Source organism: Melospiza melodia, chromosome 25 (genome assembly GCF_035770615.1).
Source record: "Melospiza melodia melodia isolate bMelMel2 chromosome 25, bMelMel2.pri, whole genome shotgun sequence".
Lineage (NCBI taxonomy): Eukaryota > Metazoa > Chordata > Aves > Passeriformes > Passerellidae > Melospiza > Melospiza melodia.
Genome location: NC_086218.1, coordinates 4,432,821 through 4,576,144, shown reverse-complemented (window position 1 = coordinate 4,576,144; position 143,324 = coordinate 4,432,821). Strand labels below are relative to the sequence as shown.

General features: G+C 49.8%; 1 pseudogene; it reads right to left on the bottom strand.

Annotated features, from left to right (window-relative positions):
- Positions 1-121,413: 121,413 nt before the first annotated feature.
- LOC134429059 (cytochrome b-like) lies at positions 121,414-123,001 on the bottom strand (annotated as a pseudogene).
- Between the last annotated feature and the right edge of the window lie 20,323 nt (positions 123,002-143,324).

Genomic DNA, 143,324 nt, shown 5'->3' with positions numbered 1-143,324 from the left:
AAGAAGTAGACACAGAAAGAGAGAAAGACAAAAAAAGATCCAGAGAGGCATACACAGAGCTACTAACTCCTGAATTCCAGCACTGTTCAGATGGAAATTAGAGGAGGAGGTGGGGTCAAGATGTCTGCTTGCCTTGTGGTCAGCCTTCAATACCCCTTGGTCTTCCTGGGCCCTTCCCCCAGGTGGGACTTGGGCTCATTTGGTCCCTCAGGAGCTGGGCTGGGGCTGCAGAGGTGGCTGTGGAGCATTGCCTGTGCTGTGCCAGGGACTGGCAGACACTGCTGGGCTGGGACAGAGGCTCTGGGGGGATTGGGGTTCCAGGGCAGGGCAAGGCTGGACCTGCTCCTTCCTCCCCCACACATGAAATGTTTCCAGCCAACAATCTCCTCCAATCTCTCACAACAGGGAATGTTGGAGGCGGAACCCAATTCTGGCCATGGGCATCTGGACTAAAACGACAGTCCTTTTCCAGAGGAAGGAAATCACAGAGCCCCAGTGTTTGGAAGGCAGATGAGAGCTTCACTAGGCCAAGACCAGTCTGTCTTGTCAGGAATGGCAGATTTTGTCTGGGAGCAGTCTTAGAGAATTTTGGAGGTGCAAGCCTAATCTCAGCCATGGCCACCTGGAGAAGCAGGACAGTTCTCTTCCATAGGAAGGAAAGCACAGAGCCTTCCCCAGTGTTTTGGGGAAAGATGAGAGCTGACCCTTGTGAAACCATTACCCGCCAGACTTGTCCTGGCAATACTCCTATTGGAACAATCCCTGGATATAAGGAAATTTGGAGGTGTAATTCCAGTTTTGGCCATGGATGCTTGGAGGAGAAGGAGAGTTCTTTTTCTATAAGAAGGAAAGCATGGAGCCCCAGTGTTTCATTAGCAGAAGAGACAACTGAGTTCCTGATGGTCCTGGCATCAAGGGTCATCCCATTCCATGGGGTCCAGCAGGGTCACAGTGGTCCCAATGATTCCATGAGGCCTTGTAGTGGCACAATCCTCTCCACAGCTCCCCAGGCCCCACAATGTCACGTGACTTCTCTGTTCCATGAGCCCTGCAATGTCACAATGGACCTTTGAACACTAGGGGTTGGCAGTGTCACAATGGTCTCCTTTGGCTCCACAGTGTCTCAATGGACCATTAATGACAGGAGGAGCTACAACGTCACAATGGACCTTTGGCTCCATGGGGTCTTGGAGTGTCGCAATGGTCCCTTGGTTCCATGACACCCCAAATTGTCACAATGGTCTCCACAGCTGAGCACACCTGAATGTGTTTGAGGAATGCAAAGGGCCAAGGCCTGAGCCCCAGCCCCTGGCCAGGCAGATCCTGTCCCTCCCTCCTTGCTCAGGGCTCTTCCCGGGATGGGCACTGCCATGTGGGGATGTGCAATGCCAAGGGCAGGAGCATGGGGCGGCCCCTGCCAGGCTGCTGAGCAGGGACAAGGAGGCACTGAGGCCCTAGGCCTGAGAGGGTCACTTGTTCCCTAGTGGCCTCAGGCCCAGGGCCAGCAGCCATGGCCAAAGTGCTGCCCAGGTTTGCTCTGGCAGGACTGTCTTGCAGCTGCTGCCCATCCCTGTGCCCTGTGCAGCCCAGGCTGTCCCACGGTGTCCCTGCCCTGTGCCTCTGTCCCTGCAGGCTGTCGGCATCCCCCAGCTGCCCCACCTGGCTGGGCCCTTCCTTTGCTGACAGCTCTGCCTCCTGCCTGCCTCTGCCCGCCCACACAGAGCCTGGGGCTGCTCAAGGCTCCTGCTGAGGGACGTGCTGCACCACAGCCCTGCCCTGGCAGGGAAATTCCTTTCTCCCGGTGTCCACTCTGGGTCTCCCCAGCTGCCATTGGTGCTATTATGTCTTCTTCAGGCTCATTCCTACTATGAAGAAAACCTCCAGCCTTTCTGAAACCACCCTTCAATCCCCCCCAGGCTACTCTTGTTCTGTCCTCAGTCTCTACACCACTGAGCCAATAGCCTGCAGATTCTGCTTGCTGCTTTTGTGATGAGGCCTCCAAACCCAATCTTGGGAGATTTTTGGTAAAAAAATAGGAACTGTAAAAATGGAAAAAAAAATGGTCAAACATATTTTCTCCCAAATCTTGCAGTGACAGGAAAAGGGTCAATATCTCTAAACTGAATGAGGGTGTAGTTACATTTTTTAGAAAGAGGAAATATTTTAGAATTATAAGAGTGGAAAGAAACTGCAACTGTTGTTCTAGAGAATTGGATTCCCCATCCCAGGAATCGTCTAAGAGCAGGAATTTTGCACAACCTGAGACAGTGAAACCCTCTCATCCCCAAGGACAGAATTCCTGTAGTGTGGGTTCTCTGATGTGCTGGGTGCCGTCACAGCGCTTCTGGCCAAAATGTCTGGTGAGAGCAGGCAGGCTGCTGCATGGGCAGTGACCTCACAGCCATCACCATGGCAGCCCTGTCCCCTGGGCCTGGCTCTGCCCTTTCTTCTGCCCCTGCCTTGGCTCTGCTGCCATGAAGAGTTTTGTCATTAATATCTTGTCCCCGAGGTGCTGGGGCCAGTGGCTGCCCAGTCAGGCTCCTGGAGCAGAAGTGGCTTTTCAGAGCCCAGCCAGGAATGAGCCCTGAGGCAGCAGCTCTGCAGTGGTGGCCACCAGGCTGGGCTGCCAAGGGAGGCTTCTTGCCATGGCCTGCAAGCAGCTGCTGCTGCCAAGGTGCCTTTGGTGCCTCAGGCTCTCCCTGGCACAGCTCCCAGCATGGCACTCTGCCCTTGTGCCCGAGCCCTTCCCTGTGCTGGGGCTGGCCTGGGGCTTTTCCTGCAGTGGGACCTGCCCTGCTGATGGCACAGGAAAGGCAGTTCCTGCTGGAGCAGGAGGCTCTGTACCTGCAATGGGCTCCAACAACTCCAGCAAGGCAGCAAGGCCCTGTTGACTTCAAAATTGCTCCCTAGAAAACTATATTCTAATAATTTTTTATAGATCCTTAACTGTGGCGTAAATAAATCTGGTTAAGATCCTTCTTTCTAATCATGATCAAGAATCAATCAGAGGTGTATTTATATAATTTATCTGGTATTTGATCATTATCAGTAAAGTTCAATTCCACCTGTACAATCTTTTAAACATAAACCTTTGACAAATTAAAGGACTGGGATTCAACCCAGCCATTCCCAGTCTCCTTGCTTAGAAGGAATTTTAGAAGTCTAGGGGCCCTGCAGGGGTTTGAGGATCCATGGTGGTTTTTGGGTGTCATTTCTCCATCTCATGACTCAGCAGGAATTTTTCCAATAAAGAAATAAATCTATTGCCTAAGCTCCCACTCTGCCAATGTCAGGAATCCTGGTGAGTGTCTAGGACATCCTGGCTCCTTGGCAGCCTGGGGACTCCTGGGATGTCACTGTGGAGCCCCCATGAGTACCTGTGACAGATCGGTGCCTTTGCAGCTCAAGGTCCCCTGGGATGTCACCATGGAGTGGCTGTGACTGCCTCTGACCACAGGGCTCTTTACCATCCCCAGAAACCCCTGGGATGTCTCCACGGAGTACCTGTGACATTCCAGCTCTGGAACAGCCTGCAGACTCTTGAAAGTCCTATGGAACCTCTCTGAGGGCCTGTGACAAATCTGATCCTTAGCAGGCAACCATCACCAGGCCCCTGCTGCTATGGCCAGTTTCCATGGCAACCATCCCCAGCCCGCTGTTGCTATGGTCAGTTTCCATGGCAACCATCACCATCCCCCTATTCCTATGGTCAGTCCCTTGGCAGCTCCATGGACACCCCATGCCAGAGGTGGTTGCCATGGACACCAGCTCAGGCCTGCAGCCAGAGCCCGTTTCCATGGCAACCATTGGCAGCCCCATCCCCGGGCTCATGGGATCCCAGAACCACAGAAATGGCTGAGCTGGGAGGGACCCATCAGGATCCTCCAGTGCAACTGCTGGCCCTGCACAGGACACCCCAACAATGCCAGCCTGGGCCTGGCAGCTTTGTCCAAATGCTGCTGGAGCTCAGAGAGCCCTGGAGCTGGGACCCTTCCCTGGGGAGCCTGGGCAGGGCCCCAGCAGCCTCTGGCCAAAAACATTTTCCTGACATCCAACCTGAGCCTGCCCCGACTCAGCTGCAGCCGTTCCCTCCCCTCCTGTCCCTGGGCACCAGAGGGAAGAGGCTCCCACAGCCCCAGCCAGGGACCCGCTCCCAAGGCTGTTGCCATGGCCACCAGGGCTGGCACCAGCTGGGATGGTTGGTTTCAGCAGGCTGGGCTTTAGGACTGGGATTCCCCAATTTCCTGCTCTCGCTAAAACCGTGCTGCCCTCGCTGCCCTCCTGCTTCCCATGGAAAGCACAAAAGGCAAAGATCCCAGCCTGGGATAAGAACAATTTATTGGGCACAGCAAGGAGATAAGGAACAAACAAGAATAGAAGCAATATTGATAACAAAAGGGATAAATAAAACTATTTACAGGGAAAACTAAAACACAACTCACTAGGTCTGCCTGGCCACAATTTCCCCTGTCTGGAAAGGACACCCTTCTCCTCAGGGAAATAGTCCCTTTCCTGCCCCTGGCAATGACCTGAGGTGGGAGGGAATGTAATGAAAGGGCCATGACTAGACCCTCATGTTTTTCAATGCCACATCAAGTCATTGGCAGGGCCAGGAAAAGGTACAGGTGTTGTCCAAGCATGAATCACAGGTAACATGCATCACCAGGGCTCTTACCAATGCGGGACCTCCAATGATGGATGAAGTTGGTGCAGTGCACTAAAATCCTCCTGCCCTTGGGGCATTTGCAGGGCTTCCCTTACCAGTGCCTCCGTTGGTGTGTTGTCAAGTGAGAGCTCTGGCTGAAGCTCTTCCTACACTGGGGACACTGGTAGGGCGTCTCCCCTATGTGGATGCGCCGGTGGGTGACGAGGTCGAAGTTGTGCTTGAAGCCCTTCCCGCACTCAGGGCAGTGGAAGGGCCTCTGCTTGGTGTGAATGCACTGGTGGCGGAGGAGATTGGAGCTAGTCCAAAACTTCTTCTGACACTGGGGACACTTGTAGGGCCTCTCTCCAGTGTGGATGCGCCAGTGCCTGATGAGGTGAAATTTCCGCTTGAAGCCCATCCTACAGTCAGGACAGTGGAAGGGCCTCTCCTCTGAGTGAATCCACTGGTGCTTGAGGAGAGTGGAGATGGTGTGAAACCTCTTCTGACACTCAGGGGACTTGTATGGCCTTTCCCCAGTGTGGATCCTCTGGTAGTAGATCAAAAGAGACTTCAGCCTGAAGCTCTTCCCACATTCCCCACACTCATAGGGCCATTCCCCAGTGTGGATCATCTGGTGGCTGATCAGGGTGCTGCTATGCCTGAAGCTCTTCTCACACTCCCAGTACTTGCGGGGCTTCTCCCCATCATGAAGCTGCCCATGGACCGCCAGCTCCGAGCTCTGTCTGAAGCTCTGTCCACCTTCCTGGAACAGCATGGGTCTTTCTCTCCTCAGAGCACCCTGGGCTGGGTTTGGCGGCCCTCCTCCTGCGGGATCTCTATGACTTGTCCTCCCCATTGGAATTCTGCACCATGGCACTGATCAAAATGCCCTCTTCCATGAGCTTCTCATGTGGGGATATGTTCTCCCTGGTCTCCATCCTCAGCTCCTTGTCTGGGGGAGGAAGGACAAGGAGAGGAGAGGATTTGCCACTTTGCCAGAGGGAAGGGGAAGGAGATTCTCCCAGTGCATCCCCGGCAGGATGGCAGTGGCAGGGGGGTTGTCCTGCAGCTGAGGGCTGTGCAGGGCTAGGAGATGGAGCAGGAGAGAGGGGGAAATGGACACCAAATTCTTCCTCACCTTTCTGGGTGTCCTGAGGCATCTTCTTCTTCCTCAAAATCTCTCTCGCCATCTGGCCAAGTTTTAGGAATGTGAAATTCTGTTTTGGGAGGAAAACAAGGGAAGAGCACACTACATTTTGTACTGGATTGAAGGCAAACCTGGGAGAGAGTCCAAGTCAGAATTATAAGAAATAAATAAGAAAATGAAAATCATTTTCAATAAATAAGAAAATGAAGATCAAGGCAGTGATATAGAAACTGCCTTAAACTGACTGAGTCAGGATATAACTGGACACCCTGTTGGTCAGGGTGGTGGCAGCTGTCCCATTAAATGGTGGCTGCAGTCCTGTTGGAGTGATGAACCTGATTCTGTCCAAGCAGTGATCCTGTAGAAGGGTCTGGTCTTTCTCTGAAGGTCCAGTGGTGGTCATGGAGCTCTTGTCCTCTGGCAATCCAGTAGGCAAGCTGTGCCTGGTATAGCAAGGCTCAGCTTATATCCAGGTAGAAATGCTTGGTTCCTCCCCCTGGGCAGAGCGTCCCACAATGGAATGATGGAATTTTATCAGTCCTGCAGTGACACTCAATGGCCCATTCACAGAAGATATCTCCCCTGGAGGGCGTTATCAGGAGTGAGTCATGCAAGAGATAAAGAACACTGCCTGGCCTGTTTATAGCAGTTAATGAAGACAGGGATTGAAAACATGCATTTGGTTACATCTTACATTGCAACCTGAAACAGTGGGGTAATCCCTGCTTGGGGGTGACCACCATTCCCCTTGCCTAAACTGGCTCAGGTGTAAATCCCTCATCCCGGGAAGGCCACACACACAGGGGACAATGCCACACTTACTACACTCCAGGGGAGGTCTCTGTCTATGTCATTCCCTTACTGTCCCCCCTTTTCTATCCCATTTTCTTTTCAATAAAATCCACTTTGAATTTGATTTCATTATCACCTCAACTGGGGCAGAGAAATCTCTCAAGCAATTTTCTTAACCAGACTAACCAGACTGTGAAATTATTTTGGCACAGTGAATTTCGGCACTATTCTCTGACCCCAAGCGCCTTTGACAATGGCATAGTTCCCTCCACTGAGGAGGTTGTGGCATTCTCTGGAGGAAGTCTTGGAAACTTGGACGCAGCTTCCTCTGAGCAACTTATGGGAGAATTGATGAGGGAAATTACTGTTGTGCATGGCCATTTTAAAGAAAATATTTTGTTGTCCTTCCTTGAAAAGTTTGTTAAAATCACTGGACGAAAGGGAGAAAATGATACCATCGAGACTGACAAGGTTCATTCACACCATGGTGAGGAACACAAGGATGCTAAAAGTCACTGAAGAAGACCAGCTCAAGTAGCTAAATTCCCAAATAACTCCTGCCAGGATTCTCCAGGAGATCATTCAGAACCAGCAGATCCCGGACTCGAGCCCCGGATATCTCCGGGCTCCCTAAGAGGAACTTTTTTGTGGGGAGAGGAGCCACGATCGCCCCTCTGGAGGGTCCCAGGGGTTCCAAGTGGGGATGGCCCGGAACCAACGGGGCAGGAAATTGGTTTTGGGGATCCAAATGAGAGCCGGAGCTGTGGAACAGGGAACCCCCAGGGTGGGGAGAGGGAAAGGGGCGATACTGGAGCTGGGGGACCCCCAGCAGCCCGGAAATGAGGCGGGGACGGGACCCCCTGACCCTGACAGGGGTGTCCTGGGGTGACTTCATGATGCTCGTACCCCCATTGTTCCGTTTAGCCTTGAAATGAGTTCTGCACCTTTAAGGCTGGTTCTGAGTGTGAAGGGGAGGAGGAAGAAGCTGCAGTTTGTTTTCAGAAACTGCACTCACTCCTCACTCCTCCACATTCCAGCTTTTAGATGGACAAACAGCAGGACAGAGCTCTCCTTTGCTTTTAGTTAGTTTTTAGCTCTCTGAGGCAGAGAAGTTTCCCCAACTGTGCTTTTTATTTTTCTTCGGAGCTGTTTAAACCTGCTCTGCACTGTAGACCCAGAATACCACTGGCAGCTCGCAGGTGTGGCCCACGTGGCCAAACCTGGGCTGGGGCATTTCCAGTGCTCGAGGGACTGATAAGAGACTGATAAGAGGCTGATAAGACACTGAGTCAGCTGATCTACAGCCCAAGGAGGGACTTTCAGAGAATGTCATCTATTTTGAAGCAGTAGGAGGTTTTATTGCTTAATATTGTTGAATTATTGTGCTGGTGAATTCTTTGGCTGTTAAATAAAGGTTTTTCCACTTTTCTTCAAGGAAATATTTTCCGAAACTGGCTGAGGGTGGGGCTGCTGAATCTGCATTCTAGAGGAAACTTTTTTTTGGAGGTTTTCAACCAAATTTGCCCTAAACTGTAGGGGGTTGAGTAAATATATGTATTGTAAATATATGAATGGCAGTGAAAGATCTTTGTATTGTATTAGTGACCCTGCCCTGATTCTAGTTATTGTAAATGGGCTGCAGCTGTGATGTCCTTGATTGGGCAGCAGCTGTAGCCCATGCAGGTAGCTGAGATAAAAGGGGGCGGGCTGGTCAGGGAGAGCCTGGGAGAGGAGCCCTGACCGAGAAGCAACAACACTACTGCTGTGAAGATCTGCCGTGAGAAAACCACCGAGAAGCTATGAGACTCAGGAAATATAATTATACAGCAATATGAATACAACATCTGGTGACCCCGGTGTGATTAAGAACATGCAGCCACAACGAACATCGAAAGAAGGTATGGAATCCCCCGGACAGCCGAGAGCTGTGGCAGCCAGAGAGCTGGGACAGAAGATAGGACAGCCGAGAGCTGTGGCAGCCAGAGAGCTGGGACAGAAGATAGGACAGCCGAGAGCTGTGGCAGCCTGAGAGCTGGGACAGAAGATAGGACAGCCGAGAGCTGTGGCAGCCAGAGAGCTGGGACTATAGAAGATAGGACAGCCGAGAGCTGTGGCAGCCAGAGAGCTGGGACTAGACAGCTGAGAGCTGTGGCAGCCTGAGAGCTGGGACTATAGAAGATAAGACAGCTGAGAGCTGTGGCAGCCTGAGAGCTGGGACAAAAATGTCTATGGTAATTGTAAAATTGGTAAAAGAAAAGGGGGAAATGTAGGGGGTTGAGTAAATATATGTATTGTAAATATATGAATGGCAGTGAAAGATCTTTGTATTGTATTAGTGACCCTGCCCTGATTCTAGTTATTGTAAATGGGCTGCAGCTGTGATGTCCTTGATTGGGCAGCAGCTGTAGCCCATGCAGGTAGCTGAGATAAAAGGGGGCGGGCTGGTCAGGGAGAGCCTGGGAGAGGAGCCCTGACCGAGAAGCAACAACACCACTGCTGTGAAGATCTGCCGTGAGAAAACCACCGAGAAGCTATGAGACTCAGGAAATATAATTATACAGCAATATGAATACAACACTAAACCAGGACAGGATGGTGGAAAGAAGGGAGAACCCCAAGTGGCTGGATTGAGGGGAGGCTGGAGAGGAGGAGCCTGGGACCCCAAAACCTCCCAGAATCCCAAAGCAGGCCCTGGACAGGGGGCATCCTCAGGATCCATGGGATCCCCAGCAGCCCTGAGATAGGGGACCACCAGAACCTGAGAGGGATGAGACTGGAAATGGGAAACTCCTGGTGGCTATTTTTTTATACACTGTTGATTTTTGGAGGTTTTTATGGACATCAGGTGACTTCTGGAGATGGACTTTTGTGGGAGGAATCCCCAAACCCAGGCATTCGCACCTTGTTTTTCCTCAAACCAGGATTTTCCCCAAACCATCCTGCAGTGACATCCCCCCTGTACTGCCCTGGGTGAGCTCAGTCCCAAACCTGTCCCCAATCCTGGTCTCAGTCTCACTCCATGTTTAGACACACTCACAGTTCTGCATTATTCTCATCCCAGTCCCAAATTCATCTAGCCCCAGACCCAGTCCCAACCCCAGCCCTAAAGCTAAACCCATGTTTAGCCTTTACCCGAATCCCAGCTCTAATCCATATCTCAGCCCCAACTCCAAGCCCAGCCCCAATTCCAGCCCCAAACGAAATCCTCAGCCCCAAACCAAATCCCAGGTTCAGCCCTTCTGGGGGTTTGGGGGTGTCTCTGTCCCTCTGACGCGATGATGTTTGGGTGGGGTCACAGCAGGGCTGAAGGGGACAGAGACCCCCCAGGCCTCCCCAGGTTTGAGAAGGTCGGAGAGCCCCCCCAGCCCCGAGCACCCTCAGTGGTGAGAGGGACACAGAGCCCCTGGTCCCCAGCCCTGCACAGGCATTGCCTGAGGCCAGAGGGATGGAGACCCCCCCCAAGAATCCTCCAGGGACAGAGACCCCCGGGCATCCCCTGGGCTGAGGGGGACAGAGACTGCCCTGAGCACCCCCTGGCACAGGGGTGAGAAGGAGGGAGACCCCCCAGGCATTTCCTGTGGTGAGAATGATGGAGACCCCCTGGGGAATGGCCTGGGATGACAGGGACAGGGATACCCCCCCAAACCCCTCCCAACCATCCCCCAGGCCAAGAGGCTCAGAGACCCCTTCAACATCCCCTGGCCACTGAAGAAAATAAACTTGGCAGAAATCAAACTTAACTCTGCATAAAACACGTTGATGAATATTTGAATTTTCCACAAGTGACATGTGATGAAAATGCAAACAAATCCCAAACATGAATAAACTGACAATAGAAACAGTTCTGTAGCAATTCCATGTTTCATCAGCCCCTGAACAGCTCCAGCTTAGCTTCTGGCAGGTTACAATAAAAGAAAAGTGGAAATTTGGCCCCATACAGCTATTATTAAAAGGAAGGGAAAGCTCTGTGTAGCTGTCACAAAGGTGACAAGGATGAAGAGAATAATGATTAACACATTTGGCAAAGCTCCCCAAGCCTGGGAATTCAGGAGTTATTAGGGAATTTAGCTACTTGAGCTGGGCTTCTTGCAGGACTTGCAGCAGCCTTGTGTTCCTCACCTTGGAGTGAATGAACCTTGTCAGTGTCATTGGTAATGTTTACTCTCTTTCCTCCAGTGATTTTAACAAACTTTGCAAGGAAGGACAACAAAATATTTTCTTTACACTGGCCACCCATAGTGGCCAATTTCCTCATCAGTTCTCCTGTAAGTTGCTCAGAGGAAGCTGTGTGCAAGTTTCCAAGAGTTCCTTCAGAGACAACCACAACATCCTGAGTGGAGGGAACCATGCTGTTGTCAAAGGCACCTGGGGTCAGAGAACAGTGCCCTGAACTCACTGCGCCAAAATAATGTGGCAATCTGGTTAAGAAAATTGTTAGAGAGATGTCTCTGCCCCAATTAAGGTGCTAATGAGACCAAATTCAAAATGGATTTTATTGAACAGTAAATGTGAGGAAGAGAGAGAGATGAAAAAAAAGAGAAAAGTGGGGAGAGCAAGGGAGTGACAGGGACAGAGACCTCCTCAGGAGCAGGGAAAGTGTGACATTGTTCCCTGTGTGTGTGGCCTTCCCAGGGTGGGGAAGCCAGTTTGGGTAAGGGGGGTGGTGTTCACCCCCTGAGCAGGAATTACCCCACTGTTTCAGGCTGCAATGCAAGATGTAACCAAATGCATGTTTTCAATCCCCGTCTTCATCAACTGCTATAAACAGGTCAGGCAGTGTTCTTTATCTATTGCATGACTCACCCCTGATAACGCCCTCCAGGGGAGATAACTTCTGTGAATGGGCCATTAAGTGTCACTGCAGGACTGATAAAATTCCATCATTCCATTGTGGGACGCTCTGCCCAGGGAGAGGATCCAAGCATTCCTACCTGGATATAAGCTGAGCCTTGCAACACCAGGAGCAGCTTGCCTACTGGATTGCCAGAGGACAAGAGCTCCATGACCACCATTGGACCTCCAGAGGAAGACCAGAACCTTCTACAGGATCACTGCTTGGACAGAATCAGGTTCATCACTCCAACAGGACTGCAGCCATCATTTAACGGGACTGCTGCCACCACCCTGACCAACAGGGTATCAGGCTATATCCTGACTCTGTCAGTTTAAGGCAGTGTTTCTGTATCATTGCCTTGATCTTCATTTTCTTATTAAACTGTAATTCTGACTTGGACTCTCTCCCAGGTTTGCCTTCAAACCAGAACAAAATTCAATGTGCGCACCCTTTGTTTTCTTCCCAGAACAGGACTTCCTATTCCCAAATCTTGACTGGATGGAGGAGGAGGCTGCAAGGAAGAGGAAGGAGCCCTGGGATACCCAGGTGTCGGGAGTTTAGTTCAAGCATGGCTTAAAGAAAAAGGCCATGAAGCCATGCAATTGAGAGAAAAGTAAAAGGTAGTTGTGAAGCAGTTCCCAGCCTGACTTCTATAAACAATTAGACTCTTTCAGGCATCATTGTATAAACAATAAGGTTCTCAGGCAGTCTTCCCATAACAAGTGTAACACTCTCTCTGGGAAAAGATGGCACCCTGAGAACAGATGTGGAAGTTTTGGGAACCGTTCATAACACAGTGAGAACACTGGTTTTGTTTTGTGTAAACAATCAACGGTGTAGTAAAACAAAAGGTGTGGTTAGAGTTTTCTCTGTTAGCCTATCATAAACCTGTATTTCAGAATATGCATGAAGTTCGTTAACACTGTTATTTAAGCTGACTGATAGATCAATAAATCGAGTTTGATGCATCACAGGATGGTCGTTCTCCCCTCACTTCAACACCCAGGCAGCTGACAAGGAAGTTGGTGCCCCTTTCCCCCTCTCTCCTGCTCCATCTCCCAGCCCAGCACAGCCCCCGGCTGCAGGACAACCCTGCTGCCAACGCCGTCTTGCCGGAGACGCACTGGGGGGGATCTCCTTCCCCTTCCCTCTGGCATGGAGGCAAATCCCATCCTCTCCTTGTCCTTCCTTCCCCAAAGAAGGAGACAAGGATGGAGATCAGGGACGACAAATCCCCACGGCAGAACCTCATGCAAAAGGACATTTTGAGCGGTTACATGGCACAGGAATCCAATGGGGAGGAAAAGCCTTGGAGGTCTCCCATGAGGAGGAGGGCGTGCAAATCCAGCCCAGGGTGCTCTGAGGAGAGAAAGACCCATGCTGTTCCAGGAATTCCAGGAAGGTGGACAGAGCTTCAGCCAGAGCTCAGAGCTGGTGGTCAGTGAGCAGCTTCATGATGGGGAGAAGCCCCACAAGTGCTTGGAGTGTGGGAAGAGTTTCAGGCATAGCAGCACCCTGATCAGCCACCAGATGATCCACATCGGGGAATGGCCCTATGAGTGTGGGGAGTGTGGCAAGGGCTTCAGTTACAGCTCTTGCCTGGTCATACAACAACGCATCCACACTGGGGAGAGGCCCTACGAGTGTCCTGAGTGTCAGAAGACGTTTCAGAGCAGCTCCAGTCTCCTTTGGCATAAGCAGATTCACACCGAGGAGACGCCCTTCCGCTGCCCTGACTGCAGGAAGGGCTTCAAACATAACTCCAACCTCATCAGGAACCAGCACATCCCCAGTGGGGAGAGGGACAGGCCGTATGACTGTTCCCAGTGTGGGAAGAGCTTCACCCAGATCTCTGTCTTGACCAGACACCAATGGAGTCACTTGTAAGGGAAGCTCTGCCAATTCCCCAATGCAGGAGTACTTTTTTGCACTGCCCCAACTTCATCCATCATTGGAGGATCCATGCTGGGAAGAGCCCTGGTGATCCATGTTCCCTATGATCCATGCTGGGAAGACACCTGCCCCTATTCCTTCCCCTATCAATGACATGGTGTGAAACAGAAGAACACGAGGGTCTGGCCATGGCTATGTCATTACATTCACTCCAAACTCAGGTCATTGCCAGAGGCTTGAAAGGGACTAATTTTCTCCCTGATGAGAAGGGAGTCCTTTCCAGGTGGGGGAAATATGTTGCTGGGAAGAGCCAGGCAGGTGTGTTTTAGTTTTCCCTGTAAACAGTTTTATTTATCCCTTCTGTTTTCAATATTGCTTCTGTTTCTGTTTGTTCCTTATCTCGTTGCTGTTCCCAAGAAATTCTTCTTATCCCAGGCTGGGATCTTTGCCTTTTGTGCTTTCCATGGGGGGTGGGAGGGCAGTGAGGGCAGCGTGGTTTTAGCGAGAGCAGGAAATTGGGGAATCCAATTCCTGAAGCCCAGCCCATGGAAACCAAGCATCCCAGCTGGTGCCAGCCCTGGTGGCCATGGCAACAGGCTTGGGAGCGGGTCCCTGGCTGGGGCTGTGGGAACCTCTTCCCTCTGGTGCCCAGGGACAGGAGGGGAGGGAACGGCTGCAGCTGAGTCGGGGCAGGCTCAGGTTGGATGTCAGGAAAATGTTTTTGGCCAGAGGCTGCTGGGGCCCTGCCCAGGCTCCCCAGGGAAGGGTCCCAGCTCCAGGGCTCTCTGAGCTCCAGCAGCGTTTGGACAAAGCTGCCAGGCCCAGGCTGGCATTGTTGGGGTGTCCTGTGCAGGGCCAGCAGTTGCACTGGAGGATCCTGATGGGTCCCTCCCAGCTCAGCCATTTCTGTGGTTCTGTAATCCCATGAGCCCGGGGATGGGACTGCCAGTGGTTGCCATGGCAACGGGCTCTGTCTGCAGGCCTGAGCTGGTGTCCATGGCAACCACCCCAGCATGGGGTCTCCATGGAGCTGCCAAGGGATTGACCATAGCAACAGGGGGCTGGTGATGGTTGCCATGGAAACTGACCATAGCAACAGGGGGCTGGTGATGGTTGCCTGCTAAGGATCAGATTTGTCACAGGCCCTCAGAGGGGTTCCATGGCGACTTTCCAAGAGTCTCCAGGCTGTTCCAGACCTGGAATGTCACAGGCAGACACAGGGGCTCCGTGGAGACCTCCCAGGCCTTTCTGGGGATGGTAAAGAGCCCTGTGGTCAGAGGCTGTCACAGCCATTCCATGGTGACATCCCAGGGCACCTTGGGCTGCAAAGGCACCGATCTGTCACAGGCACTCATGGGGGCTCCACGGTGACATCTTAGGAGTCCCCAGGCTGCCAAAGAGCCGGGATGTCCCAGACATTCACAGGGGTTCCTGTCATGGGCACAGTGGGAGCTTCAAGCAAAGTTTATTGGAGGAGTTCCTGTTGGGTCTCAACATTCAGAAAGGAACCCCATCAGCCCCCATAGATCCCCAAATGTTACCGCTGAGTCAGAAATTACACAGACTCAGATCAGAAGGCTAAAAGCCACACTCTTATTCAATCCTCTTGGTTTGCTACAGGTGGACCTCTTTGGTCATTTAATCAACACATTTCACATGGTTGGCCAATTAAGACAACACCCTGCAGTAAATAACTTTATGGAAAATAAACAACTTATTGCAAACATTGTTGAGGCACCAGTTATTGATACTTGTTTTACATTGGGCCTTTCTGGGGTCTCCCTGGATGGGGGAAACCCTCCTGTAGCAGTTCTGTGCCAGGTAAAAAGAGATGCATGGGACTTTTTCAGTCTTCAGCTTCTCGTTTATTTTTATCTTATCCAAAGTTTTGCATTGCTCTCTGCACCAGGCCCCGCACGCTGGAAAAACACCTCAGAATAGCTTTAAAATGTATGTTTTCAAGGTCTTTTAAAGTTGTCTCATCCTTTAAACTCTTAAAACATGTGTTATTTCTAATTATCTACCAATAACTCATCCCTTGACTGTCCACATAACCTCTGCACTGTGCCTTCCTTGGCCAATGACCGTCTTCCACCAGCACAGCAGAAAATGGAGTAGATGAAGAAGACAGGGACTACACTCCAATTCCTCCATCTTGCTTCCTATCTACCCCATACTAAAAATCGCAAAACTTAAATTTCTCACCCAAGGAACATAGTATACTGCCCTCTAAACTATTTCCCACTTTGGTAAATTCTAATTTTTCTCAAAGTCCTGGAAGCCCTCTCCCCGGGCGAGGGTTAAAGACAGTGTTTTTCTGGGGATCAGGACCTCTCGGAGAAGACAGAGAAATATTCCCTGTGCCTTGGATTCCCACACATTTAACCTAAAATCCTTTAACCCTTTGCATGTGAAGATATCCAAAAATGTTCCAGGTAAGTAGGATCAGAAGGAGAAGAAATAGAGAACAACAGAAAGATAGAAGATCCATAGAAAGGCACATACATGGGTACCAACTGCTGGGGTTCCAGCATCGCTAACAGAGGAACCCCAGGACAAGGCAGGATCCAGACCACAGGCTGGTCACGTGCTCTGGTTTTTAACCCCCTGGGCCCTCATGGGCCCGCCCCTGGGGTGGGACTAACAGTTGTTTGTCCAATCAGAGTTAGGGTAGAGCAAATTGCTGGTGTGTGATTGATTGATTAACAGCTGGGCCAATCAGAGCTGGGTTAACATCACCCCCTGCTGTGTGATTGACAGGTCTGGCAGGCCAGGGCTGGGGGCGGGGCTCTGTCCCACCACAAACCAAGGCCTGCCCCGGCCCTGGCCCCACACGGGCATTCTGAGCATCCCAAGGTGTCTCAGGACATCGATCTCATCCAGCCTCTGACAGGGACCAGAGAAACATTACAGCACCTCATGGAACCATGGGTCAGTTGTGACAACGCGGGTCCAAGGACACCACAGTGACACTACGGAACCTCATGGAACCGTGGCTCAGTTGTCACAATGAAGATTCAAGGAAACTATGGTGAGACTATGGAATCTCATGGAATCAAGGAGACCATTGTGCAGCTCAGGAGCAGTATGGATGCAAGGGTCAATGATCAAACAGGGGGGGCCCATAGAAACAAGGAGCTATTGTGACACAGCAGAGCTGCATGGAGCCAAGGGACCCTTGTGACTCTGTTGGCGTTTATTAAACCAAGAAGCCTTTGTGACATTGCAAGACTTCATGGAATAAAGGGGACGATTGTGACAGTATGGGGAACCATTAAAAAAAGGGAACATGGAACAGGTCTGCCTGGTTTGGACTCCTGGGGGCTGTCTGACCGGTCCCACTGAATTAGACATGCCAAGGGCCATTCCTATCTGACTGTGAAGCACTGGGGCTCTGTGAGTTTCTTCCTATGGAAAAGAACTATCTTTCTTGTCTTGGCTTCCATGGCTGAAATTAGGATTCCACCTCTAAAATTCCATATATTCAAGGGTTAATTTCCAAAAAAATCTGCCAATAAAGTCAAGTCTGGCTAGACTTGTCCTCTGGTGATTGCCTCTCATCTGAACGTGAACCACTGGGGCTCACTTATTTCCTTCCTATGGAGACCATTGTGGCACTGTGGGGTGTTGTGGAGCCGAAGGACATTGCTACACTGTAGGAACTTGTGGAACAAAGGGGATCATTGTGACACTGTGTGTACCATGAATCCAAAGGGCCATTGCGACACTGTGGAGTCTTGAGGAACCATGGAGGCCATTGTGACACTTTGGGGTCTTCTGAAATGCAGGGCATCAGAGTTACCCTGCAAGGTACCATGGATACAAGGGACCATTGTGACACTGTGGGGCCTCATGGAACCAAGGACATAACTGTGGTTCTCTTGGGCCACATGGTCCCAAGGGGCCAGTGTGAAGCAGCAGGGCTTTGTGGAGCCAAGAGGCCATTGCTGCATTTCAGGGCCATGGAGCCAAAGGGGTGTTGTGATCCTGCAGGGCACCATGGAGCCATGGAGAGCATTGTGACATTGCAAGGCCCCATTGAATCATGGAGACCATTGTGACCCTGCAGGGCCTCATGGAGGGAAGGGGGCCATTGTGACACTATGAGAACTTGTCGAACCAAGGGAATCATTGTTGCACTGGGCCCCAATGGAACCAAGGGGCCATTGGACACAGCAAGGCTTCATGGAACCAAGAGACCATTATGACACTGTGGGGCCTTGTGGAACCATGGAGACCATTAAGGTCCTTAAGGACTTGTGTTATCAAGGGGCCATTATGACACCTGAGGGCATCATGGAAGCAAGAGAACCATTGTGGCACTGCAAGGCCTCATGGAAGCAACGAGCCATTGTGACAATTCAGGGCCCTGTGGAAGCAAGGGAACATGAAATAGGTGTTGGGCTGCCTTGGTCTCCAAGGGGTCACCTGAAAGATCTGGCTGACCTTGGAATGTGGAAGGCCACTCCCATCTGCCCCTGAAACACTGGGGCTCTGGGCTCTTCTTTTCATGGAAAAGAACTATCCATCTTTTCCAGGCAACCATGGCCAAAATTAGGATTTCACCTCCAAATTTTTCTGTATTATATGATTGCTGCCAGACAAAAGTTTCCAGGAGAGACAAGTCTGGCTGGTCTTTGACTCCTGAGGGGCAGCACTCACCTATTTTCCAAACAATGGAAAGGGCTCTGTGCTTTTCTTTTTATGAAAAAACCCCATCCCTCTTCTCCAGGCACAATTTTTTTAAATTAGGACTGCATTCATAATTTTAATATCCAAGGGTTGCTCCATGCAAACCTGCCAGGACAGACAGGTCAGGCTCACCTTGACCTCTGGTGGCTGCTGTTCATCAGCTCCTGAATCATGGAGCTCCGTAATTTCCTTCCTATGGAGACCAGTGTGAAAGTTGGGAGCCTTGTGAAATGAAGGGGCCATTGTGGCACTGCAGAGTACCATGGATCAGAGGGACCACTGTGACACTGTGAAGCCTCGTGGAACCAAAGACACCATTGTGGCTCTGTTGGGCTGCATAGTTCCCAAGAGGCCAGTGCAAAGCAGTGGCGTGGTAGTTAGCTCAGCTGTAACTCAGAGTCAGCCAGATTTTACCCCAAAAGAACTGGGCATGAGTTTCAAGCCCTGGGAATAATTTCTTTAACTTCGGGTGAGTTTGAAACTTCCCCCATAAGCCTTTAGTGTTGCTATGCCAGTTTATCCAAGTTCTACTACCCTATTGGTTACTTGTTTCCCTTCTATGGTTATTGTTCTAGAGTGTTTTACCCCCAGGTGTACATGTTGTTGCTTCCCCTTTGTCTCAGGTCTTTGGATTCTTCCCCTCATACTGTTCTTGACTTCTCCATGTTTATTGTTTTTCACCCTGTTATTAAAGTTCCTTTTAATCAACTCGATCGATCCTGCTAATTTTCATTTTTGTCACCCTCGCCCTGAAGTCAGGGAACCGGAGAGGTTTGTTGCAGCCACCCTCACTGAGACATTTGGCACCCAAAGAGGGACCATGATGTTCAGGGGTCCCGTGTCAGTCATGTCAGCTGGGGTTAGCTGACCGATAGGCCAGCGCTCCCTGGGATTTTTGATTGTGCCAGGCCCGGTGGATTCATTGTTGCTTCAAGGGACCTTGGCCCAGGATCTGCAGGGACAACGACGGTTTCACCTGCATAGGATTGCAGGTGGGTTTGGGGAAATGCAAGACATTTATTGCCCATTTTGCTACTGTGTTTTTACAACACAGATCCACATCCCATAATTGATTTGGGGTGTTCCAGTGGCTGTCCACCTAAGGCAGAGAAAGAGAAAAATGGGCAGCCGGATGTCCAAAGTAGAAAGGTGTGTATATGGATGCTTTAATTCTCACTGATCATGACCATATATCTTCAAAGAACAAATTAAAATCAATCGTGAAGTGGATCATTAAAAATTTTCCAGATGCCCCTGAGTCTGACCGTCCCCCCTCCATCTTGGCTCCTCCACTTCCTGCTACCACAGCCTTCTCTTCTGCCCTGAACGAAGTTCAGGACTCCCACAGCTGCAGGTCATGCCCCACTCTCAATCATTCCAACTCTACCCTGGGCCATGCCTCCAGAAGACCAGCCTGAAAGTCTGCCATCCTAAATCAAGGCCCTTCCTCTCCAACACCTGTTAAAATGGCAGTGCCCTTTTTTTGCTTCACCCTCCGACAACAATATAACCCCCATGGTCCAGGTAATAAGCCCAACTATCACACTATTTCTAATCCAAATGTTTCTGCTCCAAATTATTCTTCCTCCCTAGAAGACAGTTTGGATTCCCCAAAGCCACCTTACCCTTTAATTCCCGAAGATCCCTGGGAAAGGAAGGAGACTGGCAAATAGTCTCTAAACTCCTCTTTGCCCCCGTATGTTATGAAAGAAGGGGGCAGAATCCCAGATATCATCCCCTGGTTTATGGGGAAATAAAGGATCTGTGTAGGCCAGCTAAAGACCATAGGAAGGACTTACCTTGTTTAATGGCCTAATGAGGGCCATGTTTACAGCACATGTCTTAACCCCGTATGATTTAAAATACATTATGACCATGTTGCTGTCACCTACAGAATACACCCTGTGGGAAGGGGGAAGGAAGTGTTTACTAAATCAATTAATATCAATCTATGCTAATAGTGAGGCAAAGGCGGAATTGATAATCAGCCATCTAGCTGGAGAAGGACAACACAGCCTACCAGATGATCAAGCAGCAGGTATCCCCAGAGAAGTATGGGATGATATCAAAGCGATGGCTTTTCAAGCTTTAATCCAGGTACCGGATGGTAGCACCCCCAATTTGAACTACCTTGGGTGTCTGCAGCTAGAGCTTTAAGACAATTAGACCATCTTGAGTGCCTGTTAAGTAAGGAAACAAAAGCTACATCCCTCACATTGAGTGGCCAGCTCTCAGATATAGGGACCATCAGACATGCCAACTTGCAGAACAGCGATAGAGTTTTTATTCTGGGCACATGGGCATGGCTGTTTACACTCTGAGGGAATGTACTGTATGAACCTCTCCAGCCACAGTGAGTCAATCCAAAACAGCATTCAGGTACTGAAGGGTTGAAGAATCTTCAAGTGGAAAACAAAGTCTGGTTCAATAAACTCTTCCAATCCAAGGGACTAAAGGGTTGGATGATATCTAGCTAAAACAGGACTATAAATTCTCTTAGTTGTTGTTGTATTGTTAATTGTCCCATGTTTATTTGGATCCTTCTAGAAAATCTTACAAAATTCTTTCAGTTCCATCTTTGTTGTAAAACAGAAAGGAGGAAGATTCCCAACACAGGCTCCTCATGGACTCCTTGCAGGAGAGAACTGGAGGTCAGGGTGGCACAAAAACCTCTAAGAGACTCAGTGTGGGAAGGAAACACCTTAAAAGTAACTAAAACTATTCTTAAATCCATAAAGTACCTTAAAAACTTTGAGTATCTCAAGACATTAATGGGGACCACTGAGTGTCAGTACAGAGCTCTCAAGAGACTTGTTAAAGCAGATAATTGGGGCCATGATTGCACAAACCTCTCACAGAGTCTGTATCACAATGGAAACACCAAGTAACTTAAAATGACTGAAGTACCTTGAAGTAGTAATGAGCCCCCATGAGTGTTGTTACTGATAACGCCTCTCCAGGGACTAATTACAACAGAGAATTGGAGGGCATGATTGCAAAAATCTCTCAGAAATTCAAGGCCAAAGCAAAACCCAAACTCCTGTGAAAAACCTGCAGTCCCTGGCAGCATTAAGAAGCCCTCAGGGCCATTGCTGAGCAAGGCTCCCCAGGGACTCCTTCCAGCAGATCCTTGAGGCCACTGGGCTGTGGGCTAGGGGGGATGCTGAGGGCAGGACAAGGGGCTGACAGTGCCCAGCCTGGCTGGCGCTGTGCCAGGAGGCCCCAGTGCCTCAGGACAAGGTGTCTCCTCCCAGCCCTTGGTGGCACAGACCCTGCTGTGCCCGAGGGCACCAAGACTTGGCTTCTCTTTGTCCCCACCTGTCATCACTGCTTGCAGTTCTCTGCTCTGCCTGGGGCCTGGGGACACTTTGTCAGTTGTGTTCCTCAGTGGGACCCATTAAAAGTCCAAGAAACTTTGGAATTGGATTCTGACTTGAAGTTCTCGAGAGGTTTCTTCAGCTCCCTCTCAGGGACTGGTGTTCAGGGCCTGAGCACAAAGCCCCAGAGGCTCATTAAAGTCCTTATGCTGTGTCAGTGCTGCTGAGCTGGGCTGGGCTCCTGGCACAGAGGCAGCTCCTGGTAACCAAGAAGAGCTTCAAAAGCACATTTCTCTTGATGAGCAGCTCTTCTGCCAGCCCAGCAGGGCTGGGGCACTGCCTGCAGCCACCCCGGGCACAGCACAGAGGCACAAAGAGCTTCAATCAGTCAGGGCTGGGAAGGTGCTGAGAAGTGCCAGGGGCAGAATCACTGCCAGCCCTTGGCACAGGAACCTCTGGCTGCAGGACAATGCAGCTGCAGCTCCTGGAGTGATCTCGTAATGCTGCAACATCCCAATGCCTACAGACTCTGTGAGTACAACTCTTAGTATTTCTGGTGCAGGGGATGTGAAATGCTCATGAAGCTCTGTCATGCTGAGGGGTTCTGATCAGTCAGAGAATATTTCCAAGTCAAGGATTTTGATAAAAATAAGGAAACTTTCTAAGACTTTGTATTCAGTTTCCTAGTATTAGAGAATGTCAGGAAGAGAGAGTTAAATAGTAAAGGTAGTATGAATTATCAGTTATTATTTTGTCCATGCCTGAAACATCCAAACTGTTCCTTTCACTGATCAATAGGTCCACAGAAAATCCCTAATGTGCTTTCAGCCACACAGCCAATGGACAGCACCAGCATCAACTTTGCTGGAGCCATCAGGCTCAGTCTGAGCTGTCCTTTCTCCAAGCTGCAAACAGAACCTGCCCCCAGCCAGTGCCCTGCAAAGAGGGAGCATTATGTCAGGCTAAGGAGACTGCACAGAGATTTGTGGTCTGTCATTGCTGCCGGGGAGAGATCAGGCACAGGGAAACACCTGCAGGAGGAAAATCTCCAGGAAGCAGAGAGATGATCAGTGAAATTAGACACGTGAGTCCTTGGCTACAAATGTGGAGCTTGGCTGTACTGGATTCATCTGCTCTATGCAGTACCTGGTGACCTTTTAGGGGAAGCAGGGAAGGTGATCACCCCGCACTGTTGGAAAAGAAATGAAATTTAGCAAAATATTTAATTATAGTGAGTTGTGTGTGAACTGGTTTGTTAAAAAGTAGTTTTGTAGCCGTTGAAAGTGTGTTGGGTTTTGTGTGTTACCTAGCAGGTAGTCTTAGAGATTTAATAATAATTAAACTAGTGCAAGAAAGTAAGAATGCTAACCTGTCTAGAGGCAGCATACAATGCTCTTAGAATAAGATAAGCAGAGGATTAATGATCTTGTTTGTGAACCAAGGAATGTATCACAAGGGGTCTGTGACCAGGCAAGGGGAACAGGGAAACTGTTTCTTGGAGACTTTGTTGTGAATCTCATGTATAAGAGGGAAGCACCCATACGTGAATTTGGGGGCTCGGACTTTGGGACGTGAGTCCCCCAGTTCCCCGGGCCCTTAATAAAGCACCAACAAAACTTATCCGAGTTTTGTGTCATTTATCAATCGGGCAAAAGCACCAGAGAGAGACTAAAGCCCAAAGAATCTCTGAAGAGGTCAGAATGAAAGACCAACTCCCCTCAGTCTCTACTCATAATCTTGACCCAGGAAACTCACTCTGTTCTCCCTGAGGGCAGCAGAAATGTTAAGGGTTTGATATGCAAAAATACCAGCAGAGACATGAGGGGAGCTCAAAAAAAAAGCCTCACAACTCTTCAACACTGAAGCCTGTGTCTGTGTTTTACAGAGGAGGGTATATTGGAAATGGCTTTGATTTCAATTACAGTTATCTCCTCAAACTCTTCACTGTCCTTTTGTCCATGAACAGGTCCCTGTGGCCAGCCTCAGCAAATGTCCAACAGCAGCTCCATCAGGCACTTCCTTCTACTGGAATTGGCAGACACATGGCAGCTGCAGCTCCTGCACTTCTGCCTTTTGCTGGGCATCTCCCTGGCTGTCCTCCTGGGCAATGGCCTCATCATCAGCGCCGTAGCCTGCAGCCACCACCTGCACACGCCCATGTTCTTCTTCCTGCTCAACCTGGCCCTCAGTGACCTGGGCTCCATCTGCACCACTGTCCCCAAAGCCATGCACAATTCCCTCTGGGACACCAGGGACATCTCCTACTCAGGATGTGCTGCACAGCTCTTCTTCTTTGTGTTCTTCACTTCAGCAGAATTTTCTCTCCTGACCATCATGTGCTACGACCGCTACGTGTCCATCTGCAAACCCCTGCACTACGGGACCCTCCTGGGCAGCAGAGCTTGTGCCCACATGGCAGCAGCTGCCTGGGCCAGTGCCTTTCTCTATTCACTGCTGCACACAGCCAATACATTTTCCCTGCCCTTGTGCAATGGCAATGCCTTGGATCAGTTCTTCTGTGAAATCCCTCAGATCCTCAAGCTCTCCTGCTCACACTCCTATCTCAGGGAACTTGGGCTTCTTACAGTTAGTGTCTGTTTTATATTTGGCTGTTTTGTGTTCATTGTTTTTTCCTATGTGCAGATCTTCAGGGTCGTGCTGAGGATCCCCTCTGAACATGGACGGCACAAAGCCATTTCCACCTGCCTCCCTCACCTGGCTGTTGTTTCCCTGTTTGTCAGCACTGTAGCAGTTGCCTACCAGAAGCCCCCCTCCATCTCCTCCCCATCCCTGGATCTGGCCCTGTCAGTTCTGTACTCGGTGGTTACTCCAGCCCTGAACCCCCTCATCTACAGCCTGAGGAACACGGAGCTCAAGGCTGCAGTGTGGAGACTGATGACTGGATGCTTTCAGGAATGTTAAACTCCTGGCCAGTTCCCTCAAATCACTTGTAATAAAAATCGTCTTTGATACTTCTTGTTAGTTTCATTTTGGAAGTTCCTTTTCTTTGTTTTGCTTTTTAAATAATATCTACAAATAAATGTCATTGTTTGTGCATTTCTAATTTTGCTTCTCTCCACCTTCCCTGTGGCCACAGACTGTGTCAATGAGGGGCTGTGCTTTTGGTGGCTTTAAGAAACTAATGGATCTCCCAGCAGAGTTTTCTGCAGAGACGCCCTTTTGTTGCCTTCTCTGTAGCTGCAGTAGTAATGTCTGTGTGCAGAGCTGGGGGCAGATCAGTGCTGGCCCAGCAGCCCTGCTCCTGCTGGCCACACCATTCCTGATGCAGGTCAGGAGCCATTGGCCCTCTTGGCCACCTGGGCACACTGCTGCCTTGTGTGCAGCCTGCTGTCCATCAATCCCTGCAGGTCCCTTTCTGCCTGGCTGCTGTCCAGTCACTCTGTCCCCAGCCGGTAGCACTGGGGCCAAATTGCAGGGCCTGGTAATTGGATTTGTTAAACCTAAAATTTCTGGATTCAGCCCCTCAGTCCAGCCTTTCCAGGTACTCTGGAAAGCCCTTCTATGCTCCCACAGATCAACACTCTCATCCAGCTTGGTGTCATCTGCAAAGATGTCCTTGGTTCCATGGGACCCCTCAGTGCCACAATGGCCACTTGGTTACACCAGGCCCTGCACTGTCACACTGGTCTATTTGGTTCCATGGGGCTTCACAGTGTCACAATGTTCTTATTGATGCTGCAGTTTCACAGTGGCCCCTTGGTTACACAGGATCCTGCAGTGTCACAATGTCCTCTTGGTTCCATGAGGCCCAGCAGTGTCAGAACGGCCCCTTGGTTCCACTGGGCCCTGTAGTCTCCTTGGTTTTGCAGTATCAAAATGGTGAAACCCCTTGATTACACAAGGCCCTGCAGTGTCTCAATGGCCTCTGTGGTTCCATGAGGACCCAGAATGTCACGGGACACTCCCTGGTTCCATTTGGGCCCACAGCACCACCATGGACCCCTAGTTCTATAGGGCTGCACAGTGTCACCATGCTCCCCTTGGTTCCACGAGGCCCTGCAGTGTCACAATGGCCCCAGAGTGTCCCAATTATCCAAGAATGACAAAATCTGATAGGCTGGAAAAGACCTTTGGGATCATCAAGTCCAACCAATGCCCTAATACTGCCTTAGCACCCAGACCAAGCCACTAATTGCCACTGGAGAGGGACAGTGACTCTGCAACCTTCCCCCTGGCCAGCCCATTCCAGTTCCCCCTCATCATTTCTGTGAAAAACTTCTTCCTATTGTCCAGCCTGAACCTCCCCTAGTGCAGGGGATTATCCAGGTTACTGTGGCCTGGTTTGGGTTGCCCAGGGCAGGAAAGATGTCTGGCAACTGGAGCAGGGTCTGGGAAGGGCCTCCAAGGTGGGGCTGGAGCCCTTGGGCTGTGAGCAGAGGCTGAGGGAGCTGGGCTTGTCCAGCCCGGAGCAGGGAAGGCTGAGGGGCTCCTCATGCCAGCCTGGCAGTGCCAGCGAGGAGGGGATGGAGAACACAGAGCCAGGCTCTTCACAGGGGGCCTGGTGGGAGACAAAAGGCAATGGGTGGAAGGGGAAAGAGGGGAGATCAGCCAGGGCATGAGGAGATGAAATGAGTCAGGCTGGTTTCAGCACTTCCTCAGCACCAAGAGCAGCCTGACCTCCCTTCTCCATCCACCACTGACAACTTTGCAAATCAGGAATTGTTCTGACTGTTTTGTCTCTACTCTGGGACGAGCATCCTGATAAAACAACTTAATTGTTCTTATATCTGACACAGAACCATGCTTATCTAAAATTACTTTTAGTATGGAAATCACTTGTGGATGGTGGACTCCTCAGACGCTGCTGGGACATTGCACATAGCTCAGGGAAGAGTGAGATTGTTATTAAATTGTGTTCTGTTCAACTACGGCCTGTTAGCCATGAAGAGAAACTTTCTGTGCCTCTGTCTCACCAGTTCCTGACCCCCAAAAGACACAAACCTGATGAGTTGTGGTTCCCACTCCAGTGGTGGCACTTGGACCTCCCTCCTTCCCGGGAGCTGAGCTCCCTTGTCCCAGAAAGTCCCTGGCAATGCAGGGATGAAGGAAACAGGACAGGCTGTGGGGATCAGGGGCAGGGCACAGCCAGGGATTTGGGGTGGTTGTGAGCCCAGGACAGGACCTGGCCCTTGGCCTCGGTGAACATCATCCCATTGTCCTGAGCCCATGGCTTCAGCCTGGCCAGATCCCTCTGCAGAGCTTCCTGCCCCCCAGCATAGCCACACTCCCACCCAGCCTGGGCTCACCTGAGAACTGACTGAGGGTGCCCTCGATGGCCTCATCCAGATCACCATTAAAGAGATTGAACTGACCAGGCCACAGTCCTGGGCCCTGGGGACACCCCTGGATGTGACTCCATTCCTCATCTGCTCTGAGTGCCAGGGGTTGGGTGAGGGAAATGGTGGGGAGGGGAAGGGACAAAGTCTGATTGATTGTCAGCCATGAAGGGTCTTGATTTTAATATATAGTCAATCTGCATGAGGAGGTGTTGAGGGTCAATAGCAATTGGACATTACTGATATCAATCTATAATGGGAAGAAGAAAACTGGACCAAACAATTCTCTCTTCATTATCTTCAATATGGGATATTGATTTTGAATTCAGTTCTGAAATTTGTCTAATTAATCACAGAAGAATTAAAAGTTTGAATGATTCCCAGAGGCTTGTCCTATTTGAGTGTTTTGAACAAATATTTATGAGCCTTTGTCACTGAATTCCTGAACTGAAGAACTCAAGAAAGAAGAGGTCCATGGAGCAATAAAATCCATCAACAAATTCCAAGTGGTTGAGGATCCATCCCCATCAGAGAAGCAATGAACAGAAATGGGCACAGCTTTGTGGCTACCCCAGCTCTGGGATGGGCCCTGGGCCTGGAGCAGGAGCAGCTCTTGAGGGCCCCAAGGCCAGGGCTCTTGTGCTGCCCTTGGCAGATGGGATGGCAGCAGGGGCTGCAGAGCTCTCAGCAGCTCAGCCCAAGGGGAGCAGGGCAGCCAGGGAGCCTCCTTTGGCCTTGGCCAAGCACCTTGCCCCATGGCTGGGGCTGACTCCTGTGGCAGCTGCAGCTGCTGTTGTGCCCTTGCCATGGACTGAGGCCGTGGGGCAGTGCCCAGAGCAGCCTGGTCTGAGCAGAGCTGTGGGGCCACATGGGATGGGCTGGGCTGGGGAGAGGCCCTTGGTGCTGCCCTGAGCTCAGGGCAGCTGGCAGAGCTTGCAGGGAGCTGGGCTGGGCTCTGAGAGCCTGCTCCAGAAACCCTTAGTGCCCATCTCAGCCTGGCTGAGTGTGCAGAGGCAGGACTCAGGCCATGCCTTGTGGGACAGGGCCAGCACCTGTGCAAGGCATTGCAAACAGGCAAGTGGCCCAGAGAGGAGGCTGCTCTGTGCCCTTGGAGGCATTGACAGAGCAGGGAGGGGGCCTAGGACATTTGTGAGCACCAGCTTCTGTCCCCGTGCGTTGGCAGCCCTGGCTGCTGAGGCCAGCTTTGTCCTGGGCTGAGTTTGGCTGTGGCCCAGCTCCATCCTCCTGCGGGGCTCAGGGCCTGTTCCCGGCCATGGCCAGCCCTGGCCAGCCTCTCTGCTGGCCCAGAGGCCGGCAGAGCCCAGGGCAGGGCTGTCTGTGCAGGCCCCCAGGTGCCAGGGGCTCTGCAGGAGCTGGCAGAGGCTGCCCAGCAGGGAGGCCATGGGGCACAGAGCCCCAAGCCTGCTGTGGGCACCACGGCACAGGGGCCGTTCCCAGCCACAATGCTCCTGGCCTGGGCTGGGCCTGCACAGGGGCTGGGCCACCATGGCTGGGCCAGCACAGGGCCACAAAGGGGTCATGCAGCCGCTGCCGGGGCTGACAGCAAGGCCAGGCACACACAAGCAATTGCTGAGCATGGCCTGCACTGGCCAGGCCTGACTGTGCCAAAGGCAGAGCTCAGCTGCCCTTGGGGGCTGCAGGAAAGGTCCAGAGCCCAAAGAGCCTCCATGGCTGTGCTGGAGACCAAGGCTGCAGGAGGGAAATGCAGGGCTGCTGTGGAATGGGGAGGGCATTGAATTCCAGAACACACCTCAGCTCTCTGATGATCCCGGTACCATGCTGGGCCCAGTTTCAGACTGGAGCAGAGCAGATGTTGATGGGACAGGAGCCCTACAGGGCTGTCATGGACCTGCAGCTTGCAAGGTGCTCTGCTCTCCCTCAGGTGCTCTGAGAGAGATCCAATCCCAGGTGGGCACCTCAGGGCACAAGTGGCACTGCCTGTTCATGGGCACACAGCGGATGTCTGCCTGTAAAGTGGCACAGGTGTTAAGAACTGTTAATTTCGCCATATGCAAGCAAATCTTTATTATCTGGGTCATTTGAGTACTGTGTAAAAATGGCAAAGTTTTCCAACCAGGAATGGGGATTTTCTGGAGAAGAAATAATGATCTTGCCTTCTAGTAATGTCACCAGTATTCATTCTATTATATAAATCTCTCTTTTCCATTAGGGGTTTCCAGCTCTCCTATTGAAATAGCCACGCCTAATGACATCTCTTCACTGGGCCAGCTGGATCTTTATTCTTCCCATTGCTCCCAGATTTCCTCCTCCAGATGTTCTCTGGTCATTAATGTTCCTCTTAACTGACTAGCTTCATGCTTTGAGCTTCAGGGAGTTGCCTAATCATTCCGAAGTGCAAATAAATATATCAATAATCAACATCTTCATTGTGTTTATATCTATCATGGAACTGTCTTTTCTTGTGTCTTTGTCTAAAACTCTTCCTGTACAGAAAACCCTTGGTGATGGTGGACATGTCAGATGCTGCTGGCACATCACGGAGAACTGCTTGTTTGCTGCGATGTTAAAGTGTTCAAATGTCCAAGTTGTGTTTGTTGGCAAGAAACCTTTCTGTGTCTCTGAGTGTCACCAGGCCCTGGCCCAAAGGACACAAACCTGATGAGTTGTGGTTCCCACTGCAGGGGCTGCACTTGGACCTTGGCTCTGCACAGGAAAGTTCTTCCTCCGCTTTCTCTCTTTTCCTTCCACTAGGCATGGAGGGAGCTCCTGACTTTAGCCTGTGACTCGTGTGTGCAAAGAGCAAATCTGGGCAGAATCACAGGGCAGGGAGGGTTTGGGGGACCTTGGGATCTGTTCTGGGCACAGAAGGTGTTTTCCACTGCTCTGAGATTATCTGCTGTGCAAAGTGGATTTAATATCCAGCAGAGGAATTACTTTTGCATTTGATGGAGTTGTGCCTTCCCTTGGCTTTGTTGGCTGACAAGAAATGAACATCCCTCTATGTCTCAGGCAGCTCCTTCTCCAAGGAAAGCAGGTGGGAGTTGGAGCCAAGGAGCTGAAAGCTGCAGGTGCAGCCTGGGCTGGAGGGAGCTCAGATTTGCACAAGGCTGCTCTGAGTGCCAGGGCTTGGATGGGGGAAATGGTGGGGTGGGGGGAGAGACACAGTCTGATTGATGGCCTGATATAAAGGGTCTTGATTTTCATATCTATTCAAACTGTATCAGGAGGAACTTGGATTCAATGTCAATTGGAGATTGCACATTTCAATGAATTAACAGGAAAACAAAACTAAACTGGACCTAAAAAATCTTTTCTCACTGTCTTTTAAATTATCATGTCTTTGAATACATTACTGAGATCTACTTAACTACAAATTATTAGGAAACTGAAATCAAAATATTCCCAGAGGCTTGGGTTGTTCAGGTGTTCTGAATGTTAATGAGCCCTGGGACACTGAATTCCTGCACTGAAGAGCTGAAGGCTGAACAAGCCTCTGGAGCAGTAAAATTCAGCAGCAGCCTCCAAGGTGCTGGGGATGTCAGCAGCCCCCACTGAGGCCATCCCTGCCCAGAGACCATGGGGGAATGGGCAGATAAGGAGAGCATCCCTGGGGCTGGGGCAGCACAACTCAGAGGCACCAGAAGCTCCAGCTGGGAAATGGAGTGTGGAATATGGCTGGGAAAGCCCTGCCTGGGCTGTGCCAAGGAAAGAAAAGCCCTTACTCCCATCCACTAAAAAACTCTCTCAAGGAGACATTTGAAAGGAATTACAGTTGTTTGTGTACTCTGATTTGGACTCCCTGGAGAAATACCAAGAAGACATTCTCAGGAGCACAAAAAAACCCAAAACAGATTTATTGCTTTAAAGATGAGCTCTTTAAAGGTAAAAGTTTTTATTATTTACTTTAAAAATTATTTTTATCTCTGGGAATAGAGTTTTTTCTTGAGGATACTGGATTACTTTTATTTTCTGTTTAAACTTCTTATGAAATTAAAGCTATTTAAATATTTGTTTATTTTAGTATGCAGGGTTTTGTTTGATATTAAGTTGAATATTTTTTTAGAGTTTTATGTGTTATAAAAAAAAGGTTTTTTCTTCTTAGTTTATAAGAGGATTTTAATTTTAAGAATAAGGTAGTTTTCCTTTTTATTTGGGATTTAATTTCTTCTTTACTGGCTTTGATGGTTTTATGGGTTTTTTTAATATGCTTGCATTTTGTTTTTCTTTTACTCAAGGGAGAACTGAAGTATTGAATGGGTTAACACCTGACCCACTTGTAACTTGTGGTGGAACTTGTGGTTGGCTTTTGTTAGGGTTCGTTTTATGTTGGTTTATGGCTTTCTTTCTGCTTAATTTTTTAGTTGTAGGGTTATTTTGTATGGGTTATAGGTTGTAGGGGTTTCTGGTTTTAGTTGTGTTGGAGGGAGGGGACTTGATGTTAAGATTTTAATAGCTGTGGCTGGCTTTGTTCTGGTTGGGCTTTTGTAGCTTCTTTTGTTTTCCTGTTTGCTAGTTGTTGGGGTTTGGTTTGGTTAGAGTGGGGCCGACGGAGGGGGGCAGCCTAGGGAGAGGAGAAGGGGCTTGGCCCAGGGCATGGTGCTTGGTTTGGTTTGGTTTGGTTTGGTTTAGTTTGGTTTGGTTTGGTTTGGCTTGGTTTGGTTTGGTTTGGTTTGGTTGAGATGGGGGCTGGAGCCAGGGCCCGCTGCTTCTTTATTGACTGGGAAAGAAAGAGGAGGTTCCTGGGTTTTTTCATCTTTCACATTTGTGTTTCACAAAAGCGTGTTCAGTATCTCAGGGGTTTAACAAATTGAAAGTAATACAAAAAGTTTTGTATTACTTTTTAAAATTCTTCTCATGTCAAATTACAACAGACATTCAATCAACAAAAAACACTTTTCAAAGCATTGACTTGGCCCATTCAACTTCACAAACTCTAAGCCTGTTCAATTTAATGTTAATCAAAATTGGCAGGAGCAGAGAAACAGAAGAAGAAGACACAAAAAGAGACAAAGACAAAAAACATATAGAGAGGCACATACACAGCTACCAACTCCTGCATTTAAGCACTGTTCAGATGGAAATTCCAAGAGGCAGTAGGGTCAAGATGTGTGCTTGCGTTGTGGTCAGCCTTCAACACCCTTTGGTCTTCCTGAAGCTTTCCCCCAGGTGGGACTTAAGGTCTTTGGTCCCTCAGGAGCTGGGCTGGGGGATGAAGAGGTGGCTGTGGAGCATTGCCTGTGCTGTGCCAGGGACTGGCAGACACTGCTGGGCTAGGATAGAGGCTCTGGGGGAAATAGAGTTCCAGGGCAGAGCAGGGCTGGGCTTACAGGGCAAGGCAAGGCTGGACCTGCCCCTTCCTCCTCCCCACACAAAATGTTTTGAGCCAAGGATCTCCTCCAGTTGGCAATAGGGAATTTTGGAGGTGAAATACCAATTCTCGTTATGGGCACCTGGCTGAGAAGGACAGTTCTTTTCCAAAGGAAGGAAAAGATGGAGCTCCATTGTTTCAGTAACAGATGAGAAGTGATCCTCAACATGCCAAAGTCAGTCTGTCCAGTCAAGTGGCTCTTGGGAGGCCAAACCAGCCAGATCTGTTTTGTGTTCTCTTGCTTTTATGGGGCCCTGCTGTGTCACAATGGGCCCTTGGTTCTATGGGGCCCCACAGGGCCACAAGGGCCCCTTGATTACAACAAGACCTGAAGTGTCACAATGGACCCTTGGTTCCAAGGGGTCCCACAGTGTCACAGTGGCCCCTAGGTTCCATATGACCCCATAGTTTCACGATGGTTTCAACATCTCCATGAGGCCTTGCAGTGTCACAATGATCTCTGTGGTTCCACAGGCCCCACAATGTCACATGACTCCTCTGTTCCATGAGCCCTGCAATGTCACTAAGGACCTTTGGACCCTGGGGGTTTGCAGTGTCACAATGGTCTCCTTTGGTTGTCTCCATTGAAGACAGAAGGCCCCTCTGTGTCACCCTGGAGCTTTGGTTCCATGCAGCCTTGCGGTGTCACAAAGGCCTCTTGGTTTCACGAGGCCCCAGAGTATCTCAACAGTGCTCTTGATTCTGTGGGGACCCCCAAGGTCACAATGGTCTCACTGGTTCCATGAGTCCACATAGTGTCACAATGCTTTGCTTATTCCATGGGGCGTCACAGTGTCACAATGGTGCCCATCGGTGTCACAATGGCCCCTTGGTTCCATGAGGCTGTGAAGTGTCCTAATGGTCTCTCCATGGTTCTATGAGGCCCTGCAATAGCACAGCACAAATGGACCTTTGGCTCCATGAGGTCTCACAGTGTCACAATGGCCCCTTGGTCCCATGACACCCCAAAGTGTAATAAGGGTCTCCATAGTTCCATGAGGCCCCATGGTGTCACAATGGACCCTTGGTTTTATGGGGCCTCTCAGTGTCACAATGATCCCTACACTCCTCGGAGCTACACAGAGTCAGTACGGTCCCCTTGGTTCCCTGAGCAATGTCACAGTGCTCTCCATGATTCCATGAGGCCCCACAGTGTCACAATGGTCCCTTGGTTCCATGGGCCCTGTGCTGCTGCATTCCCCTCCCGGGGGAGGGAGGCCACCTGGCCAGATGAGAAATGCTCCTTGGGCCTTGGCCTTGGCCAACAGCCCCTGGGCTCAGCTCCTCTGCAGCTCATCATAAACACTGTCTGCTCCAGGCACTGCTGCTGCCCAACCAGCTCCTGGTTTCTGTAGGAGCAGCCCTGGGAACAATTGTTGTTCCCTCAGTGTCACAACATCCCTGTTCTCATGCTGCCAAAGAAAGCTGTTGATGCCAAGTGTGGCCAGGATGAAACATTGCCTGTAGGTAAGGTTAAATCACAACGTCTAAGTGAAGTCAAACCCTTCTAATAGTTGGTTCTTTTGCTAAGTTGTATGTTTATTATAATTTATAATCTGAGTTAAATAGTGTTAAATGTTAATCCTCTGTTAAATTGCAAAGTCATAGGTTATAAGTTAGCTTGAATACTGTTAAATGCTGTTTTTTGGTAAATTGTAAAATTAAAGGTATCAGTTACGATTAAGGTATAACTAAGTTAAGTCCTGATAAGTTTGAGCTCTTTTAAGCTTTCGACCATATTCCTTTTATCCTTGCCCTCACTGCCCTTGTGTCACACACACACAGAGGGACAGCTCTTGGTTTGCCTGGATTTGGTTTGGCTGTTGCTTTGTTTCTTGGTGTGCCTGAAGTGCCCAGTCAGGAGCAGAGTGACTCTTGCCAAGGAACTTTGTGCTGCTGTCCCTTAATATTAAATCTGGTTTTTACTGATCCCTTGCTGGGGATTTTTTCAGCGCTCTCAAGGCCTCGTTGGTAACAGGGTGAAGGAGCCCTGGCCCAGGCTCTGCCCCTGGGGGACACAGGGACGCTGCCGGGGGCTCCCTGTCCCCCTGTGCCACCCCCAGGGCCCCGGCCCCCCGTCCCCGTGTCAGGCTCTGGGGTCGATCTCGTGGAACATCCTCAGGGGGAGGCTGCGGGGCCGGGGGCGGGGGGACCCAGGGGGACAGGGGACCCCGCTGTGCACTAGCAGGGTTGGACTGCTCTGGGGGGAGCTGTGAGGGGGGCCGGGGCAGAGTGACCTCCCCAGTGACCTCACACAGCCCTGTGATGTCACACAGCCACTTGGATATCACACTCCCCCTTTGATGTCACACAGCCCCTGTGATGTCACAGAAACAATTCTATGGTGTTACCATGTGATGTCATACAGCAGTGCTGTGATGTCACAAAAGACAGTAATGTCACAAAGTTACCCTGTCATATCACAATCTATTCTGTGATATCACAGCCTGCCCTATGATGTTACACAGCCACCTGGTGATGTCACAATGCACTCTCTGATGCCACAGAGCCACACTCTATGATGGCAGATTCTGCTCTATGGCCTCACATCCTGCTGTGTGATGTCACAGCCAGCTCGGGGGTGTTACAAAGCCCTCAAGAACTCAGTTACATTGAAACACTGAAGTCTCTTGTACTTTGAAGAGATCCCTGTCAGGGACACCACTGAGAAAGTGTCCCCAGGTTCCAGTTGGAGCAGAACACTAGAGGCAATGACAGCTGGAGACAAGCAAGGGAAAAGTGTCTCTGGTGCTGAGCAAACCTGGATGTGTTTGAGGAATGCAAAGGGCCAAGGCCTGAGCCCCAGCCCCTGGCCAGGCAGATCTTGTCCCTCCCTCCTTGCTCAGGGCTCTTCCCGGGATGGGCACTGGCATGTGGGGATGTGCAATGCCAAAGACAGGAACATGGGGTGGCCCCTGCCAGGCTGCTGAGCAGGGACAAGGAGGCAATGAGGCCCCAGCCCTGCAAGGGTCTCTTGCGCCCTCGTGGCCTCAGGCCCAGGGCCAGCAGCCATGGCCAAAGTGCTGCCCAAGGTGGCTCTGGCAGGGCTGTCTTGCAGCTGCTGCCCATCCCTGTGCCCTGTGCAGCCCAGGCTGTCCCACGGTGTCCCTGCCCTGCGCCTCTGTCCCTGCAGGCTGTCGGCATCCCCCGGCTGCCCCACCTGGCTGGGCCCTTCCTTTGCTGACAGCTCTGCCTCCTGCCTGCCTCTGCCTCACCACACAAAGCCTTGGCCTTGATACCAAAAGGGTTAATTCAGTTTTTACTGTGCTTGTGAACTTTCAGCAGAGAAACCAGGCAGACAGGGGCTGCTTTCCCAGCAGGAATGATTGGAAGAGAATGTGGAGAATGCAGTGATAGAAAAAGCAAGGACTGAATCTGGGAACTTGGGGTGGGTTTTATGGAAATTGGGTACATTTTAATATACACATAGTGACTGTATATAAGTGATACGCTGGTAAAATCACATGTCCATGTAAGGAGTTATTCCCTGCTGGACTTCAGGCCTGAATAAATGATGGTCTCTTAAACACCAAATTAGAGTTAAGGAGTCTTATTCTGATATTTTGGCCGTTTGGTGACAGCAGAGGCTCACAGATCCAAGGATCCAGCTGTGACATGTGGAACCTCATGGCAGAAAGGATCCATTGTGATGCAGTGGAACTCCATGGAGCCAAAAGTCCATTGTATCAGAGCAAGGCCTCATGGAAGCCGGGAGACCATTGCTGACAGTATAGAAGTTCATGGAGCCATGGGGTCATTGTGAGAGTTTGGGGGTGCATGGAACCAATGGTCCATTGTAATACTGCAGAACCTTCTGGAATCGAGGTGATCATGTTATGCTATAGAAGCTCATGGAACAATGGATCCATGGTGATGCTGTGGAGCTTGTTGAGTGTGAAAGCTTGAGTGTGAAAGCTCATGGAACCAAGGGTCGATTGTGGCTCTGTAGGGCTTCACAGAACCAAGGAGACAATTTTGACACTGTGGGGCCTCATGGAACCACTTGCCACTCTGACACAGTGGGGTCGAATGGAGCCAAGGAGCCATTGAGACACTGAGGAACCTCATGGAACCAAAGTCCATTGTGATGCAGTGGAACCTCATGGAACCAAAGGTCCACTGTTGCACTGTGGGGCCATGTGGAACCAATGGGACCATGGTGACACTGTGGTGCTCCATGGAACCAAGGATTCATGGAACCAAGGGGACCATTGTGACACTACAGGGCTCCATGGAACAAAGAATTCATGGAACAATGTGGGACTCATGGAACCAAAGGTTCATTGTGACATTGCAGGGCCTCATGGAATACTGGAGACCATTATGACACTTCAAGGCCTCATTGAACCAAGGGGCACGGCAGGACTTGGTGGAACCAAGGACACCCTTCTGACACTGCAGGGTCCCACTGAACCAAGGATCCACTGTGACACTGCTGTACCAAGGAGACCCCTGTGACACGGTGAGGCCTTATGGAAGCAAAGGGCCATTGTGACACTATGGGGCCCCATGGAAACAAGGGGTCAGTGTGACACAGCTGGATCCAATTTGACACCGCCATTGTGACACTGCGGGACCTTAGAGATTCAAGGAAACAGGTAACAGGTCTGGTTGACTTGGCCTGACTGGCTTAACTGACCTCAAAATGTTGGGTTCACTGTTCTCATGTGTTCCTGACACACTGGGGCTCAGGGCTTTCCCTTCTATTGAAAAGAAACATCTCTTCTGCCCAGGTACCCATGGCCAAAATTGGTACTTCTCCAAAATTCCCTTTATGCAAGGGTTTCTCCCAGACAAAATCTGCCAGGACAGACAGGCCTGGCTCACCTTGGCCTCTGGTGGTTGCCTCTAATCTGCCCTGGAAACACTGGGGCTCTGTGCTTTCCTTCCCTGGGGAAAGAACCCGCCTTCTCATCCAGGCACACATGGCTGAAATTGGGATTCTGGCCCCAAAATTCTGTATAGCCTAGATATGGTATCCAAGATATTTATTCCATTGCTTCCAGATGAAAGCTGCCAGGGCAGACAGATCTGGCTGGCCTTGGCCTCTGGTGGCTGCCGTTCATCAGCCCCTAGAACACTGGGGCTCTGTGCTTTCCTTTCTTTGCAACCATGGTGACACTTCAGGGCCTCACAGAAGCAAGGAGCCATTGTGACCCTGTGGCGCCTCATGGAACCAAAAACATCTTTGTGGCTCTGTTGGGCTGCATGGTCCCAAGGGGCCAGGGTGAAGCAGCAGGGCTTTGTGGAACCAAGAGGTCATTGTTGCATTTCAGGGTCTCGAGGAGCCAAAGGGCCTTTATGATCCTGCAGGGCACTGTGGATCCATGGAGACCATTGTGGCATTGCAAGGCCCCATGGAATCATGGAGACCATTGTGACACTGTGGGGCCTCGTGGAAGGATGGGGCCATTGTGACACTGCAAAAACAAGGAGAACATTGTGACACTTCAGAGCACCATGAAACCAAGAGAACATGTAACAGGTGTGGCTGGCTTGGCCTCCCAGGGCCACCTGATAGGTCCAGTTGATCTTGGAATGTTGAGGGCTGCCTCTCATCAGCCCCTGGAGAACTGGGGCGCTGTGCTTTCCTTCCTATGGAAAAGAACCATTCATCTTTCCAGGTCCCTATGGCCAAAAAGTGATACTCCCACTGAAAAATTCCCTGTATGCAAGGGTTTTCCCAGACATAAGCTGCCAGGACAGAGAGCTCTGGCTGGCCTTGGCCTCTTGTGGTCACCTCTCATCTCAAGGAAGCTCTGAGGAAAGTATTTGAACAGGTGTGACTGCTGGAACATCAATGAGTCTCTGAAAAGAGACTCATCATCTGAAAAACTCAGATGTTCTTCTGATCACACATGTCTTTTTTCCCTGTTGTGTATTATGCATGAAATATTAATTTCAGTTAAAAAAATATTATTCTTATCACTTTCCCAGTGTTATCTGACGCAAAACACCTCATCTACATGCAGCTCAAGGTCACCTGTATAAGCAAACACAATATAGAATGCAGACGGAATTATTGGGTTAGGGTTCCCATCTGTCACATCTCCTCTGGAGCTAGAGGTGCAGCCCCAGCACTTGGGAGGGCTCAAGGGCTCAAAAGCTCAGCTCCCACACAGAGAACTTGTGGACTCTGGGCTGCTCTCCTTGGCCCCTGCACGCTCAGCCAGGCTGAGATGGACACTGATGGTTTCTGGGCCAGGCTCTCGGAGCCCAGCCCAGCTCCCTGCAAGCTCTGCCAGCTGCCCTGAGCTCTGGGAAGCACCAAGGGCCTCTCCCCAGCCCAGCCCAGCCGGCTCTGGCCCCACAGCTCTGCTCAGACCAGGGTGCTCTGGGCACTGCCCCACGGCCTCAGCCCCTGGCAAGGGCACAGCAGCAGCTGCAGCTGCCACAGGACTCAGTCCCAGCCATGGGGCAAGGTGCTTGGCCAAGGCCACAGGAGGCTCCCTGGCTGCCCTGCTGCCCTCGGGCTGAGGTGCTGAGAGCTCTGCAGCCCCTGCTGCCATCCCATCTGCCCAGGGCAGCACAAGACCCCTGGCCTTGGGGCCCTCAAGAGCTGCTCCTGCTCCAGGCCCAGGGCCCATGCCAAAGCTGGGGCAGCCACAAAGCTGTGCCCATTTCTGTTCATTGCCGCTCTGAAGGGGATGGATCCTCAGCCACTTGGAGGTCGATGATGAATTTTACTGCTCCAGAGGCCTCTTCTTTCTTGAGCTTTTCAGTTCAGGAATTCACTTAGAAAAGCTCATAAATATTTGTTCAGAATACCCAAACAAGACAAGTCTCTGGGAATCATTCAAGTTTTATTTCATCTCTGGTTATTTAGTCACATTGCAGAAGTGTATTAGAAATGAATATACTATATTGAAAACAATGTAGAGAGAACGTTTTGTTCAGTTGTCTTTTCCAGTTTAGGTTGATATCAGGAATTTCCAATTTATATTGACCCCCAACACCTTCTAATGCATTTTGAACAGATATGAAAATCAAAACTCCTCATTGCTGACAATGAATCACACTTTGTCCCTACCCCGTCCCCAACACTTCCGTCATCCAACCCTTCTACCCATTGTCTCTCACGAGGCCCCCCTGTGAAGAACCTGGCTCTGTGGTCTCCATCCCCTCCTCGCTGGCACTGCCAGGCTGGGATGAGGAGCCCCTCAGCCTTCCCTGCTCCATGCTGGACAAGCCCAGCTCCCTCAGCCTCTGCTCACAGCCCAAGGGCTCCAGCCCCACCTTGGAGGCCCTTCCCAGACCCTGCTCCAGCTGCCAGACATCTTTTCTGTGCTGGAGAACCCAACCCAGGCCACGGTGACCTGGATAATCCACGTCCTTGATGTCCTGGTCACACAGCCCTGGCCCCTTCTCCCCATGTCAGGCTCTGGGTTGGATCCTTGTGCTGGTTTGACCAGGAAGTGGGAATTCTGGGATGCTGTGGTCAAACCAATGGGTGCTCAGATTTTGATATTGGCATCTGATTTGGCCAGTGGGGTTTGGACACACCTCTGAGAACACTTAGGGGTTAAAAACCAGAGCTTCAGCCTTGGGAGGCTCTTTTTGGGACTTCTGTCAGGAAAGGCTTTGGATCTCCCCCCCTGTCCCAGCTGCCGGCTGGGCGGGGAGAGGGGAAAAGCCATGCGGCCATGAGGTAGGCCCAGCCCAAGGATGGAAGGGTGGAAGAGACCAAGAGACATCAGGCAGCCATTCCTCCCCCCTAGGAGAGAGAGAGGGAGAGGGAGAGCCGGCGTCGGTGCCGGCCCAGGAGGAGAAGGGGGGAGAATGCGAGGGCAGCATGGGAGTTCTGGAGCTCTGGGACAGGCAGAGACTGAAATTTTTAACCCTTTTCTTGCATAACTGAGACCTTGCAAAATGCTGATCCTCCTGGAGCTGAATAAGAAGGGAGATAAGAGATGAGATAACAAGGGATAAGCCCGATGGAAGTGGAGAAGACTGGCTGAGTGGGGGGAGAGATGACGGAGTGGCCTTTTGGCTGGACTTTTCTTGTGTGGCCATAGACTGAACCAGTTTTTTCCTGTGACACAGAGACTGCATTTAGGGGGAGGCAGTGCCTCAGAACCAGGAGGGTTCAGTGTGGGTACCCCTCGGCCCCAGGGGGTGAAAAAATGGGGGGGACAGATGTCCCAAAGGAGAGACTGTGCCTTTTTAGAGTGAGACAAGGCAGCCTTGAAAGACAACCCTAGATGCAGCTCTGGTGCATGCACAGTGGTGAGAGCACTGGGCATGGAAGGAAGGTGTCACGATGGCAAAAGGATTTTCAGGGCAGTGCTGAGTGACAGGGAAGCACACGAGGTTTCAACGTGTTTCCAGGGGAAGCCTATGGTGCAAGAAGGACTCCTCTCCTCTTCATGATCTGAAGACTGAGTATTCTAAAGGGTGGTGCCCGACTGAGAGTTGGTGATTTGGGGGAATGTATTACATTGGGAAATTTTGGTGGGGGGGAGGAGGAAAGTGCTTTTGTAAGGTTTTTTATTTTTTCATTTTTTTCCCTTACAGTTTTTTTTCTTTTTTTCCTTTCTTCTTTTCTTGCAATTTAGTTAATAAAGTTTTCTTTATTTCTGAGCTGGAGCCTGCTTTGCTTATTCCTGGTCACATCTCACAGAAGACACCAGGGAGAGGGTATTCTCATGGGGGCACTGGCTTTGTGCCAGGGCAAAACCATGACAATCCTGTGGAAAATCCTTTGGTGGAGGCTGTGGCTCCAGGTGGGCCAGGGGGGTCCCGGGGGACAGGGACCCCGCTGGGAGAGAACAACATTGGACTTGTTTGGAGAAACAATGAAGGGGAGCTGGGGCAGAGTGACCAACTCAGTGACCTGACAGAGCCCTGCTGGGATGTCACACAGCCCCTCTGTGATGTCACAGCCTTCTCTGTGATGTCATAGTCTGCTCTATGACATCTGCCCTATGATGTCACAGAGATGGCCTATGATATAGGTCATAGCTTCTCCATGACCTCGCACAACCAACTTTGTGATGTCATCACCCACTCTGCGACCTCATGTTACCAGATGATCAATTGTCCACCAGTGAGCTGACACCTGGAGCTTGTTCTCCACAACCACAGGCCTGTGGAAACCACACAATGCCCATTGTGTGAGAAGGGGAACTGGAAGTTCAGCAGCCTCAGTGTCCTGCCAGCTCAGCCAGCCCACTGGAACATTGGGGTGCACGACCACCAGGAACCACCAGAGAGACCCCCAGGACAGAAGAATGGCTCCTCGCCTGGATTAGGAATGGTGAGCCCTGTGCTCAGGACTGGTTGGGCAGCACCTCAAATGCTGTGTCCAGTTAGGGACCTCCAATGTAAGAAGGACATGGAGGGGTTGGAGTATATCCAGAGAAGGGCAACAAGGCTGGGAATGGGTCTGGAGCACAAGTCCTGTGAGGAATGGCTGAGGGAGATGGGGCTGTTTTTCCTCGAGAAGAGGAGGCTGGGGAGACAAAGCAGTGTCAGGGCACAGGTTGGATTTGATGATCTCCATGGCCTGTTCCAACCTTACTGATTCTGGGATTCTCCGAAACCACCCTTGGAGCAGTTGCAGGAGGAGACCTAGGCCTCCTCTTCAGCAGCTCCAGCAGCCCAGGTCCCTCAGCTTCTCCTGCCAGCCCCAAAGCCCATCCTGTCAGTCCTGCAGAGCCTCTGCAGCTCCTCCTCACTGCCCAGAACAGAGAGCCCCAGAGCCAGACAGAGCAGCCCAGATGTGCCCCCCTGGCCTGGGGTGCCTCTGGCAAGGGAGCAGAACCAGGCACTGCAGGAGCCTGCAGACAATTCCTGCAGCACTTGTAGGATGATCCTGCTGCCCAAGGGACGTTCCCATGTATAGTATAGGTGACCTTTGAGTCCTAGTAAAATATCTGTATTGTACTTCAATATCTGTATATAGGCCTTGCCCAGGTAAGTCCCGGTTGTTCTTGATGGGCTGCAGCTGCGATGTCCTTCATTGGGCTGCACTTGTGGCTTGTGAAGATAAGTGGGATAAAAGGGGGTGGGGTTGACCAGTCAGGGAGAGCCTTGAAGGAGCCCTGACTAAGAAGGCACAACATGCAGAAGAAGGAGTCCGTGCTGTGAAGATCTTTAGCCATAAGAAAACACCAAGGCGGTATGGGACTTTAGAAATATGATAACAACAATATGGGACACTAGAAATATAATAACAACACCCATGTGTGAGAGTCTGTCCGAATTTTCCCTCATCTGCCTCACTCTGGGAGACCACTGAAGAGAAGACCCCCCCGCTATCTAGAATCTCTGGCTCTGAAGGAGAAAAGTCACATGCCAAAGGCCCTGAGACCTGAAAGCTCAGTGTTAAGCTATTGTTTTCACAAGTGTGTTTGCTGTATGCTAAGAAGGGGGCACCATGCCCCATTTGCAACAATAGCAGCTCAGGAAGCTGTCCCACCTCTCGGCCAGGCTGGACTTCTCCTGAGTTTTGGGTGGTCTCCCACAGAAGACCCTCACCTGTTTTACAACCACCGTGACAGACAGACTGAGATGTAAGAAGCCTCTCCGCCAAGGACTGAGACATGAAACTCTTAAAAGGCTCCTCTATTCCTTCCAAGGACTGGGACTGAAATCCCCAACCTGGGGGAGGTGTGTGGGAAAGGCAAGCTGACCGAAGCGAGATGTTTGCCTGCAGGTTGTGACCACTGGAACAAGAAGACAATGGCTCTTTACTGCTGCCTAGCTTGGAGTCTGTGTACCCCCTTTCTATTCTTCCCCCCTGAAGACCTTTGTTTCGGTTGCGAAATTATTCTCCCTTCCCCCAACAAAAAGAGTATAATTAGAGTGCAGATGAAGCGTGCCTTTGAGATCTCCCCAGCATAACAGGCGGATCCTCGACTGGACTGGACCAAAGGACTTCATCTCTGCGTTGGTAGCTATATCCCCTCTCTCTCTCTTCTCGTTCTCTATCTTTTTCTCTCCCTTAATCCCTCTATCGCATTTTTGCTGTGGTTATTTCAATAAAACTGCATTTGTTTTGATTATCACCGCAAACCCCCTTGTACCGTGTTGGTTTTTGCACCCTGAGATCACTCCTACAAACCATCAGGTCATCCGTTCACTAGGATGGATCCTGACACTCTCTCCCTCCAAATTGCTATAATTTTGAAATTAAGGGGGCTCTCAGGCACAGATATGGGAGCAGGAAGAACAGTTCTTTACCAGGAAAAAAGCAAATCAAAACAAAACAAACAAAACAATGCAGTAATACAAAACACTAAGAAGAGTCAGAATACGACCTGAAACCCTGTGGGTCAGGGTGGTGGTAGCAGTGCTATTAAATGGTGGCTGTAGTCCTCCTGGAGTGGCAGGTGTGGTTCTATTGAGGCAGTGATGCTGTAAAAGAGTGCAGTCTTCCTTTGAAAGTCCAGTGGTGGTGTAGATGGGCCTGGCTTTCCTCTGGGAATCCAGTGGAAAAAGCTGTCTCTGGTGTCCCAAAATTTCAGATTATAGCCAGGAAAGAATACTTGGCTGCTCCCCCTGAGTGAAGCATTTCACAATGGGATGATGTAATTTTATCAGTCATGCAGTGACACTCAATGGCCCATTAACAGCAGATGTTTCCCCAGAGGGAGGATTGGTTGTGGAAGAGATAAAGAAAACTGCTCAAGTAGCAGAAGATAACTGCCACACCTCTAACATATGACAAATAGAATATACACATTGCCTTGCAATCCAGGACATTATCTATCTGCATCACAATGAAGCCTTACACATAATGAAGCCTTACACTTTATTCCCACCTGCATCGCAATGAAACCTTACACACAGTTCTCACTTAAGACCAGGTTTCCCTGTGGTACAAAATGGCTTTCTCCATCTTTCTGCATTACCCACCATGTGTAACCATGTCCTTGAGGAAAAACAATCCCATGGATGGGTGTGCCCCTGCCAGCAGTGGGATTAATCCAAACAGTCTTTCCTAAAATACCTTTCATGTGTATCACAGGAACTTTGTCTCCATCCACTGCATGCAGTGGTTCAGACTGGGCAGGACCAACTCGATTGATGGATCCTCAGATGTTGGCCATCCAGGTGGATGACCATCCAGGACTTTTGCTAAGTTCAATTCCAAATTTCTGAAGGTTCCCCTGCCAAGTGCCTTCAGGGTAGTCTTCAGTAGTCCAATGCACCATTCAACTTTCCCGGCAGCTGCTGCATGACAGGGGATATGATAGATCCATTCAATACCATGTTCCCTGGCCCAGGTGTTGATAAGGCTATTCTTGAAATGTGTCCCATTGTCCAACTCAGTTCTCTCACGGGTGCCATGTCTCCACAGGATTTGCTTTTCAAGGCCCAGGATGGTGTTCTGGGCAGTAGCATGAGGCACAGGGTAGGTTTCCAACCATCCTGTGGCTGCTTCCACTATGGTCAGTACGTAGCACTTGCCTTGGCGGGTTTAGGGAAGCATGATATAGTCAATCTTCCAGGCTTCCCCATACCTGTACTTCAGCCATCGCCCACCATACCACAGAGGATTCACCTGCTTGGCCTGTTTGATTGCAGCACACGTCTGGCAGTTGTGGATGACCTGTGAGATGTTTTCCATAGCAAAGTCCACCCCTTGGTCACGGGCCTATCAGTATATTGTGTTGTATCTCTCTCCTGATGACCAGAGGCATCATGGGCCCAACGAGCTAGGAATGATTCTCCCTTGTCCTGCCAGTCTAGATCCACCTGTGTTACTTTCACCTTGGCAGCTTGGTCTACCTGCTCATTGTTGTGATGCTCTTCATTAGCCCAGCTCTTGGGTGTGTGCACATCCACGTGTCGAATCTTTACAGTCAGCCTCTCTACTTGGGTGGCAATGTCTTGCCAAGTCTCAGCGGCCCAGATGGGTTTCCCTTTGCACTGCTAGCTTGCCTTTATCCAGCAATCCAGCCATCCTCACAGAGCATTAGCTACCATCCATAAGTAAGTGTAGAGATAGAGCCTCAGCCACTTCTCTCACTCGGCAATATCCAAAGCCAGCTGGACAGCTTTAAGCTCTGCAACCTGACTCGATCCACCCTGTCCCTCAGTAGCTTGTGCAACTTGTCATGTGGGGCTCCACACTGCAGCTTTCCATTTCTGGTTAGTGCCAAAAATTCGGCAGGAACCATCAGTGAAGAGGGCATACTGTCTTTTAGTCTCCGGTAGCTCATTATGTGATGGGGCTTCCTTGGCACGTGCCACTTGCTCCTCTTCTTCTTCAGAAGATAATCCAAAAGGCACCACTTCAGGCCAGCTTGTTATAATTTCCAGAATCACAGGGTGATTTGGATTTCCAATACGGGTGCACTGGGTGATGAGGGCAATCCATTTGCTCTATCTGGTGTTGGTGGCGTGATGTGTGGAAGGAACCTTTCCTCTAAACATCCACCTCAGTACTGGTATCCAGGGTGTGAGAAGCAGCTGCGTTTCAGTGCCAATTACTTCTGAGGCAGCTTGGACTCCTTCATAGGCAGCCAAGATTTCCTTATCTGTGGGAGTGTAGTTGGCTACAGAGCTTCTGTAGCTCCGGCTCCAAAGTCCCAGTTGTTGGCCTCAAGTCTCACCTGGCACCTTCCGCCAAATGCTCCAGGACAAACCATGGTTCCTGGCTGCAGAGTAGAGCACATTCTTCACTCTGGTCCTGTTCTGACCAGGCCAAGGGCTAGTTCATGAGAGATCTCCTGCTTAATCTGGACAAAGGCTTGTTGCTGTTCAGGGCCCCAATGGAAATCATTCTTCTTGCAGGTGTCCAGGTAGAGAGGGCTCACGATCTGACTGTATTCAGGAATGTGCATTCTCCAAAAGCCTATGGTGCCTAGGAAAGCTTGTGTTTCCTTCTTGCTGGTAGGTGGAGACATAGCTGTGATCTTGTTTATTACCTCAGTCAGGATCTGACAATGTTCATGTTGCCACTTGACTACTCGAAACTTAATTTCTTGAGCTGGTCCCTTAACCTTGCTTAGCGCTGTGGAGAAATGGCTACATGACAGGGATCACGTAGACATTCGCTTGTTAGCCAACCAAAGGCTGGGAAAGTACCGAACTCAGTTAGTCTGAGTCCTGCACCTGCAAGATATCATGTCCTTGGGCATAGCTGGGTATGATAACAAGTAGACAGATAGACATGGGAAAAGGTAATGTGGGCCCGAAAGAATGAGGAAGAATTGATGTTATAGCATAACCAATAGGTCGCTTGGCTTGCAGAATATTGGTGAACTTTTTACTTGTTGTGTATAAAAGTTTGATGCTCTTTGCAATAACTGAAGCTTGCTAATCTCATATTGAGCGTCCAAGTTTTCCCTCACCGCGACATAGCGCAATGGCAAAACCAGCTTTCAGCAGAATCTGGATAATCTTCTCTCCTTTTTCAAAGATTCCCCTGCTGTGTTCCTTCATACAATGATGTCATCAATATACTGTGGATGTTTGAGGGGCTTGCCTTTTTCCAGTGCACTCTGGATAAGTCCATGGCTGATGGTGGGGCTGTGCTTCCACCCCTGGGGCAGTGAGTTCCAGGTGTACTGCATTCCCCTCCGGGTGAAGGAAAACTGAGGCCTGCATTCTGCTGCCAAAGGAATGGAGAAGAAAGCATTGGCAATATCCATGGTTGTGTACCACTTTGCTACCTTGGACTCCAGCTTGTACTGAAGCTCCAGCATGTCTGGCACGGCAGTGCTCAGCGGTGGTGTGACCTCATTCAGGCCACAGTAATCTACCGTCAGTCTCCATTCTCCACTGGATTTACGCACTGGCCATATAGGGCTGTTGAAAGGTGAATGAGCCTTGCTGACCACCCCTTGGCTCTCCAGTTTACATGCATGGGAATCACAGAGTCTCTGTTGCTACGATATTGCTGACAGTGTACCGTTGCTGTTGGTACCTGATGTTCTTCAACTCTCAGCAGTTCTACAGCAGAGGGGTCGTCTGAGAAACCAGGCAAGGTATTCCATTTTCTGATGTCTTCTGTCTTTACTGCAGCTATCCTGAAAGCCCAACGATGTCCTTTTGGATCTTTGAAATAAGCATTTCTGAGATAGTCTATGCCAAGGATGCATGGGGCCTCTGGGCCAGTCACAATGGGGTCTTTCTGCCACCCATTCCCAGTTAAAATCACTTTGGCCTCCAATAGAGTCAGCTGCTGGGATCCTTCTGTTACCCCAGAAATAGAAATGGATTCTGCTCCTATGTACCTTGATGGCATCAGGGTACATTGGGCACCGGTGTCAACCAAAGCCATATATTTTTGTGGGTCAGATGTGCCAGGCCATCAAATCCACACAGTCAAATAGATCCGATTGTCCCTGTCATCTACCTGGCTAGAGGCAGGGCCCCTCTATTCCTGGATGTGGCCCATATTGCTCTCTTCCTGCCAATAGGTTTCTGAAGTTCCTTCAAGAGAATCAGTCATATCACCATTCATAGATTGTCTGGAATTCTGTGTGCTAAAGACTGGAGCAGCATTGACTCTAGATGAGCTTCTTGTGTTAGGTGTTCACCTTGAAAAGGTGAACTCTTTTCAGTTCATGTACCCAGGCTGCTAAGGAGGAGGTGGGTTTTCCATTCCACTTCCTCATGTCTTCTCCATGCTCCTGAAGAAAAAACCAGAGGTTACATTGTAGAGTGTATCCTCTCTCCTTGACTGGGGAACGCCGGCTCCTAATGGCAGAGACTTTTGTTGGTTCTGGTGAGATATGGTAGACTTCTTCCTTAAGTTCCTTTTTTAGTTTCTGATGGCCCTCTTCAACCAAGCTCCGGACTTGCTCAGTCAGCCTTGTTTCCATGGACAAGAGATGGGTACGAAATGGGGTGGTGACAGTGTTCTTGTAAATTCTTAGCTTATTGGCCAAGGCACCCACCCTGTCCTTGCCTTCCCTCCATTGTAGTGGTGCCAGGTAATGGGAGTACACCTCTGGTCCAAGCTGTGCAAATCTCAATCACATTTGTGATGTGCACTGGACACAATCTGGGCTTTTATGAAATCTCTCGTCTCCTGAGAAAATTATCTCCAGCACAGACAATTCCCTCAGGCATCAGATACCTTGTTCCATTGTACTCCATTTTCCATGGTGCACCTAGAAATCTTCTTTACAAAGGCATCTGTCCCTCACACTCACCAGCAGTCACCATCAGAGGCTGAGAGTTTCTTGGGTTCTCCCTATCCCTTGGTCAATGACCACATCCCGGTACAGCAATCCCAGTTGCCTGGCCTCACTTCCATCCAGAATGGTGTTGTTGGCTGCAGCATATCAGATGGGAGCAGCCAGGTCAGGATGGACTCGTCCATCTGGCAGGTGAATTCCCTCCGCAGGTCACACAGCTCACCCAGGGATAGAGAGCGAGTGATGTTTTCTGGCTCTGTCTCTTCCACTGGGTGTGAGGATCCTGCCACATCCTCATCAGTCACTATGTGGACTGATTTGCTCTTTGATTTCTTCTTCTGAATAGGGGCAACTGCTACTGGTTCAGGCTGTTCTGGTTCCGTGATGGTGTGTGTGGAGATGCTAATGGCACTTTTGGTTTCTTCCTCCTCTGTGACAGTCTGTGTAGACACAGACACTGTTGCTTTGGTTTTGGTTTCTTCCTCTGCTGTGACAGTCTGAATAGACATGGATGCTGTTGTTTGACATTTGGTTCTTTCCTCCTCTGTGGCATTCTGTGCAGACATGGACGCTGTTGCTTTGCTTCTCCTTTCCTCTTCCTCAAGACACTGCACCACACCATGTAGTGTTTAGTTTCTAAATACATTGCAGGCTGTGTGGAGAAGACAAAGCAGAACTAACAACACTATGCTGTCCTTGGCATCCAGAGAGAACTTACCATTTTCAAAAACTGCTGTGTCAAGCCTGAGAGGCTGGGAAAAGTAATTCTTTACCTCTCCCCCAAGGATCTAGGTGTGATTGGTGAGGCCCCAGACATAGCTGCCTAGATTAGGACAAGCAAACAAAATTGAGTACATATTCCAAATTATTATCATAGCGCCAGAAGTTATCATAGACATAATAGACCAATAAAGCAATTTTTCTTGCTGTGTAAACCATACCCTGGTTTACACAGAAGCATTACAATTGGCAGATAATTTGCCATGTGAGAAAAATATAGAGAGCTAGGTACAAGACCCATAAAATCATGTTGAGCATCATAGCGAATAGGTGGCTTCTACTACACAAAATTTTAATTCTGACTTTTCTCAGTAGCTCCTGCCTCATGTTGGGTGCCAAAATTTATGTTCTGGTTTGAAAGCAAAACCAGTGAAAGACTCCAAGTCATAAATACAATTTATTAGGAAAAAACCCAAAACAAAATACATGCAACAATACAATAGAAAAACCACTGACAGAGTCAGAATACAACCTGATGCCCTGTTGGTCAGGGTGTTGGTAGCAGTCCAGTTGGAATGGTGGCTGCAGTCCTTCTGCAGTGGTAAGTGTGGTTCTGTTGGAGCTGTAATCCTGTAGAAGGGTGTAGTCTTCCTCTGAAGATCCAGTGGCAAAGGCAGCTGTTCCTGTGGGAAATCCAGTGGAAAGGCAGCTTGTTCTGTCCCAAACCCCAGATTATATCCAGATGGAGATGCCTAGCTCCTCCCCCTGGGCAGAGCATCTCACACTGTACTGATAGCATTCTGTGAGTTATTGAAGTGAAGGGAGACGACCATCCGATTGATGAGCATCGACTCCGATTTATTGATCAAATCAGCCACCTTTTATAACAGTGTAAAATAACTTCATGCATATTGCAAAATTCGAGCTCGCGATAGGTTACAGAGAAAACTCTAACCACTCCTTTTGTTTACAATATCTGTGGTTTGTTTATTGAAACCAGGATCAGTGTTCTCACCGTGATATGAAAAGTTCTCAAAACCTTCATATCAGTTCCCAGAGCAGCTATCTGTTCCTAGCAGCAGCCAAGGACAGAATGCTTGCCTGTTATGAGAAGACTGACTGAGAATCTTATTGTTTATAGAATTGCTTGAGAACCTAATTATTTACAGAATCAAGCCTGGGAAATGCTGCTTTACAGCTACCTTTTACTTTCCCATCAGCTGTATACCTTCATGGCCTCTTTCTTTAAGCCATGCTTGAAGCAGGCTCTCCACAGTGAGTCATGTGGTGGGTCCATTAAACAGAAATGGCTCCTGGAGGGAGTTATCTCTGAGTCATGCAGAAAGGCATTGATGGGCCCATTGACAGGAGATAAGGAATAAAACAATGCTCCTCCTGGTTTCAGCAGCTCTGGAGGATGAGAATAGAATACATCTTTATATTGTAACCTAGGACATCTATCACCAATGGAAGGGTGAGATGGAACAACCTCACATTTTGTGTCATCACATGGGGTTGTTCCGTGCTCTTCTGTAAGCTTACCGAGGGCTGGAAGTGCTGTTGGCTAGAGGAACAGTTTGGGCACTGGCTGTGGGACTGAGGGCTTAGTAAAAAACAAGAACGGTTGGTATTCTTGTATTTACAATCTTTTGCTACATGTCCAGATTTCCTGCAGTTACAACAGTTTCCACTGCGTTTATTACATTTTGTATTGTGGGGAAGCACGTTTGCTGCAACCAGTGCTTCCATTGCACCCTGGCTGGTGGCCTTGGCTAGGCTGGAGTCACAGTCTGACACCGCTTGGCAAATGCAAGCATCAACCATCTGAGCGCTGGTCAACTCAGAGTCAAGGGTGAGGGTGTGCAGAACCTTTCTGCAGTCAATACTGGCATTACAGAAAGCTAATTTGCTAATAAAATAATCCCGGACATTTTGATCATCTACTCTTTTTTCCAGTGCTTTCATAAGGTGATAGACAAACTTGATATAGCTCTCATCCAGGCCCTGGCAAATGTCAGTGAAGTCGATGTGGGATGTAGAAGCATCAGGTGTTTGGAGGAGGGCGGACCATGCAGCACCTTTGAGATCTTCCAGTATTGACTGGGGGAAGACTTCAGCCTGATATTGCAGTCTAGTACAGTCTCCTTCCCCGGCAATGCGGTCCATTGTGAGGTGTTGTCACCCTTCTTCCTCAACATAACCTTTTGGTAACTCATTAACTTTATTTATCCAAACTCCTTTCCATAAAATAAATTAGTCAGATGACAATATAATTTTCATACACTGTTTTAAATTTTATGGTACTATCATGTGGGCAGTAAATGGCACGTCCAGCAGATGGTTAAAATAGGTAGAATCCCTCCCATAATCCTTTGCAGCCTTTACTAAATCCTTCCTTTCCCTACAGGAATAAATTCCCATGGAGGTTTTGGCTCCTCCTTATACTGCACAGGTGCCACCTGAATCTTGGATACCACGTCCCAGTCCCCCTCCTTTGCAGCTTTTCTTCGCGTCCTCTGCCAAGAATCCTTGGGCTCATCCTCACTCTTGGATAACCTATCGCTCTCTTCCTCTGCAGAGCAAGCAGGTCTGCTGGGAGGGGTGCAGGGCTTTCGGCCAAATGGCAACACCCAGTGTTGAAGGCCTTTGGTAGTCAAAATGGCTTCCTTCCAATTGGCCCCATGTCCAGTTCCGAGGATGGAATTTGACGTCAAGGTGGGACCCATCACAGGGGAGGTACCCAGAGAAAAGGCAGGAAAGGGGGATGAAGGCAGGAGGGAATCTGAAATGGACATCTCCCTAACAGGAGTATTGCCATCTTGTGATATATAGGAAGGGTGATTAGGATCAGGGGATGAAGGAATGTGGTCAAGGGAGTATCTCAGGGCAGCATGGCCACTATCACCCTGAGGAGAGGACAGAAAAGGAGGGGAGACGGCAGGTGGCAGATGGCTTGTCTGTGCCAAAGGATGGGCTCCATCTCCCATCCTGTTCTCAGGGAACGTGGGTTCAGAAACGTGGGGGGCGGGTTGAATAAACCAGGACAAAGGGTTGGAACCATGAACTCGTTAAACGATCCTATAAATTGAATGAAACAACAGATAAAATTTCCCAACTTTTAACATTGCTTGTGTTTGTAAAATATAAAGATTTTCCCCAACAACATCCCAAAATGATAACTGAAAGATAGGATCAACAGAGATATCAGGAAACTCCTTAAACAACCAGTGAACAAAACATTTTTAACTCTCCTCAGAAAATGAACTCCCCTCTAAGTTTAAAACTCTCCAAAATTTAACAAAAACATCCTTTTCGGCTTGAGACTGATTATTTCTCATAGCTGCCCCCAATGGAGGAGGGAATTCCCACTCACAGGAGCAGAAAATCAAAAGCCTGAACCGCTGGGAGCTCTCTGCCCCTCAGTCTCACAGGCAGAATCTTCAGCCAAAGTGGGGCTTCTGGGGCTGTCAGTGAAGTTGGTCCCACAGATGTTGAAGGGATTGTTAACTTCTTCTTCAGTGAGATTCGATAAAACTGAAGTCTCACTTCACTTAAGTGTTGCAGCTGACCCAAAGGCGTACAGCTTCCAGTGACATCTGGCTGGCAGGATCACCGCTGGAGATGCTCACAGGGAACTCAACAAATCAGGTTCCTGTTCAGGTGCCATGTGTAGCATCATGGCTCTGCTGAGGCCCCTTGTAGCGTCCAGCACTCATGAGCCCAAAGCTCACTGCTACCTTAGAAAGCTGACAGAATAGGGAGAATGGGTCTTCATATGATCTCTAGCAAACTGGGTTTATTGGTACAGGAACAGGCTACACAGCTGAACAGGGTCCAGGGATAAAGACAGGGTGTAGGCTGAGAGAATGGGGCCTTATATGGGGTTGTGAGGTGGAACTGAGGGTCAGGGTCCAATGGATATGGGGGAAAATGGTGCAGACAAGAGGTCAGAGGTCAGGTCAGCCAATAGGGAAAGAAGGGTGAAGGAATGCAGCAAACTAGGGCCAATGGAGGGACAGAGAGAGAAGAACATTCTAGGACTAAAAAAACATGAGCAATAGGAGCTGAACTAGGGTAATTATGCCAATGGACCAATGGGGTAACATAACGTGTCATAAATCAGCATGTGCCTGCAAAGATCTATGGGAGAAGAAAGCATCTCACCCTAACCTGAAAGCCTACTCCTCTTATCTGGAACCAGTCCTCCATGTCTGGGGGATTGAGACTTTGATGGTAGGCCTCTGGGCACCCACACACCCTCACAGCTGGCCCAGGGCAGGTCTGGAGTGATCTTGGTGGCACATGGGCTTGGCAAACACGTGAGGAGGGTGTCTGTATTCAGTGGAGAACTCAGGAGTTTTAGAATACTAAAATAAAAAAAGAAAACCCCTCTTTGCCTGAGTGCAGCCAGTTCGCCAAGCTAAGTCGGCCTCAAGCGACAGAGGAGGGAGAGGATGGGGTTGGCGAATGTGGAGAAAGGAGGTCCACACAGGGTCAGACCTCAAGGCACAGCTTCTCTGATCAGGCCAGACCACTTGTGGAGAGTCCCTGCGTCACTATCAGTCACTGAATGCTGCGATTACCTCTGCTCTAAGGAGAACAACATACCTTTAAAACAGGAATGTGGATTTATTAGGAGCTCTTTGAAATATTTCTCCATAACTATATAAGAAGAAATTCCTAGTGATTTGCACAACAGAAGATGGAAATCAAGGCAGAGCCATGGTTTGTCAGGACTTGCTTGATCCTAATGAGCTCCACGGTGCATTTGGAAGTGAACCCTGGAACCTCAGGGCCTGAGAGGAGATTGCACAAACCTTTCCAGGAGTAAAAGTCAGAGGAAAAACTCAAAGTGCCTCAAAGCATGAATGGGTCCCACTGAGGTACATCCCAACACAGGCTCTTCATGGACTCCTTGGAGAATTGGAGACCAGGATGGCACAAAAACTTCTCAGAGACTCAGTGTGGAAAGGAAAATCCAAAGTACCTTAAAAACCTTGAGTATCTCAAAGTATTGATGAGGCCCACAGAGTATCAGTACAAAGCTCTCAAGGGAATCATTAAAGAGGATAACTGGGGCCATGATTGCACAAACTTCTCATAGAATTTGTATGAAAAGTGAAAAACAGAGTACCTTAAAATAACTGACGTACCTTGAAGCATTAATGAGCCCACTGAGTGTTTTTACTGACAAAGGCTCTCAAGGGACTCATTAAAGCAGATAATTGGACGCCATGTTTGCTCAAACCTCCCAGAGACTCCAAAGCAAAAGCCAAACCCAAAGTCCTTTGAAAAACTCTGTGAGCATTAAGGAGCCCCCAGAGCCATTCCTGAGCAAGGCTCCCCAGGGACTCCTTCCAGCAGATCCTTGAGGCCACTGGGATGTGGGCTAGTGGGGGAATGCTGAGGGCAGGACAAGGGGCTGACAGTGCCCAGCCTGGCTGGGGCTGTGCCAGGAGGCCCAAGGGCATCAGGACAAGGTGTCTCCTCCCAGCCCTTGGTGGCACAGACCCTGCTGTGCCCCAGGGCATCAAGACTTGGCTTCTCTTTGTCCCCACCTGTCATCACTGCCTCCAGTTCTCTGCTCCACCTGGGGCCTGGGGACACTTTCTCAGTCATGTCCCTCAGTGGGATCCATTAAAAGTCCAAGAAATATTGGAGTTGGATTCTGACTGGGAGTTCTCGAGAGGTTTCTTCAGTCCTCTCAGGGACTGATGTTCAGGGCCTGAGCACAAACCCCCAGAGGCTCATTAACGTCCTTGTGCTGTGTCTGTGCTGCTGAGCTGGGCTGGGCTCCTGGCACAGAGGCAGCTCCTGGTAACTAAGTAGTGCTTCAAAAGCACATTTCTCTTAATGAGCAGCTCTTCTGCCAGCCCAGCAGGGCTGGGGCACTGCCTGCAGCCAGCCCGGGCACAGCACAGAGGCACAGAGAGCTTCAATCAGTCAGGGCTGGGAAGGTGCTGAGAAGTGCCAGGGCAGAATCACTGCCAGCCCTTGGCACAGGAACCTCTGGCTGCAGGACAATGCAGCTGCAGCTCTTGGAATGATCTCCTAAAGCTGGAACATCCCAATGCCTACAGACCCTGTGAGTACATTGTCTGATTGTCTCTTGTGCAGAGCAGCCAGGGGTGCCCAGGGCTGTCCTGCAGAGCAGGGTCCTGCAGCCCAGGGCGCTGTGCTGGGGCAGGGACTCTGCTGCCTGATAGGGACAGCTCTCAGCCAGCCCTGGCAACTGCTCCCAGCACTGGGGGACAAGATCTGGGTGGAAGGAGACAGCTGGTACAGCTTGGAAGTGTTCTCCTTGTGGTGAGGATGCTGCATTGTTCAAGACTGCTGCCAGCATTACATTTAATTGCAGAACATTTCCAAGTAGATTATACAGGGAGCAGAGCAAGGTAGGGGCTGCACAGAAGGGAAAATTCTGCTTTTATAATCTACTGCTCTGCACTGGAAATTCCCCTTAGATATTCATCTCTCAATTAAGGTTGAAAAAAATAAAAAAAAATCTCAGATCTGAATAAAGCAGACAGCAACAGCAATCAACTCAGGACCTCTTAAAAGCTGCATCAGTATAATTTTTCCAGCCTCCTCAGGGTTGCTCTGACTTTGCCATCAGTCTGCAGAGCCAGAGCTGCCCCATGGGCAGTGCCAGAACTGTGAGGGGTCTGCAGGGCAGATCTGAGCCCCCAGCGCTGGGCTGGGCTCTGGCAGCACTGGCAGGGCCCAGCCCTGGGCACAGGGAAGCAGCTGCTGGCAGGGACAGCTCCAGGCAGCAGAGCCCTGGGCAGGCAGTGGGGGGAAAGTACCCCCAAGCTGTGCTGGGATATTTAAAATTCTCCACAAACCAAAGTATTCCATTATACTTATTCTACAGATAATAATACTTTTTCTACAGATAAGTAGAATACAGAATAATACTTATTCTACAGATCCCCAAGTGCAGCCCCAGCAAATGTCCAACAGCAGCTCCATCAGCCACTTCCACCTGCTGGCATTGGCAGAGACGTGGCAGCTGCAACTCCTGCACTTCTGCCTCTTGCTGGGCATCTCCCTGGCTGCCCTCCTGGGCAACGGCCTCATCATCAGCGCCGTAGCCTGCAGCCACCACCTGCACACCCCCATGTTCTTCTTCCTGCTCAACCTGGCCCTCACTGACCTGGGATCCATCTGCACCACTGTCCCCAAAGCCATGCACAATTCCCTCTGGGACACCAGGAACATCTCCTACTCAGGATGTGCTGCACAAGTTTTCTTCTTTCTCTTCTTTGTGGGAGCAGAGTATTCCCTCCTGACCATCATGTGCTACGACCGCTACATGTCCATCTGCAAACCCCTGCACTACAGGACCCTCCTGGGCAGCAGAGCTTGTGCCCACATGGCAGCAGCTGCCTGGGCCAGTGCCTTTCTCAATGCTCTCATGCACACAGCCAATACATTCTCCCTGCCCCTGTGCCATGGCAATGCCCTGGGCCAGTTCTTCTGTGAAATTCCTCAGATCCTCAAGCTCTCCTGCTACAAATCCTACCTCAGGGAACTCAGGCTTATTGCTGTTACTGTCTTTGTTGTTTCTGGCTGCTTTGTGTTCATTGTTTTCTCCTATGTGCAGATCTTCAGGGCTGTGCTGAGGATCCCCTCTGAGCAGGGACGGCACAAAGCCTTTTCCACCTGCCTCCCTCACCTGGCCGTGCTCTCCCTGTTCCTCAGCAGTATCATGTTTGCTCACCTGAAGCCCCTCTCCATCTCTTCCCCATCTCTGGATGTGGCCCTGTCAGTTCTGTACTTGGTGGTGCCTCCAGCCCTGAACCCCCTCATCTACAGCCTGAGGAACCAGGAGCTCAAGGCTGCAGTGCAGACACTGATGAATGGACGGTTTCAGTAACCTAAACTGCTTGCCAGTTTCCGCAAGTCACTTGTAATAAATTTTGTCTTTGATAATACTTGGGTTTGGTATTTGATTTATTCTTTTCTTTCCTTTGTCTTAATCTTTTAATATTGTCCAGAACAAATGGCATTGTTTGGGCCATATTTCATTTTGTTTCTCTCCATATTTGCTGGGACCCCAGACTGTGTCCATGAGGATCTCTGCTCTCAGCGGTTTTAAGTGACCTAAAGCATCTCCTAGCAAAGTCTTCCCTGGCAATTCCCCTTTTGCTGCGTTCTCTGGAGCTGCAGCAGCAATGTCTGTGTGCAGGGGTGGGGTATGTCAGGGGCTGCAAAGCAGCTCTGTTCCTGCTGGCCACACCATTCCTGATCCAGGCCAGGAGCCATTGGCCTTCTTGCCCACCTGGGCACACTGCTGCCTCATGTCCTGCCTGCTGTCCATCAGTCCCTTCAGGTCCCTTTCTGCCTGGCTGCTGTGCAGCCACTCTGTCCCCAGCCTGTAGCATTGCAGGGGTTGTTGTGGCCAAAGAGCAGGACCCAGCACTTGGTCTTGTTCAAGCTCACCTTGTTGGATTTGGGCCCTGCATCCAGCCTGTCCAGTCCCTCTTCAGAGCCCTCCTACCATCCAGCAGATCTACACTCACACTCACCTTTGGATATCTTTTGCTTCATGGAGCCCTAGAGTGTCACAATGGCCTCCATGATTGCATGAGGCTCCACCGAGTCACAATGGTCTCTTGGTTCTATAGGGCCCCTCAGTTTCACAGTGTCCTCTGTTCTACCTGGGCCCCGCAGTGTCACAATGGCCTTTTAGTCCCAAGGGGCACCACGGTGTCAAACATGTTTCCTTCATTCCATGAGTGTCCTCAGTGCAAAAATGGCCCCTTGGTTCCATTGGGCCCTGCATTGTCAGAATGGCCCCATTGTCACACAAGGCTGCACAGTGTCACAACAGTCTCCTCATTTCCAGAAAGCCACACAGTGTCACAACAGTCTCCTCATTTCCAGAAAGCCACACAGTGTCACAACAGTCTCCTCATTTCCACAAAACCACACAGTATTACAACAGTCTTCTGAATTCCATGAGGTGCCAGAGTCCCAAAATGGACTCCTTGGTTTGATTTAGCCCTGCACTGTTAGAAGAAACCCTTGGGTTTATGATGCCACACAGTGTCACAATCATTACATAATCACAGAATTAACAAGGCTGGAAAAGACCGTGGAGATCAGCAACTCCAACCTGTGACCCAACATCACCTTGTCACCCAGACCATGGCACTCAGTGCCACGTTCAGTCTTTCCTTAAACACCTCCAGGGACAGTGACTCTACCACCTCCCTGGGCAGCCCCTTCCAATGCCCAGTCGAACTTTCTGTGAAGAACCTGTTCCAAATGTCCAGTCTAACCCTCCCATGGCACATGTTAAGCTGTGTCCTCTTGTCCTGTCACTGTTCCCTGGGAAAAGACCCCGACTCCCCCCAACTGCACCCTCCTGTCAGGGAGTTGCAGAGAGTGATGAGGTCTCCCCTGAGCATCCTCTTCTCCAGGATAAACAACCCCAGCCCGCTCAGCCACTCCTCACAGGACTTGCTTTCCAGATCCCTCCCCAGCTTTGTTGCTCTTCTCTGGACATGCTCCAGCCCCTCTTTGTCCTTCCTAAATTGGGGGCCCAGAACTGGAAACAGCACTCAGGTGTGGCTTCACCAGTACTGAGCACAGGAGAAGAATCCCTGCCCTGCTCCTGCTGGCCACACCATTCCTGATCCAAGCCAGGAGCCATTGGCCTTCTTGCCCACCTGGTTTAGCAGGTTCCCAGCTGCTTCCTTCTGGATTACAGGGAGGCTGTTCTGCTCCCTGTGCCCATCCACAAGCTCAGGAGAGCACTTGTCCTGAGGACAACCTGTCCTAATGTTGAAAACTGGGGGAAAGAAGGTGTTAAGCAGCTCTGCTTTTCCTTATCTTTAGTTACTCTATTCCTCACTGCATCCTATAAAGAGTAGATGTTCTACTTATCTGTCCTTTTGCTATTAGTTTATTTTTAAAATAATTTTTTTTTATTTTTCACAGAAATGGCCAGGTTAAGATCTAATTGAACTTTCACCACTCTACTTTTCCTTCTGCACAACCTAACAACATGCTTAAACACCTCCTGAGATGCCTGATTTATCCAATGGTGATGCACTCTCTTTTTTCCTGAGTTCCCACAAAAGATCCATGTCTAGCCAGGACAGTCATTTTCCTCTCAGGCTGAACTTTGGCACAAAGGGACAGGCTGCTTCTTGCCCCTTAACATTCCTTTCTTGAGGTGTGTCCATCCTTCCTGGACACTTTTGTTTTTAAGTGCTCTTTCCCTTAAAAAATCAGTACCTGATTCAGTACTCTCCAAATCTGCACCCTGAATCCAAGGTCTGCCCTGCGTAAATCCAGTGATGAAGTTTTGTTGCTGCCCCTCCTTCTTTCACAGAATATTGGTGTCCTGGTTTAGGGTAAATTTGTTAAAGAATCTCCAAAGGGGGCCCCTCCAGAAAGCAAAACCCACATGGTCCCTCCCCCCAACCGGTTCGGGAAAAAATTCCTTGGAGAGAGGTGGAAAGAACCTGTTTATTTACTGGACACAGCACCCCCCAGCACTCAAAATGAACAATACCAGCTGACACCGCTCTGAGGAAGATGACAAAATCAGAAAGTCTCTTTCGGGGATGGTTGCTCTGTTCTCAGTCCCTCCGGCGCTGGGCAGCTGCTGCAGCCAAATCTTCGGTGTTCCCGGGTCCCAGTCCGGAGCAGGTTCGAGATGGTCACAGGAACAGGAGAGGAGAAACAGTCCAGGAAGGGATGTGGACTGTTTAGCTAGAACTAGCTAATAAGCAGAAGCAAAAGCGAGAGCAGAAGCAAGAGTAGAAAAGCGAGCAAGCAAAGCAGCAAGCTGAAAGCAAGAAGTGAAAAACAGCCCTATGTACTGCCGTCTCTGTGTCCCTGATAAGAGAAACCCAAACAAAACTTCCACTTTTCAGAGCCAGTCTTAAAGGCACAGAACAGATGAATGGGGATACAAGCACCATAACGTCACCCCAGGACAATTGGAAATTTGATTATTTCATAGTCACTGTGACACGGCAGCCTCCAACAACCACATCTCCCACCAGCCCTTCTCCTATTGTGACCAACAGCAGAAAGTGCTTTCCTTGGGAGTGGGAGTGTTACCAAAAATTTGGCAAAATAATAAAACTCCATAATCCCAATGTAGCAGTAAGAAGCAGCATTTTTTATTTGGCCAGATACACATGGGGGGATAGCTCCTCCCAAAGCTGTGCATGCTGAGTGCTGGAAGGTTTCTGTTTATTTCCTGTATTTTGCATACATATTCATTGATTGTCCTGGACTAAACACACATATGATAATCTTTCCCCAAATGCATTCACATATTTCCCCTCCCCTTTACCCATGCATTCTCCTGTCCTGGGGGTCTCTCTGGTGGTCCCTGGTGCTTGTGGACCCCAATGTTCCAGTAAGCCTGGCTGAGCTGGCAGGACACTGCGGCTGGTGAATTTCAGTTCCCCTTCTCACACAATGGGCATTGTGGGGTTTCCATAGGCCTGGGGCTCTGGAGAACCAGCATTGTGTGTGCTCACCTGGTGTAGACAATTTATCATCTGGTAACATGAGCTCACAGAGTGGGCTATGACATCATAGAGTGTGTTATGTGAGGTCACTGAGCAACTACAGCATCATAGACTGTCTCTGTGACATCACATAGCCAGTTGTGACATCACAGGACAGAGGACTGACATCACAGAGCAGGCTGTGATATCACAGAGTTGGCTGTGACATCAGAGACCAGATGTGTGACATTAGAGAACAGGCTATGACATCACAGAGCAGGCTGTAACATCAGAGGAGGGCTGTGTGAGGTCACTGGGTTGGTCACTCTGCCCCAGCTCCCCCTCAGTTTCCCCCCAGAAGTCCAATGCTGTTCATGCCCAGCAGGCTCCCCTATAGCCTGGTATCCCCCCGGCCCACCAGGAGCCGCAGCCTCCCCCAAGGATGTTCCACAAGATCAACCCCAAAACCTGACACAGGGACAAGGGGCCAGGGCTGTGTGACCAGGACATCAAGGACGTGGATTATCCAGGTCACTGGGGTCTGATTTGGGTCCCCAGGGCAGGAAAGATGTCTGGCCGCTGGAGCAGGGTCTGGGAAGGGCCTCCAAGGTGGGGCTGGAGCCCTTGGGCTGTGAGCAGAGGCTGAGGGAGCTGGGCTTGTCCAGCCCGGAGCAGGGAAGGCTGAGGGGCTCCTCATGCCAGCCTGGCAGTGCCAGCGAGGAGGGGAAGGAGAACACAGAGCCAGGCTCTTCACTGGGGGCCTGGTGGGAGACAAAAGGCAATGGGTGGAAGGGGAAAGAGGGGAGATCAGCCAGGACAGGAGGAGTTGAAATGAGTCAGGCTGCTTTCAGCATTTCCTCAACACTTAAAGCAGCCTGACCCCATTCTCCATCTACCACTGACAGCTTTGCAAATCAGGAATTGTTCTGACTGTTTTATCCCCACTTCAGGACAAGCATCCTGATACAACAATTTAACTCTATTTATATCTCTCACAGAACTATGTTTGTCTAAAATTAATTTTAATATGGAAATCACTTGTGGATGGTGGACATGTCAGACACTGCTGGGAGGTTTCCCCTAGCTCAGGGAAGAGCGTGATTATTATTGAATTGTATCCTGTTCAACCATGGTCTGTTGGCCATGAAGAGAAACTTTCTGTGCCTGAGTCTCACCAGTTCCTGATCCCCAAAGGACACAAACCTGATGAGTTGGGGCTCCAACTCCAGTGGTGGCACCTGCCCCTCCCTCCATCCCCAGAGCAGAGCTCCCTTGTCCCAGAAAGTCCCTGGCAATGCAGGGATGAAGGAAACAGGACAGGCTGTGGGGATCAGGGGCAGGGCACACCCAGGGGTGGTTGTGAGCCCAGGGCAGGACCTGGCCCTTGGCCTTGGTGAATCTCATCCCATTGTCCTGAGCCCATGGCTCCAGCCTGGCCAGATCCCTCTGCAGAGCTTCCTGCCCCCCAGCACAGCCACACTCCCACCCAGCTTGGGCTCACCTGGGAACTGACTGAGGGTGCCCTCGATGGCCTCATCCAGACCAGCAATAAAGAGATTTCACTGACCTGACCCCAATCCTGAGCCCTGGGGACACCCCTGGATGTGACTCCATTCCTCATCTGCTCTGAGTGCCAGGGGTTGGATGGGGGAAATGGTGGGGAGGGGTAGGGACAAAGTGTGATTGATTGTCAGCCATGAAGAAGCTTGATTTTCATATCTGTTCGGACTTCGTGAGGAGGTGCTGGGGATCAATATCAATTGGGGATTGCTGATACCAATCTATAAACAGGAAAAGAAAGCTAAACAGGAAAAAACATTTTTCTCTTCATTGCATTTTATGTAGGAGTGACAATTCATGCAGTAGAAATAGATACCTGTATGTATAAAATATTATTAGAATTGAAACCCATACTTGTAAAACCACTCTAGCTGGGACGACAGTCCTATTCATGTTATAACCAATTCCCGGACAGTGTCAAGATAAAATCAGATCTCTTCTCTGTGTGAATAGAGCAAACCTGAGCCACAGATGTCTACAATTGCTCTGGTGAGGGACAGAATTATTCATATTGTAACTAATTCCCGTACCAGTGCTGGGACAATACCAGGACCTGTTATCAAACGAAGGAGACAGGCTGGAGCCATCAGAGGGGGGGTTTCCTCTGACACCAGCATCTGTGAGATACCATCAGGAATTTCCTGAGCGATGATCACTGGGACATCACCAGGCAGCTCATGAGATCATGCACCTGGACTGATCAAATCTTGGACACTCAGGAGATGGCATCACCTACTACATGTGAAAGACTCCTCTTCCTGAGCAATCAGACATTCATCTAGGCTGTGGACAATTCTTTGTCTGTTCCTACACATGTGTGGATCCAACTTTACATGCAAAGAGACACAAAAGAACTATGCAGTCATTTCTGCCCCAGGCAGAAAGAACTGTATATAAGCTGGCTGCTGGAAACACTCAGGGCGCATCTTAGGGGAAACGATGTCTCTCTGTCAGCAGGAATCCAGGGTCACCCAGTGGCTGCTCCCAGGGCTGATGCTGACTTGGTTGCGGGATTGTGAAATTTTTTATTTTTTGTTGATTGACTTAATGAATCTTTGTAGAACTTTTTTATAATTTGGCTATAGATTTGATAATTTATAACAATTGTCTTGAATATTGTAGATTCACTCTGATAACACTTCTGAAATTTGTTTAATTAACCACAAAAGGATTGAAGACTTGAATTATTCCCAAGGGCTTCTCTTGTTCAAGTGTTTTGAACAAATGTTTATGAGCTTTTCTTACTGAATTTCTGAACTGAAGAGTCCAAGAAAGAAGTGGCCTGTGGAGTAATAAAATTCATCAGCAACCTTCAAGTGGCTGAGGATCCATCCCCATCAGAGCAGCAATGAACAGAAATGGGCACAGCTTTGTGGCTGCCCCAGCTTTGGCATGGGCCCTGGGCCTGGAGGAGGAGCAGCTCTTGAGGGCCCCAAGGCCGGGGCTCTTGTGCTGCCCTGGGCAGGTGGGATGGCAGCAGGGGCTGCAGAGCCCTCAGCACCTCAGCCCAAGGGGAGCAGGACAGCCAGGGAGCCTCCTTTGGCCTTGGCCAAGCACCTTCCCCCATGGCTGGGGCTGAGTCCTGTGGCAGCTGCAGCTGCTCCTGTGCCCTTGCCAGGGGCTGAGGCCGTGGGCCAGTGGCCAGAGTAGCCTGGCCTGAGCAGAGCTGTGGGGCCAGAGCCGGCTGGGCTGGGCTGGGGAGAGGCCCTTGGTGCTGCCCTGAGCTCAGGGCAGCTGGCAGAGCTTGCAGGGAGCTGGGCTGGGCTCTGAGAGCCTACTCCAGAAACCATCAGTGTCCATCTAGGCCTGGCATGCAGGGGCAGGACTCAGGCCAGGCCTTGTGGGGCAGGGCCAGCGCCTGTGCAAGGCATTGCAAACAGGCAAGTGGCCCAGAGAGGAGGCTGCTCTGTGCCCTTGGTGGCATGGACAGAGCAGGGAGGGGGCCCAGGACATTTGTCAGCGCCAGCCTCTGTGCCCAGCCCTTGGCAGCCCTGGCTGCTGAGCCCAGCTTTGTCCTGGGCTGAGTTTGGCTGTGGCCCAGCTCCATCCTCCTGCAGGGCTCAGGGCCTATTCCTGGCCATGGCCAGCCCTGGCTGCCTCTCTGCTGGCCCAGAGGCCAGCAGAGCCCGGGTCAGGGCTGTGTGTGCAGCCCCACAGTGCCACGGGCTCTGCAGGAGCTGGCAGAGGCTGCCCAGCAGGAAGGCCATGGGGCACAGAGCCCCAAGGCTGCTGTGGGCACCACGGCACAGGGGCCATTCCCAGCCGCAATGCTCCTGGCCTGGGCTGGGCCTGCACAGGGGCTGGGCCACCATGGCTGGGCCAGCACAGGGCCACAAAGGGGTCACGCAGCCGCTGCTGGGGCTGACAGCAAGGCCAGGCACACACAAGACATTGCTGAGCATGGCCTGCCCTGGCCAGGCCTGACTGTGCCAAAGGCAGAGCTCAGCTGCCCTTGGGGGCTGCAGGAACACTCCAGAGCCCAAAGAGCCTCCATGGCTGTGCTGGAGACCAAGGCTGCAGGAGGGAAATGCAGGGCTGGGATGGGGAGGGCATTGAATTCCAGCACCTCAGCTCTCTGATGAACCCGGCAGTATGCTGGGCCCTGTTTCAGACTGGAGCAGAGCAGATGTTGATGGCACAGGAGCTCTGCGGGGCTGTCAGGGACCTGCAGCTTGCAAGGTGCTCTGCTCTCCCTCTGGTGCTTTCTGAGAGATCCAATTCCAGCTGGGCATCTCAGGGCACAAGTGTCACTGTCTGTTCATGAGCCCACAGCTGATGTCTGCTTAGAAATGGACACCGGTTTTAATATCTGTTATTTTCATTATATGCAAGCAAATATTTTTTATCTGGGTCATTTGAGCACTCTTAAGAAATGGTAAAATTTTCCAGCCAGGAACAGGAATTTTCTGTATCTCCTGGATTCTTTGACTGATGGCAGAAGAAGTAATACTGATTTTCCCCTCACCCTTTGCCACCAACATTTAGTCTAATATTTAATGACCCTCTTCCTTTAGGGGTTTCCATCCCTCCGGTTAAATGGCTATGTCTAAGGACATGTCTTCATTTAGAGCAGCTGGACCTATGCCTTTCCCAGTGCTCTAAGACTTCCTCCTGCAGATATTCTCTTGTCGTTCCAATGCATTTCCCTTGACTGGCATCATGCTTTGAGCATCAGGGAATTGCCCAGTCTTTCAGAAGTTTAAATATTTCCTTAGTTGTAGTTTTATCTTTTATATTACCTCTTCTTATAACTTTGTCTACAATCCTTCCTGTATGGAAATACCTTGTGGATGGTGGACATGTCAGATGTTGCTGCAATGCCAAAAGGAGCTGGGGGAAGGGTTTTGATGTTTATTACAATTTGTCATTTCATATTTTTTATGTTGGCCATGAAGAGATACCTTTCTGTGCCCCTGAGTCTCACCAGTTCCTGGTCCCTCAAAGGACACAAACCTGATGAGTTGTGCATCCCACTCTAGTGGTGCCCTCTAGAGGGCAGGAAATGCTTACTGTGGATCCATTGGCATCTCCCCAGCAGGTGAAGGGTTGAGCCTCATGCCCAGGCTGCACCTGCAGCTTTCAGCTCCTTGGCTCCAACTCCCACCTGCTTTCCTTGGAGAAGGAGCTGCCTGAGACACAGAGGGATGTTCATTTATTGCCAGCCAACAAACCTAAGGGAAGGCACAGCTCCATCAAAAGGAAAAGTCATTCCTCTGCTGGATATTAAATCTGCTTCCACAGCAGACAGTCTCAGAGCAATGGAAAACACCTTCTGTGCCCAGCACAGATCCCTAGTTTCCCCCAAACCCTCTTTGCCCAGATTTGCTCTTTGCACACAGGAGTCACAGGCTGAAGTCAGAAGCTCCCTCCATGCCCAGAGGGAGGAAAAGAGAGAAAGGGGATGATGATGTCTCCTGTGCAGAGCCAAGGCCCAAGTGCAGCCCCTGCAGTGGAAACCACAACTCATCAGGTTTGTGTCATTTGGGCTCAGGGACTGGTGACATTCAGAGGCACTGAAACATTTCTTGCCAACACATACAAGTTGAACATTTGAACAGTTTAATAACCATCACAGCTCTTTCCTCAGCTCTCTGGGATGTCCCAGCAGCATCTGACATGTCCCTCATACCCAAGGGATTCCTGTACAGGAACGGTTTTAGACAGAGACATAAGAAATGATATTTCTGTGATAAACACAATTATGATGTTGACTAATGTGATATTCATTTAAACTTCAGAAAGGCTGGGCAACTCCCTGCAGCTTAAAGTATGAAACCACTCAGTTGAGGGGAACTTGAATGACCAGAGAGCATCTGGAGGAGGAAAACTGAAAGCAGCAAAAAGAACAGAGATCCAGCTTGTTAAGTGAAGAGATGCCCTTAGACATGGTGATTTCAACAGGACAGCTGGAAACACCTGAGGGAAGAGACAAATAAAATAAAAGACTGAATATTTCTAAGAATAGTAGAGGGGAAGATCAGTATTTCTCCTCCTTCAGCCATCAGCATACTTCCAGGAAATTCATGTTCCTAATAGAAAAATTTTCCCATTCATTAAGGGTACTCAAGTGACCCAGATAATAAAGATTTTCTGGTATATTATGAAATTTAAAAGTACCAAAACCTGTGCCCTTTTTCCAGGCAGACATCAGTTGTGTGCCCATAAACAGGCAGTAACACTTGTGCCCTGAGATGCCCAGCTGGAACTGGATCTCTCAGAAAGCACCTGAGGGAGAGCAGAGCACCTTGCAAGCTGCAGGTCCCTGACAGCCCCGCAGGGCTCCTGTGCCATCAACATCTGCTCTGCAACAGTCAGAAACAGGGCCCAGCATGGTGCCGGGATCATCAGAGAGCTGAGGTGTGTGCTGGAATTCAATGCCCTCCCCATCCCAGCCCTGCATTTCCCTCCTGCAGCCTTGGTCTCCAGCACAGCCATGGAGGCTCTTTGGGCTCTGGAGTGTTCCTGCAGCCCCCAAGGACAGCTGAGCTCTGCCTTTGGCACAGTCAGGCCTGGCCAGCGCAGGCCATGCTCAGCAATGTCTTGTGTGTGCCTGGCCTTGCTGTCAGCCCCGGCAGCGGCTGCATGACCCCTTTGTGGCCCTGTGCTGGCCCAGCCATGGTGGCCCAGCCCCTGTGCAGGCCCAGCCCAGGCCAGGAGCATTGCGGCTGGGAACGGCTCCTGTGCCGTGGTGCCCACAGCAGCCTTGGGGCTCTTTGCCCCATGGCCTCCCTGCTGGGGAGCCTCTGCCAGCTCCTGCAGAGCCCGTGGCATCTGTGGGGCTGCACAGACAGCCGTGCCCCAGGCTCTGCCGGCCTCTGGGCCAGCAGAGAGGCAGCCAGGGCTGGCCATGGCCGGGAACAGGCCCTGAGCCCCGCAGGAGGATGGAGCTGGGCCACAGCCAAACTCAGCCCAGGACAAAGCTGGCCTCAGCAGCCAGGGCTGCCAAGGACTGGGCACAGAGGCTGGCACTGACAAATGTCCTGGGCCCCCTCCCTGCTCTGTCCATGCCACCAAGGGCACAGAGCAGCCTCCTCTCTGGGCCACTTGCCTGTTTGCAATGCCTTGCACAGGCGCTGGCCCTGCCCACAAGGCCTGGCCTGAGTCCTGCCCCTGCACGCTCAGCCAGGCTGAGATGGACACTGATGGTTTCTGGGCCAGGCTCTCTGAGCCCAGCCCAGCTCCCTGCAAGCTCTGACAGCTGCCCTGAGCTCTGGGCAGCACCAAGGGCCTCTCCCCAGCCCAGCCCAGCTGGCTCTGGCCCCACAGATCTGCTCAGGCCAGGCTGCTCTGGGCACTGCCCCATGGCCTCAGCCCCTGGCAAGGGCACAGGAGCAGCTGCAGCTGCCACAGGACTCAGCCCCAGCCATGGGGGAAGGTGCTTGGCCAAGGCCAAAGGAGGCTCCCTGGCTGTCCTGCTCCCCTCGGGCTGAGGTGCTGAGAGCTCTGCAACCCCTGCTGCCATCCCATCTGCCCAGGGCAGCACAAGACCCCCAGCCTTGGGGCCCTCAAGAGCTGCTCCTCCTCCAGGCCCAGGGCCCATGCCAAAGCTGGGGCAGCCACAAAGCTGTGCCCATTTCTGTTCATTGCTGCTCTGATGGGGATGGATCCTCAGCCACTTGAAGGTTGCTGATGAATTTTATTACTCCATAGGCCACTTCTTTCTTGGGCTCTTCACTTCAGAAATTCAGTGAGAAAAGCTCATAAACATTTGTTCAAAACACTTGAACAAGAGAAGCCCTTGGGAATAATTCAAGTCTTCAATCTTTCTGTGGTTAATTACACAGCTTTCACAACTGTATTCAATGTGAATCTATTATATTGAAAACAATGAAGAGAGAATTGTTTTGTCCCGTTCAATTTTTTTTCCTGTTCATAGATTGAGATCAGCAATGTCCAATTCATATTGACTCCCAGCACCTCCTAATGCAGTTTGAACAAATATGAATATCAAGACCCTTCATGGCTGAAAATCACACATACGTTGTCCCTACCCCCACCCCAATATTTCTCCCATCCAAGCCCTGGGACTCAGAGCAGCTGAGGAATGGCATCACATCCAGGGATATCCCCAGGGCTCAGGATTGGGGCTAGGTCAGTTAAATAAATCTCTTTATTGCTGATCTGGAAAGCTGCCCTGGGCCCTTGCTCAGGGCTGGTGTCAGTGCCCAGAGCCAGAGGGCTTCCCTTACTGGGGGCTATGCTATGGCCTCCTGCCCTGTGCCGCGCTGGCCGCTCTGGCACCAGGAACCAGCAGCCAATGGCACTGCCAGGGCCAAAGGCCAGGTCAGCCTGACAGAAAGGGGCGGGTCTGGGCACTGTTTCCATGGCAACTGGCACTGGGGGGGACACCTGGGTCACCTGGCCTGGCAGTTGCCATGGAAACCCCTGGCAGGGACTGAGGGCACAGCCCCTGGCACTGAGACACTGCTGGGCCGGGTGCTGAGCACAGGGCTGAGCACGCAGAGATGGTTTTGTTCTTGCTGAGCTGCAGCACAGCCAAGGCCTGTCCTGCCCCTCGTCCAGCCACGCTGGGGAGGGGCTGGGGCTGCGGGGGAGCTGGGCAGGGGACACAGCCAGGACAGGGGACCCCAACTGACCTGGGCATACCCCAGACCAGAGCACATCATGCTCAGGGTGTGAAGGGGGGAATTTTGAAGGGAGGGCTTTTTCCTTCCCAGGGAATACCTAGGCAAGAGTGGGCCCTGTTTCACCACTGGACAGGGTCACTACCAAGGATACAGACACCAACTGAAGGAATTGTGTCATTTATATCATGCACAGCTGCAAAGAGTTACAAAAGGATAAGCTCAGAAAAGTACATCATCATTAGCAAAGAATTACAAAAGAAGCTCAGCAATCCATCATAACTCATCATTACATTTTGATGACTAACCCCTTGGTGAAACACTAGAGGTGTTTGTGGCAGACAAAGATTCTGGCTGACTATCAAGGTACACCTTACAGACATCAGCAGTACTTTAGTTACACCGTTCCTCATTCTTTTTTCTCAATCTCATTTGAGTTAGGAACAAGAATTCTGTTGTCCATGGAGCTGGCACCTTTTTAATTCCAGAATAATGCCCCCAGGCCCTTTGCTGTTCAGCTTTACCACGCTGTCTGTGGCTAACAAGGCTTGGGGGGCCCTTTCCCCTCTGGCTGGAAGGGGCCGGGTCCCAGGCCCTGAGGGGCACCCAGGCTCCTGGATGGAATTCCTGGGCAAGTCCCTCAGTGTCACAGCAGCCTTCCCATGGGGCCCCGTGGATCAGAGCATTTTCCACAGGGGCCCTTTGGGGCAAACAGGGAGATCTGGTCTGGCAGGATGTGTAAAACAATCTCCTGGCTGATCTACTTGTTCTTACAAAGAATCCTTGGCTGCAGGGACACATTCCCTTTGTTCCTGCCCAGGGTTCAGGACTCAGAGTTGTCTTTCCTAGGAGCTGCTCCTTCAGCTGCCTCGGGAGGGCCATTTGGCCTCGGGATCCACACTCTGGCTCCATTATTAGGACTGCTGCATCCAAACCCTTTATCTCCACCAACGGTGGTGACTGGAGGTAGATCTCCTGTTTTCACAATCGTTCTTAAAATTGCAAGATCAATAATTATGCTACCTTGTCATGGGGTTGAATAATCCAATCTTGTTCATTATTGTTTACAGAATTACTGTAATTTCTCCTTGATATTCTGCATCAATTCCTCCTGCCATGACAGGAACACTTTGCAAGGCCAAGCTCCAAGGGAGCAGTTACCAAAGCAAAGTGTCCTGGAGGAATCTGAATTCCTGTTTCAGAACTGACAGCTCTCATTGGCTTTGAATTTATCCTAATGATTTCCAATGCATGAAGGCCCAGCCCTGCAGCCTCTGGGCTGGCCCTGCCAGGGGCCATCACAGCAAGAACAATTTCCCAGCCAGCCCAAGTCTCACTGCCCATGGCTGGATTTGCAAATTGGGGGCAGCCGTGCACAGCCAGGGGGTTTCCATTTCCCCAGTGGGCCATGGTGAAGGGCATGGAGCACATCTGGGAGATGGGTTCTCCATGGGCAAAGGTTCCCATCTCCTCATTTTTCCAACTGCTCTTTTAACAACCCCTTCACCCTTTCAACCAATCCGGCAGCTTGTGCATAGTCTGGTACATGAAAAACCCTGCAGGAAAAATCACTGTATTTTTCACAGGAAGAGACAAAGCACTCTGCATCACAGTATCAGCACACCCTGTAAAAATAGCCAATTTCCTCCCTTCCTCCTTTTTCCGTTGTATACAATCTCACAAAGTTGACCACTGACATTAGGGACCTGGCCAATCCTTTTCTATAGGGTATTTAGTGTTACATCCCTGAGCAGCCAAAGATACCAAATTAGTATTGTCAGCATTTCACATTATTATTGTCAATATTTTACATTATTCTTATTTTACATGTACATATTGATATAGAAATATAGATACAGATACGCAGATATAGAAATATAGCTATAAAAATCTATAAATATAATCATGAAGGTCTTATTATCCTATAAATACGTATATACTTATTTATTATATTGATATTTCACTTGCACAAGTGCATCTGAGCTCAAGATTAAAACCTTCTTCTGTTGCTCCATGTGGGAGCATTCGAACAATAATTGCTCCTCCTGAAGGTGCTGTTTCCTATGTGCTCTCAGCAAATTCAGCTTTGTCTGCCCAAACCCACAAGGTCTTTTCCTATTCCATATGCAATTTTTGGACGCATTTGAAGCCATCCAGGGGTGCAGCTTCTTTTACCCGACTGCCCCACTGCTCCCATGGGGTTCCGACCTCAGCCCACTCCAGAGCCAGGGAACTCCGGGGGAGGGCTTCCCAGCTGGGAATTTCTGATGGGACTGATTCCGCACATTTACACTGAACAAGTGACATTTTGTTGGCATCTGGCCAGACTGTGCCAGTTTTGTTTTGCCAGTGGGCAAAGTCAGCACCAAAGACACAGACTCCAACTGAAGGAATCAGTGTCATTCACTGCAGTTCAGAGCAGCAAAGAATCACAAAAGGAGCAGCTCAGCAATGCACCCAACCATCCTCACCAAAGACTGCCTGCAGTGATTAAGAAAGATCCCGCAGCATTCACCCTCAGCCTTTACCATCCCCCAGACCCACACAGCAGCTGGGGAAGCTGTCACAGCCAAGGGCTGCAGAGCCACTCCTGGGCACTGGGAATTCCTGCAGGTGCCTCCAGCCCCAGGTGAGGCTCCAACCCCACTGGGAGAGGGCCCAGCTCTGACAGTGCTGAATGAACAAACTGACAGCACTGCTAGTGTGGCAACATCTGCTTTCATCCTCCTCTTGGGTCCCTCCCAAAGCCTGGCCAGGGCTCAAGGAGGAACCAAGGGAGCTGACTTTGACCATACAGCCCCAAACAAGGCCAGATGTCAGATTTCATGGCCTTATCTGGCTTCTAAATACACAAAGGTCAATACATGTCTCACTAATGAGTGGCTACATCTATTACAGGGCCTAATGACCATGCATATTTCATTAGGGAGCAGATACAAAGATAACCTTTGCTTGGAAGGTTCATCCAGAGGCCACCTTGGGCTCAGGGCCTGCTGTCCAGGCCTCACTCAGGGCTGGTGTCCAGGCCTTGGCACTTCAGGGACGTGGTTTAGTGCTGGGCTTGGCACTGCTGGGTGAGCGGCTGCACTGGGTGAGCTCACAGGGCTTTTCCAACAGAAAGGATTCTGTGATTCCATTATTATATCTACTGCATTCAGCTGGGGCTATTTTAGCAGCATTACTTTGCTCCAAAAGTTCCCTCTTGCCCAGCTCCTGTGGCCTGAGGCTTCAGCTCCTTCAGCTCCTGGTGCTGAGCTGCTAATGCTGAATGAGACGGCTCGGAGAGAAGAACACAGTACATGCAATTCCTTCTGGGACATGGAGAGGGGAGGCTGTGCAAACAGGAGCATTGTTTGCTGTGGCCTCCTCTCTGCCCTTCACGCCTTTCAGCGCTTTGAACCAGCCAAGAGCTTTCTCCAAGAGTGCAATGAAGCAGCTGTTCCTGCTCCCGGGCCTGGCTCTCTCCAGTCTCTGCCCTTGCCTGGTTCTGTCCCTCTTGCTGTGCCCTCTGTTCCCACAGGGCTCGCTGGCTGCTGCCCAGGACTGTGGCACTGGCACAGATCCAGTGCTCCAGAGCCTCCTTTCTGTATCCTTGCAGCTGCCTGGGCACAGCAGCCTTTTCCATCTGGAAGCTCCCCACGGACAGGGAGTGCCCAACTCTGTTCCCTGCACAGCCTCCAGGAGCCCAGGGGCATCTCCAGTCCCTGCTGGCACTGGGGGCTCCCAGGTGCCTCAGGCTGCTGTGACACCGCTGCACACGGGAGGCAAGAGGGGCAGGGGCTGTGCTCAAAGTCAGCTCCATCTGCTGCTGCTGCTGCTGCTGCTGCTGCTGCTGCTGCTGGTGTGGGGTCATTTGTGCAGCCCTGGCCCAGAGTCAGGGATCAGATCCTGCCAGTCTCTTCCAGCCCTGGCTGCTCAGAGTTTGGGCCTTGGAGCCTCAGGTGGCCAAAGGCAGCTGCTGCTGGTCCCTCTGTGTGCCCGTGTTCAGCAGTGCTGCTCCATCAGTCTGGGCCCAGCAACGGGGAAAAGCCTCAGCCCTGCAGGGCCAGGAGCTGCCGGGCTCTGCCTGAGCAGCTCAGCCAGCAGGAAGGGAGCTGCCCCACACAGGAACCAGGAGCAAAGGACATTCTTTTTGTAGGACATGTTTTCTATTGAAAGGAAAAAAAAGGAAAAAGTAATCAAAAACTATATAAAATGTGAAAGATAAAAAAAAAACCCAAGTGTGCAGTGAAAAATCATCTCTTACTTTGAATTAAGAGGCAACTGATATTTTGAAAGAGAACTCAGTTATTTACTTTGTAAATTTGCTGATGGCTTGGATCCATCTTACTGACCTCAGCAGTCTTTTTAAAAAGTTTTTGGGGATTGTTTCCAATATTGTTATTTTAAATTGTGGTCGAGGCAAGAGGAAATTGCTTTGTGCCCTTCCAGCTCCAAGCAGGACTGGGAATGGAAACTCTGTCAAAGCCCAAATCCTTTACAAGACGACCTTCCTTCTCAGCCTGGGAATGAGCTGCACATTCCCTTTGAAACTTTCAGGGATTTCTTAGAGTCACAAAGTCCCACTGACAGCTTTTTGCTCTGGTGTGAAAATGCAGAAGGGCAATTCTCCATCCATCAGCTCCAGACTGCACTGCCTCAGGAGCACGGCCCACTCGCCAGCTTTGGCCCACTCGTGGCACTTCTAGAGGAGGAACAAAGTGCAATTGCATAATTCCAGCCAATAAAGAAGGAAGAATGGGACACACAAAACACCCTGTACGGATCCAGGCATTCAGCTGGGACTGTGGAGAGTTCGGGTCCTTGCCAGTTGGATGTGTGTCCCCAGCTGCAATCTCTGGGCCTGCAACAGAGTCTCACTCACCTGCCAAAGCAGAAAGCTCAGGCACTGTGCTCGCAACGGGCTCGTCTGATGCAAAGCTGTCAGAGCAATGTGAGGGCAAAGCCAGCCCAGCTGGGCCCAGGGCTGAGCCCAGCAGAGCCCTGGCCAAGCCCAGAGCAGCCTCAGCACCCGCAGAGCCCAGCTGCAAGGAGAGAAAGCAGAAAGTGCCCGTCAGCTGAGGGCTCCTGTGCCCTTGTGCCAAGGCCTGCGGTGCCCAGGCCAGGCTGGCTGTGCCCAGAGCTGTGCCCAGAGCTGCCCATCCTGCTGCCTTTGGCAGCAGAGCAGGAGGGCAGGACATGTGCCCAGCCTGCAGCCAGCCATGGCACATCCAGCCCTCGGCAGCCGCCCAGAGCCAAAAAGCAGCTGGGCAGCTGACTGAAGAATTCATTGTGTCTGCCCCAGCAAAGGGGGAACCTTTGGTGCCCAGCTGTGCCATACCCAGATCTGGGAGCAACCCCCTGCCTGTAGACTCACCTGCAAATTGGACCTGGAGCCTGGCTTTGAAGAAGGTGCCAGAATCCAAGTCCATCATCTTCAGCTGGCCAGGCTAAGGAAGAGATTATCATCCTTGAGGTTGTCCTTGGTGTCTCCAGCACCAGCCCCATTTGGAACAGCTTCTCCAGGGGCTCCTTCTCCTTCCCTGGGGTCAGACCAGGCTGCCAGGGCTCTGCCTAGGGCCCCAGCCATCCATAAACCATACAAACAAAACCAGGGGGATGGTGGCCACCAGTGCTTGTCACACCGGGTCTCCAGCTCAGCTCCAGCCCAAGAGCTGCATGCTCCCTTCTGCTGACCCCTGCTCAGAGCTACAGGCAGGACAAAACCAGCCTGGTTTGCTTTGCCACTGATTGCCAAGAGATGCGTGGAGCTGGTACCTGCTAGGTCCCTGGATCCAACTGTGCACGTGGATTTCTTCAGTCTTCTAGGGCAGGGAAACACCCTTCACCCAAGGATGACAGAAAAGCTCTTCTAAGGATGGCCTGTCCGAGGGTTGCATGGACAAACACCTCTTAATAACATCTTGGCACTCTGGGGAGAGAAACCAGAAATCACCAGTCAGTTGGAGAAGTTGCCCTCCTGTTCCCATGCCCAGGTCATGCTGGGTGTGACCAGAGCTGGGCCTAAACTTCCCCATGGATGCTCTGTTTGGAGGACAGCAGGAGAGCAGGACATGTGCCTGCTCAGCAGCTGCCAGAGTGGTTTGCCCATGAGCCCGCTGCTGTCTCCCAGCACTGGTATTTCCCCCGTGCCCAGAGATGAGGATCCACCTCGAGAGAGCCATCGTGGGAACAAGATCCGCCCCCGGATGATCTCCTGGCCCCTCCTGAACGGGTGCTTCCCCATGACCAAGTGGCACAGCAGGAGGCCCAGGGACCAGATTGTGGCTGCCTCGCCGTGGTAGCGTTGGTGCTGGATCCACTCTGGTGGGCTGTAGGACAGGGTTCCTGTGGAACACAGACACAGCTCAGCAGGGGGATGCTGCTGCTCCCAGAGCCCGGCCCCAGCATCCCTGGGCATGTGGGGGCTGCCCCAGAGGCACACGGGGTGAGCGCTGCCCTCTCGCCAGCACTTGGGACTTGTGCACAAACTCGCGGCTGGAAAAGAAGCCACTGGACTGGAAGAGGGCAGCACAATCCCTGGGAAAGCCCAACCATGACACACAAAGGAAAAACCCACCCAGTAGTGGAGAAAACCCACTCTCCTCCCCACCTGCATGGTCCCCAAAAATGTTAATAAGCCAAGGTGAACAAGGAGAGCGGAGCAGTCCAGCCCTTCCTCGCCTGCACACCAAACCATCCGGGGAATGGGGTCAGACCCCCCCCCTCTCTGCTGCCCCCATGGGGGTTTGTGTCAGGCTGGCTGCCCCAGCTCCAGCCCCAGCCCAGGGCACAGTGGGTGCTGAAGGCTGTCGGCAGGGCTGGGAGCTGGCCGCCCTCACACCCCACCCAAATCAACTCGGCTCTAGCATCAATCCCATCCCGGCTGCAATAGGGGGAAGCCCCAGTGCTGCACCCAGGCTGGGCCACGAGATGCCCAGGAGCACCCCCTGCGAGGGCTCACCTGCAAACTGGGTGTAGGCTGTGTCTTGGAGAAAGGCGCCACAGCCAAAGTCGATCAGTTTCAGCTGCCCGCTGGCCAGGTCGAGCAGGACATTCTCGGGCTTAATGTCCCGGTGCAGGACCCCGCAGCTGGTGCAGTGCCGCACGGCCTCCAGCACCTGGCGGAACAGCCCCCGCGCCTCCTCCTCCGGCAGGAACCCCCGCTCCGCCAGGAAACCCGAGAGCTCCTGGCACCGCTCCGGACGCTCCAGCACTAGCAGGAAGCTGTCGGGGAGCTCAAGCCACTCCAGGAGCTGAACGACACCGCCACAGCCACAGGACACCTTGGCCAGCAGCACGATCTCCAGGGGTGCGCTGGTGCCGTCGGGCTGCGGGAGGAGCACGACGCCGTCAGTGGGGCCGAGGCCATGCCGAGGCTCTGGGAGCCCTCAGCCAGCCCGGGATGCTCTGCATGCCCCGCTCAACCCACGCCCGCTCTCCCCGCAGGGCTCACGGCGGCTCCCACCTTGCCGGGCCCCGACTCCTCGCCGCCCGGCACGGCCCGGCTGCTGCCGCTGGCTCCGCTCACTCACCAGCTCGCCCCAGTGCCGGATGCGATCCCTCGGCACGCGTTTGATGGCCACCTGCGAGCGAGGGAGAGCAGCGGGGTGAGCTCGCCGCCCGTCCCGCCGCGCCCCGACCTTCTCCTCCTCCTCCCTCCTCCTCCGCCCCCTCCGCCTGCTCCCGCCGCCGGCCCCGCCGCTCACCAGGGCGCCGTCCGAGACCCGCGTGGCTGCGAAGACGCTGCCGAAGCCGCCGCGTCCCAGCAGCGAGCCCAGCCGGTACCGCTCCTGCAGGGCCTCCTGCGCCGTCCCTGCGGGCGGGACGCGGCGGTCAGCGCTCGGCCCGGGGCCAGCAACGGCCCCCGAGCGCTGCTCACCCGCCCCGGGCCCGACATCCCCACCCGCCCCGGGCCCCGGCGGCTCGGGACCGGAGGCCGCGCTTCCGAGCGGCGGAGCTCGGGCCGGGGAAGCCGCAGCGGAAGCGGCGGGAGCGGCCGCGCCGCGGGTGTGCTCCGCGGGCCCCGGGAGGAGCCGGGGCCGGAGCCGGGGCCGGGACCAGGGTCGGGACTGGACCCTGCGTCGGGTCCGGGGCCGGGCTCGGGCCAGGCGGAGGCAAAAGGCGGCGATGCCGCCCCCGCACCAGGCACTGATGCCCGCCCAGCAGCGCCACCGCCAGCACGGCCAGAGCCGGGCGGAGGCGAGACCGCGGCGGGACGGCCGGGGCCGGGCACGGGACAGCCCCGCCCGGGGCCGGGGGCGGGCCGGGGGCATGGCCCGGCCCTGCAGGGGAGAGGGAGGCAGGGAGAGGAGAGGGACGTCGGGCAAGGGACCCCGAGAGAAGGGTGCCCGACAGCGGGAAAGGGAGAGAGAAAGAAAGAAAGGGACAAAGAGAAAGAGAAAGAAAAATAGGGGAAAGCGTGTTTTAAATTATCTGTTTTGCTGCTCTCGCCGCTGCTGCTGCCGCTGCTGCTGCTGCCGCTGCCGCCGCTGCAACTGAAGCACCGGGGCCGTTCGTCCCCGTGTCCGTTCCCCGCTCGCCCGACGAGCCCCACGTTCGAGCCCCGCGCGCCCCGGGGACAGCCCCTCCGTCTGCCCAAACACGGGAACTTTGCAGCCTTGAGCCCAAATGCAGAGCCCTGACTCCTGCGCACTGGCACAGCGATCCCCTCCCCTGCTGCTGGGCATTGTCCTTGCTGAGGGGCAAACACTGTCTGGCCACCTTCCCTTGGGGTAGGATTCCTACCTGACCCGAGCACTGCACTTACATCTCCAGTGTTGCTTTCCTGTAAAAACAGGGGAAGGAAAACTGTGTGGCTCATGGTATTTTAGAGTGTCTAAAAATCACTAAGTCATTGATCCTAGAGGTGAGGTGCATCTGGAATTACTGGGATGCAACATAGAAAAGGGGAGCATAGAAATAAATAAACAGAAAACACCTTGGATTGTTTCTTTTATTTCACATCTGGAAAGCTGTTTCAGTTTTCCAGGAGTCTTCTCCTGTCTGCTCTTCCCAAGAATCTCTCATGGAGAACAAGGTCAAGCTTCTGTCACAAGATTTGCCACCAGGAAATTACGCCACTGATGAAATTTTCATTGTGACTGTTTGTGCTGGTTTAGGGCAAATTTTGGGAGGAAATCTCCAAAAGGGGTCTGTCTAGAAAGCAAGTTCAAGCGGCCTCTCCCCCTACTAGTTCAGGAAAAGACTTCCCTTGAGAAAAGTGAAAAATCCCCAGTTTATTTCACAAGTAAAGTATTCACAAGCATGAAAAATGAATAATATTAAATCAAACCTCTGACAGTGCTGAAGAGATGGCAAATTCAAAAAGTTCTTTTTGTGGGTTGTAATTGGCTCACTCGGTCTCTCCTGAGTCCCTCTGGTGCTGGAATGCAGCGTCCCAGATCTCGGTGGGCCACAGGTGTGAGCTGCTGCTGGTGTTTTTCTGTGTTTTCAGTCCAGAGCAGGTTTAAACAATTCCAAGAGAAAGGAAAGTCACAGTCCAAAGGAACTTCTCTGCCTAAGCTAGCTAAAACCAATTGCTAGACCTGGGCTGTGAAGGCATCAGGAAATTTCCAAATCTGGGCACTGGCAGTCCCAGCAAACACCAGAGCTTGATGGTGCTGGAGCCAGAGCGTGCAAATTTCAAAATTATGTCTTTCTGTGCCAGCAAATCACTGGACTTGCACTGTGCTGGCACCAGGTATTTTCCAAATCTGGGTACTGGGGCAGCAAACACAAGATGTGGTCGGTGCCAGACCCAGTAGCAGAAAGTCGCCGGGTTTTGGCTTTCTGTGCCAGCAAATTGCTGCACTTGGGCTGTGCTGGCACAGGGAAATATCCAGATCTGGGCATGGGCGGTGCCATCAAACACCAGGTTTGGGTGGAGACAGTCTTGGCACCAGGAAATTGCTGCCTTTTGTCTTCTTTTTCCAAAAAATTGCTGCACTTGGTCTGTGTTGGAATAAGAAATGTCCAGACTGGGGTACGGGCAGTGGCAGCAAACACCAGATCTTGGCATTGCCGGTGCCGGCAGCAGAAATTGCCAGATTTTGGCTTTCTTTACCAGAAAATTGCTGGACTTGGCTCTGCCAGAACAAGGGAATTTCCAGATCTGGGCACTGGTGGTGGCAGCAAACACCAGATCTGGGCGGTGCCAGGCCCAGTAATGTTGGAAATGAATTTGTAGAGAATTTTTAAGGCTTGATAGAAGGTTTTTATAGTATGTATACAAATGTCATGATCCATCCTTACAAACGGGTTTTGTGGTAGTTTGTGGGTTGATCTCAGAGTGCAAAAAACATCGACATGGTACAGGGAGTTGCTGCTTATAACCAAAACAAATGTACCTTTATTGAATAACCACAGCAAAATGTATGGAGGAGGAACTGGGGGAAAAGCGAAAAATAAGGAAAAAGAGTGAGGAAGAGAAAGGAAGGTATAGAGCTACCAACTGTTTTACTAGGCCAGGACTAGACCCAGAGCTAAGCAAACTCATTCAGCCAGGTGACATTCTGTAACATCAGAAGCTGGCAACCCTGAGGACTTGGCTGCCAAAAGGTGACAGTTTGCACTGGGCCCAGAAGTGTTTTTCCCTAAGGCAATGCAAATTGAAATGTGAAGTTTAAAAGCTTCAAATGACTATGAAAGGAAACTGCAGAATAATTTCTGGAAGGGCATCATTGTCAATGATCATGCAGCCCACCAACAGCTGGAGCTGAATCCAGAATTGCTTCTTTCAGCTGTGCAGGAATTCATTCCACTGGCAAGCACTGGTCCATGGGAACAAATGATCCCCTAGCTCCGGGCTGAATGGCGCCCAGGCTGCAGTGCAGACTGGAGGAGCCCTTGTCACTTGTTCTTGGCCTCCCAGTGCACTCATTCTTCTGCAAACAAGGTGCAAACAACACAGCTGGACTGCTGTTCCGGGTAAATATACGTACAGGTGATTGCCAAAGCAGTGCATCATTTCCCAGTGAAATCCATGACCCCGTCTTACCTATGGAATTGTGATTGAAGACACCTGTGAGCCAGATCTGTGGGAGATTGCAAAGGAGCAAAGCTTTGGGATTTGGGCACACTTCTCTTGGTTTCTTTGCTCAGGCCTTTGGTGAGCACAGAACACACCTAGGTAGAAAACCTTTGACTAGACAGGATCTTTTGGGTCCATTGTCCCCCAAACAGGTCAACAGGTGACTCTGTTGTAATGCCAAGTAACAAAGAGCAGCACAAATGACACAAAGAAACCATGGCCAAAGAGGAAGAGGAGAGGCCCAATGGGGAAAGGATGTGGTGAGACACTGGCACACTGAGCTGTGCTCCCATAATCTCTAGGCTAGCAGGTCCTGGTCTCACATTCTCCTCTTGGTTTATTTAAATTTTATGTTTATTTATTTACTTTTTTTTCATCATCAAAATAAAATATATCCAATTAAAAATATGTCACCAAATTTTAAAGATACAATCAAAACACAATAATTCAAAACTACATCTAAAGGTCAGAACATATGTACAGCTGTAACTATCAAGCCTAACGCATCAATCCTATTCTTCCAACACTCTTCACACAGGCGGCAGCTTCTTCCTGAGCTTGGAGGAAAGAGAGCTCTTCTGGACGGGAGGCGAGGACTTTGTGGGTGAGGGAACATGGGAAGTGCCAGGAGAAAACTTCTCAGTAGGACTGTAACCAGCCAGATCTGCAAAATGGAGACACAAAGTTTAACAGAGTGGCAAAGTTTAACAGAGGCCACCATGTAAACCTAAAGCAGCTGAAGCTCCATATTTCCTGGGACACATTTCCTGGAAATGTCCAAACAGCTGCACAGGGAAACATGCTCCTGCTGGCAGACACTGAGGCAGGCCAGGGCAAACCCTGAGCCACTTGCCCAGAGCTGGCACAGGCCCAGCCTGGCCTCTGGGCTGCCCTGGGACAGCAGGGAGCCCAGAGCCCTGTGCTCCCCAGGAATGGCTCAGCTGCACATGCACCCTCCTGCTCCTCTGCCTGCCCCACAGCTCAGCAGCCCCACAGCTCCAGGGGCACTGGCACAGCACAGCTCATTGCAGGGGCACGTGCAGGGCACAGCTGTTTCCTGGCAATGTGCACAGCCTCTCTGGGCTGCCACAAGACCCTTCCATCCAGCAGAGATTGGCCCAGCTCCCCCCTCACCTCTGTGTGAGGCTGAGCCATGACTGCCCTTCATCTTGTCCTCCATCTGGAGTTGCTTCAGGCCCCCCATGCCATGACTAGGAAATGTGATGGAGAGAGTGGGGGCAGATGCACAACCTTCCTTAGGATTCTGTCATTTTTGGCACAGCTCAAAAGGCAAATCCAGAGGTGTCCAACTCAGCGCTTCCTCAGCTTTCTGGAGAACATCTCACCTTCACCAGCCCAGCATTCTGGAGAGGTTTTCCCGCACATGTGGAGGCTTGCTGGCAGCACATTCCTTCAGCTGGGTGCCCATCACCTTGCAGAGGGCAGAGGCCAGCTTGGTGGCCACGGTGCGGACGTTGGCGCTCCGCACAGGCAGCGCCTTGTTCCCCAGGCAGGACCAGAGCATGGGCAGGGCGTCGTGCTGGATGACTTCAGGGCTCCTGGCATGAACCCCCTGCACAAGCACTGCCGGGACAGAGACACAGCTCCTTACCCACCAGCCTCACTGCAAACAAGGATCTGCCTCTGCTTCTGCTTCTTGCCAGCCTCTCTGGCCAAGAGCAGCAAAACAGCACCCAGAGCCCCTTGATCCAGAAATGGGCAAAGCAGCTGAGCATCCTGGAAACAGAACCACCAACCCCTCAGCACTAATTGCTCCAACCAGAGCCCTTGTCCCTGTGGCAGACTTCCTACCTTTACTAAATTATTTCACAATCTCTGCATGAACAATGAATTAAATGTCCAATTGCCTTTGATTTCCATTAAGAAGTTGTCTAAACCCACACTGAAGATTTGGAAATGCACCATAGAGAGGAAATTGAGAGATTTCTAATAAAAGGGATGATTCCATTTTTGTAACTTTGATGCCAAGTGCCAAATGTCTAATCTGGCTCTTCCCTGTGCTCAGTGGCACACAGCAAAGGGCAGGATTAGAACACACCTCAAAATTCCAGCCCACCAGAGATGGCTGCTGCCTGACAGCTGGATGAGAAACATCAGTGGCCAGCTGGTGTCTTTGGCAGAATGCTTTTGAGGCTTCCAACAAAGACCTGTTTCAAACCTCAGGGTGTCTTAGATAATTACCCAGACCCCACTGTCTTGGCATTTGGGCATCTCCACATTTTAATGCCATTTCCCCTCTCAATCTTAATGGCATTTTTTCTTATATTGTCCACTCAAATAGGGGCATAGAGAAAGAAAAATGCTACACGGGACTGAAAGGTAACCAAAACACGAGTGTTTTCTCACATTGTCTCTGAAATCTCTCTGCCCATTTTCCTAACTGAACTGTATCAAACATAGACAAAAGCTTACTACCAACAGGCTCCTTGCAACAGGCAGATTTGGCTAAGATATGAAAACCTGAAATGCTCTGGAGACCATTCTTATTTTCTGATCAGACAAAATGTTATTTAGCAGCCATTTCATATTCTGTGGTGGAAGAGAGTTCATTTTCTCTATGCTGTTAATCCACCAGCAGACATCAACATTGAAAGAGCTCCTGCAAGTACCCAAAACCAATTCTGCTAAGTAGGAAAGGGTTATGGTACCCATTTTAAAATGGGAATTCGTTTCAGTTTAAATGCAATTAAAGACATCGGTGACTACTGAATGTGAGGAACAGCTATCTGTTCCTACTAAATCTCAGAGAGAACATCTGCTTTTCCTAAAGTAGTCCTAATTTATGATTTATTCCTTTATTTGAAAAAGAGATCAAAAGAACTGCTAAACTAAATTCCCTATTGCTGGAGATCTACTTTATTCAAATGCTCTTTAAAGGGCCTTTGACATTCCCAATCACTGAACATGCCCTTTTGATATTCCTAATGAAGACACAAAGTGTATTATATCTTGCATTTAAAGATGTTGGCATAATTAGCAGTGGACTTAGCCCCAGTTAAAGCAAGGCTATCAATCATCTTCTCTGCTATATATTGAGATTATCCTTTTTCCATTCCTTGGCTATTGCTGACACAGCAAGCTCCTCTGAGGAATCAATTATCAGCTGCATTTGTAGCATTTTGGGCAGCGCTGACACAGGCAGACACTGTTTGCACACCCTGAAAGGCTCAGTCCAAGGCCACTCTGACAGCACAGGCAGGGAGCCTCAGCACTCTGCTTCTGTCCCTTTGCCCCAGAGGCTGCCTTGCACTAAACCCGTGCCTCTGATACCTCTGTTGAGTTCTGACCTAAGCTGTGACCCCCAGGCTCTGCACGGTTCAGCCTCAAAACTTTCTAAGAGAAAAACAAGAATTCTGTGAGGACAAAACAAACTGATGCCCTGAAACAGCATTGGCCACTATGTCCCTGAGCTCCCCAGAGAGGAACCAGCTGGGGCATTTTTAGCCCTCCCTTTGCTGGAGGTGGTTCTGAGATGCCCCAGTGAGAGCTCAGCCCCAGGCCGAGCGCTGCCCCCATCTCAGGTGCTGCCCAGCTCTGCAGCAGCCAGGGAAAACCTGCCACACCCACCTGCCTTGGCTATGGGGCAGCAGGGACAAGCTCAGCACCTCCTGGTTTGGAGGAGCTGCTCTGCTGTCTGCTCACAGGCATTCCCTGTAAATGCTCCCTGGGAAGAGCTCTGGGCTCAGAAGGGGAGGCCATGCCTGTGATACACTCGGTGACATCCAGCAGGGCTTGGCCACTCAGGTGATTCCATTGGTAGCTGAACTCTTTCAGCAGTGACACTTTATCTAAAAGGGAAACACACGTTTCTTCTCACTTTTCTTAGGTCATAGGAGAAAGGACAGTGGGGAAGGAAAGGGCAGAGCCAACCCCATTTTATAAAATAAAGTACATTTCTGCTGTGTTTTGAATCCTTTTCTTCTTTCCTTCCAGCCTGCTTGGCAGGGTTTGTATTCCAGAAGAAAAGCTCTCCTTTCACATTTGTAAATCCAAACTTGTCTGCTGTAGCAGGAGCTGTGTTAAAACATTTCACATCAGGGACCTCGAGAGTTCAGTCACATGGAAGCAGTGGAAAGGTTTTGCATCCCAGAGCACAAAGGAAGAGCCCCATACTTGGGACACAGAAAGGCACTGAGTCAGGCAGTTCCTGAGATCACAGAGCAGCTGGGGAGGAGAAAGTGGAAACCCCTCTTGAAGACCTGCCTCTTCAACACTCCTTTTTTCAGGCATATGTCCCCAGTGCAGCATTCTCAGAGCTGACAGAAATCTGTGTGGCAAAGGAATTTAGAGCAGCCCTTGCCTATGTAGTTAATTGCGGTGGCCATCTTGCCCCATGCAAAACAACACGTGGAACAAGGCATCATTGACAGCTGTGTTTATACCTGTTTGTTCTAAAGAAATGAACTTGGTGAATCATAAGTTCCCCTTTGAAAAATGAACACAAAGAAAAAAGGTGGAAAATAGGCAGCTAATGCCTCTAATGCAGAGCCTCCCAGGTGGCTGCTCTGCAGAAGCTCTGATGGGTCAGTGTCCCTTCATGCCAACAGCAAAGTTGTTCATTTGGGAAGTCAGACAGGGGCCAAGCAAACTCCAAACCCCCTTTGCCTCTGAACTGTAGCAGAGCTGCAGTCCAGGACTTGCTCTTCAGACAAGCAGCACAGAGCCAAGGGCTCCTGGGACTGTTGGGAAATGCTGATCCCATTCCAGCCTGTTGGGGATGGTGCATAAGGACTGCACCTGCACAGCCTCTGGTGGGTGTCAGCTGGAGGGTTCCACAGACAAGAGCAGCTGTCAAGGCACTCAGCGATCTCTTGTGCAGGAGAGACAGAGACGAAGGTGAGGAGAGTCCCTGCCAGGGCTCAGCCTTACCCAAATGAGCAATGGATTCTCCCAGTGCTTTCACAGCTGCCCCACAAACCCTGGCATCCTCTGAGTTCAGGTTCTTTGTTATTCCCTCCACCAAACCAATGATCACCGGGTTCAAGGCATCTTTCAGGGCTCCTGTGATTTCAGCCAGCACGTCCAGCACCCTCTGCTTCACTTTCTTGTGGCTGTCAGATATTCTCAGGACAAAATATTCAAAAATCTGTGAAGAGAACAAGCAAGGTGAAAGCTGGATTCAAATGTCATTGTTTGAAGAGTGGCTGTAGCAGTCAGCAATGTCAAAGATGAAAGTGATCCTTTCTGTCAGGTCAGCACTCGCTTGCACAATTTCACTGTTTTCCTGTGCCCACTCACTGGAATGGTGGCACAACCTCATGCTGGTTGAAAGATTTTCTTCTGTTTTTAGGAGGTTTGGCTGGGGACAGAATAGTTCCTATGGTATTTCTCTCCATCTATAAATCATTAAATTAATTCCATTTAATTAGTGCTAAAGACTACCTTTGCTTTGAATGGAAGCAGATGTTTACAATGCCTGGTTTTCTATACAGTTGCCTCAAGTACTGAGGGCAGTTATGATTTTGCCAAAACTATGGCTGGAGGAGATCTAAGTTTTCTTTTGTTTGTCTCAGAACCAGTGTCTGGAGAAGTGCAGGGCTCTGATCAACTCTTCCAGGATCCAGACCATTTCTCTAAGTAACAGGTGGACTTCTGAAATGTAATGTGCTGTACAGCTCTCATTAGAGCAGGTTCAGTCCCTTGACAGCCTCATTATCAGGCACCTTTCCCTGGAAAAAGGGAAAAAGCAGCTACAGGGAGGAGAAGGCAGAGATGAGTCCTTAGCTGTTTTTCTCCTTTTCCAAAGAGAAAAAAAGACCCCAGGAAGGGTGAGCACTGTCTTTACCAAGAGGAATAGGAAGAAGGATGGAAATGAGTAGCCAGAGCTGTGCCTGTGTAAGACAAGATGGAGTATATAGAAGTATTCTTAAATAAAACAACTGGGTTTAAACCAACCCAGCCTGATACTTCTCTTCCCTATGCAATCCCATTTTTGGTCTAGAGAACAATTGCCATGCTTTCAGGGGCTGGATTCCCTTCACTTCACCCAACTAGGAGTAGGGGAGAGCAGCAGTTACACCAGCAGAAAACTCTGCCATCACCTGATGAACAGCATCAATAGGCACCTGCCAGATAAATACAGCTGGACTGAAATAACTTGTCCTGAAGCCTGGACCTGAATTACATTTGTCTGGGTAAGAGGGACCAGCGTGTCCCAAACAGCCAGGACAGAGTGGCAAGACACACTGAATTACTTTGCTGCTACAGGCTTAGGAAAGGAGCTAAAGGAAAGGAGCAGCGAAGATACCCCACATACTTGGGCAATGTTAGTGGAGATGAGCTGGGGGCTGGTTTTGCACAGGTCTTGGAGGAGTTCCACTCCTTCCATCCTTGTCTGAAACCCCTTGGCTTCTAGGAGATGGTAAAGCTTCTGGAGCAGCTCCGTTTCTTCCACAGCTGGAGGTGACATGACCTGGGCTTTTGCACGGGGTAGGACGTGTCCATCAGAGGGAGATTTCACCCTGGAAAATAAAACCAAATGAGGACGTGGTGGTGATAATTATCATAGCCTGGCATCCCCATAGTGGAAATAATTAGCATTGACTCCATGATTCCAGAAGGCTGATCAATCACTCTATTATACTATACTATACTATACTATACTATACTATACTATACTATACTATACTATACTATACTATACTATACTATACTATACTATACTGAAACTCATTGCCCTCACAGACAGTCTGATACAGACAGACCAGATTGGGCAATTGAATCCAAAACACCATCACCAGAGGTCAATTAAGAAATTACCCTTTGGTAAACAAATCTCCATAACACATTCCACGTGTTCACAACAACAGGTGCAGCAAGTGAGGATAAGAATTGTTTCTCATCCTTTTCTCTGATCTTCTCACAGCCTTCCCCAGAAAAATGCCTGGGAAAGTTGTGCCTGCTGCTCTCTATGGAGACAGCTGCAGCCACAGACAATACCTTCAGTTAATTGTGAGCAAAACATCTTGAGCAGCTTTCCTAATTATGTGATTTCAAGCTGCAAAGTCGTGGGGCTCTGAAGAACAACATGGACCTCATGACAATCATTACAGGAGACAATCTGCAAGTGACATTCTCACCACTGCTCACTCAGGAAAGCCAAGGATGAGATGCATCTGATCTATCTTCAGATGGTTGCCAGGGCACACAGGTCACTTTACTTTGTGGAGAAAGAGAGACACTACTGCCAAGTTTAAATGCCTCCTCATATGGGACGTGTGTGTCTTAGAATAAGGGAACTCATCACTCTGGAGAAGTGTCTCTACAACCAGGCATGACAATCTGGAAAAGTAGCTCAGATGCATTCTGAACAGATAAACAGGGCCATATTTGAAAGATTCAGAAAATCAGTAACAGAGATAAAAACAGAAGCCAGACATCCCAGAACTACGCTCACATTTCATTTGCTTCCCTGGAGACTACATGCACAGCTTAACAACCCCACTGGGAACAATTCTCCTGATCAACCTGTCTCTTCCATGAGCACGGGAAGATGCCAGCTGTGCTACTGAGGCATGTGGTCACTTTCCTGCCACTGCTGAGCAGGACAGAGCTAAATAAATCCCCTCTGCTATCAGAGGGGAACAGGTACAAGCAGCTCTGCAACTGCCATGAAGAGACAGCAAGGAGCAAATTCCTGTCCTAAATGCTGATTGCAGCACAGGGGGAAATAAACCAAACATGCTGTCCATCAACCAGATTACATGAAGGACAGGAATATCAAGGCAAAAAGTCCACATTGAGACACCTGTTGACTGAAGTTGTTCAGGAATTGCCTTGCTCCTTACTACTCAAAGTTGGCACTGTTTGAGGGTAAGGAAACCATGATTCCGCCAGGCCGAACCACACGGATGAGAACTGCATCTTTGTGGAATGGCATCTTGATTCCAGACTGAGATTTCTCATCAAAACACCCATCTGAAAAAGACTCCAGTCAGATGAAAAAAAGCCCTGTTTGAATTTACTTGTCCCAAGTCAGGCAGCAGAAACTTGGCCCTCTCCCAGCCTCCACAACACTGCCCTTGCCATGCACTGGATCGTCTGAGCTGCAACCAATGGGTGTCTGTTTGTCTCTCCATTTTTGTGGAAATCCCTCCAGAGAAGTTGTGTTCAGCACAATGCACAAGTAGACATTTTTTATCCTAGAGCATTTGTAGGGAAAAGAAACAATCTGTGGCATTGGTCATCTCTGCCAGACAGTTTTTCCTGAGGAAGAGGCATGTAAAGCTTGCCATGTGCTTTGTCACATCTGACAAAAGTGCTCAGCACCGTTTGCTAGCAGACAATGTGGCCCGGGGCTCCTCTGAGCCATCGTTCCTCTCCTTCACCGGCTCCTTGACAGATGGGCCTTCAGCCTTCTGGTTTTCCATCCCCTACAAAGACCTAGAGAAACCCCATCAATCTTTAGAGTATAAAACAGGAAATTCCCTGTTTAAAACACAAGTTACAACCAGGATCACTGCTACCAAGGCTTAGGGAAACATTTCCTAACTTACAGATGGAAACCGACCAGAGATTCAGTGATGCCAACTCTTTGTTTTCAATAGCCCAAGGCAGGTTATTGGTGCTACCAGACTCAGCAGCAGTCTAAAATCCCAAATTCCTTAGTCTTGAGCATAAATGGGAATAATGCAAACTGGCAGACAATGAGTGTTTATGAAGGAAGCAGCAGAACAATCTGGACTCTAAGGGGGTTGGCCCATTGTGTTGGAAGTCGATTTGGTTCAACACTCACTCTCCCTGTGCCTGCACAAAGGCAGGCTCCCTTCTATAATGTCGATAGAAAAAATAAAATTGCCTCCCTCAAACAAACAAAGGATTTTTCACTGGATGCTGCTGAATTCACCAAACTTCTTCCAGCCCCACAGGGCTTGACAGCAGGGCAGCGTTCCCAAAAGACAGAAATTGTAGTAACTAGGATTGACCTGGACATCTTTTGTAAATTTGGGAATTTTCTTGGTACTGCTGCTTCCAGTGTCCTTTGCAAAGACTCTGTTATCTTCAGAAGCACAATTCTCACTTAATTGCTTTACAGGGGGCAGAGTAGGGAGAGCATGGTGGGGGCTTATGCTTAAATGCAAACCCACTTTCTCATCTTTCCCTTTCCTCTTTGTGACCAATATTGAAAATATTCAAAACCCCACTTTTTCCCTAATAATATCAGTTTCTTTGTGGTCTGCTGATGAACAGGCTGAGGATTAACAGCTCATTCCCAGGAGCAAAATGATTCAGCAGAAGAGGAATGAGCTAAAGACAGATTGGGTATGTTTGATCTCATATTAGCAGTGGCAATACTTGCACAAAGGAGACATTTCTCCTGCCAAGCACTGACTTTCTTCTTAATTCTTGTCAGAATATCTTCCAGGTCACGGGGGGAAAGAGATTGTTCCAAAAGCATTTTAAATTGTTGATGATTGAGCAACATCTTCACCATCTCCTTCCTGTCCCTAATGTGGAAGGAAGGAAGGAAGGAAGGAAGGAAGGAAGGAAGGAAGGAAGGAAGGAAGGAAGGAAGGAAGGAAGGAAGGAAGGAAGGAAGGAAGGAAGGAAGGAAGGAAGGAAGGAAGGAAGGAAGGAAGGAAGGAAGGAAGGAAGGAAGGAAGGAAGGAAGGAAGGAAGGAAGGAAGGAAGGAAGGAAGGAAGGAAGGAAGGAAGGAAGGAAGGAAGGAAGGAAGGAAGGAAGGAAGGAATTAAATGAAATGAAATGAAAGAAAAGTTAACAAAGAAAGGAAGAATGTTAACAGAAGAGGCTGGTACCTTAAACTCATCAGGTGCAATCCCTGCATAAGAAGGCATTACCTACTCAGCAAAGAGGGAGATTTACCTCACTTTACACTGCACAGTGCTGTCAGCTGAACACAAGAAGCAAGAGGAGAATGTGGGGCAACAGAAAAATACCATTTCACTCTGAAACTGGGGGTGTGCTTCTGTGGCTTCAAAGGATCCCAGGGAACAAGCAAAACATATCTGCTTTGTTGTTAGAGCCTATTAGCAGTGTCTTGCTGCCATTGCACAATAATTTGCCTTTCTTTAACAGGCAGAGAAGCCAGGACAAAACACCTCATGCATCCTCTTGATATTCTATACTATGTGTATGCACAGGGACAGCTAGTTGCTCTGGTGTTCTTGGCAGCTATTCATGGGAATTTAATCACCAAAGGAAGGGGGCTTTGGTGGTTTGGGTTGATTTTGCCACTAGGAAACCACAGTTTTCTTCAAGAAGAAATGTGGAGCTCACTGAGCCACAGATAACAGCATTGTAGAAATCTGCAGAACAGGTTCAGAAAGACTGAATATGTTGGCTAAAGAGCTCTCAAATATTTCTTGGAAAGTCTGAAGTTAATGAGAAATGGATGTTTGGGATCCTTCAGTGATGAACATTAGCTAACACTTTGGCTTTCTCTTGTGCACCTAAGGCCAAACAAAACTGTTGGACTGGCTGATCTGAGCTCTTTTGATCTCAGCAAAGAATCCTTCAAGCCACAGGAAAAAGGTGGCAATGCTCCTTTTTGCTGGCCAACCTCAGGTTTCCCAGTACAGCCATTTGCCCAGGCAGCCCAGAGCAGTGGTCACAGTGCCAAGGCTGACAGAGCTCAAGAAGAGTTTGGACAATGCTCTCAAGCACATGGAGTGACTCTTGGGGTCACTGCACATGGCCAGGAGATGGACTCAATTACCCTAATGGGCCCTTCCAACTCAGCATATTCCATGATTCTATGACCCTTATTCACACCGTGAGGTAACTTCATATTCCCTTTAGTTTCCAGTCTTGTGTGGTTTCACCTTTACAGCCAGACACAAAACGGTTTTCCTGTTTTGGGAGGTGAAATGAAGACCATTACTTGTGTCCTTGTGACAGTCCTGAGCAAGCTTCCCTGCCACGTGTGGCAGCCTCTCAGCCCTGGGGGTGCCTGTGAGCTGGGTGACTCCAATTCTCTCCACCAGGGACCGGAGGAGTTGGGCCGCACACTCGCGCACCGGGGCGGGGCGGCTGCTGGGGAGGAGAGAGCAAACCCTGGGCACAGGGACAAGGAGCAGCGGCAGCGCCGGCCTTGGCCAGAGCCGCTCCCTGCCCTTGCTGGGGGAAGGAGCCTGGGCTCTCCCTGCACCTTCAGACACCTGCACAAGGTTCTGGCCTCAGCTAAACACAAAGGTAGCATTGCACACAAGGCCTGCCTGCATGGAAGAGGGAGAATTCAGTCTCCCTGCACTGTCTGATACTCAATTTCTTTCACAGTATTTACTTGGAGAAAGATTAAAGAAATAGATGACGTATGAATAATTTAGAAATTAAGGACAATTGATGCTAACCCATCAGAGGGCACCCAGTACACAGAGCTACAGCAGGACTGAGGCTCTTTCCACCCATTTATCCCCAAATCTGCAGACCTTTGGAAAACAACAAATGCAGGGAAAACACGTGGTGGGCTGTGAAGTTGCAGAATATCCAGCAATGCAGCCTGTTTCTTCTGTGGGGCTTGGCAATGGATCCATCTGAATGTTTTACCCTATTCCAAAGCTGGGCAAAGGGTGGCAGGCAGTTTAGCCAGGCTGTCCTGTTCTAGAGAGTGTCTCTTGGGAACTATCAGCCCCAGCACCAACATTTAAGGCAGCATTTGCTCCAACTGTCCCATGGCAGTCAGCCTGTGAAGGTGCCTGTAAAGTGATTCATCATCTCAAGGCTAACATGAAACATCAGTTTGGATAGAAAGCAGAGCTCTAAGCCAGGACAGTCATATAAGACTCCTTTGGCAGGAGCTGCACCTGCTGTGCAGGCTGTGCCACACCCAGCAGATTGTCCCCCATGTGCTCCACGCCCCAGCAAGGACCCTCCTCATTTCTCAAGTTAATGGCATCATGAGGAGACATGGTTTTCCCAGGGCCTCTGTGGTTAGCACTGTGAAATACCAAACACTGCTCACAGCTGCAATTGCAATTGTCACTCTTCCCACAAAAGCACAAGGCTCTATCCTTGGCCTTTGCAGGCACTTTCCCTTCCCCACTGATCACCACATCTAGGAAAATCTGACAGATTGGGAGAACTCCAGGAAGCAGCAGGAAGCTGAGTCAGAGGAGCTTTAGTTTGGATATCAGGAAAAAGGGTTTTTCACCCAGAGGGTGGTTGGGCACTGGAACAGGCTTCCCAGGGCAGTGGTCACAGCACCAAGCCTGACAGGGTTGAAGGAGCATTTGGACAGCAATCTCAGGCACTTGGTGTGACCCTTGGGCTGTTCTGGGCAAGGCCAGGAGCTGGACTCCATGGTCCTGATGGGCCCCTTCCAGCTCCCCATATTCTACACTTCTGTGATTCTGAGAACTGATGGGCTGCAGGAGGGCAGAAATAGGTGACGAGAGGACAGAAGTGAGGTTGGTTGGAGAATCAAGTCACTGAGTCCACAGAAGACTCAGAGAACCATTCCCATTCTCTGTCTCATCCCTTCTCCATCCCACACACACAAAGGTGAAGAACATCACTAAAAGAAGAAGAACCTACTTGACTCCCATGTCCGTGAGAGCAGTCATTGCTTGTGCAGGAGTCACATTCTCCACCATGATCCCCAGGCTCTGACTGGCTGCTTTCTGAACAAATTCTGGGGAGTTGGACACCATCTGGAGAAGGACCCGAGCAACCTCATCCACCTCAGAGTCCATGTCCTTCTTCAAGGTCACAAAGAGCTCTCCCAGAGTGACAATGGCAGAGCAGGACACCTTGGAACGGAGGTTGGTCACCTGGGGAAGCCATGAGGGGAAATATAAGAATCACCTTGAAAAGAAAACCAGTTGCCTTCAACAGAAGTCCCAGGAAATGACAACACATCCCACTGTGTCCAGAGGAACACACAAGTACAGGAAGAGCAGGAGAGCACAAGCACAGAAAGGCACTTACTCTGGCACCGATTTCTGGCTTCAGACCTGCTTACTGCAGGCCTAAAATAAAAATTTCATTAAGTGTTCTACTTAACCCTTCTAAAATGTCCACAGCTTTGATTTTAGGCCCTTTTACTAGAAAATTAAAGCAAGAGCTGCTTTCAAATCATCAAGGCACAAGTCATAAAGGTAAAAGAGTCAGGTGCTCCTGTTCCAAAAAGCAACACCAGCAGTTGAAGCACTCAGCCAGGAAACAGAAAACACGGGCTCATGTCTACAGAATAATTTGCACTGTTCGATTACAGCTTGGGCAGAGATTGGGACTCTGGCAAATAACGTCATTAGTGTCTCAGTTTCTGCATTTGCACATTGCATTATAAAGGCACCACAGTCAAAGATGAGTGTCAGATACCTGACCTGCCAGTAAATACATCTGCATGTGCCCACAGATCCTACAGATAGCTGACAGACATTGGAAATCTCAGGTCTAAAACCAGAAATGAAGGCAGACCCTGAGCACACATGGAGATGAACAAGCACATACCTACTCTACACACCGTGTATGAAGTATGGGGGACAATTCAGAACAATGTTCTCACCTCGCTGGTAACTGCCAAGCAAACCTCACCAAGTCTGCAAAGCAGGACCTCTGAATGGGACCCAGCCAGGTGTTGGATGGTGAAGAGTAATTTCTCCTTCAGCTCCCTGAAAGGCAGAAGATTGATTTTTCTCTCCACCAAGGCAGCACCCTCTGAAATGACCAGGCTGGCAGCTCAGTTGAACAATGGGAGGTGCTTTTCAAGGAGTGCTTAATGAAATCGTGGAACGCGTTGCCCCAAGATGCTGTGGCTGTCAAAAGCACACACAAACCCAAGAGGCAAAGAGAGGGGTTTCAGAGTGGCCATTTGAGAAGACAGCCTTTCTGAAATCTGTGGCACATGAGGCCCCTCTGTCACTGCTTCCTAGGAGCTGTGAGACCGGGCCATGCTGCTGTTTGTTGTCACCTCCCTGTACCTGTCCCTGAGACACAGTGCCATCGGGCTGTTATTGGGGCATTTTCCTTCTTTGTCAGCCCCAGCAGGCATTCAGCTGGGAGAGTCTGCCCTGGCTCTCTGGAGCTGAGTTTCCACTCTATGATCTCGGCCTCTCTGTCACCCCCTCCACTCCCCCTCACACATTCCCCAAAAAAGCAGCAGGATGTCTGCTGGGACCCCCTCAGCCTGCAGGAAGGCCAAGTGGGTCCTGGCCTCTCCTTACCCACAGCACAGCTTTCTTTCATCCCAGCATGGAAATATAAAAACTGTATTATCACATCACACAGAGAGCCAGGAGCTTTTTATTTTGGCTGCAAGTCTTCACAGGGCATTGGGGAGAAAGAAAAGTAAAACAGTATTTTGCAGCAAGCAACTCGGCTGCTCAGGCAGGATGGTAGGGAAAGTGTCTGGAAGCTGCTTTTTAGGACTTTGGTTGTTCTGCTGAAGCTTCTGACAGAGCTGATGGGCAGATCCCAGAGCTGTGGAGAGTTCCTGGGAAATCTGTCCTTGGATATGTCTACGAATGCTCTCCCAGCCATGAACTGCCATCTGTGTCCTGTCCATATGTTACTGCCTTGACTGTTGAGTGTCTGAGGTGCCTCTTGAGGCTGCTATGGACCTCCTTCACCAAGGAATGGACTGTGATACAACATCCCTTTCTGCTTATATTTGGGCACTGACAGAGCCTGGAGCACTCTGGCTGGAGCTGGGGCTCTGGGCAAGCAAGACTGCAAATGAGAGCAGCTCATGGTCCTCAGCTCTTCCCTGCTGCTGCGACAGACAGACATGGCCATGGGGACAAAATGGAGCTGCCCCATCTGCCAGGTCACTAAGAAGGATGTGAATTTTTCTCTGCCCTGTCACCACCAGTTCTGCTGGGCTGCATCCTGCAGTGGGCAAAGAGAAATCCAGCGTGCCCACTCTGCAGAAGAATTATAGAAGCTGTCAGGTTTTCTGAGTAGGATGAACAGGAATACATACAATTTGCCATCAGCTCCCCCAAACAATTGCTAGAGTCCAGCAGGGAGAGAGCCTGGCCACCTTGCTGAAAACAGCCCCCCAGACCCTGTGATGGCTGCTCCATCTTCCCCACAGGGAACACTGTCCCCAGCTGAGCAGGGGCTGCAGGACCAGAGCCTGTGCATGGCCTTCTGCCCAAGGAGTGGGCCAAATTTTTCAAATAACAATGTCATATACTGGACCCAAGGTGTCCCTGGCTGCAGCAGAAGCTGGAGGGAATATGCCAGCACCAGAGATGGCTGGTTAAGGAATTCATAGAGCAGCATCCTGCACGCCCTCTGTGCCTATGGTCAAGTTGCCCAAATCTTGGTGCCAGTACTGCAGCTTCTCCTCTGTAGCAGTCTGAATTGCTGCTAGCACAGTCCAGGGTAAAGAAGCAAAAAGGACCTTTGCATAATCTCCACAGATGTTTTATTCAGCCGTGCAGGGAGATGTTCAGGTCCCAGCACCCACACACAGAGGGTCTCACTTTGTCTCCACAGGGGCCCGGGGTCTGACCCTGATCTCGGGGCAGTACAAAGATAAGGGGGCCAATCAGGGAATAGGGAAGGTGTGGCTCAGGAACACAGGAACAGACATAAGAACAGGGGAAGGAGCCAATGGGGTCTAACAGCTTTTTGAGGGAAGCTTCTTGTGTCTCCCTAGACCAGGGAATCCCCCCCCCCAGGGTCTCCACAATTCCCTGTGTTTTATATTATTAGGAAAGCTTCTCTGAAGGATCAACTGAATCAACACAAAATGACAAAAACAATCAAAAGCACTCATAAGACAATTTTTCAAAATGCCTACAATTCTGAGTTCCCAGTGTGCCAACAGATTTCTGGCAGTGTCTTAGATCTGGCAGGAGGGATGCAGGGTTTTCTTAGCACAGTTTATCAGGAAACTGAGTCATCCATACTGAACCTCTGGTCCATGGCTCCTCACTGCCATCGCGCAGCAAGGAGGCCCAGAGGCTGCTGTGCTCTGGGCCTGTCAGGGATGAACACAGCGGCTCTGTGGCCAGTGCCAGCTCCAGCAGCTCACAAGAGGAGACTCCTTCCAGAAGCTCTGCTGGCTCCAGTGTGGCAGACCAGCAGAGCCCACTGGAAGCCCCCCTCCATTGCAGCCACCCCCAGCTGCGCCCATCATCGCTGCAGAGCAGGAGCTGCCCCAGAGGAGCCGCGGCAGGAGCTCATGGCAGTGGCAGGTCCCTGTGCCCAGGGCAGAGCCACAGAACCTCTGCTCCTGGCTGGGACAGGGGCTGCTCACCCTGGTGTCCCACCAAGAGGAGGGATCCTGGGCCCCAAACTCTGCCCAGCCCTGCAAAAGGCCACCCCGCCAGCAGTGCCAGCAAGGTTCCTGCAGCCATTCAGTCAAATCAGAGGAAACAAATGTGTCCTCAGCTGACACAGTCTCTGCACACAGCTTTCTCCCCCTTCTCCTGGTGCCTTTCTCTGACTCCAGGAAGAGCTCCAGGAAATGCTGTGTGAGCCATGATGATGGAAGAGCTACTGATAAAAACACTGGGGTGATGCTTTCAGAGGAGTCATGAATGGAAGATTGACCAACCTTCCAGCCAATGGTATGCCAAAAGTTTCATTCTTTAAATAATAGATTGCAATAAATTAGTAAAAAGAAAGATACGGAAACAAATTAAATCTCCCACAGCTGCTGGCTTTCCTCAGGCCCCATGGTCTATGTATTGTTAGACTTACTTCATTCAGGCAGAATATGAACTGCCCTGACTTGCTGGAGACTGACCACAAGGTCTCATCTGTGGTGAGCAGTCACTAAAATTAGCTCAGCAGAGGCATCTTCAGCTGTCCTAGTGCAGCAGAAATACATATTCTCTGCTTCACGACTGTGTGGCAGCAGCTGCTGGTGTGAGTTTGTCAGCGTTGCTTCATGGATTACTCCTGGGAAGGAATTGTGTGCACAGGCACAGTATGATGGCTTCGATCTCCTCTAATTACTCCAATCGGATGATAGCCAGAACTTTTAGGCAAAAAGCATCATGACAGAATAATTTACAATATTCTCCAAACTACTCCTGTGGTTTTGATTTTCTTACTGATTAGGTTCAGTGTCTGGCCTCAAGAAATCAGTCCAGAAAGAACAGGCAAACCTCAGCTTGCAAGTTAGAGTGCAAGTCTTTAATCTGCTGTTTTTGCAGCATGTACAAACAACTTTTCAACATATTTGCAAAAAAATCTCTTAGTTCTTGCTATACCTATGCAGAGCCTGACTCTCTCCTCGTTTTATTTTGATTTGAGATCCAAGCATTACATTTTCCTAGACAGGGAAGTAAGAACCAGCTGCAAATACAGACTACAAGTGTGAATCTATACTGCAGGAACTGAGCTGTAGCTTGGAATTAAAGGCAAGAAGTGATGCCATGGTAAATGTGAACGTTTAGTGCTGACATAGAAGCCTTCTGCAATGCTCCACCAACCCACAGTTCACTTTGCTACAAACTCTCTTTCTGATGTTACAAAGAGTGTTGAAGAGCTGGCTGTAAGTAAAAAATCCAGCCAGAATGATAGTTTTTGTTAATATGGCAAACAATGACTATCTAATAATTCAGAGCTCATAGAAGTGAGTATTCAGATTTCCACTTAGTATGTGCAGGCAGTTTTAATTTGAAATCAAAAGGTTTATCCAAATCAAGTTATCCATAGGAATTAATTTGCTCTATGATCTACCTAAAAATGCCTCATTGTCTGATAAGTTTAGTAGAAATTTGCAAAGTAAACAGTCCACAGATTTTCATTTCTTGTTTAGTGGCTATTCTGCAGGAAAGCTTTTACAGACTAATCAGTTTGGATGTAATTAAAATGCCAGTACATTTCATCTAGCCATCTTGGTATTAGAACAAAACTATATGACTGCACAGCCTTTTAAAAAATATTTTCAAATAAATTTTCAAATCAACACTCTGAGTAGGGCTCAGAATAAAAACTCTACCAAACTTCAACTCAATTGGAAGATTCCCTTGTCACCCTGTGAATCAACTCTACATTCAGAAGATTAAAAGTCCCAATGATGGTGGTTTTGGTATGGTTAGGAACTGGGGAAGGGTCTTCTTCCTTCTCAACTCCATGCTGCAGTGCCTTTGGGATGTGGCCTGCTGGCCGTTGTTTGTGCAGCCCTGGTGTTTCTCCATGAGGCACAAAGTGCAATTGCATTTCCAGCCCAAAGCCCGTGAGGAGTGGGGCGTGCAGGGCTGTGCCAGACCCAGGCCAGCAGCTGTGCCCCAGAGGGTTTTGGTTCCTGCCCAGTGCAGCTGGTGCATCTCTGCCGTGAGTGCCTCCCTTGCCAGGTGCCCATGGACAGCAGGTGCAGGGTTCTGCACGGGGCATGGAGCAGGGTGGGGATGTCTGCTGGCAACAGAGTGCAGCGGAGAGCAAACAGTCCAGGATGGTCCTGCAGTGTGTGACAGAGAACTCCTGACACAGCTGGGGACTGAGCCAGTGAGGGAAGGCACTGCTGGGCCTGCTGCTTGTGAGGAGAGAAGGGCTGCTGGGTGACAGGAGGGCTGGAGGCGGCCTTGGGCTCAGTGATCACAAAATGCTCGTGTTTGATTCCCAGAGAAGGAACGAGAGACGTTGGGGAAGTGTTGACCTGCAACAAATTGTGAATTTGTTAAGCTTTAACAGGCAGTGCTTAGTCGTACCTTCCCTCACACCAATGGTTAATGTGTGCAAGTGGATGTCTTAGCCTTGAGAATAAAGACAGTGGGCCTACTGAGAAGGCAGCTGCAATGCATTCAAGGAGAAGAAGGCTCTTAACCATGGGAGGAGAATTTGAGGAATGGGATGTTCACCACATGACCACCAGAGACCCTCAAGAGACCCCTACTCTAAATGTGAGTAATTCTGGGGAAGTGATTTAAACATGTCAAATACTTTGTGAGAATGTTTGGTCTGCAAGTTTGAGCAAAGTAATGAATAAAAGTAATGAAAATAATGTCTTAGATGCATGGATACTAACACGTGGGTGTGCATGTTTCAGGGAAGTGATTCCTCACACACCCAGCACTGAAATAAAGTAATGCTTCTTTTCTCACACTGAGCTGGCAGTGTGGATCAGCCCTGCTTGGTAACTTTCATTTTGGTCATTCCTATTGGAGCATAAAGAATGGTTGAAATGAAATCTTTTCCACCTGTTTCCCTCTGGTTTACCTGTTTGAGGGTTAAAACTGTGTGCTGCAGGTGTGCTGGGTGTGTGCAGAGCAGTGCAGCCCCAGAAACCCCTTGGCTTGCCCACAAGTTGTCACGCCTTGTTGCCAGGTGTGCCCAGCTGTGGCAGGAGAAGGAGCCCGCAGCGCAGTGGGCACCGTGCCCTGCCCAGCCGGGGCTCTCTGGCACAGAGCAGCAGCAGCGCCAGCACCGTTCAACCCGCTCCTGCCTTGGCTTCCCCTGGCAGACAGAAGCCTCTGGAAATCAGCAGCGCCAGTGGCGTTCCCAGCTTGGAGCAGCTGCTGCTGGCGGGCAGATGCTGCCAGTTCGACTGCTGCCAAAGGGGAAGAGAGGCAGAGCAGAGGAAGAGATGTACATACACAGCAGCCCTGGGAACATCCTATAAGCACGCAGATATATGGGGTGATTTGTCAGGAATTACTGCAGCTGCTATGCCAATAGTGCTTTCTCTCCTGGTTCTGTACAATGATTTGAGCTATTTTCTTGGTCTGGTTTCCTTTGCTTGTGTCCCATCTGAGTACTCAGCTGGGGTACAGGCTGTAGGTGCTTGGGGCACTCCTGGAGTTCCTCTTGGATCCCCTGAACAACAGGGTTTGGCCCATGGGGGGAGTTTGTGCTGCTTTGTGACAGAGAAGAACTTCCGAGGCCATTTTGTGTTTGCTGTAGGAAAGGCTGGTTATTGCTGTGCATAAATTCACAGACTAACATGCTTTGTGATGCTTTGCTTTGTCATAGCTTCCTTTGTGATGTCAGGGCATGGTTGCCACATCATCGTGGTGACATCAGAAGGTTGCCTTGGTGCATGGAAGGCTTCAGTGCCAGAGCAGTCCTAGGGGTTGCTCAGATCAGGAGCATCCTCCTGATTGTGGCATTTGTCAGCGTGTAGCTGCACACTGAAAGGAGTCTTGGTTGGAGTAAACTTGAACAACGGTGCTAAAATGATTGAGCAACTCCCTGCTGCAGTATGCACCATGTATGGCACTGTTTATTCCGCCGATTTCATTACCAGCCTGGCAAGTAAGTAGAGGTTTCAACTCTATTTAGGCTAGGGTGTAACCTAACTTGGCTTTTGCATGTCTTCCTGCTCTTTCTTAGTGACTGAGTTGATTTTGAAAGAGAAAGAGAATTAGGATGCCACTGGTTTGGTAAAGCTCCTGTCAAGAGGTTCAGCTAAAAAGGGGGTGTCTGTAGCCACAGGGGCAGCATTTGCAGGGGAACCTGCAGGGCTTCCGTTCCCTCCACAGGAGAGTCTGTGGCAGCAGAGTCTGTCATTTCCTCAGTTTGCTGGGACAAGCAGGACAACTTCCAAAATGCAGCCTGGGAGGCCTTCTCAGAAGGCCTTCTAAGGACTTTGTAGTTCTCCCCAGAACTCAGGGAAAGCTTCTTTTATTCTAAATTTTGTAATGAAAGGATTTGACTGTCTATTTTGACCCTTGACTGAGTGCTAAAAGAGTGATTCCCTTTGCAGTGAAGTGCAAACGCCAAAGCAGTGAGTGTCTGCTCCTGAGCCTGGAGCTGCTGCTGTGCTGTTTCACAATAGAACTGCCACAGCTCAGGGGGATTTGGGGCAAGCTTTTCTGGGTGACTGTTGTCAGCAACTTAATGGCAATTAGTGCATGCAACTTCTTTTTTTAAAAAAGTACCTGAAAGACAAGAGAACAAAAGCTGCTTTATCTGTTGGACAGAACAGAAGCATTGAGTGTTGAAGAACAATTTGCATTTTCTTGATCATATTTGTTTTCATTTACTGGCTAAACAGGCTGAAGTGTGGGCACAACCAAGATTATTGTCCTGATCTCTTGCTGGCTGTGTGAAGGAACTATGTCATGTGGAGGGATGTTGATTAAGAAAAATACTCTCTGTTTGGGTTGACTTCTTCTCTTCTGTGGGATTCAGCAGCCCAGGCAGTTTTCTCACAGCACTTGTTCATTTTCCGTTGCCCACTACAGGTCACCTGAAGCGTGTATTCAGAGGAGCTGATCCTGAGGTGAGTGAGAAAGGAACATTTCATGTTCCTGGTGCTTAGGAATTGTAGAGCAAGCTGTGAGCTTGGCCTGTGGCAGTAGAGTGTAGAGGGCCAGCTGGGCAGGCTGAAAGAAAATCCATTTCCATGTCTGCAGCAGCAATAACAAAGGCATCGCTGGCTATTTCCTAATTTTCCATTTTAGAACTTTCAAGGAATGAAAAGCTCATGTTGCAGAGAGAATGTTGCTTCTTGATAGTAGCCAGGGCGAAATGTCTAATTCAGAACTATTAGCAATTCTGTTGAATTAGTCCATTTAAATTTAGTGTCAGTGACTTAGAATCCCATTGTTACCAAAGTTTCTGATTTGTCCTTAGCAGAGCTGGTTGTAGAAATAGAGCTGAATAGATTAAAGTGCTGAATAGAAATAAGGTTATAAATTATAGGTAACTTTCTGTCCCTCACACTGCTGTCTGTCCACAGATCACAGAACCAACAGCAGTCTCTCCCCTGGCTCCCTCTGCTCATGGAGAGGAGGCCGAAGAGGAGGCAAATGAGGTGGATGAGCGCCAGCCTCCATCAGCGCTCACACCACAGCCTGAACATTCTGAGCCAGTAAGTGCCAGCTGTGTGTGCTGCTGTCTTTAGTGCAGGCCAGAGCTGCAAGTTTCTGACCAGCCAGCACTTGCTGTTGCTGGCTGAGGATGCTGAGTGCTGGAGTCCTGCCAGGACCCAGTGATTGCCCCCAGCCTGTGAGAGATGGACAATGGGCTTTGGTCTGTCATGTTTAGGGACCAGCTTCCTGGCATTTTGATAGGGGCCAGCCTGAAGCATGAAGGCTCCCTGTTCCCAGAGGAGGGAGCATGTCAAAGACCCTGTGCTCAGCCTTGTTGTAAACACAGGGGACACTGTGGTGTGGAGAGACCTGTCCCCCTGCACAGACTGGCCAAGTAGCTGCAGGCACAAAAAAAACGTTGATCTGACCACACAAGTTCTTTCTGGTGCTTTGTCTCCACAAACTTCTTGTGTGTGTTTACTTGGGAGTATTTCAGAGACACACTGGGGATGTAGAGTTGCTACTTGAAGTCAGGGATTTTGGTGCCTTTGTTGCCAGGTTGCTCTTTTGCCCCTTCAGGCAGAGCAGCCAGTAGCAGAGCAGATAGGTGCTCTGAGTCTGCCTGTTTCTTGGTCTTTGATAAGCTGCAAGGAGATGACTGTGTTGTCCATGAAGCTGTGGGGGACCATTCTTGTCAGACGTGGCAAAAGAAACAAAAGGAGTAGTTCTGAACCTTTCTTCTGAGGCAAAAACCAGACACTGCATGTGTCTGTCGATACCTTCTATTGTGTAGTCTGCTTTGAAAACCGCATTTGAATACTGCATTGGAGCCTAGAGTGGGAGCAAAGCTGCAAGTCCTTGACTGCTGTCTTGTAATGCTAAACCCAGGATGTACACCTTGCAATGATGCCTGCAGTATCTGAAGTGCAATGGGCACCTTTGTGGCTGGGGAGCTGCGTGGGCCCAAAGGACGCAGGGCTGGCGGCCGTGAGCAGCTGAAGAGGAGGCAGCGTGGGGCCAGGGGGCCAAGAAGGCCAAGGGCACGGTGGCTGTGCCAGCAGCAGTGGGGCAGCAGGAGCAGGGCAGGGAGCGTGGCCTGTGCTGGGCAGCGCTGCGGCCACAGCTGGAGTGCTGTGTGCAGCTGTGGGCCCTGGAAAGCAGAAAGTCATGGAGGGGCTGCAGCGTGGGCACAGAGGGACAGGGGAGCTGGGCAAGGGGTGCAGCACAAGGCCAGGGAGGAGGTGCTGAGGGAGCTTTAGCCTGGACAATGGGGGCTCATGAGGAACCTTCAGGCAGACTTCCATAGATCCCTGCCTTGGATCCATAGAGCCAATGCTCAGCTCGAGGGCTGTTTCCCTGCCAAACATCCCTTCACTGCATCCAAGTGCTTTAGACACTGGAGTGGGTAACACTTTCATATTTTGTTTATTTGTTTGTTTGCTAGAAGGAGAAGCCTTGTGCAATTTCTCCTTCTCCAGGGAGCAAGGGAGCTTTTTTCTCAATCTTTCCTGCCCTTTTACAGCACTGGCAGAAATTCTGCTAGAATTTTAGTTTTCAAGGGAGCAGTTCTGGATAATGCAGTATTTTTGCACAAGAACACATAGTTTGGGGCAGGGATGTAGGTGCAGAATGAGCTGTTCTGGTGCCAGACCAGCCAGTAGGGCTTACCCATCATTTTCAAGTTAACGGCTCCCGTGTCTTTTGGCTGCCCAGGGAATCAGTGTGTGTTGTGTTTGGGAACTGAGTAGGAAATCAATGCCCTTGCATTCCAGCTCGTTCTCAGAGATTAGAGGAGCTGGGAGGGGCTGGGCTGCATTTCTGATTCCGGCCACTTCAGCACCATCAGTGTGGTCGAGTCCAAGAGAAGAACTTGCCCGAGCACAGATGCACAAAGAGAGCCGTTCCCAGTGCAGTGCTCTGGGTCTGATTGCATTCCATAAGGACCTACATGCTCCAGATTCCCCAAGAGTGTGGGTTACTGAAGCAACAGGAGAGCAAATTCAGGATGGCTGCTGATCAGGGCACTGCTACCGAGTGCTGATGTGTGTAGCAACAGAAAGGACAGTATTGATTCATGGTGACCCCCCCATGGGGAATAATGTGCTTTGGCTCTATGATTAAGAAGGTTAAACAAATGCTTTCTTAAGCTATGTTATATTACACTAGTACTATATTAAAACTATACTAAAGAGATACTTCACCAAAAAGCTACTAAAGAAAAACTCATGACTGTCTCCAGGTAGTCTTTTATCTAATTAGCTAATCAATCTAAACAACTATCACTAAAATCCAACTAACAAATCACTTTCAGAAAACAATCACTATAACACATTCTTCATATACTAAAAAACAGGAACAGCCAGTAGAGATTAGAATTGTTTTCTCTTCTTCTCTAAGTTTCTCACTACCTTCCCTTAAAAAAAACTAGGAGAGAGAATTATATCTCTCTCCATTCAAAGAATGTAAATACCACAGTACAGTAAAGAGAGATTATAAAAGTGAGATCTGTCTGTCTATCTATGTATCTATTTAAATCCTCCTGACTCTGCTCCAAAGCAGTGGAAGATGCAAAGCTCACGTAAAGGCATCCCTTCAGGAGAGACAAACAGAACATGGCAGAAGCAGAGGGAGGCCCTCACCAGACCCTTGAGAAATGCCACCCCTTCCCTGTAAGCTGCCTGAGAGGCTGCTGGAGCTTTAGTCCCAGATGGCTCCTGATTGTAGGGCCAGGGGCACTTTGGAATCTGTGCCTCCCCTCGGGCAGAGAACGACCCAGGAGAGCAGCAGCACAGTGCTTTGGGAACGTGTGAGCCCAGCAGCCTTTGAGTCTTGGCCCACAAAGGGCGTATGGGAAGTTGAAACCCATCTTCTCTTGCTTTCTGTGCAGGTGCTTCTAGAGAAAGAGCAGGAGCACACTGCCTCATCTGAGCTGCCATGCCAGACTCAGGGAGAGCTGTTCCCTGCCGGAGGGCAGGAAGAGCAGCTCAGGCAGCAGGTGGAAGAGCCACAGGAGAATGGCCAGGTGAGCCTGACTGGCCAGGGCACAGAGGGAAGGGCAGAAAGAGGGGCATAAACCAGAGCTCTTGGGACTGAGGAGGCCAGGGGTCCCACAGGCACTGGAAGGACAGAGCCTTGGAATCTGCAGAGATCAGCCCTGGGACAGGATGGTTACAGTGGAAACAGAGCTGGGTAGGGAAGCAGAAAGAAGGGGCTGAATAAATGTGATTTTGAGGCTAAAAGAGGGAAAAGCTGAGCTTGATGGCAGCTCTCAGTCACTTGCTCTGCTTTTGTGTGTACAGAACATCAAGGCAGAGCCACAAGCAGAGCTGCCTGAAGCTCAGAGTGACATCATGGCAGTGAAGAGGAGGAATGAAGACATCCAAGAGAAGAATCTCCCTATGCACAGGGGTAATCAACAAAAACAGGTGAATGAAGGAATGGCAGCCACTCCACTCATGAGAGAGAGTCCTTTCCATTGTTGTTTACAGAAAATTGACAAACAGATGCAGGCACAGCTGCAGGAAACTGAGGCTAGGACCAAGGCAAGGAAGAAGAGGCTAGACGAAAAAATTAAAATCATCAAAGAGAAAATTAATCGCCTCCTTCAGGAGCAAAAGGCTCTAGAAAAGCAAGTGAGGGAAATAGCAATAGGCACTGCAGTCACCCAAGGGGTGGTTTCTGCCTTCCTTGCCTTTCCAGTGCAGAGCAGCAGGGGGTGGGTGATGCCTCTGAGTGCCATCCTGATGAGGCCTCTGTCAGAGCTGCTCTCAGGGACACTTCCTGCTCTGCTGGATCTCAGCTGATGCTCTGGACAGTGGCATTACTCCTCTAGCCATTTAGCCAGCAGTCATCTGAATGAACTCCTGCTGGTTTCTTCCAGGTGGCCTTGTTTCTTGAGGTGTTTTTGCAGGTGAACATGGTCACTCACATAGATTTGAAATACGAGCTACAAGCTGTCTGTATCCCTTGCGAATCTGCTCCTGTCCTTTTCTTTACTTTCTTCCCAGTCGATGACTCCTGGCTGACAGGGACAAGCTGTAGTCTCTGACCGCTTTGTTCTGTTTGACTTGAGGTGGAAGTGTCACCATCCTACCTGGCAGCCTGCAGAGAGTCCCAGCAAATGATGGGCAACCAAGAGCCCCGAGGCTGGCATGAGGCCCAGGAACTGACCCATCCGGAGATGCTGCAGGATAAGCACGTCCCAAGGAAGGTGCAGAAAAAGAGAATTTCATGGCAGGAGGTAGAACATTAGAATGAGGAGCTGCAAATGTATCTGCAGGCCTAGGAGGGGGAAAGGAGTCTTTGGGAGGAAGTGGAGCGGTCGTTGCTGCGGTCATCCTTTAGAACAAGAAACTGGCTATGAACTCGAGTAAAAGCAGCCTTTGGTTTTGACCATTTGGTTTCACAAGGGGACATCCAAAGCAATCCAGTTGAAGAGCTCTGCATGTGGCTGACAGCAGCTTCCTAAGGGCTTGCATTCCAAATGGCAATCTCTCTTGCATTTCAGGGCAATCTCTGCCACACCTTCCTGACATCAACTCATTTCTTGTCTCAGATCGACACCGACTCTGACACTGAAGGTGCAGCAGAAGCAGCAGTGCCATCCCAAGGAGCCTTTGCTCCCCAGCTGAAGAAGTGGAGCCTGAGCCCTTGGTTCACCTGCCATGCTGACCGAGCTGCTGCTCAGCAACAGGAGATGGCGGGTGACTCCCTGGAGCAGCAGAGTACGTCTGATATCTTTCTTATCTGAGGGACAGTGTGTTGTGTGCACATGTCAGCATAGCTGTACCAAGGGTTCTGCTCAGTTTAGTGTCACAGAAGTGCTGGCAGTGCTCCGAGGCAGCAAGAGAGATTTCTGGGTGTTCCTGCTGCCTCTGAGGGCAGCTTAGACTGGCTGGAGTTTGCCTGAGCTTCCTTCTCTGCCGAAGGCAGAAGCAGGGATTGTTCCTGGATAAGCAGAAGGCTGTGACTGCTTGAGTCCTGGCAGAAGCCCTGCTGAGATCAGTCTCTAGGAGAACACATCAAGCCCTTTGTGATTCTGCAGAACAACCCAATGAATCTGTTTCTTGCGCTTAACAGCTGCCGGTGCTGTGCTCTCAGATAAGATCTGGTAGGGTTGAGAAGAGAGCCCAGTGGATTCTGTGTCTACAATCACCTATTGGGACAAAAAGGGCACCGATCTGCGCCTCGGTGTGGCTGATCTCAAAGCCCATCCTGTTGTGTCCTGAATGGGGGCAACAGCTTGTCCAGGGCTCAGGCTCATTCTGGCTTCTCCCCATCAGTACCTGTCAGTGTTCATGCTTGGGCTTCGCCAGCCTTGTTGTGGTCGCTGACCTGCCCCTGAGGGCTGGTGGGAATGCAGAGGCTGGAGCCTTCCTTAGCTGGGAGGGTCCCGCTGCTGCCCAGCTGCTTCAGCGCAGACCTGCCTGAGGCTGCAGCCCCTGCTCTGGGCCGGCTTCTGCCTCGCATGGCCTGGACTCACCAGAGGGTCAGCATCTCCTCTGGGCAGCTCTCTGTGTCACAGGGGCGTCTGAGGAGCACTGCTGTCCTCTGTGCCCGTGCCCGCCGTGCAGAGTTGGGAAGATGGGGATGTGTGCGGTGCTGAGAGTGCGAGTGCAATGGGAGCGACTGATCCGCGCTGTCAGGGTGAAGAGAAGCGGTGTGGTTCTTCACGTGGGGCATGGGAAAGGGCGTCTTAGAGCTCAGCCTGCTCATAAAGGGTGAGGGTCCTGATGCTGAAAGCCCTGTGGGGATTGGTTCTAGCATGAGCTGCTCTGGTTTACAAACACAGAGGCATTCTTCTGGCAAACTGCTGCAAGGTGGAAAAGATGGGAACACTTGGCAATATTCCTCCTGTTCTGAACTTGGCATTTGTTCAGAGGAATTGATTCTAGATGTCCTGGTGCACTTAATCTTAGCGAGTAGGAAACCTTTTATAAATCTCACAGTGTTTATTCCCAAGAAAACAAAAGCACTGTTAGTTCCAGCTCTCCTTAATGTTTCTAGATGACAAACTTACTTGCCTTGGTAGGTATTCTCTTCTGGTCTCAGACTCCTCTGAATGTATCTCCCTGTGCTTCCCTGTGTGCCTGCTGTCAAGAGGTCTCTCAATTCAAAGGATGCTGGAAATCAGTCTCTGTGCCAGCCACTTGTGCTGGGGGCCTGCTGTTCTTTTCTTGGTGTTCCAGTTCCTGTTCCTGTTGTTGTTCGCCAGCTGTCCACCAAGGGAGGGCTCAGAGCCCCAGACAGTGGGGCTGCCTTTTGTATCTCCTAGAAGGTGGGATCTCTGCTTTGAAGTGAACATCTTGCATTTTGTTTCCCTCAGGGAGAATGGTGAAGATGGAAAATCCTATTCTAAAATACATTGAACTGGAAAATATTGGCAGTGGGTGAGTCCAAGCAATGTTAATTTTACAAAATTATGCATCAGATGTTTTGCTGGCGGAATAGGTATCAAGTGTGAAGTCAGACAAGCTGCAAGTGTGTTCAGGCACTGGGCTTAGATTGTCAGTGCTGATCAGAATTTCTAAGTGTGCTCAGAAGGCATTGTCAAACACATCTCAATGCTTCCAGTGTCCTGCAGGTCTGCGGTATTTACAGCACAGATCACCTGTGTGGGCTGGCTTTGACTGCAAGATCTAAATGGCTTCTCCTCTCTCTGCTTCTGTTTTGTTTCTAGGACTTTTGGAGATGTTTGTAAAGCACTTGACACTGCCACAGGAGGAGAGGTAAATGTCAACAGCCCCTGCAGGCTCTGCTGCACTGGAGGGCTTTCCCCTCCGGTGTGAGCTGTGGCTGGAGCTTTGGGCAGAGCTGTGCTGAAAAGGCACAAGAAGCAAAGACTGGTGCCAGCCCACAGAACACATCTGGGACTTTGTCCTCCTCAGCTGCCGGAAGGAAGGCACGGAGGGCAGCGGTTCCTTTCAGAGAAGGACGCGCTCACTAGCTCTCCATTGCTAAAACAAAGGTGGTGCCTGCGAGCACCTCACTGCTCTTTGAGGCTACAGCTTCAGAGTCCTGAATTCTCATTTCTGGCTGCCAGAAAATCCATCTGAAAGTTACTGGTAGTTCCTTAGCCACCTGCAGTGCTGCACTTGGGAACTGCACATAGGGAGAGATCTGCAAGGCATCCCTGAAAGCCCTAAGCCCTGCCCATATCACAAGATGTATCCACAGAGTATTAAGGCATGGATTACTTCTTCTGAATCCCAAACAAAGCAGAAGAGAGTGTGGTCAGAGGTTTGTGGGTGATAACTGAGACACTGCTGTTACCAAGTGGTCAAGGCAAAATGTCAGTGGCCCCACGTGTCCTGTAACTGGCTCCCAAGGCAGCAGAGAAATGGGCTGTTGGAATGTCAGTTCCTGATTACTGCAGTGCCTAATCACAAGGCAGTTTGGCACAGCTCAACTGTGTCATTGCAAAATCACTCGCTCCACGTGCCTTGTGGTCTCGTGCCACCAACGTCTCAAGTTACTGATTTTCAATGTCGTTTTAGGTGGCCATCAAGAAAATACAGCTTCAAGGACTGAGGAAGAAGGAACTAAAAGTCAACAAACTCATGGTCATGAAGGTGAATAGAAATCCCAACCTGGTCAACTGTTTAGACAGGTGAGTTGTGCTTTTGTCCCATGAATGTTTGTTTGCATGTTGCAAACATGCAAGGTAAAATCCCACTTTGGTCACTGGCAGAAAATAGAGCTGTAATTATTGGCTAATTATTATTGCTCTTTTCATCTCCAGTGGATGGGAAGAGATTGCATTTTGTCTGCATTAGTCTTCACTGGCACATGGTATTTGAAAATTGTTCAAAAACCTGGATGAGTTGTGTCTTACTAAATCAATGATCTCTATATTCACAGCCACCACTTTGTTTTGGAGCTTGATTTTTTTCAAGTGTCTTCTTACGTCCAGGTAAACTAACAAGGATTTCCCTTGGATTGTTGCCACTGTTTTCCATTGCTATGCATGCCAGGAAGACTAGGTGCTTTTTTTCCAGAAACATCATGCATGACAGGTTTTTTTTTATCTGGGCTGTTACTAAACTGCACATTTTGCTTGCTGCCCATCTAAGACATCTCCTTTTTTGCAGCTGTGCCTTTCTCCTTGAGACTGCACAGATGGCAAACAATGCACAGCCAAGAGGGAATATCTATTCCTTTATTTTGTCTTTGTCTAAAAGGGATCTGAAAAGAAGAGTCAACCCGTCTTTTCCAAACAGCAACCTAGCCATGTACATTCATCTCCATGCCCTTGTTTCCTTCTTTCAGCTACCTTGTGGGTGAGGAACTGTCCCTGGTTATGGAGTACATGGATGGAGGCACTCTGAGCAATGTCATCAGCCAGACCTACCTGTCGGAAGATGAGATGGCAGCCATCAGTCGGGAGGTCAGCAATCCCATCTGTGTTTCCAGGGGCTTGGGCAGGATTGTCTGGGAAACAGGGGCTCAGAGCTGGAGTGATTTCCTGTGCCGAGCTTTGTTTCTGTGTTGCTGCTATTCTATGGGCAAGTAAAAGCATCTCAAGGGAAAGGCCTGCCAGTGCCCCTGCACTCCCTGTACTCAGTGCCAGTACTCTTATCTCCTGCTGTTGTATTCTCGCTCTGTCTCTTGTATTTGTATTTGCTGTTCTCCACCTTGCCTCTCTAAATGTTTGCCTGGAGTCTGTCTTCACTGCATTCCTTGCCTGTAAAAGGAAAGGTGCTGGTGGCAGGATTTGAAATGACCAGAAAAGAAAAAATACTCATTTCTCAGAGTCCTCAGCTGAAAAGGATAGAAGTGCAGCCAAAATGCTCTTTGCTTCCGCAAAGTGACGGGTGTGATACTTCCCAGCCTGTGCTGAGGCCAGCAAGAAAATCTTTTCCATGAAGCCTCCCACCCAAAAGTGATCCACTAAACACCAAAGGGAGGGACTTTTCCTTTCCAAACCCCTCCTTTGTCCTCTGCGTGGAAAAAGCATGTCCACTGCAGCAGGAGTCGTCCTGGCTGGTTGGCAGGGGACAGCCTACAACAGCAGGTGCTGTTGCTCTTTCAAAAGCTGACGTGCCTTTCCTCAGAAAGGTCCTGCGCTGCAAGTGTTGGAGCAGCAAGCTCTTCCTCTCAGTGGCCATTACTGTTCTGCCCTTACTCCCCATTCCCCTGGAGAGGGAATCTTTTCGATTCTTTGTTTCCTTTCTTTTGTGATGAAATCACATCACTCATTTTTGCCCTCCTGTTTCTGTTTTCTCGCTCAGTGCCTGCAAGGACTGGATTTTCTTCACTCAAACCATGTCATCCACCAAGATGTGAAGAGCAGCAACATCCTTCTCAGAACTGACGGTTCTGTCAAGCTGGGTCAGTAAATTCTTGGTCAGGTGCAGCGTTCCAGGGATGTGGGGCTGCTTGGAGTGACTGCCAGCTCCCCAAAAATGGTGCTGGTGGCAGTGCAGGGACCCCTGCTGCGAGCTGAGGGCACAGTTGGAACGTGCACAGAGGTATAAGGAACCACAAGCAGTCAAGAGTGGCCTTGCTCTGTGTGTGTCCCTTCTAGACAGAGGGAGCTACAATCTAAAGCTTCAGGGTAATAAAGTCCACTGCTGTGAGCAGCATTAAGAAACCTGGGTTTTTTTGGAAGTGGCCAATTCCATACTCCCTTGGCTAAAGCCCCAAGGAAATCGAGCGTGGACAGTTCTCCAGGAGATTCAACAGCACATTCTTAGCCTGAGAGTGGGGAATTCTTTTGCTTGGTTTCCTAATTGGAGCTGGCTTTCACGGTTTGTTGTTTTCTCCACAGCTAACTTTGGCCTCTTTGCTCAGCTCAGCCCTGAGCAGGGCAGACGGAGCTCCGTGGCCGGTGCTGCTGGGTGGCTGGCGCCTGAAGTCGTGACAGGCCAACCATGTGGCCCCAAAGTGGACATATGGTCTTTGGGAATTGTGGGCATCGAAATGGTGGAACAAGAAGTTCCTTCCTGGAATGCAACTCCTGTGTTGGTAAGGTGCAAATACTCAACTGATCCCACTGTCTTTCTCACCTGTCCCGTGTTCTGTGTGCCATTGGACAAAATCCCATTGCCATCTGCTGGCACCACTTCCACTAAGGTCCCCTTCTAAAAATGCCCCTGCAACACATCAGCATCTGCTGTAGCTTTGGTTGTATCAGAAAGGGAAGTGGCAGTTCAGAAACCTAGCCAGTTCAGAAACCTGCCATTTTGGCCTCCAGCCGTGCCTGACACTTCCCACTTGTTTTTTGAACAATGTTGGAACTCTGTTTCTGAAGGACAAGAATTTTTCAGTGGACAGGGTAGACATGTGATAAATATCCTGAGAAATAGAGGTTAGACCTTCCCAGTTTCAATTTTATAGAAAACATAGGAAAAAAGGAAAAAGAAAAGTAAACAAAAAAGGAAAAGAGAAAAAAACCTACTACCAAAGCAATGCCCAAGCAGTTCTGCTTGCTTTTTCATTTTTTAAATGCAGCTCTTCTCTTCCATTTTGTAGCATCTTTTCCAAATCCTGTGGTTGTTGAAACTTTCAGGCTTTCAAGTCATCTGTACATTGTTCAGTCACATGTGTGGGTGGCCTGGATAAGTTTTGGATGTGTTTTTCTCCAACTGCAGTTAGAATTGTTTGCCAAACCCTTGTCTGTTTCTTGGTACTTTAACAAGTTGATGAGCTTGCAGGCAGATGCCTGGGCTGGGATCCAGCGTGGGCAGTTGACAACAGTGCTGTGTTTCTTTACCACAAGAGCAGGGCCATCCCTGGCCTGCACTGTTATAATGACAGGGAGGGCTCCAGCTCCCCACCATGGCCAGTGGCTGAGCTCAGCTGAGAGTCAGGATAAAACCCTCTTTGTCACCTCTGGTGATGTGGGAAAAGGACAGAAAGCTGCATAAATTATTTGTACACAAGGGGAGTGCATTGCCATTTCCAGTTTTGAAATTCTCCTTTGGGTTAAAGAGGATAATAGCAAAGTCTCTTTTGTCACCATCTATTTCAGTGCCACGAGCACAGAGTTATCATGACAGTGGTGGGCATTTTTATGGAGACTCCAAGGTCTCTTGCCATTGTTATTTTTGTCTATTTGAGATGGATTCTGCAAGTTGAGGTTTGAATAGTTCCAAGTTGGTGTCTTATGTTTCTAAATACCATCTTGCAAAAGCAGAATGAGCTCTCTCCCCCTGACTTGTCAGCGTGTTAGACCTTGGTTCCACATGAACCACGCTGGATAAGGATCAGCCGATGTCTTGCCAATCTACACTGCAATTCCTTGGCCTGAGGAGTATCAGAAGGACCTGCTGAGCTCCATGGACACTGTCAGCTGCATGGAAGTGAGCATCCTTGGCCTTGCTGAAGAAACTGGAGTACAGCTTAGGTTAGATGCTCTTGAGCAGGAGAAAGGCTGGAATCCTCAGGGGTTTCCAGAGGCCTGAGTGCCCAGAGGGACTGAGTTCTGGGGAGCAGCTGGATGTTTCTGCACATCATGGAAGGGGATTGCCAGACAGCTCAAGCCTCACCACAGGCAAACACTCCCCAGCTCTTCTCAGGCAACATTTGCTTTGGGTTTCAAGTTGTTCCCACTTTTCTGTCTGTGAAGATGCCCCTAAAACCACAAGGCAAGCCTCTCAGAACTGGTGTTACATTTCCAGAAATGAAGAAAAGAAGCCCAAACACATGAAAGTTGCTAAGGCACTGTTTTTTAGGGAGAAACTTAACCCCCTGTGCAGTTTCTTCTTACTGGGAAACGTGCCTGAAACCTGGGCATGAGGGTGTAAAGGCCACAGAGTCTCTTCTGCTTCTTGTGCAGTGCTGCTGAAACACTCAGTGACCGTGTTTCTCTCCCACCCCAAGCCACATTCTGCACATCACCAAGCCAGAGCCTGGTGATGTGGAGAGCCTGCCAAAACCTCCCATTTGTTTCCTGGCACTTTCTGGGATGGGCCTACCATTCATGCATTGACTCGAGTAGCCAAATGAGTCGAGGGTGATCATAGGGATGGAACCTCTCCTTCTGATTTGACCATGAAAGATTTTTCTTTTCCATGTAAGGAAAGCAGAAATTTTCAGACTGCTGAGAAACAGAGCTGCAGGTGGCTCCTGTGTGTCCAAGCAGGCGTTTTCATCCCAGTACATTTGTGCATGGATCATAATGTGTCTGTGTTGAAGATGAGATTCCAAAGATTTGTTTCCTTACCTGAGGAATACCTGGTGGATTTCCTTTCTTTCCCTCCAATTCCCATTGTTTTCAAGAACAAAGCAAAAAGCTTGATTAGGTTTGTTTTGTGGCAGCGGTGCTTAAGGGACCAGGAAGCACTGCAGAAATACTTTCCATGTACTAACCCTTGGATACAGTAGAGTTAGTATAGCAAACTTCTTCCAAAAAGCCTCTCAAGCTGATATGAATCGTCAGGGAAGGAAATGTGCTTGTGCTGATGTAGTTCCCACTAATTAGGTCAGTCAATGTAATCAGCTGCCAAGGCAAGATCTGTGAGATGCTGGAGAGGCTGTGGCTGCATCAGTGTTTGGGTTTTTTGGTTGGTAAAGGAAAGTCATCTCTGGGTCTCTGCCAGGGCAGAAACTGCCACTGCAGAGTGGAGCCTAATCAGTGGGATCTGGGAGAGCAGTGACAGATGGGAAAGAAGCAGGTGGAGCCTGGTGTCTCCTTTTTCCCCAGCCTCAACTCCTGATAGCCACAGGAGGAAGACAAAAGCTGCAGCAGCCCAACCTATTTTCATCTTGCCTGCGTGACTTCCTGAGCTGCTGCCTGCAGAGAGACGAGGCGCGGCGCTGGTCTGCCAAGGAGCTCCTGCAGGTAAAATGTGAAGGGGCTGCAGGTGAAACAGGCTCTGAGGGATGGGCTCCTCCTCCACTCAAGCCCAAGGCAGCAGATGAGCCCCCTTCCTCCTCGCCTCCACTCTTGGTGCTCTTCAAATGAAAACAGTGAGGAATCCTGGACTGGGCTGGGCTGGCAGGGCCCTGCAAATGTCCTCTGGTGCAAGTGTCCTGCAATGAGCAGTGACATCTTTAAAGACATCAAGGTTCTCAGAGCCCTTTCCCACTGGAGCCGGAATGGTTGCAGGGATGGGGCACCTACAAGCTCTTGGGGCAAGCTGTGCCAGGGTCACACCATGCTCCGAGTAAACAAGTTCTGATTAGATCCTATTTGTGTTAAAAAATATTCACCCACATCCTATTGTAACTGGCCCTGTTAAAAAAGATGTCCTCCACTTTCCTCAAAGCCACTCTGAAGTTTTGGAAAGTGGCAATAAAGTCTCCCTGGGGCCTGTTCTTGACAAAACTGAGCAACCCGACCTCTCTCTGCATTTCCTGAGTCAGAGAGGTCCTCTGGCTGTTTCTGTCACCTTCTTTTGTAATTTGGTGGGGTGTTCAGTTTTATGTAATGGCAAAAGAATTGAAGTAGAGCAATGCAGGGTACAGAGACATGAAATGGTGGTGGAGGAACCCAAGGAAGCCAGTCCCAGCTGAGCAGTCAGAGATTTGGCTGTGGGCAGGAGGGGCTGTGGGGGGCTCACTGTGAGTCTCTGAGGGGCCCTGGTTTGTGCCCCCCAGCCCACCCTCAGAGGTTTCTGCCACGCAAACAGGGACAGCTGGGAGGGACTTGTCCCAGCCCCATCTGCTGCCTGGCACGCTCAAGCAGATGGGAACTGTGCCAGGGTTACTGCCAGGCTGTGTGGCAGAGAGGGAACTGCAGGGCCCAGTGCCACTGGGCTGGCCCTGCTGGGAAGGAAGGAGCCATCCAGCACACGAGGGGCAGGGCATGGAAAGGTAGACACTGCTTTCTGTCCCTGTGTCAATCAGCACAGTGCCTGTCTTTCAAAGAGAGGGACCAATGAGAGGCTTTGGAGTTTCCTGAAAAGAAGAAACTCCAAGGACAGAAAGCACCATTTCTAGAGCACTGGCAGGGCTAAAATCTCAGCAAGATGAAGACACCTGTATAAATGGATGAGTGGGATTCTGGGCCAGGTTTGCCTGTGATGGCAAAGTCTGCACTTAAAGATGGAGGTGTAGACAGTCCCATTGTTCCTCTTCATGCATCCTTCTAGGAGCAGGAGGAACCCTGTGAAGCACTGAGCTTGGAAAGTCATGGTTCATTGTTTTTTGTTGATCTGTTTTTTTTCCCTTTGGGCAGCATCCATTTGTAAAGATTTGCTGAGCCTGCGTCCAGCCTGGTGCCACTGATTGTTTCAGTGAAGAAGAGGAAGGAGACAAGAATGTGATAATGTCCTGGTTTAGGACAAATTAGGGGAAATCTCCAAAAGGGAGCCCCCCGAACAAAACAAACCTCCAACCACCCCTCCCCCAACACCGGGTTCGGGAAGGAATTTCTCGGAGGAGCAAAGTGGAAAACAAAACCTATTTATTTACAAGTAACAAAAGAACACTCCCCAACACAAGAAAAGGAAAGAAACAGACTGTGTATGGTGAGGGCACCAGGCTTCTCTTGCAAGCTCCAGGTGTCCTGGACGTCTCAGGTCAGGTCCGGAGCCGGTCCAGTATCTTCAGGGGAGGGTAAGAAAGAGGGAACAAAAGAAAAGAAAAAAAACAGCGCAAAAAGCAGAAAGCAAGCAAGCAAAGCGGCTAGCCAAGCCAAGCAGCAAAAAGCCAAAAGCCAAAAAGCCTGGTCAAACACTCCCCCCCTCTCTTCCCCGCCCCGCCGCAGCAAGACGGCCGGGGTGGGGGGGGAGAGAGAAAAGGCACAGCTGCCAGACACAACACACGATATTGGGATAAAGGCTGTCAACCCACGACAGATAATCACATCAGGACCATTTATTCCTTAATCAGTTTAGAGTAGGATTGTAGGTTAGGATTAGGATTAGGATTAGGATTAGGATTAGGATTAGGATTAGGATTAGGATTAGATTAAGGATAAGGATAAAGATAAGGATAAGGATAAGGATAAGGATAAGGATAAGGATAAGGATAAGGATAAGGATAAGGATAAGGATAAGGATAAGGATACGGATAAGGATAAGGATAAGGATAAGGATAAGGATAAGGATTAGGGTTAAGGTAAGGGTTAGGGTTAGAGTAGGATTGTCTAATAGGACTGCAGAGTAGGATTGAAAATCAATAAAGTTTCTGAAACCACAACTCACCTTGAAGATTCCCTTCCTTCTCACTCTGCAAATAAACTCGAGAATTCCTTCTGAATTGTCTGTTGTTTCTTAAAGGTGGAAAGTGAAACTGTGTCTTTGGCATGGTGTGAAAGTGGGGAAGGATGTTCTTCATTCATCCTCTCCAGACCACACTGCCTTTGGAATATGGCCCACTGGTCTGTTTTTGGCCATCTTTGGTACTTCTATTTTAGGCAGAAAGGGCAATGGCATTTAAAGGCAAAAGCACAGGAAGAATGGGGCAGCCCAAACATCTTATACAGATGCAGGCCTTCAGCTGTGACTGGAGAGGATTGGGGCTCCCTAAATGCAATAATCTCTTTGGCTGGAGGAGAGCCTTGCTCAAGTGAGAAAGCAGAAAGATCAGAGAGGGTGCTCGGGAAGGTCTCCTGTGAGGTGAGAGCGGGCCCGGCCTTGCCCGGGCTGGAGACCCAGCAGAGCCCTGGCAGAGGCCGGAGCAGCTTGAGCCGCGGCAGAGGCAGGCTGGAAGGAGGCCCTTGGAGCTGCAAGAGGCAGCAGCTGGGCCCTTGGTGCCTCTTCCTGGGAGCGGGCGAATCCTCCACTCTCAGAGCCCAGGTGGCAGCTGGCTGCTGCCGAGGGGAAGCGCAGGCGTGCTGGGCACAGCCCGGCCTGGAGGCCATGGCCGTCTGGAGTGTGCCCAGGAGCAGAGAAAGGCCAAAGGCAGCCGCAGGCCGCTGGGCTGGCTGAGGATTCCTCCTCTTCTGCTGGCTGCCCTGCACCTCCTGGCAAAGGCCAGCAGTGTGTGCAGCACTCTGGGCACCAGGGCAGGGAGCCAGGCTGCTCGGCAGGCTGGAGCACAGGCAGCTCCTTCAGGCCCGGCACTTGTGCCAGGGGAAGCGAAGCCAGCGTGAGGCAGGGACAGCTTGGCACGGCCCATCTGCAGGAGCCAGCGCCTCACGCAGCTCTGGGAGGAAGCACCTGCAACCCTGCAGTTCTGCACTGAGCCAGAGCAAAGGTGTGAGATGCAGAGTGTTTGGCAGAAATATTCAGGCCCACCAGGCCAGCCTGCTTTGTGCTCTCTGGCACACAGCAAGCGCTGTGCAATGCAGCTCTGAGCTGCTGGGAGAGAGGCACATCAGGGATGTGCCTGAGGCATGTGCTTGAGGAGTAAACTGATTTGGAAGGGGGCAGAAGGGTTTCAGCAGGCAATTTGCGTTTTCTTCATTAATTTCTGAAAGAAAGTCATAATGTGTTGCAGACAGGTAGGGTTATTAGAAAAGAAAGGCCTTATAAAATCAGGCCTACCTATTGTTATGTTTGCCCAATTATCCTGTCATAAAAAAACCCCCAAACAATATTAAAAGTAGTAGCAATTTTAATTGAATATTTAAAATATGAAAATATAAAACTGGATAGAATAGAATTTGATTAAAATAAGGGATAATTTGTTTCTAATAATAGCACATAAGCAACAGATAACTGCGGGGTACGGAGTGCAGGCCTCTGGAACCCTTGCCACATCACGTACAAGCTTGCCAAGTGAAGATTCGTCCTTATATGCCATGTGTCAATGCCGTCTCCTCCCATTTTCGATTCTTCACACTTCTACCTCTGCCCTCATCATCACCTTTACCATCCATATGCCACCACTTGGTTGGTGGTCGCACAAGTCTTTGGGGGTCATCTGATGAAGATTTTGTAGTCCTCCTCTGTGTCCTTTAATTAACCTTTGGGTTACACCAAGCCAATACAATGTAAGCCAAAACTAACATAATTACTACATCTGAGTATTGTGGAGAGTTTTGTCAAAGAGTGGCTTGAGGAGGGAGGACACAGACGAATTATTTTGGTAAAGATGTCCTAACTAGGGCAGAGGCCTTTTTGCAGGCAGGTGTCTGTTGGGAATTTAGCTGACTAGAGAAAGGAAAAGTACAAGACCATGGCTAATTGCAAATCTTGCACCTGCAAGATAACGTGTCCTTGGGCCTAGCTGAGTATGATAAAGAAATGGACAGCGAGACGTGAGAAGTAGAGAACGTAGGCCCAAAGGAATGAGGAAGAGCTGATGGTATAGTTTAACCAATAGATTGCTTGGCTAACAGAATATTCATAAGCTTATTATTTGCTGTATAAGTGTTTGATGCTTTCTTCAATAAACTGGACCTGTGGTGAACCATCTGGTGTCCTGGTCTCCTTCCTTCGACAGAGTATCAAGGCAATAAATCCCTTATAATTAGCATTTTCCTGGGACACAACCAGAGAGTTCCTTCTTTGTTAATTTTTAGCAACCATTATCTCTTGCTTTCCTCCTGTTCCTGAACATCTGCGGGGGGAGGGGGGGGGCATGGTGCCCCTCCTCTCCCTTTTTCTTCGGCATTACTAATTTTACCTGTTTTAATATTTACAAATATTAATTACTGTATCAATATTGATTCTTGTTTCAATTGTTATCAGCACAAATCATACCTATTTACCACACTGTGGTAAATTCCCAGCTGGCCTGTTCCATCTTCTACGTGCAGCCAGCTAACTTCCCATGGGAATAGTCATGAGTGTAGTTAGCACAAGCTATTGTGCTAAGAAAACTGCTTGCATCTGTAATAAACAAGAAACCTGTCCCATGAGCATCCACGAAAGAAAAATGTAATCACCTGAGTAACAGTGAGTCTTAAAAAGAGAGAGTCTTAACATGTACACACTAATACACCTTCTAAGCAATAAATTGTGTGGCAAGGAAACTACCAGCCAGCTGAAGTTGAACACAAGTCTGTGAAAACAGTATAAGAATTAGTTATGTGAATAAAGAATTGGCTTTTCCTGCATGAAGAAACTGAGTCCCGGCTGCTTTATTGACACAGCAATGTGGCTTCACTCAGCAAGAGCACCTGCAGGGTGTATTGATGAAACACTGGTGTTTGATTCTCAGAATAGGAAGGAGAGGCATTTAGTCTAACAAACAGGGCATAGTCTTTTGAATTCCTTTAGCTTTAACAGGAGTGCTGAACCATGTATTCCCCCACTGCAGTGCTTACTGTGTGCAAGTGGCTATCTTGGCCTTGAGAATAAGGAGAGTGGTCGTGCTAAGAAGGTAGCTGGAATGCATTCAAAAGGAAGAAAGTGTTTTAGGAGGCTCTTGACCACCAAAGGAGAGTTTGAGGAATGGGAATATTTCCCAAATGACTGTGTCAGGAACTGGAGTCATGTCCCAGGCCCTGCCATATTTCATCCATGTTTGAGCAGGTTGACAAGACAATGAAGAAAAGTGTCTTGTTTAGCAGGTCGGACCATGACCCTTGAAAGAGAAACAATGGATTGGTCAATGGGTGAGCAGTCAAGCTTTGAAAGGAGAACAATGCACAATGCAGCCCTTGGTGGCAGGGAGTCACGGAGTCATCCTGAGCCATCATGGCCTCATCTCACACTCCAGGCATGTGTGAGCTGCTGCTCTAACTCCTGCTGTAAAATTCCACTCCTAAGCAGGAGATACAAGGCCTAGTTCTGGGCTGAAGGGTTGAGAAGGACGAGATGCACAGCGTTTTGATCCAGGGGATGTCCCGGAAGTGCACTGCCTACCTGCCCCTGCTGCCGAGCACCACGCTCCAACTCCTTCTCCTGTTCAGTGGATTTTTGGGAATCCAGAGGTCAGTATGTATTATATGCTACTGCAACTAATAGAATGAATTTGCTTTGCAAGCCCAGTTTTGTCCTGGGTTATTTTGTGCATGGGTCACCTGAACCTGTGACAATGACCAGCAGGGATCTACAGGACACTCCTACTCTGATGTCAATAAATTCTGAGAAGTGATTGAAATATGTCAAAAAATTGGAGGTAATGTTTAGCCAGTAAGTTTCAGCAAAGTATTGAATATGTCTTACTTCCATGGATACAAACTACTAGGTGAGATTGCTGGGTGTGCAGGGCTTAGGGAAGTGATTCCCTGTGCACCCAGCACTGAAATCAAGTAATGCCTCCTTTCTAACGCTGCGCTGGCAGCAGAGATCAGGCCTTGCTTGGTCACTTTCATTTTGACAACTTCTGTTAGCAGCTAAGAAAGGTCCAAATGAAACCTCCTCCAGCTGTTTTCCTCTGGTTGATCTTTTTAGGTACCAAAGGTCTGTGCCACGGGTGGCCTGGGTGTGTGCAGAGCAATGCAGCCCCCACAAAGCCCTTGGTTTCCCCACGAGTTGCCAGTTTGACTGCTTCCAAAGGGGAAGAAAGGCAGAGATGTACATCCACAGGAGTCCTGGCCATGTCCAATAAAGGTGCAAATATGTGGGGAGATTTGTTAGCAATGATTTCAGCTGTTATGCCAAGCCAGTGCCTTCTCTCCTGCTTCTGTGCATTATAGGTGAGTAATGTAATAGTTGGCTCTCACAATTAAGAGACAGATATTATGTGGATAGATATTATGTTCAAATGTAAAGTGCTGTTATTGTAATATGTCCTCCCATAGTCTTCTTTCTTATCCCCCTTGTAATAGTCTTGGTAGTCAGGGCATTTGGGGAGGGCTGGCTTGTGACCAGTAGGCGGGGTGTAACAACAATTGACCTCCAATCAAGATGCAAGAAAGTAATCTCCACCACTGGACGGCAGAGAAAGAATTGACTGACAAAACATTGGGAGGGGCTAAGGGTAAAAAAAGCAGACTATCCCTCTTGTAGATGATCATGTGGCTGCTAATCATGGAGACTTCCCAGTGCTGCAATCTTTCCTTATACAGTCTTTTCTTAAGGTTTAATAAACCTTTAAAAACTTAAAGGTTGCTACCTTATCGTAGTGACATCAGAAGGTTGCCTTGGTGCACAGAAGCCCTGAGTGTCAGAGCCCACTCCTGTCTGCCTGACTGGGGTGTCCAGGGCACCTACACTGGAGCACGGATACTTGCATGTATATACCTAGCTGCCCCTGTGGCTACAGACACCCCCTTTTTAGCTGAACGCCTTGACAGGAGCTTTACCAAACCAGTGGCATCCTAATGCTCTTTCTGTTTCAAAATCAGAAACTCAGTCACTAAGAAAGAGCAGGAAGACATACAAAAGTCAGGTAAGGATACACCCTAACCTAAGTAGGGAGGAAACATCTACTTACTTGTGAAATGTGTCATTAAATAGGCACCATAAGTAATGCCATAGGCAGCGAAAAGCAAAGGAGCAATTCACTCAATCATTTTAACACTGCCCTGCAAGTTTGCAGGCTGTGCTCACACAGTGGAAAAAGCAAGGCTCCTGTGAGTGTGCAACAGCCCACTGACAATTGCCTCAATCAGAGGGAATAGAATTAGAATGATTGTGAAGTATGTGAATGAGGCTAGTTGGCCAATGATGATGAAGGGGTGTCCTACTGGCTGGCTGCCTACTCAGGTTAGGATGAGGACGTTGGCGGCTAGGGTTCAGAACAGGATTTGTGATAGGGGCCAGTAGGGTATTGATTGTAGTTTTGATGTATGTAGTAGTGGGGTGAGGAATACGACGAGGATTGAGGCGGCTAGAGCTAGTACGCCTCCTAGTTTGTTTGGGATGGATCAGAGGATGGTGTAAGCAAATAGGAAATATCACTCGGGTTTGATGTGAGGAGGGGTGACTAGCGGGTTGGCTGGGGTGAAGTTTTCTGGGTCACCTAGGAGGTTGAGGGAGAATAGGTCTAGTGAGACGAGTAGGGAGAGCATTAGTACGAATCCTAGGATGTCTTTGATGGTGTAGTATGAGTGGAAGGGGATCTTGTCACAGTCTGTGGGAATGCCTAGCAGGTTGTTTGAGCCTGTTTCGTGGACAAAGGTGAGATTGACGAGAGTAAGGCGTACAATGACGAAGGGAAGGAGGAAGTGGAGAGCGAAGAATCGGGTCAGTGTGGGGTTGTCGACAGAGAACCCTCCTCAGGCTCATTTGACTAGTGTTTGCCCGATGTAAGGGATGGCTGACAATAGGTTTGTGATTACAGTAGCTCCTCAGAATGATATTTGGCCTCATGGTAGGACGTATCCTACGAAGGCGGTTGCTATGAGGGTTAGGAGGAGGATGACTCCAATGTTTCAACTTTCTTTGTTTAGGTATGAGCCGTAGTAGAGTCCTCGGCTGATGTGCGGGTAGATGCAGATGAAGAAGAAGGAGGCTCTGTTTGCGTGGAGGTTGCGGATGAGTCAGCTGAATTGTACGTCTCGGCATATGTGAGCGACAGAGGAGAAGGCTAGATGGGTATCTGCTGTGTAGTGCATAGCTAGCAGAAGACCTGTGACGATTTGAGTAATTAGGCAAACGCCTACTAGAGACCCGAAGTTTTATCATGTTGAGATGTTTGATGGCGCTGGGAGGTCGATTAGGGCGTTGTTGATGATTTTGAGGATTTGCTGGTTTTTACAAAGGTTGAGGGCCATTGGTTATTTTTGTATGTGGCTACGAGGATGATGTGAATGGATAAGGTGAATGATCCTAAGTAAGCTTTGATTAGGCCTGAGAGAAGGGTGGTGGCAGTTTTAGTTGCTGTAAGTTGTAGGCTGGCTAGCCCCTCTGGACCTACTATTTTGTATCAGGAGAGGTCAATTAGGCGGGATGCGATGTTCTATCCTCCTTTGAGGAAGCTGGTTATACTTAGACGGTGGGATAGGGGGTTAAAGTATCCTAGGGATGTTGAGAAGTTTGAGAAGGGGGCTTGTTTGGTCAGGATGAGAAAGCTTTAGCTTGGACAACAGGAGCAGGAGCCTCGTGAGGGGCCTTCAGCATCTCCTCAGTGCATCCAAATATTTGAGCCACTTTTGGAAATGACTTTTCCCCCTTTTTTTTTCTTGTTTTTTTTTTTTTTTTTTTTTTTTTGCTTGGAGGAAGAGGCTGTTCATTTTCTTCTTCTCCCAGCTAAAGTTCTTTTCATCATTATTTTCTGCCCTTTTATAGCACTGGGAATGGGTCTGCTAGAATTTTAATTTCCAAAGTATCACTTCTGGAGAATGCAGTAGTTTTGCATGAGAACACATCATTCTGTGCAGGGACCTTGGTGCAGAAGGAACTGTTGTGGTTCCAGGCCAGCCAGTATGGCCTTACAGATCACTTTGAGCTTAGTAGTGCTCATGCCTTTTTGCAGCCCAGGGAATCAGTGTGTGTTGTGTTTGGGAATTGAGCAGGAGGTCAATGCCCTTCCATTCCAACTGCTCCTCAGAGGTCACAGGAGCTGGAAGGGGCTGGGCTGCATTTCTGATTCCAGCCAGTTTAGCTCCACCAGTGTGGTCGAGTCCAAGAGAAGAACTTGCCCGAGCACAGATGCACAAAGAGTGCAGTTCCCAGTGCAATGCTCTGGGTCTGTAAGGACCTACATGCTCCAGATTCCCCAAGAGTGTGCTTTTTTGAAGCAACAGGAGAGCAATCTCAGGATTGTAGTTGAGTGTGGCACTGGCTACCAAGTTCTGATATCTGTAGCAACAGAGAGGACAGGAAAGAGAGATTTCAGTAACGAAATCTATCTATCTATCTATCTATCTATCTATCTATCTATCTATCTATCTATCTATCTATCTATCTATCTATGTAACATTTACATAATTTAATCTTCCTGGCTCTGGTCCAAGGCAGTTGGAGGTGCAAAGGTCACCTAAAGCATCCCTTTCTGGAGAGGATTAGAGACATGTTCCCTCAACCGATTCTGAGCAGGCGGAGATGTTTTCCCCTCCAGATATGATGGTTTTTCCCTTCAGAGTTGTTTCCCTCCTCTGGCCTCTTGTGCCCTGAAGTCTCCAGTAAATTCTTTAAATTTCTGCCTGTCCTAGAGAGGTGCAACAATTCCATGTTTAGCTGGTGTTTGGTGACTCTGGTCACATATGCATTACATGACACATGGTTTCCTTCACTGGCATCCCCAGGGCTGTGTAAGTGCATTCGTTCATGGGGCCTTAGGAGAGTCTTCTCTTTCCCTCAGCAGCAGCAGCAGGGAGCTGTGGCAGGGTCAGGACGAGGAGGAGGTGGCTGCCCTGGCCCTTTGCTCCCGGGCTCCAGGCCAGGAGGGCTCTGGCTGCAGCAGGGTGCTCTTCGGGCAGCCCCTGGCAGCCTCTGCACGGAGCACGGCACGCTGCCCCATCCTGCTTGTGCCACTTTTCTTCAGCAATACCCTAGCTCCTCTTCACAAGGAAAGAACTCCAGCAATCTAAAAAGAGATCATTCAAGTACAGTTCTATCTGCCTTTGTATTGTATTTCAGGGCATGTATTTTTTTGTCTATAATTTCATGATTTTTATGAAAACATGCATTCATATCTGCACATTTTTGTAGTTTTTATTATTCATATACCAAAACACACTTTTTAAAATTCTTAATTTATTGCAGTTTGTAATTTTGAGGTAGTATATTTTAAAATGTCACAAAACAACATCCTTTGGGTAGTTTTTCTCACTTATAAAAAAAAAACCATAAGCCATTTTAGTCTCTGTCTCCCCAAGTTGGTTCACACCAGCCTATTTCAAATCAGGGCTACAATACTTTTATAGGATTGAGAGAGGTCCAATGAAATGCACACCAGTGATTCCTCTTGTGCAATGTCATGGCCCTGCCATAAAGCCTCTTTTCACTTTTTTTTTCTCTCATTAGCTCAAATGCAAATGCACGTTTAGTTGCGAACTTACACAAGATGAACAAAATCAAAATGATGTGAGGGGCCTTTGGGAGCTCCTTGCTGATCTTTCTGCTTCTTCAGCTGAGCAAGGCTCTGATCCAGGCAAAGAGATTGCACTTAGTGCTACACAACCATTTGCTGGAACTCTGCTGATTTCTAGGAACAGCTGGAGGCCTCTATCTCCCCAGGATGTTTTGGCTGAGCCAGGCTTTGCTGGGTTTTGGCTGCAAATACCATTGCCCTTGCTTTCTTATATCCACAAGTACCATGGCTGGGCAAAAACTGCCACGAGGGGCATCTTCCAAAGGCACTTTGGTCTGGAGTTTGTGAATGAACGAGAGCTTCCTCCACTTCCAAACCACATGAAAAAAATAATGAAAGAGAACTTCCAATTCTTAACGAACAACTGACAATTCAGAAGTGGATCTAGAGCATTGGAATGAAAAGGAAGGCAATCTTCCAATGGAGTTGTGCTTTCAGGAGTTTTTCTTCTGACTGCCACTCACAACTGGCACTGGAAAAAGTCACATCTCTGCAAGCGTCAGTGTCTTCTGTCTGCCATCAGTTGTTTTGCTGCAACAATCAGAACAGGCATCAGGCTGGAGAGAGGCTCAGCTGATGCTAGCAATAGGAGCTGCCCCAAGGAGAAAAAAGAAATGAACTTTTACCTCCCAAACCCATCTCCCCAGAGGCTCAAGCAGGATTTCTCTGGTTCCCAGAAATACAAAGAAATAGGGCTGAGAAGACCCTCTGCAGCTATGTGTTCACGCACAAGACTTTGCTGATGCCTTTGGGTTTGGCCTTTTTTTCTTTTCTATCTTTTCTGTATTCCTTGCACATCAATTTAGAGCTCTGTAGGCTACTCGATTAGTGACTACGTTTCCCAGTCCTTTTCCATGGCCTTTGCCTAAGCAGAAAGACAAACTTCCAGAGCTCCAAGTGCCAGGGGGTAGAAGGCCCCAGTGTTATTCTGGTTCTTTCTGGGACAGACCCCTGCAGGGAGCTGGGTACTCACCATCCCTGCAAGCCTTTAAAAGACGACTGGATGTGGCACTCGGTGCTGTGCTTTAGTTGAGGTGTTAGGGCATGGGTTGGACTCGATGATCTTGAAAGTGTCTGTCTTCCAAGCCAGTGATTCTGTGATTCTGTGCCTGAGGCAGCTTTTCCTGCAGCCCTGGAAAGGGCTGCAGGGGCCCTTGGCCAAGGACGGCGATCAGGGCTCATGACAAAGAAGCAAAGGGCTCAAGGCGAAGGCTGACAGGGCAGAGCTGCCCCAGCGCGGCCCAGAGCGAGCCTCATCTCCTCCTCCTCACCCTGCGCCCTCTGTGCTGCCCTTTGCAGCGCCGGCGGCTGCTCTCGCTGCGGGGCTCCAGGGCGTGCTGGGGCCGGGCCCCTCGTCTTCGGGTAGCGCCGGAGCCTCGGAGGCGAGCGGCTGCTGCTGTGGCCGGCAGGGGACAGCTGCGGCTGCGGCCCCGGGCACGGTGAGCTGCTACTATGGCTGACTCCTGCCGCAGCTCCTGCCTCTGCTCCGGCCTCTGATCCTGCCCTGTGCGCACAAACACAGCTGAGGGCTGGCCGGCAGCTCCCTGCCGCTCCGCAGCGGGCCCGGCCGGGCTGCTGCTCTCTGCGGCCTCTGCCCGCCACTGCTGGCCCCGCCGCGCTCGCTCCTGCCTCTGCCGCAGCCGGGCCCACACTGGAGGCAGCACATTGCGGCCGGCTCGGAAAAGCCCTGCCCGCAAACCGCCCGCCACAGCCTCGGCCTCAGGGCACAGGCTGCCAGCGTCCTTGCAGCTGAGAGCTGGCCCGGGTCGCCTGCCGGCCTCGACCACAGCTCCCGCCTGTGTCTCCACGGCCGCGGCTGCTTGGCACAGCGGGGTAAGCACAGCCCGTGCCAGCAGCAGCTCCTCACGGGCCCAGGCTCCAGGCGCTCCGAGCCCACCTGTGGTAAATAGGTATGATTCATGCTGATAAAAATTGAAACAGTAATCAATATTGGTACAGTAACTAATATCTGGAAATAATAAAATAAGTTAAAAATAGTAATGCCAAAGAGGAGAGGGAGAGGAGGGGCTCCACCCCCCCCCCCCCCCCGCCCCTTCCCAGCAGATGTTCATCAAGCACCACAGGAAAGAAGCTGAAGATACAGTTGCTAAAAATGACCAAGAATCTGGTTCGGTCCCAACAAATGCTAATTATAAGGGATTTATTGCCTTGATATGTAGATGCAGTGATACGTTAGTTTTGGCTTACATTATACTGGCTTGGTGCACATGTGTAACCCAAAGGTGAATTGAAGGACAACGAAGAAGACTACAGGGCCTTCATCAGTGATGACCACCAAAGACTTGTGCGACCACCAAACCAAGTGGTGGCGCATGCGTGGTAAAGATGGTGAGGAGGGCAGAGACAGAAAAGTGATGAACCGAAAATAGGAGGAGATGGAATTGACATATGGCATATAAAGGGTGATTTTCACTTGGCAAGCTTGTACGTGAAGTGGCAAGGGTCATTGAACTCTGCCCTCCGTACCACGCAATATCTTTTGCTTATGTGCTATTATTGGAACCAAACTATCCCTTATTTATATATTTTCTAAACTATTCAATTAAAATTGCTGCTACCTTAAATATTGTTTGGTTTTTTTATGATGGGGTAATTGGGCAAAACATAACACACCCAACCCCGAATCCCAGCCCTGAGGGGCTTGGTGTTCCAATGCATCCCCTGGGGACAGCAGAGTCGGCCGCTGAGCTCAGCCCATGGTGACACCACCAAGGGACCAATGGAAAATTCACCAAATCCTCATCAGAGAAAAGAGAAAACTCCCATGGTGCCTGACAGCCTGAGGCAACTGCCAATTCCAGATCATTCCATCCATGCAGGAAAAGAGGCTTTTACATTAAAGCAGAAAAGAGTTATAGAAAAGGAGGGCAGAACAAACAACAAAGTTATTTGGACTCATGCTTCTTATGTCTGTTATAAAGGCCAAGAAAATTCCATCCTTGCTCTTCTGACACAGCTCTCTCTGTTCATGTGGGGCAGTGAGTGACAATGTACAGGAGCTGATGCAAGGGACAGGGACGAGGATGCAGCAGGCACAGTGCCAAGCTGACAGAGGGATGATCTCTGGCAGTGGCACTGAAGGAGAAGAGTTTGCAGGCAGGACAGAAAATGGCTCTTTGTTTCACCTCTTCTTTCAGTGCTGCTAAGAATGTAGCCTGGAGCAAGCTGGGAACACCAGAGCCTGGAGCCCTTTCCAGGCAGGGCTGCATCAGACACAAACCAGCCGGGGACTGAGGAGCCCCTGGGGTGGCAGTGAGAAACCTCGGGCTCTGCTCACTGTTGGTGGCATTTTGTATTCAACCATCTCCAAGGACTTCTCTTGTGCTCTGTATTTCTAAGGGTTTTTCCCCTTGGTTTGTTTTGGTTGTCTCCTGCACCTCTTTTTCCCCAAATTTTCCTACCCTGTCAGCAGCAGCCCCTGTCCAGAACTGGCTCTTAAAATATCAGCAAAGTAACTAGGAACAACAATAGGTGGAATCCTGTGGCTCAGGAATTCATATGCCTGTGCCTTATGCTTTGTCAGGACCTCCTTCTCTGTGCATAAACTAGGGATTAGTGGAGTTTTTTTGCCAAAGAGCTCCTGAGAAGCAAACGTTGTGCTAGGTTTCTCAGGAGTGCATCTGTTAAGTTCATTGCTGGCAAACAGAAAGTAAGGCCAGGGTAGCAGAGCAGCTGGGAGCTGGTCACTCCCTGCAAAGGGCTGGTGTAGGATGTGAGAACACATTCCAGGAGGGGCGAGCAGGGTCAATGTGCTCAAGGTGCTGCCAATGAGGTTTGGGTTCACTTAGAGATTAGTCAGGGCTGGCGAGCACTGGAAGATCCAGCTGCAGTCCCCATCCATGTCCCTTTCAGTGCTGGCTTTAGGGTGTCTGCAGCCTGGATCCAGAGCGCCCTGGGGGCTCCTGAGGCTGCCTTTGCACTCAGGGTGAGGATGCCCAGGAGCCCCTGAGGCCGGCAGTGGGCACCAGGGCTGGGGCTTGTGGCCTGGCAGGTGTGGCTCAGGGGGCTGTGACATGCCAGGGCATGGGTCACTGTCACTGCCCTCCGCAGCCCTGGCCTAGCTCTGTGATGTTCCAGGGACAATGGCAAGAGTGGGGACCTGGCTAGGTTAGGGTTTGCCTGAGCCAGAACCTCTAGGCCAAATGCCCAGCAATAGAGACCCCTGGAGAGCCAAGTGAAGGAAGCAGAGGAGACTCTTCCACGGTGTAAAGTGCAGCAAATTCATCAGGAGAGGCAAGGCAAAAGTTCACAGGACAGAATTCCCAAAGGGAACAAATGTCGAAAGAACCTCCCAGCACCTCTGTGCACAAGTTTTTAAAATCTTTCAAAACAGGGGGTGGACACCATATAGTAACCAATAAGCGACTCTTGGGGTGTGGTTTTGAGGGCTGCAACAAATCAGAACAAGGGGAGGAGAGGGCGTTGGGATAGGGATTTGATCTTGGGGTGAGGGACAGGGAACTTTCTGGAACAAAGGGTAGGGTTTGGGCTGAGGGATGGGGCAAAGGGGCCGGGTTGTCTTGACAGACAGGGAAAAATCTGGTGAGGAGGGAGGGGATTCCTTGAGGGACGCTTGGGTAGGAGAGCATAACGTAGGAGAGAGACTAACTGTAATAACTTGGGGAACACTTGAACATGCCACTATATAACAGAACATTTGACTCAATAAACTAACACACTGCAACACAGAAATTCAGGCTTTCAGCAGCTGAGAGGTGGCACTATTAGATCCCGCAGCAGCTGGTGAAAGCCATCTCTGGCCTTCAGGCTCTTGCTGTGTGGGAAGGTGCTGCGAGTTGTGGTGGCTGCACTCCCCCTGTGCTGGGAGGATGATCTGTACCAGGGCAGAGCAGAAAGCTGCCATGGTGAGCAGAACATGCTCAGAGCATTGCAGTTCATAGAATGGCACTGCCCCTGAAGGGCAAAAAGCTTGAAAGCATAGAATTCTGTGCAGAACCGTTGCACAAATTTTCTCTTCTAGAACATGCCCATTTTTGTATACTGTAGATGAATACTCTGGATTTTATAGAATACATGGGTTTTTTTCTTAAGGTTTTTGGGAGACCTCTCAAGTTTATTTCTGTTTGTATTTTACATCCAGCATGCATAGAGTTTTTTTTAATTAATATTGTTTTTCTTTAGTAAATATTTAGGGAAAAATACCTAAGCATTTTTTAATCCTTTGGGACATTGTGATTAATATTCTTAGAAAGAAAACCTTGTTATTTTTCGAAGAAAATATTCCTAGACATACAACAAGTGAGAACTAAGTAATTTTAAAGAAACAAATGAAATTAAAATATTCTGTAAATATAATTAAATGAAAAGCTGTGTTTTAAAGAGGAGGTAAATATTCAACAGAATTTTTGTACCAGGCATTTGAATTATTGCACCAGCTATTTTGCCCATAGAGAGAGGCATTTAGCATTTCAGTCTTTTCCAAGGTGTTCATGATCTGCTATGCTGTTCTCTGTGTGTGCCAAGGTGTGTGTGGAAGGGGGGGCATGTGAAGGGGAGTGTGTATGTTTGCTTTACAATTGTTGTGGCAGATTCATGGCTCAGCTCCACATTTAGTTTTAGAAATGTCACAGAGATTGGATATGAAGTTTAATATCAAGAGATCAATTCCCAAATCATCCATTTGACTCTACCTTATAAATCATGTGCTTTGTTGCATATTTTATCAAATATACTTTCAAGCCAGATGGAGGAAGGAGAATGTGGGAATCCCTCCAATGTCTTGCAACTTTTATGCAAGTAGATTTCAAGAAAATCATCATTTCTCTTTTAAATATGTCCGGAACAGGCATGATGGTAGTGTCAACCTGTTGGAGTTTTTGTTGCTGGGAGAAGTTGTACTAAAGGATTGGTTTTTACATTGACCAGTTACTGAATCAAGCGCAGGAATACATTGGAAATTCAACTGGGCGTTCCTTTTCCCAGCAGACTACTTCTAGAACGAGCTTGCACACTGAAGCACACTCTTTTGCTCTCTTTTTGTTTCTTTCCCATTTTCTTGGCCATCTTTGCCATTATCTAGACAAATCTGGAACTTTTTTCCCAACTAAAATTGTTTCAGTAGTCTGATCATGATAATACATTTTTACAAGGAATTTTTAAAATCTTTCTTCGAGTTAAGAAAGTTAAGGACTTAGGTATTTTTCTTCCCTTATCAATATTGCAATGAAATTGATAAATAAAGGCCAACTCTTTATTTTTGTTTTTAACCCAAGTAGATAATTCCCATACATTAATACATTTTGTGGACCAATATTTGCCATTCTGATGTAAGTTGTCATTTCTTAACAATATACATTCTGTGACTATGTTGACAACACTTTGGGTGAAGATCCTTACTGGTCTTAGATACACATAGGGAGAAATTTGCTCAGCCAGTGTCAGTCTTAAGCATGTGTATCAGAAGATCTTTCTATAGATGGGAATTTTCCCATGGAAGGGATTCAGTTCGGGAAGAGACTTGTCCCAGAGTTTTACATTCTTCTTGAACACTGCTTAAGGAACTTAGATCCCATGTCCATTTTGATCTCTGTCTGCACAGAACTTTGTCATGCCAGTGCTTGAAATGCATCTCGAAGAGAATTCACTAGCACAGAATGAATGAGAGTGGAAGGGGTTGGTGGGGCTAACCAGGCCCAACCCCCCTGCCTAAACCAGGATACCTAGAGCCTCTTGCCCAGGATTCTATCTGGGTGTACTCGGTGATCTTCAAAGATCTAGGCTCCACAGTCTTTCTGGGCAGTCTGTGCCATGGTTCAGTCACCCTCACAGTAAAAAATCATTTGGTGATGTTCAGAGGCAATCTCCTGTATTTCAGTGTGTGCCCACTGCCTCTTGTCTTTTCACTGAGCATCATTGAAAAGATACTGGTTCCCTCCCCTTTGCACTATTCCTTCCGGTATGTATGTGTGCGGCCATGTAGAGAAATGTCAAAAACCTCCCTGAAGCCCAGGCAGACAATATTCCCTTCATCTAACAGTCAAGTTGATTCATCAGAGAAGTTTAAAAAGTTGTTCAGCATGAAATTCCCCCGGTAAATCCATGCTGACTACATTATTTTGTCCTCCTTCATGTGCCTGGCAATGCTTTCCAGGAAGAGTTGCTCCATCAACTTCCTGGGGATAAAAAATAGGCTGGCTGGTTTGTACTTTTCCTAGTCCTCCTAGTTGCCTTTTCTGAAGATGGGTGTCATTTGCTTTCATCCAGTCTTAGCTCCAGAGAGCTCCGTACCTTCGTCTTTGGCGTCTCTTGTCGTCTACATGTTAGCAAAAAGCTTCTCCACTATGTCTGGCAAGGAGAAACTGTGCCAGCACAGAAGACATCTCCGATCGTGTTCTAGAAGTTGCACTGAGGTCTGCAGAGTGTTCTGCCAGAAGAAAAAGAAAGTTGTCCAAAACACCTTCCAATCAAATGTTCATGTGATTGGAAAAGGCAGGAGAGTGGTAAGGTACTGTTTTCTGTCAGTTTGCAAGCTGCGCACACAATCGCAGTGTTGTACAGCTTCCTTCTTCACCTTTCCGAAGCTGCCACTCTCTCCGGCTCCCGGAGGCAAAGAAGCAGCTTCCTTGCGCAAAGACGATTGTGCCGCTCACAGTGCTCTCCTTAGTGCGGCTTCTGCCGAAAGGCACCCAGGAGCTGCGCTTAGTTCAGGGGAGCTCCGTACCTTCCAATTCCATTTTTAGGCTCGACAAACCAAATGGTATACCTGCACCAGTAGGGCGGGACATTGAACTGGACTTTCTACATTTAGAGAGAAGCTAATGAAAAAGTTTCACCAGAATCAGAGCAGGCTGTAAAACAAGAAAAGTGTCAAGAAAAGAAGCCAGTCTTAGCCTCGTAGAATTGCTAGTTGTGATTGGACAAGAATGAAATGTGTCAACTTGGTGTTCCTAGGTATAACTTCAGTAACAGGTACTTAGGCTGCTGTATTTCTCTCCTAAAGTTAAAAACAGAATCCAAAGAATTGTGATTCCATGGTCACAATTCACCCTATGGTGCTGAAAGGTGAAAAAGGAGTGGAAGGTGCATGGGTAAACAGTTCTTGGAAGATGTAAAGTAGTTTGGGGGTAAAGTTTGCTGTGCATGAGGGTCTATGAATATGCAATAGGCAGATGTAAGGGGAAAGGTATTTCAGGGGATCCCTGAAGGTAACAGGGGGCTCCTGGCTGAGTGCCAAGATGCACCTGGCCATAATAATCTTTGCTCCATGGTCCTGGTCTCCCATTGTCCTTTATTAAACTTTGTACATTTTCACAGGAGACTGAACGTGTTTTTCACAGGCAGCTTCTGGAAAACTGGAAAACGTGGGGGTTCCCCGGAGGGGGCATTGCTGATCCAGGGCATCAAGGCGCTGCCTACAATCATCCATAACTGCCCATAAGGAGCCTCCAGGGCTTTACCCTCCATGAGCTGCAGCAGATGTGTCAGGAAAGTTGACAAGAGCCCGTAAAATGGTCCTTGTTGCAGGCAGATTAGCCACTTGTAGCTCTTCAAAACTCCCTCCCATGAAAAGTGAAAAAACTTTAACCGTTCCTAAATGTGAAAAATACGTTCACTCTCCTGTGAAAATGTACAAAGTTTAATAAAGGACAATGGGAGACCTGGACCATGGAGCAAAGGCTATTATGGCCGGGTGCATCTTGGCACTCAGCCAGGAGCACCCTGTTACCTCCAGGGATCCCCCTGAAACACCTTTCCACTTACATCAGCCTGTTGCATATTCATAGACCCTCATGCATATCCATAAACTACTTTACATATTCCAGAAATGATTTTACATGGCCCCTCCTTGGGTCTGTCTTTTCAGAGCATGTGTGTTTCTTGGCTGTGGTTTTGGCTGCTTCTCGTTATCACCTCCAGTTTTTGGGTCTTGGTCCACTCTGCCTGCAGACGGGGAATGCTGATAGTTGGCAGATCTGTACAGGTGTCCTCATCCTGTGTGCATTGGATGTTATCCCATCCAAGCAGGCAGTTTAACACAAGCAGGTATTTCACTGAGCTTAATTAACAGCAGAAATAAAAACTTCAGAACAAAGTTACTTTAAAAAATGGTCCCAGCCCATATTTGATCCCAGTCCAGTCGATCCCAGTATGTGTGGTCCTGATCCATATGGTCCCACTCCCTAGGATCTTATTCCAGAGGATCCCAGTCCATATAATCTCAGTCCAGGTGATCTCAGTCTGTGTGGTCCCAGTCCATTCAGTCCCAGTCCATATTTTATCCTACTCCAGGCTATCCTGTTCTGGAGGGTTCTGATCCAGAAGATCCCAGTCCGCGTGATCCGAGTCCAGGTGAGTCCAGTCCATATTTGATCCCAGTCCAGTTGATCCAGTCTGTGTGGTCCTGATCCATATGGTCCCACTCTGTGCAGTCCCAGTCCATAGGATCCCAGTCCATATTTGATCCCAGTCCATATTTGATCCCAGCCCATATTTGATCCCTGTCTGTGTGGTCCTGCACACAATCCCAGGGTCTGGAATTCCAGTCCCCAGCCAGGAAAAAATGTTCCTACCCTCGAACTTCCTTCCTCTCATGTTAAAAAATTAGAATGAAATTATAAATAAATAAATAAAAATAAAATAAATACTTATACTGAGAATGAAATATAAGAATTTCAGCTCTTACCTACAATACTCCCATAATGACTCAAGCCAAAAAAAAAAACTATTACTATAACATTACCAATAAATATAAATAAATTATAAACCAAGAAATAACTTTTGAAAGTTTTAACTCGATGACTAATATACTTGACATAAAAAAACTAAAAAAACTAACATACAATCTAACACACCTTAGTAAAACAATTCATATTACAAAGGTACTAAACACAAAACCAAACACCACTATAATTTCTCAGACATTTTAACCAAACAATTAAACTTTATTAACATCCTTAAGTACTCTAAAACAATTAAAATTAGTTTTAAAAGATTTATTCGGCATGCGTGGTTTTATTTGAATATTGGTTTTTGAATTGTTAGTGGCTAGATGATTTTAAAAATGGGACTTTTATAGGAATTTAATCAACTGAGAAGGCAGCACTCAGCAAACAGAACTGACTGAAAATGAATGGGGACAGAAATCAGTAACTCTGAAAGTTTTATTTGCTATCAAATACATCCCACACACCCAGCCACCCAACACAATCCCCATCCCATTGCTCCATGTTGGGATCCCACTTCTACCAAACTCCTTCAAACCCCATCTCACCCCGGTTTCTGTGGAATGGAGTGAGTTTGGCCTGGGATTGAGTTTTTTTGAGGAGAAAACAAGCAATCTGAGAGGGGATTGAGCCTTTTTGGGTTAAAATTCAGTTATTTTCAGTGGGATTTGAGTGGTTTGGAAGCGACAGATTGACACTCTTATCTTCTAGAGTGAAAAAACATGGAGAAGAGAAGAAAAATTAAAGCCAAACCAAAAGAAGAAGCAGCCAGGTGTGTTCCCAACATGGATCACAGGAAATGTGAATTACCAGGGCTTTGCCCAAAGTGCCTCCTCCAGTGAAGGATGGAGCTGGAGCAGCGCACGAAGCTCTTCCTGCACTTGGGGCACTTGCGGGGCTTCCCTTAGTGGTGCCCCCGGTGGTGATGGGTCAAGTGAAAGCTGCTGGAGAAGCTCTTCCCACACTGGGGACACTTGTAGGGCCTCTCCCCAGTGTGGATGCGCCGGTGGGTGATGAGGTGGGAGCTGTGCTTGAATCCCTTCCCACAGTCGGGGCAGTGGAAGGGCCTGTCCTCTGTGTGACTCTGATAGTGCTGGAGGAGATGGGAGCTGGTCAGAAACGTCTTCCTGCATTTATCACACTTGTAGGGCCTCTCCCCCGTGTGGATCTTTTGGTGGCAGATCAGACTGCAATGGTGGGTGAAGCTCTTCCCACATTCGCCACACTTGTAGGGCTGTTCCCCAGTGTGGGTCCTCTGGTGGCGGATCAGGTGGGAGCTCTGGCTGAAGCTCTTCCCACATTCCTCACATCGTGGGGCCTCTCCCCAGTGTGGATGCGTTGGTGCCTGACAAGATGGGAGTTCTGCCTGAAGCCCTGCCCGCAGTCAAGGCAGCGGAAGGGCCTCTCCTCTGTGTGCGTGTGCTGGTGAAGGAGGAGTTCAGAGCTGGTCTGAAACCTCTTCCTGCATTGATCACACTCGTAGGGCTGTTCCCCAGTGGGGGTCCTTTGGTGCTTGATCAGACCAGAGCTCTACCTGAAGCTCTTCCCACACTCCACACACGTGTGGGGCTTCTCCCCATCATGGAGCTGCTCATGGAGCACCAGCTTCAAACTCTGGCTCCATCTCTGGTTGCCTTCCCGGCCCAGGCTGGCTCTTTCCCCCTCAGATCCCCGCCAGCTGCGTTTGCAGCCCCTCCTCGTGTGGCATCTCCGGGGCTTTTCCTCCCCATTTGCTTCCTGCGCCGTGGAGCCGCTCAAAACGGCCTCTTCCACCAGGTTCTGCTGCGGGCATTTGTCCTCCCTGCTCTCCATGCTTAGCTCCTGCTCTGGGGGAGGAAGGACAAGTACAGGATGGGATTTGCCTCCGTGCCACAGGCAAGGGCAAGGAGATCCCCCAGGGCTGTGCTGCAGCCGGGGCCTTGCTGGGCTGGGAGAGGGGAAAGGGGCACTGACTTCCTCCTCACATGCCTCAGTGTCCTGGGGAATCTTCCTCTTCCTCACAGCCTTCCTCGCAATGGGAAATTGTGGATTGGGGAAAACAAGGGATAGGAGCGTCGGGGGGTAGGACAGTCAGGACGGACGGAGATGAGAGATCTCTGAAGCCAGGTCATGGAACTAGAACTTGAGGTTTATTGCAAAGGGCCTGGGTTCAGGGCTCGGCTTGGAGCTGCCAGCCACAGCTCAGAGCAGGACCAAGAGAAGAGAGGGGTAGAGAGGACGAGAGGGTAAGAGAGTAAGAGGGGAAGAGCGTAAGAGAGTGAGGTTCCTGTTGCAGTACAATAAATCTTCTTCTGAGTTGAATATTCTATTTCTCACTAACCAATCTAGTACAAGATACAAATACTAGAGCAGTTACATACAGCCTATAAAAATCATGACATCACCATACTGTGTTACAATTTAAACCCTACAAACTACTCTTTGGACACCTTCTGCTGAGCTAGTAGGGTCTGCTCTGACCCCTGGACCTGTCTGCAAGCAGAGGGAATTGTATCATCAATAGGGGATTACCTTCAGTTAGGCCACACCATTGTTTTCCAGTTGTTCAGTAACTAAGGTATCTAAAAGCTTGCTTTCATCTCAATCTTGCTCATAATTTCTATATTCTCAAAATCTTTTGCCAGACAATCATATTTATAAGGCTTTCCTGTTTCTTCTTCCCCAAGACACAATGAGTTTGAAGGTCCCTCTGCCCGAGTCCATCTCTACAAGTCACCGGAGAGGTGGACTACATAAAACCTCCCAAACCCAGGATTCAGCCCTGAAAAAGCCTCCCAGGAGTTCCCCGTCCCTGGTTCCTACCCTTTGGTGTTCAGGGGTTCCCCCCTGTCCCAGCTGCTGGTGTCACGCTGGGATTGGGGGTCCCCCTTCTCCTCGGTGCCCGCCCAGCCCAGGCTGCTGGCAGTCCCAGCAATCCCAAAAGCTCCCCCCTCTTGGCTCTCCCCATTTCGGGATGCTGGGGCTGTTTGGGCTCCCGGGCTCCCTTCTCCCCTCATTCTCTGCTCTAGGCTGCAGCGGCTCCAAGAAGTCCCCCCTGCCCCTCTCCAGGCTCTTGAGGCTCCCGCCAATGGCGGCGCTCCCCCCTCTCTGGGCTCCCCACTTTGAGCTCCTGGGGGACACAGGGCTCTGCTCCTCCAGGCTGCCTGTGAAGGCAGCCGCCACTGGCACCCCCCGATGTCCCCCCGAGGGGCCTTTTCTGCTCAGCCTTGGACTGCTTCATTCTCCAAACATTCCCCCAAAAACACAACCCAGGGATCCCCTGGGATATCTGGGCCGAGCTCCCCACCCCCCCTCACCTGCGCGAGGGGGGGGGCAATGATCCCACAGGTGGGGGCTGCGAATTCAGGCCGGGTTCGGAGTGACCGCGTGGTTCCCTCAGCTCAGCCTTCATTCGCCTTTGTCCCTCCTCTTCCTCCCGCTCCTCCTCTTCCATCCCCCCTCCCACTCCTCTGTGTTTTCTCTACCTCCTTCTCCTCTTCCATCCCTCCCCTTCCATCCCTTCTCCTCCTCCTCCCTCCTAACCCCACCTCCTCCTCCTCCTTCATCCCTGCCCTTCCCTCCCTCCTCCTCCCTCAGCAGCAGCCACACCCTCGGTGCCCTTTCCCGCAGCCCTCGCAGCCCGCGGCAGGAGCGGGGATGGAGCCAGGACAGGTCGGGATGGGCAGCGCGGGGGTCTTGGCTGCTCCCAGCCGCTGCAGGTGGGGAGAACCTGGCCCGGGCCAAAGGAGAGGCAAACTGGCCAAACTGGGGGCTGCACATCCCCACTGGGCCTTGCTGGGGACCCTGCCTGGCCGCTGCCAGCCCTTGGGGCTCCTCTCGGGAGATCTGGGAGGGGGAAATGCAGAGAGGGCTGGGGGATCCCAGGAGTGGCGTCCCTGGGAGGGACTGGGCTGTACTGGGGTAACTGGAACCTTACTGGGACCACTGGGAGTGATGGGGAAGGGCTGAGGATTGGGACATGCTGAGGGCAAGTGGGATATACTGGGAATGCCTTTAACCTTACTGGGGTGACTGGAAACAACTGGGAGCATGCTGGAGGCTAATGGGAGTGAGTAGGAGTGACTGGGATGATACTGGAGGCAACTGGAATCACACTGGGTGGAAGAGAGATTACTGGAATCATGCTGGAGGCAACTGGAAATCACCAGGAAAGACTAGGACCATTCTGAGGGAACCAGAACCTTTCTGGGCACACTGGGACATACTGGGAGTGTCCGTGACCATACTGGGGGGACTGGGACCACACAGGCAGCAACTGGGAGTGAGTGGGACCATGCTAAGAGGGACTGGGGCTATTCTAGGGACAACTGGGATCATACTGGCAGGAACTGGGAACAACTGGAACAATTCTGGCAGCAACTGGGATCATACTGGGATCACAGTGGGAGCAGCTGAGTCCATGCTGGCATTGACTGGGATCACACTGAGGGTGACTGGAATCATACTGGGATTCACTGGGAGTGGCTGTGAGCAACTGGAATCATGCTGAAAGCAACTGGGAGGAAGTGGGAGTGACTGGGAGCATGCTGGAGGTAACAAGAAGAGGCTGGGAGTCAGAGGGATCATACTGGAGGCTACTGGGGTCCTGCTGGCATTGACAGGGAGCAACTGGGATCACACTGGGGGTCACTGGGATCATACTGGGAGTGACTGGGATCATACTGGGATTATAGTGAGTGTCAGTAGACCCTGACTGAGTGTTACTGGGAGCTACCAGGCCTGTGCTGGGAGACAACTGTGCACATACTGGGAGCAACTAGGAATGACAGGATGCATGCTAGTGAAAACTGGGATGTCCTGGCAGTGACTGGCATAAAACTGGGGGGAACTGAACCCCACTGAGGTAACTGGGAGTGCCTGGCAATGACTACGAGAATGTTCAGGGCAACTGAATGAGACAGAGTAGAGATCCATTCTGAATTAGGTGAAGTGTCTGGGAGAGGTGAAAAGTCTGTGAAGCCAAAGCTGAAGGAAAAGCTGCATTCCAGAGACAACAAGGAGACAGAGAAAGAAAAACAGAAATGACCACAAGGCCAATTTGCCCCCGACCTAAGAATTCCTTTGATAAAGAAGAACTGGCGATAAATGTCACGCGGAATGAATCCGTATGAACTTATTGTGAAACTGTATGCATATGCATTTGGAAGGGGGATAAAAGGAGACCTGAGGTCTTCAGGGGTACGCATGCCTTTTGGGAAGGCTTGCGTCCGGCACGCGTCGTAATAAAAGCATACTGGGCTTTACAACTTTTATAAAGTTGTGAGGTTTCTTCTTTTCTCCGCAAAACATTCTTGGTGAGCCAGCCAGGAGAGAGAGATACCTTCCGTCTCCCTCTCTGTCCCCACAGGGGCAGGGGGGGAACCAACAGACTCCAAGGCGCGCCCCAGGATTTTCCTGGAGGAGGCTCCACTCGTCTCGACTTGCCTCCTGCTGGGACAGACAAGGACCTGCTGGCCTGCGGAGGAAGATATGGTATGTACTGAGGGGCCCCTGGGGTGGGGGGAAAGGAGAGCAAGGGAGTAAAACACCCAGAGACCCAGAGACGTCTGGGATCAGCTGATAGAGCAGCTGTATTAGAGACGGGGTTCATCGTTCTGATAGAGCGGAACCGCTAGTGGCTCTGGGGGTGAGCTGGGTGAACCCGTGTATGCGTGTATTTGGGTTCATTGTTCTGATAGGGCAGAGCTGAACCTGCGTGTGTTTTCTTTGTTTGTGTGTGTGAGCGGTGTCTGGACACTGTGTTGCTGTATGTTGCATTGTGTGATCAGCACGCTGTGTTTGTAATCGTGCAAGTGTATAAAGTGTATGGTATATAAAAGAGAGTAGATCCATAGCGCTCTATTGTGCAGGGGGAGGAGTTCCTCCCCACCGCTGGAGAAGCTGAGTAAGCACCGGCCGGTGTAGGCTGTGGGGGCGGGGAGCGCCTAACAGATAAAATAGAGTAAACAGTGGAAAAGCGTGGGTGAGGATGTTTATTGAGTAAAGGTGGTAAATTGTGGTGTAGGTTGTGCATGCTTTCACCGTGGCTAGACGAACCCGAGGGGTTCCTCTGCCTCAGTGGTTTGGACTCGACCCTCGGGAGTTTGTGAATCCGGTGGATTATTGGATAGATAGGGGAGATGAACGAGTTCATTTAGAGGGGCTCTACCAGACCTCAGCTGGCACTCTTGTAAGTCTGGACTGGGAACAGCTTGCCATAGAGGATTTAGAGCTCCCTGTAATAAATGGAATAGCTTGCCTTTGCGGGAAATTTTGAGTAGCCTTTGGTGCATCAAGAGGCTGGCATGCTGCATGGGTATTATTACAGTGCATAGTTTGTGGGAAACGCTGGTATTGCTGTTCTAACAAGCGACAGGGCACGTGCCCCAAGTGTAGATTAGAGGTTTCTGATCAAGCTGATTCAGAGTCTAAGATCTTAAAACTTGTGTGTGGGAAATCACATCTGATACCTGCCACTTGGAGTGTGTGGGAGGAGGACTGGGAAGCTACTGTGAAGTCCTGTGAAAAGAGGTTTGGGGGGAAGCGAGATAGGGCAAGAAGGAAATAATGGGAACTAACCAGAGCAAGGAAGTTCCACAGGCCACCCCCTTAGGGTGCATCTTGGCCCACTGGAAGGAAGTCACTAGCCGGGGGGGCTCTGAGAATAAAAAGGATCTAATCCAGTATTGCACACGCTGGTGGCCCTTATACAGGTTAGAGGACGGAGCAAGGTGGCCACCCACTGGAACCCTAGACTATAATACTTTACTACAGTTAATGTTGTTTTTAAGACGGGAAGGTAAATGGGATGAGGTCTCGTATGCTGATATGTTTTTTGTTTTAAGAAATCACCAAGAGTGGCAAAAGGACTGTGGGATTAAATCACCCTCAGACCCACTAGTCTTGGCCCTTGAAAAAGATAATAAGGCAAAGAGAGGGCAAATCAAACGCTGTTGTTCAGCATGCAGTATAGGACAACGGTGTATGAGATCAGATAAGGTCTATCGTTCTGAGGAGCAAGAACGGGACACATTTGAGCGGGTGAAAGCTCCTCCCCGAAGGGGGGAGGTTAGGGAGGTTGAGGCTGAAACTGAGGATGTGGAGGAAGGGAACTTCCCCAAAAAGGAGGAGGACTCAGGTGGGGAAGGCACATCTACTAGAACCCACTCCACCCGCGGGAGTCCAGTTGCATCTAGAACTAGGAGGCAAGTAGTGCTACAGGCCCCTCTGCGACAGGCAGTGGAACCAGAAGGGGCCAAATTAATGATTAAAGTGCCATTTACCACCCTTGATTTAGAAGCATGGGAAAGGATCGCGAAGAATTATCATGTTGACCCGATACTCACTGCCAAACGCCCACAATATGTTATCAAACAACACAATCCAGACTGGGCTGACATCCAGCTACTACTAGATGCTTTCACTGAAACAGAGAAACAGCTGATCTTAAAGACAGCAGGGAATTTGGCAGAGGATTACTGTAAGACCACACAGCTGGATGTAAAAGAACATTTCCCCCTCCAAGACCCAGAATGGGATCCTAATGTGTTGGCAGAGGTAAAGAAATTAGCAGAGTATCAAGAGTGGATAGCAACAGGGGTAGAAAGAGCTATTCCAAAAACCATAAACTGGTCTGCCTTATATTCCCTTAAGCAGGGGCCTTCTGAGACTCCATCTGAATTTCTAGAGTGTTTAAGGGATACTATGCGTCGTCATACATCATTAGATCTGGAGTCTGAGATAGGGACAAATCAACTAGTTAATTCATTTTGGGGGCAGTCTGCTGGAGATATCAGGCGTAAACTTCAGAAAATTCGGGGACCAGATGGGAGGAATCTCGAAGCCTTGTTAGAGGAAGCCTGGAGAGTATTTAGTAACCGGGAGGAAGGATATAAACAAGGAATGAAAAGGTGGCAGTGGTACAGGAGGAAAGGCAGAGGAAATACAACCAGGGACCGCCGAGACAAGGACCACCTCAGCTGGGCAGGAACCAGTGTGCAATCTGCAAAAGAATTGGTCACTGGAAAGATCAATGCCCAGAACAAAGAAGGAGTGACCAACAGATGGCTGCACACATACAAAACAACTGAGGAGGACCGGGGGATTCTGCCCCAGCAGATCCACTGGTTATAAAAATGAGGCTGGGGGAAGAAGGGAAAAGGGTGGAATTCTTGGTTGACACAGGAGCTACATATTCAGTCTTAAATAAAGCTTTAGTACCTGTGGAAAATGATTATGTTGTAGTGCAGGGGGCAACTGGCAAGTCTGAAAGGGCATATTTTTGTAAACCTTTGAGGTATAAATTGGGAAAACAACGGGGTATTCATAAATTTTTGTACATGCCTAATTCACCAAGGGCACTTCTAGGGAGAGATTTAT